The sequence below is a fragment of the Myripristis murdjan genome, chromosome 17, assembly GCF_902150065.1.
Source record: "Myripristis murdjan chromosome 17, fMyrMur1.1, whole genome shotgun sequence".
Classification (NCBI taxonomy): Eukaryota; Metazoa; Chordata; class Actinopteri; order Holocentriformes; family Holocentridae; genus Myripristis; species Myripristis murdjan.
In genome coordinates this window covers 14232017-14346463 of record NC_043996.1, presented here as the reverse complement: position 1 = coordinate 14346463, position 114447 = coordinate 14232017, and the positions used below count along the sequence as shown (strand labels likewise).

The 114447-nt window shown below is 41.7% G+C and overlaps 7 protein-coding genes across 11 annotated transcripts; 2 read left to right on the top strand and 5 right to left on the bottom strand.

Moving 5' to 3' along the window:
- Nucleotides 1-4907: 4907 nt before the first annotated feature.
- cdc7 (cell division cycle 7 homolog (S. cerevisiae)) lies at nt 4908-15800 on the bottom strand. Of its 3 annotated transcripts, none has more exons than XM_030075025.1 (12): nt 15579-15800; nt 15070-15173; nt 14884-14970; nt 14613-14748; nt 11843-11936; nt 11475-11617; nt 9522-9855; nt 8734-8841; nt 7944-8119; nt 7569-7651; nt 6871-7020; nt 4908-6537 (listed from the first exon to the last, which is right to left on the bottom strand). In XM_030075025.1, exons 2-12 carry the CDS (start codon nt 15158-15160, stop codon nt 6044-6046), a joined length of 1896 nt encoding a protein of 631 aa, XP_029930885.1. In that variant the 5' UTR covers nt 15161-15173; nt 15579-15800; the 3' UTR covers nt 4908-6043. The 3 variants fall into 3 exon arrangements, with proteins under 3 accessions (XP_029930885.1, XP_029930887.1, XP_029930886.1); XM_030075027.1 differs by having other exon boundaries at nt 9792-9855; XM_030075026.1 differs by having other exon boundaries at nt 15606-15800.
- A 1520-nt stretch (nt 15801-17320) lies between these two features.
- hfm1 (helicase for meiosis 1) lies at nt 17321-33368 on the bottom strand. The gene is made up of 39 exons (XM_030074002.1): nt 33329-33368; nt 32655-32739; nt 32446-32561; nt 31745-32057; nt 30353-30687; nt 29982-30023; nt 29787-29857; nt 29446-29578; nt 28664-28815; nt 28402-28479; nt 27796-27951; nt 27235-27435; nt 26992-27080; nt 26848-26891; nt 26445-26546; nt 25869-26014; nt 25455-25549; nt 25072-25205; nt 24919-24966; nt 24576-24656; nt 24269-24360; nt 23989-24095; nt 23705-23752; nt 23441-23538; nt 23092-23226; nt 22655-22740; nt 21235-21318; nt 20870-21027; nt 20662-20765; nt 20011-20208; nt 19812-19883; nt 19532-19656; nt 19021-19103; nt 18683-18804; nt 18517-18594; nt 18044-18343; nt 17699-17780; nt 17436-17541; nt 17321-17329 (listed from the first exon to the last, which is right to left on the bottom strand). The coding sequence occupies exons 2-39, from the start codon at nt 32723-32725 to the stop codon at nt 17321-17323; spliced, it is 4494 nt and encodes a 1497-aa protein (XP_029929862.1). The 5' UTR covers nt 32726-32739; nt 33329-33368.
- Nucleotides 33369-33974: 606 nt separating this feature from the next.
- On the top strand, nt 33975-53461 carry znf644a (zinc finger protein 644a). Of its 2 annotated transcripts, none has more exons than XM_030074334.1 (6): nt 33975-34206; nt 41018-43580; nt 43795-44385; nt 49236-49361; nt 50527-50629; nt 52380-53461. In XM_030074334.1, the coding sequence occupies exons 2-6, from the start codon at nt 41033-41035 to the stop codon at nt 52573-52575; spliced, it is 3564 nt and encodes a 1187-aa protein (XP_029930194.1). In that variant the 5' UTR covers nt 33975-34206; nt 41018-41032; the 3' UTR covers nt 52576-53461. The 2 variants fall into 2 exon arrangements, with proteins under 2 accessions (XP_029930194.1, XP_029930193.1); XM_030074333.1 differs by having other exon boundaries at nt 33975-34267.
- Nucleotides 53462-53655: 194 nt separating this feature from the next.
- Nucleotides 53656-60986, bottom strand: LOC115375063 (DBIRD complex subunit ZNF326). The gene is made up of 11 exons (XM_030074336.1): nt 60829-60986; nt 60320-60444; nt 59844-59952; nt 59184-59676; nt 58576-58651; nt 57578-57650; nt 56475-56622; nt 55643-55703; nt 55415-55545; nt 54933-55022; nt 53656-53886 (listed from the first exon to the last, which is right to left on the bottom strand). The coding sequence occupies exons 1-11, from the start codon at nt 60903-60905 to the stop codon at nt 53866-53868; spliced, it is 1404 nt and encodes a 467-aa protein (XP_029930196.1). The 5' UTR covers nt 60906-60986; the 3' UTR covers nt 53656-53865.
- A 1675-nt stretch (nt 60987-62661) lies between these two features.
- lrrc8da (leucine rich repeat containing 8 VRAC subunit Da) lies at nt 62662-69488 on the bottom strand. Its single transcript, XM_030075111.1, has 2 exons — nt 69156-69488; nt 62662-66434 (listed from the first exon to the last, which is right to left on the bottom strand). Coding segments are annotated over exons 1-2 (2571 nt in total). The 5' UTR covers nt 69157-69488; the 3' UTR covers nt 62662-63864.
- A 5584-nt stretch (nt 69489-75072) lies between these two features.
- On the top strand, nt 75073-81809 carry gtf2b (general transcription factor IIB). Its single transcript, XM_030075112.1, has 7 exons — nt 75073-75224; nt 76548-76660; nt 78519-78652; nt 79383-79529; nt 79843-79972; nt 80193-80474; nt 81275-81809. The coding sequence occupies exons 1-7, from the start codon at nt 75208-75210 to the stop codon at nt 81406-81408; spliced, it is 957 nt and encodes a 318-aa protein (XP_029930972.1). The 5' UTR covers nt 75073-75207; the 3' UTR covers nt 81409-81809.
- Nucleotides 81810-82348: 539 nt separating this feature from the next.
- pkn2a (protein kinase N2a) lies at nt 82349-113287 on the bottom strand. 2 transcript variants are annotated; one of them, XM_030075110.1, is made up of 23 exons: nt 112873-113287; nt 106261-106425; nt 105988-106123; nt 99553-99707; nt 96398-96527; nt 95744-95889; nt 95065-95278; nt 93157-93342; nt 92776-92885; nt 92504-92647; nt 91852-91927; nt 91275-91431; nt 89631-89757; nt 88958-89094; nt 88334-88409; nt 88144-88235; nt 87203-87379; nt 86333-86395; nt 86162-86238; nt 85505-85647; nt 85213-85320; nt 84791-84871; nt 82349-84628 (listed from the first exon to the last, which is right to left on the bottom strand). In XM_030075110.1, the coding sequence occupies exons 1-23, from the start codon at nt 112891-112893 to the stop codon at nt 84425-84427; spliced, it is 2925 nt and encodes a 974-aa protein (XP_029930970.1). In that variant the 5' UTR covers nt 112894-113287; the 3' UTR covers nt 82349-84424. The 2 variants fall into 2 exon arrangements, with proteins under 2 accessions (XP_029930970.1, XP_029930969.1); XM_030075109.1 differs by lacking the exon at nt 112873-113287 and adding an exon at nt 108492-108752.
- Nucleotides 113288-114447: the final 1160 nt, after the last annotated feature.

The following is a 114447-nucleotide window of genomic DNA, read 5'->3' as shown; positions in this document are numbered from 1 at the left end:
TCTCCCCAGGCCTGCCGTCCTCGGCAGGGTAAATGAGGACCAGAAGGCCTCACGTCGGGACAGGGCATCGGCATTTCCATGGCTCCGTCCGGGTCTGTGAATGACAGAGAAGTTATAAGGCTGGAGGCTTAGAAACCACCTAGTCACTCGGCTATTTGTCTCCTTGTTTTTAGCCATCCACTGTAAAGGGGAATGATCCGTCACCAGCGTGAACCTTCGTCCCAGCAGGTAGTATTTCAGAGTTTCTAGGGCCCATTTTATGGCCAAACACTCTTTTTCAACAGTGGCGTAGTTTCTCTCCCTAGGCAGCAGTTTTCGACTCAAGTATAAGACTGGGTGTTCCTCACCTTCCTTGAGCTGGGACAGCACAGCGCCCAGACCCACCTCAGAGGCGTCCGCTTGGACCACAAACTCCCTGCTGAAATCAGGAGCGGTAAGGACTGGTTTGGAACACAAGACTCTCTTCAGGTTGCCAAAGGCTTCTTCTGCTGCTGAGGTCCACTTCACCATCCGAGAGTGTTTTTTGGTAGTTAGCTCTGTGAGGGGGGCAGCTATCATAGAAAAATCAGGGATGAACCGTCTGTAATAATTAGCCAGGCCCAAAAAGGATCTCACCTGCTTCTTAGTTGATGGTTTTGGCCAGTCTTGGATGGCATATAGTTTTGCCTCCTGGGGTTTGACCAGGCCTCGTCCAATGGTGTACCCCAAGTAGTTTGTTTCACTGAAGGCCACCTTGCACTTCTTGGGGTTCGCCGTCAAGCCCGCTTGTCGGATTGACTCCAGGACCTTTTGTACTCGAGGCAAGTGGCTCTCCCAGTCTGGGCTCTGAATGACAACATCATCTAAATAGGCGGAAGCATAGTCTTTATGTGGTTTCAGTACCTGATCCATCAAGCGCTGGAAGGTGGCCGGAGCTCCCGACAGACCAAAGGGCATCACTCGGTACTGCCACAGGCCCCCAGTTGTGGCAAAGGCAGTCTTCTCCTTCGATTCTGCAGACAAGGGAACCTGCCAGTACCCCTTTGTGAGGTCGAGGGTGGTTATAAACCGTGCATTGCCAAGGCTCTCAATTAGCTCATCCACCCTAGGCATGGGATAAGCATCAAATTCAGATACTTCATTTACTTTTCTGAAGTCATTACAGAAACGTACCGTGTTGTCCGGTTTGTCTGTCAGGACGATGGGGCTTGCCCAGGCACTTTTGGACTCCTCGATTACCTTCAATTCCAACATCTTCCTTACCTCCTCCGCAATCAGCTTCTTGCGGGCCTCAGGGACCCGATATGGTTTCTGGTTCACTTTTTTGCCTGGCTGGGTGCGAATCTCATGTTCCACCAGGTGTGTGCAGCCTGGGAGGGATGAAAAGACGTCTTGGTTACCATCCACTAGCTCCTTTGCTTGCTGCAGTTGATGAGGGGAGAGGTCTGGGCCAAACTGCACTTTGTCCCGCACCGGTTCTTCGGGCTCTCTAGGGGAAAGACAACTGAACAAGGCCTCTCTGTCATGCCATTTCTTTAGGAGGTTTACATGGTAAATTTGCTCACCTTTCCTCTTCCCCGGTTGCCGTATTTTGTAGTTGACTTCTCCCACCTTCTCAATTACTTCAAAGGGTCCCTGCCAGGTAGCTAAGAACTTGCATTCCACCGTGGGGACCAACACTAGGACTCTATCTCCTGGTTGGAACTCTCGGGGCTGGGCTCCTCTGTTGTAAGCTGCACTCTGATCCCGTTGCGCCTTCTCCATGTGCTCCTTCACGATGGGGATCACTGCAGCCATCCTATCCCGCATCGCACTTACATGTTCAATCATGGTACGATGGGGACAAGGTTGCTCCTCCCAAGCCTCCTTGGCTATGTCCAGAAGACCCCGGGGTCTGTGGGAATATAGCAAGTCAAAGGGTGAGAACCCGGTGGATGACTGAGGAACTTCTCTTACCGCAAACAGGAGATAGGGGAGGAGCTGGTCCCAATTCCGTCCATCTTTGTCAATAGCCTTCCTCAGCATGGCTTTGAGAGTTTTGTTAAATCTCTCCACTAGCCCATCCGTCTGAGGGTGGTACACCGAGGTCCTCACCTGCTTCACTTGCAAAAAAACACATAAGTCCCTGATGACTTTGGACATAAAAGGGGTCCCTTGGTCAGTGAGAATCTCTTTTGGTATCCCTACCCGGCTGCTGAAGAGGAACAGTTCTTTGGCAATTTGTTTAGCATTGGCTTTTCGTAAAGGTATGGCTTCTGGATACCGGGTAGCATAGTCTACTATGACTAAGATGTACTGATGGCCTCGGGCACTCTTGGGGAGGGGACCCACAATATCCATTCCCACCCTCTCAAAGGGAGTTTCTATTATTGGCAAAGGAACGAGGGGACTCCTGTAAGTCTGTTTGGGGGCTTTAATCTGGCACTCTGGGCAACTGCGGCAATAATTCTCTACTTCCTTGTGAACTCCTGGCCAAAAGAACCTCTGCAGTACTCTCTCCTTTGTTTTCTCGACCCCCAAGTGGGCCCCCAGTAAGTGGGTGTGGGCTAAACGTAGAACTGTGGAGCGATGTGGCCTGGGGACCAGGAGTTGCTCAGTGACTGTATCATTACTTTTTACTATTTGATACAAGAGGCCATTCTTTACTGCCAAGTGGGGGTATGACGGAGCTAACCTGGTTCCTACCAACTTCCCCTCTAGGACCTGGACATTTCTTAATGCATTACTAAGAGTGGGGTCCTGTAACTGAGCTGTTCCGTACTGACCTTTGAGCAGGGGCAGCTCTCCCGGTCGCCCTAGGTCCTCGTCACTGGCGCCTGGAAGGTGTTCGGAGTCCCCCGATTCTCCGGGTGCTGCCTCCGTCCCACTAGAGTCCACTGCCAATCCCTCGGCTAACACCTGTGTGCCAGGGCCAGACTTGGCAACATTAACCAAGGCATTACCTGTTTTTCGGCTGTGGAGCCTTCGCCTCCGGGGTTCCCTCTGGCGTCTCTTCTGGGCTTCCCTCCACAGCTTATCGAAGGCAGGACAGTCACGACCAATCAAGACTGGAACTGGAAGGGTCTTGATTACTCCCACCTTGACATTAAAGGAGCCCTTAGTTGTGGTTAGCTTCACCATGGCAGTGGGATACTCCCGGGTGTCTCCATGGACGCAAACCACTGGAACTGTATGACCCTGGGCGGGGAAGGAGTCCTCCAACATGGACTCCTGAACCAAGGTCTTGGCGCTTCCAGAATCCAGCAGTGCCTCCACATCCCGCTGATTAATGGTTACTGGGCACGTCGGCCGACGGTCTTCACTTTCTCCCAGGAAGGCAGCGAAGTGAACCTGTGGGCCACTGGTGGACTCCGCTGTGGGCATCGGCTCATCAGGCTTCTCACACTGCCATGAGATATGGCCCAACTCTCCACACCGGTAACACTGTCGGGACGCTGAGTTCGGGGACCCTCTTGGCTGGCCTGTCTGGCTACCCCCCCTTTTTGGCGGGCTCGACTGAGGGGGGTCTGGTTTAGTACATTTTTGGCGAAGCCCACTGGGTCGAGCTTGGGCCGGGACAACAGGCTCTTTACGGGAAGGGCGAAGCATATCTGATGCAGCTTGATACTGCTCTACGGCTTCTACTAATTCCATGGCTGTCGTTAATTTCTGGTGACTTATTATCTTTTTGGCCTCGTAAGGCAGAGCTCTTAGATAACGGTCCATGACCAGGGTTTCTACAATGGCAGCGGGGCTTTTCTTGTCTGGTTCTAGCCATTTTTTGGTTACTCGAATCAATTCATGCATTTGGGAACGGGGCGTTTGCCCATTTTGGAAGGACCAATTATGATAGCGTTGAGCCATACTAAATTTGGTAAGGCCATGTCGGCTCAGAATCTCATCTTTGAGTATATCATAATCTTGAGCAATGTCGGCCTCTAAATCTTGAAATGCGTTGAGGGCCTCACCAGAGAGGAAAGGAGCCAAGAGTCCAACCCATTGTGCCTTCGGCCACCCCTCGCGAGCGGCTGTAGCTTCAAAGGCATGGAGGTAAGCCTCCACGTCATCGGTCCCTCCAAGTTTAGGGATGAAATCCCCTGCTTTGGGCTTCACCCTGGCTGACTGTCGAAGCTCCTGTTCCTTCAGTTGGTTAGCCTTTATTTGTTGCTGTAATAGGGCCGCATTGGTTTCTTGCTGCGCCCTCTGAGTCTCCAACAGCACCTGCATCATTTGCTCCATCCCGGTTTGATGGTCGTTTGTGTGAAGGGCCGAAAACAGTTGAGTCAGGCTTTCAATATCTTCACCCCCGGTCATACGCACTTACGCCTCAGTACCCGCATTCTCCACCATCTGTAAGGTCATGAGAGGTTACCAGGGCAGGCTTAGGATGAGGCAGTGCAACAAAACTGGCTACACAAGGCAAAGTCCGTTACAAACCCACAGTGGTTATTTATTTCTCATATTCCAGGTAATACAGGTGACTCAGGTAAAGCTGGTAGCTCCAAACAATATCCAAACTCCAACATAAAGTGCCCCTATGGGGTAAAACAGTAATCAAATCTTTCTTCTAATTGTCACAACAATCCAACTTAAAGTGTCCACTTTCCTGTATTGGTGGGCTTTGCAACAGTTTCCTTTGTTCTGGGGTTTCCTCCAGGCCTGGCTGCCAAACTCCTTCCAGCCGGCTGCTCTCTGTCCTCCTGCTCTCTCTCCCCCCTGTTCTGCTCCACCTCAGGGTTCTTTGTCCTCTCTCAATCAGGTGGCTTAAACACCTGCACCTGTCGGAGTGGTGAGGCATTGTGGGGAATGTAGTTTGTGGTCTGGCGGCCATTTTGGGATGTTGCTGCTGATCCTGGATGGGAATGTAGTGTCCCTCCACTACATGTCCCCTGGCGATGCCACAACAGTATCTCCTCTCTATTTGTATGGTAGAAGTAGCCCATAGGAGCTGGAGCTACTAAAATATAAAATTTATTTAAAAAGTCTTAGTTATTGACATTTACAAAAGTTTCACAAACATCTTTCGGTGTCATAACTTAACACTGTGGCAGTAACAGTGACAAACAGCAACATATTCATATACAATAGCACACAACTACATTCATAAAATATATATACAAAACTAAAAGGCTAGTCCATTCTTTAGTCTCTTCTATGCAGTCGGAAACATGTAGATTGCTATGGCAGTGTTGAAGTTGAACAATTATCTTTGCAGGACTCGCTTCATTTGACTAAAAAGCTTACTAAGCTGTGCTGACGGCTTTAGACAGAAACAAAAGCAATTCCCAATTTGAACTGAATCACAGCTGCCCTCAGCAGGTCTGAGGGCCATAGAGTTTTGTTAGTAAAAGAGTTATAAGGCTTTTCTGGTGATACAGTCAAGGATTTTCATCTTCTTGCCTACCTGTTTAACACACCAGGAGGGTATTCCACAAACCAGGATTAGTTTAAATGATCATCTGATTTTCAGTTATTGGAGTGATGTAAAACTAATCTTATCATTTAGATAATTGATTGCCATTTATCAAGCAAAAATACTTAATGTTCACAAATAATGAGACTGGCTTGTTTTTCTCCATTTCATATATTTGTCATTTTTATATCTCACAGACTAAACGACCTATTAATCAAAAAGGTAGTCGATAGAGTAAGTGATAATGAAAGTACTTGCTAGCTGCCTCTCTATTATATCAAAGCTGCCATGAAAATAATCTTATGAAGTCTTAACTGTGGGCCCTGTATTGTAAACTACTGAGATGTGTTTTTGTGGGATAATAATATTAAAATAAATGTGAAACATTTAACAAGGGGGGATGATGGGAAGGCAAACTGCTGTTTTCCAGACACAAAAAAGAAATCTGTCCCTTCCCTTTTCAAATCATTTCTCCAAACACAGATGATCCTGCTTCGCTCCGCTTGGTGCAGCAGAGGAATTCATTCTCATTTTCATGGATGAGATGGATTTATTCTGCTCTGACCTGGACTTTGACCAATTAGACATTTTAAGGGGAAGTTAAGGTAAAACACCATTTTTTTCTCCCAACAGCTCTGTGACAGTGAGTGAAGGCCTCTGGTTCAGTCCCATTCAGCGCTTCAAGTCTTTGAACAGTGGGTGCTGCAGAGCCTGAGAAGCTGTAATCCTAGTGGCGGGGTTCAGGTCCAGCACTCTGTCCAGCAAGTCGTACGCCTCATCAGGCACTCGATCCCAGCCCCTCTCATCTTCACACACCTCACGCTCCGTCTTTGCCCCCACACTGATGAGATTCTCTGGCTTTGAGGCCTTCACAGTTGGGTGGGTGGAGGTTTCTCCGTTCCTGGGGTGGCCCGGACTGTTTTTGGAGGGTCCTGCAGGATCACGGGCTTCATCCTTGGGTTGGTGCTGTTCCAAACTTCCTTCAGGGGGAAGTTGTCTAGGCGTGTTGTCTTGGATTCTGTGGCACTGAGAGGCAGCAGAGTCTTGGTTGGCTTGGGGCAGAGGTGTGACCTCATCATCCGGTGATGGCCTCCGCCCTCTCAGCGTCTCACACAGCGTCCTGAGGTCCTGGCGAGGCAGCTCCCGACTGCACACCACTGCCTTACCTGAGTGTGAGATTCAACCAAAAAATAGATTCAGTGACTATCACAGTAGTTTGAGGTCACTGCACAAAGCAACTGATATAAAATCCGTCTTTTCCCCACAATTTACATGCCTGTGTGTGCTGAAAATCAAAAGAATTTGCTTTTACTTCCAACATGTTACACAGGTCTTTTGGTCTTAGTTGTTAGTCTTGGGTAAAATCTCCACAATAAGCATGATATCAATATTCCTATTAAAGTGACTTGACTACAGTTGTCACAGCTCAAGCTTCATTACAATATGGAGTTCCAAATGTTTATAAATTATTAAATATAAATAAAATTATTAATACACACCGAATGCCTTTGCAGCCTGGACGGTCTCTCTGGAGCCTCGTATGGTCATGATCTGTGTGAGAGCGATCAGGTCATCGCTGGCTTTGAAGAACGGGTAACGACCACTGAGCAGCGAGAGCAGGATCACTCCGGCCGACCACACATCAATTGCTGTGGTGATGGAAGAGAGCAGAGAGTTTCATGTGAGTGAACAGGACACAGGGTAAAGGAGGGACTTTTGCTGTTGAACAAAAGCCTTCTTCACAGTCCAATTTTGCCATTTCTCATTTTTCATCTCGAGCTGAAAGTTTACATACTACCTCATTTGGCTACAATACTATAGCCAAAAAATGTTTTACTTTTGAATGCCACAAAGGGCTTAGTCATTACTAGGAAAAAGATACTGAAACAGATGGACTTTTGGATGTCAAGTAGAAATACAGGACTGTGAGTGTGAGCAAAAATGGTTTTCTCAGTTGACCCTGTTTGTTGATGCTGCTGTTGTCCGTCACTTGGGGCTGGCCAGGAAATCACCAACCAGAGGACTTGCTGCCTGAGGTTATATCCACGCAATGATATCACTACTGGTCATAATTCATATAACCTTATGTCAAACTTCTGAACTACACCTTTATCTCTGTCTGAGAATGTATGTGCTTGTCTGCACATTTATCCATGTATTTCTTGGATATCAATCACAGATTCACACACACACCCACCTGTCCCCTGGTTGGGGCACTTGGTGAGGACTTCTGGTGCTCTGAAGCCTGGAGTTCCTGCCCTGGGAGCGACCTGCTGCTTCCTTACGTCAAAGAACAAGAGCACAAAGCAGGGATTTGATCACACCAACACAAAAAAAGAGAGAATGACAAGAAACCACAAAATGAAATTGAGTGGAATTATCTCCCAAAACCCTCAAGTGTCACATCTGATGAAGACAGAGATGTAATATTACTCTTTTTATGCCCTTGTCTGTGTTTTCTAAGCACAATCTATGCTTAGTTTTCACGTAACAAACCACATTTATTTACAATACACTGGACAGCCTTCTATGATTTCAGTCGTACCAAAAGCCAGTGCTCTGAGTTTTCTACCTGGACATGCAGATGTTGCAGACGCGGTCGGTCAGGTAGCAGTTACAGGTGAGGCTCAAGTTGACAGCCCGCTGTTGTTTCTGGCTGCTGCCCTGGGTCTTGGCAGGCAGGGGGCGTCGGCTGGCTGAGATGTACCTTCGGTTGGTTGGGTCCTCCACTTTACTGGGCTTTACCAGCTGAGTGAACAAAAATGCACAGAAGGGATTTTATAAAAAATAAATACATATACTATACTGAAAAAATATTCACATTACTGAGTCTTTTAGTCTAGTCTTCAGTGTTAAAATCCTATTTTACTTATGTTAAAAAAAAAAAAAAAAAAAATCTACCAATGCACACAATATTTTCTTGTTTGCAATGCGTCTTCACCTGTTTTCTAAAAACTCAACCAGCTATCTTTAAATTGAAGCATCAAGGCCTTGTAGTAGGGCTGATTAGTAATTGATTATTAAAGACAATTCCTGAAACAAGTTACCTATGTCTGAAAACTGCTTCTCACCCCACTGGGAAACAATTTTTAAAACCCAATTCTAGACAAAATGACTTGTTACAATAGATATTTTTGATTGAAGAGTAATTTAAAAAAAAAAAAAAAAAAAAGGTGGGGTCATACCACTTTCAAATATCACTGGAGAAGAGCTGCTTTTACAGTTGGGCACTAAATTTGCTGTTAGTGCCTTTAGTTTGATTATTCAGTATTCATAATAATAAAAGGACAATAGTGAAAGATCTTTGAAAGGATAATTATGTTCTGCTGAAACTGAAGGGAGCTGCCTGCCAAGCTGCTTACATCGATCTTGGTGGCAGCTGGTTCTGTGGCTGAGGGTGCTGGAGAACAGCTATTGAGGTTCCTCTCTCCAAACACCGGCCGTGGCGCTTTGCGTAGCCCTGCCAACTCCTAGGCAAATAAAACGTGGATGAATAGACAACAGAAAACAGACAACAGAAAACAGAATATAGACCAGTGCACAGACATGTCTTTCCTCATCCCCTGGGTGAGTTAAATACTTTGAAGTAAATTAATTAAATTCGTACATCCACTCCAGGCAGGCAGTACTGTATATTTTATACCTTAATTACATTAATGTGAGAGCTAAGGATGGACCAGTATATCGGTAGCCTACTGTACTGGCCAATATTAGCTTTAGAAAAGTGATATCGATGTCAGTCTAACATTATTTTTACTGTCAATATTTGGCTGATTGTGAAACCTAAGTGTGTGTCATTTAATATAACTGAAATTATTAACAGAGTAAAAGTAACATTGTCTTCTGTTTTAAGAGTATTTGGTTATCTTGCCAGAGGCCTGATAAACCTGATTAAAAGTTTAACGTGTTTTGTACCTGCATTTGCATAACAATTCTTACATCAAAAGGCACACCATATCAGTATCGGCTGTTAGAAGTGGGCGGGAAGATATCGGGTATCAGTAGCGGCCTCAAAAAAACATATCAGCACATAGTCAAATTCTGCTCACACTCGTCAAGGAAGGCATCCAGCTATGCTTTATGCGATCACACCTCATGACACCCTGTTGCTAAAGGAAGTTTGGTTAAAATATGGAACCAGTGCAAACACCTTTGTGTACTTAGTGCGAGAGGTGGAGGTGTTGACTGTGGCAGAGACAGACGAGGCTCTCTTAACCAGTGGTTTCCCAGAGGCTGAGGAGGATGTGGTGGTGGAGGAAGAGGAGGAGGGAGGTGGGGCTGTGTTGTGCCGTGAAGGCGCAGGTTTTGAAGTGGGGGCTGTGGTGGAGGTTAGGAGTTTTTGTGGTGCTTTGTTTCCCAGTGTTGGGTCTTGCTTCCCTGTGGACCCTCCACCTTTGTGAGAGGCCTTCTGCTTCACCACCTTCAGCAGCTCGATCTGGGTGTCGGCCGTCCCCTGTGCCAGACCAAAATCCACCAAGGCATACCTTGCAACAAAAACATTTTAAGAATGGAAATTAAATTTGTAATTATTAATCAATAGTATTTATTCCATTGTTGAGAGAAAGTGGAAAATCTAAAGGCTATCATGTTCAAGGCACCTAGTGTGGTTTGTGACCACTGGTGGTGCTATAATACACCCTACTGGGCTCCCATTTTGTTTTTGTAACATTATCTTCCAGTACGGCATGAGCATGGCTGACATGGGCAACATGTTATACACGACAATGTAAACACTGCCACTTTCAAAATATTCCAAATAAAGCTTTGCAGTGTTTCCTGTGTTATATTAGCAGTGCTGCACCTCCACACCAAGGAAACTCCAACATCGCAAGGGCAAATACAAAATCAGAGTAAATACTGTACATGCATCTTGATATTTGACTAGCCTATCTAACACTAAAAAAAAAAAAAAGTACAGTCCAGTGTTTTAGAAGTAATGATTATATTATGATTAAAAAACATCTTTAGCACTAGAACCCTAACTTTAATGATAACTTGGGCCAAAACAGCGAGAAATATGTGACAAATGTAGAGTCACCTCAAAAGCACCACAGCTGCACAATACAGAGGAACCACTGAGCTTTGCAAATTTCTTCTGAGTTGGGAAATACATTCAGCATTTTTATTAGGCCTCAAGGTCACACACAATGTGTTCTGATGAGAAATATTTCAAAGTAATTGACATCAAGTGAGCTTACAAGAAATACTACATTGGGTACCTTGAACTGACTAAATAGTAGAAGCAAAAAAGTTGTTGCAGCCTTAAATGTAAAAGCATTTGCTCAGTGTTAACTTGGAAGTATGCCCGCTGTCTCAGTATCCACATGTTTTAATCTTAGAGCAGGGTCCAAAAGTTTTTGGATTACCTGCCAAGGTGCCTGTTAAAAAAAAATGGGCCAGACAGAAGTTTTACCAGCCAAAAATAATAAATAATAAGTTCAGAGTCATATGTTTTTTATTCTACAGAAATGTGTTCTACTCCTCCTGGGGGCTCCACTCCTGCAATAAATCTCCATTTAGGGGCTTGTCCCAACAGCCCGGATGACAACAAGGACTTCACCTATTGCAACAGAAAATCCTGCAGTTTGCTGACTGACACAATTACATACTATTCACGACACGCAGCATGGCAGAGCTACCAGAGTAAAATGACAGAAAACCAGCAGCTTTCTCCAGCGCATGTGGAAAATGTATCTTTTTCTACCGGCCAGAGTGGCACGTAATCTACATAATTCACTTGCCAAAGACTAAATTTATCTGCATTTGGTGACTGGAAAGTGTTAATTTCTCTACTGGCTAGTGTTCCCCTACCAGAGGACCACAGTTTGATCCTCTGTGCTGTTATACTCCTTGAACAAGACACCTAACCACCATCTGCTCCAGAGGCACTGACACCTGACTGCTACTGTACACTACTCATCCATTAAGGATGAGTAGTGTATCAAACCAATGTTGATGAGATGCCAAATAAAATGCCTAAAGAGTAGTATGGCAGTTTTGTTCCACAAATGATCAAAACTAAAACTCCACCAAGCCAAACAGGGATCATTTAGGGATACAGCAATAGTTCATACAAAAGTGACAGAGTTGTACCAGCACTCACGTTTTGTTGTGCCGGTCGTAGAGGAAGTTGTTGGGTTTGATGTCCCGGTGAATAATTCCAAACTGGTGGATGTGACTCAAGGCCTTCAGCAGGTGGAAGATGTACTGACGCACCTCCTCAAAGCTCAGTGACCCAATGATGTCCTAATAAATACATTTTGACAGTATTTAAGTGAAAATATAAATAAATATACTGTATAAAGAAAACTACTACGGCATAAAGATATAATGATTTGAAGGCTTTATATGACAGATTATGTGTGTCAACACAAAAATCAATCAGTATGTCACTGAAAGAGTAGCCACATGCTATATAATAAAATTTAACAAACGCATAAGTTATCTGTCAATAAAAGAAAAAAAACATACCACAATGGCCTGATGCTCCATATAGGGCATAACAATCACTACATGATCTTCCTTTCTGAAGCAGTAAGTCACACCCATCACATTCTCTCTGCCGCTACAAAACAAACAAACAAACAAAAAAAAAAAAACACTGAGTCAGAAGTACACTCTTTTCAATTTGTTTTGTGCAACAAACATCTAACAGTTCTCTCCAAGTGGAGAAGTTGTTAGTGTTGATCAAACACTGAAGACATACAGTACAGGCCAAAAGTTTGGACACACCTTCTCATTCAATGCATTTTCTTTCTTTTCATGACTATTTACATTGTAGATCCTAACTGAAGGAATCAAAACTATGAATGAACACATGTGGAGTTATGTACTTAACAAAAAAAGGTGAAATAACTGAAAACATGTTTTATATTTTAGATTCTTCAAAATAGCCACCCTTTGCTCTGATTACTGCTTTGCACACTCTTGGCATTCTCTCCATGAGCTTCAAGAGGTAGTCACCTGAAATGGTTTTCCAACAGTCTTGAAGGAGTTCCCAGAGGTGTTTAGCACTTGTTGGCCCCTTTGCCTTCACTCTGTGGTCCAGCTCACCCCAAACCATCTCGATTGGGTTCAGGTCCGGTGACTGTGGAGGCCAGGTCATCTGCCGCAGCACTCCATCACTCTCCTTCTTGGTCAAATAGTCCTTACACAGCCTGGAGGTGTGTTTGGGCTCATTGTCCTGTTGAAAAATAAATGATCGTCCAACTAAACGCAAACCGGATGGGATGGCATGTCGCTGCAGGATGCTGTGGTAGCCATGCTGGTTCAGTGTGCCTTCAATTTTGAATAAATCCCCAACAGTGTCACCAGCAAAACACCCCCACACCATCACACTTCCTCCTCCATGCTTCACAGTGGGAACCAGGCATATGGAATCCATCCGTTCACCTTTTCTGCGTCTCACAAAGACACGGCGGTTGGAACCAAAGATCTCAAATTTGGACTCATCAGACCAAAGCACAGATTTCCACTGGTCTAATGTCCATTCCTTGTGTTTCTTGGCCCAAACAAATCTCTTCTGCTTGTTGCCTCTCCTTAGCAGTGGTTTCCTAGCAGCTATTTGACCATGAAGGCCTGATTGGCGCAGTCTCCTCTTAACAGTTGTTCTAGAGATGGGTCTGCTGCTAGAACTCTGTGTGGCATTTATCTGGTCTCTGATCTGAGCTGCTGTTAACTTGCGATTTCTGAGGCTGGTGACTCGGATGAACTTGTCCTCAGAAGCAGAGGTGACTCTTGGTCTTCCTTTCCTGGGTCGGTCCTCATGTGTGCCAGTTTCGTTGTAGCGCTTGATGGTTTTTGCGACTCCACTTGGGGACACATTTAAAGTTTTTGCAATTTTCCGGACTGACTGACCTTCATTTCTTAAAGTAATGATGGCCACTCGTTTTTCTTTAGTTAGCTGATTGGTTCTTGCCATAATATGAATTTTAACAGTTGTCCAATAGGGCTGTCGGCTGTGTAGTAACCTGACTTCTGCACAACACAACTGATGGTCCCAACCCCATTGATAAAGCAAGAAATTCCACTAATTAACCCTGATAAGGCACACCTGTGAAGTGAAAACCATTTCAGGTGACTACCTCTTGAAGCTCATCGAGAGAATGCCAAGAGTGTGCAAAGCAGTAATCAGAGCAAAGGATGGCTATTTTGAAGAAACTAGAATATAAAACATGTTTTCAGTTATTTCACCTTTTTTTGTTAAGTGCATAACTCCACATGTGTTCATTCATAGTTTTGATGCCTTCAGTGAGAATCTACAATGTAAATAGTCATGAAAATAAAGAAAACGCATTGAATGAGAAGGTGTGTCCAAACTTTTGGCCTGTACTGTATACAAAAATTTTGATCAAACATACACATGCACTCATATACTGTAGATGAATGTGAATGCTTGATACTGTGTGCATCTTGCCAAAACAGCTGGTCAGATCAATCATACAACATTAGACAATGGGAGAACCTGTAGACTGTTTTTTTTACAGAGGAAAAAAACAACACTAAAGAAAATCAGAGGGCTAAGATATTGTTAAGACTTATTTCGTAACAGCCATGGGGCAAGATGTTGCTAAAAAGGTTGTTTGCACTTTTGGTCACACAGTTTTTCCACAACATGTCAGTGAACAGGAGAAAGAACTACCAATCCAGCTGCAGTACATGGGTCTCTAAGATTTCTTGAAACAGGAAAATATCAGATAACATAAAGCAGATCTGGGAAGCAGCACATCTAACCCCAGGCATAATCTCAGTGAAATTGAATCAAAAATTCTCAAAGCAAAACTGCAATAACAATCAAATGGCAATGCTTGCAACAGAAACAACACATACCCCACTAATCTAAAAGCAGATATATATGTAAGTGTTTATTAAGAAGGTGCATAAACAAGAACAGTAAAACATATAAGGAGATGAAAAAGGTAAAGCACCTTCAAAAGAAAGCATAAAATCAACAGAGAAAACTTAAACTACCATACAAGGTTAAAAAGTGGGGAAAATCAGAGACACCACATGAGAACAAGTCAATAAAAACATTTTAAGGTATTATACTTAATTTCCTGTTCCTCAACCGCTTTCTCCTACAGTCTAAGGGTCCTGGCAAAAGGCACAGTCAAATACCTTTTAAATTACATTATGAAGAACTAACTTCCCTTCGCCACATTACCGGCACCTCGACTGCCTGCTGTGCACAGGCATCTTCTTAATCTTTTACATTATGAAGACATGACAGTGTGGGACTCACCCAGCCACAGTGAGACATTGGAGCTCAGCAGCAATGCGTATGGGATGGCTGGTTGGGATTAGGTGCTTCAGAGCAAACCTCTCTCTCCTCCCGTCCTGCATATGAGCCTCACCCAGGTACACTGAGCTGAATGTACCTGATACAGAGATGAGGCAACAATGCAAATACATCCCCCAAATTCAGATTCGATGAGAAGGAAATGGAATCAACAGAAAAATCAACTCCACAATTATGAAGGAAGCGTTTTTTTCAGATTATGCAGGGCACTTACCCTCTCCAATTTTGTCTATGATGTGGAAAAACTCGGTGAGCTGAGGAACAGCTTTATAGAGGTACTCAATGTCCATCTCCACATCCTCTGAAGGGAGACAGGACAAAGTAAAATCATGTTCAATACATCTGACATTTTCTCACAAACACTGCATACAATTGTTAGGTGACTATGTGTCCAACTCACTGGGTATTTTGCTTCTCCTGTGACTTCTGTCAGATTTAATGATGCATCCCTCTGTGCTGATGCTGTCACTGCAGTCAGGAGACAGCTCCATCTTGAGAGTGGAGCTAAGGAGAAAGTAAAAATGGCAGCCTGTATCAAATCCTGACAACAAAGGCAAACTCTGAAGACATAATGACCCAGGCAGGTGATCTTAATAACATAACCTTAATGGACTTATGCATTTCGATGATTCGTTACAATGTTAGGTTAAGATTAGCCAATATATTAAATCCAAGAAATTAGCAGTACCTAAACTCAACAGCTTAGCGGAGGTTTCCCTTAACGGTATCTAAGTATTAGTTAAAATACAGCATGTGTAACGTTTGCAATCGGGTTAATTTAGCAAACAAACGCTAGTAAACATGGTGTGAAAATGTCCTTTAAATGTCTTTTTTGTAAAATAAGTAGCTAACAGTTACAGTGCTAATGCTTGCTAATCTAACTTAGCTAGCTAACTAACGTTAACGTACCAGGTTGTTGAACGTAAAGAAATTCACCGCTTTCTTCAGTCGTAGAGTTTCTCTTTTATGTGTTCATTTCGTTAAGAGCCCCAGGACCAGAAGGCGACCCTATGTCGACGACACAACTCACAAATGAGTTAACGATAAAGCTCAACGAAAACGAACTAACTTCACTACTGAAGTTGAGTAGCCCTCTCCTTCCTTGTGTGAGGCTTTTCCGCCAACAACAAACTCCGCGCTAAAATTGACGTAAACGGAAGCTCGGACGTCACCGCCACTCTGTCGTGCCTGGACGGTAACCCTAGATCCGCGGACCTCTTGCCCATGCGCACTTGATCCTCTGCCCTGCTCCATTCGAGCCAAAAGCTTCGTAAATTTAGGGTTACCATCCAGACAGGACCCAGTCACATGCGAGAAAGAAGAACTCCAGCAAAGCTTCTCTGAAGAGATGTGTAGTTTAAAAAGTAATCTTTTTGGAAGTAATCTCTTTGACGGCTTCCTGCCACAAAGGTTAGTTTAGTCTTAAACCCAAACCAAACAACTCTTTACAGTTTGGCAGCTGCATGAAGTTAACTTTGTCTCAAAATGGAAAAAAACACATCTACTACTATATCTAAAAAAAAAAAAAAAAAAATCAAATTTGGCTGGGTGAATTCCCAAGAGGCTGTTGCATTAGTTTAATCACATGTTGTGAAATTACAATCTAACATGTCACATGGGATTGTTCAATGAACATTCATTTTATGTAATAAATACATTAGTAATATACCTTAACAGAACAAATAAATTAGTGCAAAAAAGTAATTCATTTCAGCTCTAAAACATTTATGGTAAGAATAACATACACATTAACATGACTTAACAATATATAGCTATTTTATATAAGGTTTACAGGTGGAATGAACAAATATAGAGAAAACATTTAATAGCCATGCCACAGCAATTTGAGATTAAGATCCATTTCTAAAATATTCCGTCAAATATTCCAAGGAAAGCTTCTTCTTCTTTGCTGTTGCTGTTGAAAATTATGTAAAAAGGAAAATGAGAAGTCCATTAATTAAATGTTACAAATGAAATGTCAAAACAGAAGCGTTGGTTTTGAATTTCCTCGTACCTGCTGTTGCTAAACAAGCTTGCAGTGTTTGGGAGCGTCTTCTTTGAGAAGAAATCAAATCCTGGGGTCAGTGGAGGCAGGCTGGTCTCAGGCTGCTTTGAGACAGTTTCTGGAGCCTTCACTGTGAACTCCTCACTGAACATGTTCGGCCTCTGCACCGGGGGAGAACGGCAACAGTGACTGGCTACAACTATGTGCAGAGTAACCCAGCTATTACCCATATTATAGTTAAGATGAAAAGAAGATGACCTTTGATAACCTGTGATTATCACTGTACCACAAATAAACCAACAGAGTACTCTTGTCCACTCCTGTCTCATCAATTAAAATATAACTTGTGCACCCAAGATGGGAAATTAGTCTTCAGTCTCACTATTTATCAATACACAGGACATGATATTAGTATTCCTTGTACCATAACCCAGGATGATCCTTCCAAAAAAGGCCCAATTCAGAGTTTCATGGAATTACATATTACTAATGATAAGCTGACATCAAAATGTACCCATGTATCCACAGTAACTCTGTTAATATGAGAGCAAGACAGGAAACTCATCCAGGTTTCTCATAATCAGAGTGTGAGGTTAACTGGGCGATTATAAAACCAGTTATGACATTTCCATGCTTCATCCCAACCCTAGCTGTTCTGAACAATCAGATACAGAACTCAGCTCACTGTGTATGTAAACAGAGTCACTAACTTTGTAAGAGTAACACAAATAACATATATACACACAAGAATAAACACATACACATGCCTTTTTATTAGAGGCAACTGTCAGTCTGTTGTGTGGTTGGACTGTGTGTGGTGAGGGTCCCACTTTTCTGATTCCAAGGCTGACAGTGGGTGAAATACCCCTAAGAAAAAAAAAATATGATAAAATATTATAATCATCATGAGTATCAAAACTCAGAGGATGGCTTTGCTTTCTGGAAGATGATTTCACATGCTATTTGACGCTGCAGGTTTGAAACACACTATTGGAGCACAATGTACATAATTCTCTGTCCTCACCTCAGTGGAGGTCTGGGAGTGGTGAAGCAGGATTTGGGTTGTGTGTAAGTGAGGCATGGCGGTGCTGATGAAGTGGTGTAGCCTGCACATAAAAAGCATGTCTGGTTATCAAGTCATTATAATAATGTAAGAGGCATAATCACACATATTCGTGCATGTAGCTGACATACCAAGTTAATGACAACATGTTTGTAGCAATGCCTTCTTGAATGCCTGATCCAAAAGCATTGTGCTTACAGCTGGAGGATTTAATGCAAGCAAATCTAGCAATATACCCGCTTATTTTACAGTATCTGCACGTGTTTGTGCTCACATTTCTGTTGTGCCACTTAAAATGCAATCTACCTTTTGGCATGTTGTAATCAGCAGCCTGCTTGACCTGAGTTTTAGCTTTAGATGTACAAATCGACAACGGTGTGTCACTGGCATGCACCAAGTTCTCGTCATCAAAGTCGTCCCAATCATCCCACTCATTTCCGAGGTCAAAGGTAACACTTGGTGCTTGTGAGGAGGGCACATAATCGCAGTGGGTGGCCTGGTCTGACACTGAGTAAGCAGAGTAAGTCCTCTTGATCTGGTTTACATGAGGTCTAGGGTTCAGCCTCCCCCCAATACTGGTTCCAGGTTTCTTCCACATTGAGGGATCTGAAAACAAATACATACAGCATTTAATCTTTTGCAGAAGGTGCCACAACCTGCACTGCTCTAGATTAAATTAAATATGGACCTGCACAACAGCTAGTAAGAACTTTTTAATTATTGATTTGGGCCTGTTTGAGTGAGCTGAGTGGTTAAATAATAATAAACAGTTGTCATACCCTGTAGGTGAGCATGAGAAGGACTAGAGGCAGATTGTCCCACCAGTTCACACTTATCTGCCAGGTAACCATCATAATCTCAGAAAGAGAGACAGAGAGAGAGATTGAGTGTACAAGAGACAGACAGACAGGAAATGTATAGGATTAAAAATAGTCTTATTTCTACCATTGCCAAACTCTTCCAGGTGTACAGTGCCTGACAGTCTTGCACTGTCTTCTCCAGTCAGATCCACAATCTCTGTGTGAGGTCTCATTAAAGCCTCAGTGATTGATTTATTGCCCCCATACCTTCAGATCAAATAAAAAGAAATGAATATCATCAAACATCAGACCATAAATTTCTAAAATTAAGTCTGATACATTCCTTGTCAGTTTTACTCTCATGTCTTTTTCAGAATCTTATTTGCAAATGCATCTCAGCAACTTATTCTAATGTTTGCACTTACTGTCATTTAAAATATGAGCGTCAACTCATGTAGAAAATATAATGGTAAATGTGTTTACCTGGAAAGAGTAGGTAGTGTCTCTTTAGGTTTGTAAGCAAACTGCTGCATGTTTACAGGCACATACTCATCAGTCATCTTCATCTAAAGAGACGAAACAGGATGTCAAACAAACAGTGCGTCCCAGCAACAAAGACAGTGTGTTCATAAGGTGCGACTTGGCTATGGTTCATGCAACATCAGAGACATGACATACTGTAAATAATTAGTACTACAAACTACTATCACTGCTCAATGTTTCTGTTTAAAGATGATGAAAAAGAACAAAGAAATTGATGAGTAATTTATGAGGAAAGTCTAGAATGGCCCTGGACGATTTACCAACAATTTACCACTCCCATACTGGTAGTTTGCTTTCTCCCCAGTTCCCATGTTATTTATTGTATTATTTTCTGTATTATGTTAACATTTTGCTGCTCCAACAACCCGATTTCTCCACAGGGGACAATGATGCCTCTTCCTACCCCCCCCGCCCCCAACCCTTTTATGCATTATTATTTTTTTACTTTCACCTTGAGTCGCTTGACAGGAGTCTGCATGAGTGTGTCACTTCTGCTCCTAAGGTCTTCGAGATAGGAGGAGAAACTGGGGTCTTGGTTTGCTGACCTCTTCAGCACCACCGCCACACCTATTTTGCCTTAGGGAGAGATTTTATTAGACTGGAGGAGAAAGACCTCTGTAATACTGACACCAGTAACCTGCTGTTACACGAATACATGCATGTGTGTAAAGAGATAGAGACAGACATGTACACATATACACACTTTCTGAATGATGTCTGATTATGCTTACAGCAGTCGTGGCCACACGTGTCCTTATTCTTGCAGAAATGGTGGCACTGTCTTTTACCTAAATCTGACTGACCTAAAAAAAACCCATAAAATATCAGTCTGCCTGTACAAAATGTAACAGATGAACTATTTCATATTTTTGACCAAGATAAATAGAATCATATAGTACAAATAACACAAATCATTAACAAAACTAGTACCTTGTTCTGTAACAGATGCAGCATTGCCAGTTTGTGGGTGAGCCTGTGCTGTAGGCTGTGATTTCACTGCAGAGGGCTGGGATGGCTGTCCATTAGGATTATATGGATTCTTATATGGATTGCATGGTATATTATTAATCCCAAATCTCTTAGTTCTGGAGTAGTACACACTGAACTTCTGCTGGACATCCAGGCCCACTATGGGAGAGGAAAATGAGAATATATTAATGATCTGGAGCGTAATAGCATTAACCACGTCAGGCTATTCTTTAATTAGATTTTGTCCTTTGCCTTTAGCTTTCTTTTAAAATAATGTGCCAGCTCAATGTTTATGAGAACCCAAGGTGCCCCAGGCCAACAGTGCAACTAAGATGAGGTGAACCTTTAATGATTCCTTCAGCATCACTGTACATCATTGTACTGCTGCACCATCAGGAGCAAAGTCCAAACTCAAGAAATAATAAGACAAAGACAACAAAAAGCAGACAAGGCTGTAGATAGCAATAAAACAAGTAAAGGTAAACAGGACAGTCAACATGTTCTGCTTGCTACCAAGAATTTTAGAAGTAAAAAAAGTGCTTGTGCTGATTTGTGAGATTATGGATACAATTCTACCAAAGGGAAAGGTTTTTCCATGGTTTATTGCCAAACCGTATTCAGAGCTGATGAGATTGACACAGATGTCCTCTCCCTTTGATGGCTTTGACACCTCAATCTTCTTTGACCAGCTACCAGACTTCAACAGCACCAAGTCCCTAGAAAATGAACAGAGGATGCCTGCCATGCTTAGTCGTCTTATGTTTTTCCTAAATAATGGAGGCAAGGCTGTGTGTGTTGTGCAAGTGTGAGTCATCCTAACGTGAGTTTTTGCAGGAAGACCACAGTATTGTCAGAGTCTCCAATGATGAGAGTGCTGTAGTGATGGTCTGGAGCTGTTCTTTTAGACAGCAGCTGCTCCTGGTTCCTTAGATTCACCTTCACCACAATCTCTGCTGTAGTATAGCTGTACCTTGGAAGCTGAGAAATATGACAACACAGACTTCAGAAAAAGTTCTTTAAGAATAACAAGTGGTGCTTTGCTGTGGCACTGAATTTTCCCCACACATGGATAGCTTCACCATCAAGGAGAACAGCTATATTATATTGAATAATATTCTGTAATATGATCTACAGGAAGCTGTTTAACTTGTTCCTTTAATAATCACAGTATGAAACTCCTTTTACCTGTTCCAGACTAACTTCATACTTGGGGAGATGTATGACAGATTCTCTGATTTGATTTCCAAAAGGCGGATGTCTGTTGGCAATCTGTGAAAAGGAAATAAAGTTTGCAAGAGTTACAGGGATATGTTAAATATTTATTTGAAAATCTTGACACCTCTTTTCAACAAAAATGGAGACACAGGTATAGTATAGATGAGGCCTGGCAACTATGTGCCGAGGAAAGCAAAGGCCGTCCAGGTTTTTACTCACATCAAAAACTAGATAAGTTAATTTTCACTGATCAGCACACCTTCAGACAGACAGGAGGAGCTAATCAGTCATCAGCAGATCACCATGATAACCTATGTTGCAGATCTACCCTCCCCCCCAGCAGGTTTCATTCAGGCTATCAGATCAAACTGTACAGTATAAAAAGCCTGCCTCCTCATCAATCAGCGTTCTGGAATCAATTCTATGGGATCCCATTATGGACAAAAATACTGCATAAAAATGAGGTGAGCACTCAAGGGCATAGAAACTGAATGGAAATGAAGCTGAACATTGAGTTTCTATCCTTATGGGAACAGCATAGGAGATGGGATGTAGGATGTGATACAACTGAATTAACAGATAGCAATTACAGGGTTAGTTGTGGACAGGTGGAATAATCACTTTGCTTTTTACGGTGAGTAACTAGTTACAGTTTTTTACGTTGAGGCTGATAGAATTCCATAATATTCCACCACTTGTGCCTTGAATTTACAAAATTTGCTGCTTTTCTGTCCATTTCAAAATTCCATGACTTTTCAGAAATTCCATGACCCACAGGCACCCTGAGTTGCATATTAACTTTGCTGAATTTCTTTCACAGGATTCCCAAAATTGATCGATTCAGTGGATCCTGCTCAGCTCATATTCCATCACTGCAGCCCTGGGGATCATTTGGTTAATTTTGTGAACAGAAAATCTTTTCACAGATTCAATCCAATGTCACAGTATTGTATCAGTGGAAAGTCCCAACTGTGTCCAAATGACAGGGCAGCAGTAAGTCTGTGTATTCACACATGTAACTATCTGCAATTTTCCTCCAGTAAACCTCTCTAGGCTTGGGGACAGATAGTGTTACTTTTCACTGTTTTGACTGTTTTCTATTGCCTATATTTATCCTTCATGATAATCTGTTCTTCTTGAAAAAATATAAATTTAAGTAATACAGTCAAGGCTAATTAATAAGCTGAAAATGTGGACAGCATATATAAATTATTGGTAGTCTAGGCCTTTTGCATGTGATCAGCTATTTGCTATAAAACCCACCTCTTTCATGTGAACCTATCATCCATGCTCAATCTCAGCACCCTTAACAGCACAGGGACTAGGTACATCAAATGATTTGCATTTGTGTAAAGAGTGGTTGTATTGAATTCCTTTCGAACCAACTTACCAGCTCAAGCTCTCTGGGGTTGGTTTCCTCTATTTTGCTGAAAGTGGTGAGTCCAGCGTTCACCATGGCAGTTGACAGGGTGTGGCCTGAAATGCAGTGTGTATTAGTTCAAATGTTTCCATTTCGTTCCTTCTTTCATTTCATGTCATGATTGATTAATATGACTTACTGTACAACTAATATAACGTAATATAAGCCATGTTTGGCCAACTGATTAATTCATTTTGATGAATGTGGCCTAGACATTTTTTAAATGGAATTTGATTCAAAACACCACAAAAATGTATTCTTGTTCTCTGTCTAATGTCCATAATACTGTATGATAGAGAAAAAAAATACTATACTAAAAAAAACAACACAACTACTGCAGTACTGTACTTACCAAAGATATATAATAATATAATATTGAATACACTGTGACACTGTGCTCGACCTACCTATCTTCTCCAGTTGTTTAGAAACATAGGGTGAGTTCTCCCACAGCTTGGCTCTGAAGCATTTAGCTAAGATCAGGGAGCTGAGTACAGCAGAGAACCCCATCTTGGATCGCTGAATGAGGAACTCCGACAAGCCTGATTAGTTTCAAAATACAATTTCAGTTAAATAATATGGCTTCAAAACATCTGGAATATCGGTATTGTCACTGTGAATTCAAAAGTCTACCTCATGGACCAAGTGAATCAGTGACATTAGAGTTAAAAATACTACACCTCAAACTTTAAAATCATGACACTCAAGACAAATCAAGAGCAAACAGATTTTTTATCCCTGTTCTACACTACATACATTTGCTGATGCGCATTCCATTCCTGAAGATTTTCACAGTCTCCTGTGAAAGTCCAAACTCTTGGACTGAGATGCAACCCAGCTGAGCCTGAATCAAGCTAAAGACAAGACAAGAAACACACAAGAGGTGTAGTACACGCAAGAGTCCACAAGATGATGACTTCTACAAGCAATTTCTATATAGGCACACTCCTATTGTCACATCCTTTCCTCACTGTTTAAACTAATAAAAGTATACTGAGAAAATGCTCCTTTTGTACCCACCAGTTCACTTTCATCTGACTGGTTCTGATCTTTCCCTCCATTGGATACCTTGAAAAAATACATAAAACTTCACAAAACCTCACTTGCACCATTTTGCTTCCCCAGTCCACAAATGAATTTAAATGGTACAAAATCCCCTCAGCAGAAGAATACAGAGGATCACTGTGACAAAGAGAGGTAGACTGCTGCTGTTTATACAATTTCATATGGAGGCGGCCTTGGTGCATGCTTTTATAAATCCTCTAGAAATCTGTTATCTGATTTAATATGTTCTGGTATCTGACCTGATGGTGATCCTGTTCTTATCCCTGTTCAAGGTGTTCAAGGTTCTCTTTTCATTTGTTCTCAGCTGAATATCATTGAACTCTCCGCCCTTGGACGCCAGCTCAATCTGTACATAAAGCCACTTTTCATCTGAGTAATCTCCTCAATGCCATGCACTGCATTCAAGTCACATAAATCATTTCCTTTTGCAGGAATGATTAAAACAAATCAAAGTGTAGCAGCAGCATCAGGATCTCACTCAGAAAATACAGACTGTGCAGGGTTTCACAGGAAACCTACCAGTTCGGCCAGACTCTCAGTGCCAGATACATTGGTGAAGTGTTTCATCGTGTCAAAGGCGACACAGTACCTGGCCATCAACCTGCCTGCCTCTGGGAGAAATGAAAACAAGCCACTGAACAGTTTCAGTTGACAGGTGAAGTTTCTGTTTGAGTTATTAAGTATTTATTTAAGTATAAATAATGAAGCTAGAAATTTCATCTACACACCACTGAACAAAAAATATATAAAATAAAACCACAGATGCATGCATTAAGCAATGATGCCAGCCAAAAATGGCATTTAAACAAGGGGCCCCTTTCTCCACCTGTATGTTTGATGTTGACGTCCTCATCCATGGTGATCAGACCAATGGAGGACAGAGAGTTGAGGTTCTTCAGACATAGTTCTGTAGTAGCACAAGAAGGTAGCAGTTTTCACAATTTACAATCAGTGTACTCAAGTTTACACTCAACACAGACAATTAGCCTGATGCATTAGAGCCCAAGGGAAAGCATGACTTGTGTAGGCCTCCACAGCTCTGATGCATCAGGCCAAGAGACAGTGACCAGTGGATTCAGAACAGTGGTTCAAATGCACTGGTAGGGTATCCAAACAGCAAGGTGTTTATTACTTAAATAAGACCACTTAGAGAAGAAATCAACTATCACCTTGCAGCTTTGCTTCAATTCCACATCTGTCTAGGTCCACAGAGAAACCTGCAACAAGAATAAAAAAAAAAAACCCAAAAACCTTACTTTCAGTGGTTTTAAATATCTCAAAATGAGGATACACTGTGGGTAACATGGCTATTGAGCTCTGACCATAGTGTCTGGGGTTTTTCAGAGCTCTGATGTAGAGGAAAGTTGAGCGTATCCAATCCAGAGCCATGTTGACATTGCTGATGGTTTGGAGGACAATCTCAGCATTCAGGTGCTCTACCAGGTGGCCATGTAAGCTGGGGAAATTAGCGATACAGTCACAATTCATACATGGACCTTTGTCTTCTATGTGTGTGTGTGCGATAGAGAGAAAGAGAGACTGAGGGGGAAAAAAAGAAGAAGAAAAAACACTCTTGTAGAACAACCTGCAAAGTTGTACTTCATGCCATTTGAAGTGCAGCCCCAGAGTCAAAAGGTAATTCTCTTCCTTGTTTTCTTATAGTGCAAAATGGGAGAGAAAGTGGCTAAACATTAATGAGTCATACCTGCTCTCAATGATTTCCATCCCATTCATAAGCTTCATGTACTTGTCTCTCGTCTGAGACTTGGTCATAATCACTGCAGTCGCTGATGTATCAAACTAGAGGAAGAAACAATCAATGACTGTGATCTACTGATTGAAAAGTTTTTGTGTACTACTTTATTTCTTCTGTATCAGTATTTCTTTAAGCACCTAGGAGGACAGTCTAGTATGTTGAAATAAGACCATTTAACCACATGATGCCAATTCAAACCCTAATGTCATCAAGCATCCACTCTGCTTAAGTGTCCTTGAACAAGATACTGATTCCGTTTCAGCTTCAGGGGGTTCTGTTGTTGACCCTGACCTCTGACCTTCCTGTGGCAACTTTTTTCCCAACAGGGTTCAATGAAGTACCACATTATTATTCCATTATTACCTGTGGTCTTCCAGCTCGGCCAATCATCTGCAGGATGTCAGCCTCGCTGTACTCTTCGCAAGATCCTGAGACATAATGCGTGGTGGACTTGACCACCACCAGATGAGCTGGCAGGTTCACCCCCATGGCCAGGGTGCTCGTGGTAACTGAGACATTGGAACCAGGATCAACAGGCAAAAATTAACCACCCTGTTGCGATCACAACTGACATGGTCAAAATAAAAGACATGCCTGAATGTGAATAACACCAGCAAGCAGTGAAGTGTCTTAGGGTGCATTTTTTGCTATAATTTAGATTTTTTGTCACAAAATGTATTTTCTGCATAAGTATTTTCATAAGTCTGACACAGCTCTATGGATACAAAAGTAGAGCTTTAACAGTTTTATGTTTGAATATTGCACTGTAGTACTTGCTGTAACCTGTTACTCTAGTCCTTCCTGTTTACCTCTGCACAATTATGTAATGACAAACAATTCAAACCAGACTACAGCAAGAAAAGATCTTGCTCCACGTTTTAACTGTGTCACTACAGTCACACAGTGTATAATATAACTGCATTAGTTAAGAATTCTCACACAGGACAGATAGGTCTCCCATAGTGAAGGCCTCCTCTACAAGCTTCCTATCTGATATGTCAACTCCAGCATGGTGGTAACCAACTCCTTGCATCACCAGATCTGAAACAGAAACACAACACAAAATACTGATATACATTTGATAATTACAGTACATCACATTTATTCACCACTGCTTTTTTAATCTGTGGATCTGGAGTGAAACGAGTCCCTTGTCTTGTGTCTGGACTATGGTCCCATGATTAGCCTGCAATAATTTATTCAGTTTAGATCATGAAATGTGAAAGGAAGATTTGTTGTATTATATTGTCCATGGAATTTGATAAGTATGCTAAGTATTCTATATGCTTTATGTGTGATAATGTGCCCTCAAGGAGTTTGGCAGCTATTAGAGGGGCCTTACCTCTCAGTTTTGAATCCAGGATAGAGTTTGCATATTTCATTAACCTGCAGAAAATTATACAGTAACCAAACACAGTCAAGCAGCTTAAACTGTGAAATAAACTGTTTCTGAGAAGTATGTGAACAGAGAATTGTGTACATATACCTTTGTTTGTGCTCAAAGCTCATGATGAACCTAGTGTCCTTGGCCAGAACTGTGGCTGACTGCTGGACTCCTTTCCTTGTGGAGCAAAACTACAGGAAAACATAATTATCAAACCAAATCACACCCAGTTCAGTCACTCTTACTAACACAACCTTAGTTTCCGCCTGTTACTTGACATCAGAAAATTCTGATGGCAAGCACCACAGACATAAAGATCACCACACATTTTGGCTCCCCACCTACCACAAGTGTAGGCTTCTGGTCTGAGTAAGTCTGTATGACATTGGCCATCTTGTAGTTGAGTGACAAGTCAAACTTGAACTCTGTTTGGTTTGGGTTGCAGGGAAATCCCAACACCACCTTCCTCAGCTTCACTGGACGGTGACTCTCATCCATTTCCAGATATGTGGCTGGACCGCTCTCACTACACAGCCAGTCTGCTATCTGACAACAGGCACACATCATCAAGCAAGTTATTATTTTGCAATATCAAGATACTACATATCTGCTATCAGTACAAACAAACAATAGTAAGAAGTTGTGCATTGTGATGTTCACTGCACAACGACAGCAAAATGTTTCTCCAGACTGAACTTTATTCTTTATTCCCTTGGTCCATCTGAAAAAGTTCCAATTAAGCAGCACCATATAGAAAGGCAATAAGCCTTTCCCCATAATTAAAAGACTTAGAACATTCACTAAGCTAAGAAAGCTTTGCCCTCACAGGCTTTTGAACCTTTCTATTGCACCCAACTGTGACCAATTTTTGTCAGGCTCTTTCATTAACAGTTTTCAGCCACTTACATCAGAGATGTTGGGTATAGTGGCTGACAATGCCAAAAACCTCATAGAAAGGTCAGGCTGTGGGTTTTCTGCTGTCCTGTAGGCATGCACAGCCTTCATCCGACTCACCACCACTTCCAGAGTGGCTCCACGTATCGCATCTTTGACAACATGCACCTGAAAACACAAGTGGAGACCAGTCATCTGGCAGTGGGCTTAAGTACATTCTAACATTCAAAAAGGATCATGGTATGCAGGTAAAATAAGGTTATGATGTACCTTCCCTTTTCCTTGTAATACATTATTAACAAGGGGGGAGGTGCATTTCATAATCTGGGCTAACAAGAGAGGGCAGGGCGTCTCCTTGTATCACCTGTGTCAGTGCGCTGAGAACATAATGTGCCATAGCCTTGCATGACCTTAACTTGAAACCTCAAGTGAATAAACTGCTGAGGGAAGAAGCTTAATGTGCACACATAAAGTGGCACAATAAAACACACTGTAGAAAGTACATCCTCTATTGACAAACAGGCACTCTGCACAGAGTGCACTTTGAGTATCCTACACACTACAAAACGCATCTGAGGAAATATCAACTGATAAACAAATTGTCTCTCAAACACTAACCTCATCGATGAGGAAGAGTCTGACCAGCTGCAGCAGACAGTTTTCCTTCCATTTCCTTGTCATGCTGTCCCATTTTTCCTGAGAGCAAAAGATGTACAATATTATATACTTAAATAAAACAGTTCCACTTCCTATTTTCTAGTTAAAATATTTGTGTCAAGAAATATGCTATCAGTGGTCTTTGCCAATCTCCAACCTTTGCCCTAATTTCCTGCAGCATTTTGTTTGAGTAATGACAGAGATACAATCCAGTGTTACGCACAGGCGTGGTCATGATGATGTGGGCATCTTGAATCTCAAAGAAGTCATCAATCTCTGTGTCGCCTGTCAGTTCTTTACAGTTCAGCCCCAGGGGACCGAACTTCTGCTTCCAGCTCTCAAAGCGCTGACTGCAAAGAGCTTTGATGGGAGCCACTACCAACAACAAAGGGTGAACCTCTTGATTATACAGTATCTTACAAATTCCCTAGAGAAATGAATGAATCAAGAATTAAAGCACCCTGGTAATGTTGTGCACGACATACAAGTCAGAAGAAAAATGTTTCAACCCTCTGTGAATGATTGTAGTCAAGTGTACCTTGCTGTAACACTGTTTCCCCACTACTGGCTTTGAGTTTTCATTTGTTAGATAAGGGGCTTTTTCATCTTGCCTGATCTTTAATACATGGGCTGACAGTATGTTGACAACTCAAGCTTTATTTACACTGGCAAGAGCTGTAAATGGTTACATAAAACAGTATACCGAGTCAGTAAAATCATCCTTACTACCTCTTAACTGGAGGTTTTGGCGATGGATTGCGTGACACTAGAAAATGAATAAATGCAGAAAACATTCATGTTTATTCTTCAGTAGCTGTTTAGTTAAAAAAATACAAACAGAAGTCCAGGACATGTCATTTTACTGTCAGCCCATTTAAAGCCTGAAAACAAAACAAGTTACACTCTTCTGACCTCATTGTGAATATACAGACTTTTAAGGCCAAATCTACTCAGATTGAGGGTATAGTGGTATTTTTAAGGGGGCAACCCAAACAATAAGCTCACTATAGACAGCCTTGACATCTCTCCAGGGCTCTGAGGTCTCCATTAGCAGGCGGATGATGGCCAGTTCAAACAGCACTGTTTTACCAGATCCAGTTGGAGCGCAGGCCACAAAGTTCTTACCTGTATAAAGAACCTGTGAAGCCAAAAATAAACAAGCTCCAAGAGAAAAGCCAAGTAACAATTTACTTTTAGCAGTTTATTAAATGTTTGTCATAACTATCCCATTATTCATGATCCTTAATGTTGCAATCTGGTATAGTATCAGATATATGTTGACAAGGTAAGTGAAAGGAACAGAGGGAAAATGAGATTTTAAAAAATGTGGGATTTTGTTTGCTTACGTCATCCAGGGCTTTGGACTGAACATAGTTGAAAAAGGGGAACTCTTTGAAGACAGATCTGAACTTAGCTGCTGTGGTAGTATGATTCAGGAAATCCAACCACAACCCGAGAACAACTGCATTCCATGCATTCCAGCAAAATTCAAACTCTGTTGAAATCTTAAATTCTGATGACTCACATAACAAAAAGGATACGGATTTCAGAGACTGGTCGCAAAATGCCAGACCCAAAAGACCCTAAAAAGCACACAATCCACACACAGATGCTTTTCAATCACTCACTTAACACAAGATCAAATGAGAAACCAAATCCAGTTTGAGTGAAAAAGAGGCTGTTATTGTCCACCACCTAGTGACTGCCATGCATTATTGCAACAAGGTGGTCAATGAGGAGAGCTCACCTCATTTCACCTCATCACACCCTAACACACTGTGACAGCTGCTGCCACGGCTAGACATGGGTACATTCATTATCTACAACAGCTCACGAGCTACATGTGTATTATTTGGGAAACCAGTGAAAAACCGGGGACAAGCCGCGTGTCTGTGACTGTGCAGTGCAGCACCTTGTATGTGGAGTGGCTGAGGCGTCATGGGCGGAACGAGGGCTCTCTTTGTGCCCTTGTCCTGCATCTCTACATGTGCTGCCTGCTGCGGGGGTCGGCCACTTGCTGCAGATGAGCCCAGAGGAAGGAGGGGGAAGGGGGGCTTGGGGGAGAAAGGAGGAGCTGCCTGGCTAGCCGTCGCCGGTGGTGGCTGAAGAGGAGGAGGCTCTGTCACCATGGTAACCTGACTGAGGAAAGTTTGAGGTCTGGATGCTGTCTGGCTGCTGCTGAGGTCATTTGTGTTTGACAAGTCGCCTCCACTGTTCAACACCTGACCCCTCAAGGGCTTGAACAAACTGGTGTGGGAGAGAGGAGTAAAGGAGGGAGTGAAGGATTGAGGGAGAAAGAGAGAGAAAACAAATAACTGAGGCTACTAGCTTGGAGGTTTCTTTGAGGGTGGCTAAGCATTATGGTCTCTGGCATGAAGAAAATAAAAGGCTTTTCATTTGAGGATACATGGAAAAGGAGAACATAATGATGAAATACGGCTTAGTATACTTTCATTTCCTTCTCATTACTTATCGCTTTATGGAAAAAAAAATCAAGCCTCTTGTTGTTGTGGCTGCAAGTTAACTAAGTGTATCATGAATTCAGAGAATATGAGGGCTAGAGGGCCAAATTACTAAATCACATTTTTACCAGTAAAAACACCGCCAAAGACCTAAGGCACATTTTTTACAAGTTAAAAAGGGATTTTTTACCCACTGAGCCTCAGTGGTTACCCACTCAGCGGGTTGCACTGTCACCTCACAACAAGAACATGCTGGGTTCAAATCCCAGCTGAACCTGGGCCTTCTGTGTTTAGCTTGTCTGTTCTCCCCATGTTTGCATGCGTTTCCTCTGGATGCTCTGGGTTCCCCCATCCATCAAAAACATGTATATTAGGTCAATGATCCCATTAGTCCCCTTGACCAAGGCACTGAGTTAGAGCTGTACTGTCGCTGCCCACTACTTCTAATATCTAGGATGGAATAAATGCAGAAGACAAATTTCCCCACAGGGTAATGGATAGCTTAACTTAAATATGGTCATATGCCTTCAATATAGTGAATGGCATCAAGATTTCTTAAATTACGTCCCACAGCCATTTCTTCACTTCTTGTTGCCGCTCCACATAATTTGGCTTTGCCAGTGTAAATGCTTTGTGATCAGAAAACTGTTATCAGCCCCAAGCAGATAACATGGTTGATCCATTTTTATAAACGCAGACCACTACTCGCTTTTTCTCCCCACCCCAGTCTATTTTCATCTTTAAAAACTGAACACTAGGCACAGACTGAAAACTATTTATGCACTCTTTATGTCATCAACGTTTTATTTTATTCTATTTTTCACAGGTGTTTTGAGTCTTGCCTTCTGCGTAGAGGTGGGCTTTGGCTGAAGTCCACCGACAAACATCTCCTGCTGATGACCGCATGACCAGAAACCAGCGGGGTTTCATCTCCACCTCTGCCACTCTGACAGGCATCCTGGGAATAATCCATGAACCTTTCACCTCCCCAAAGGCCATCACACCTACTGCTGCTGCCACTGTTGCCCTGGCTCTCCTCTACCTCTTTGTCATCATTGCTGAAGCTCTGAGAATTTGTAATGTCTGATGTGAGGACCTTAAAGTCAGCTGACCGTTTAAGGGTAGGCAGGGATTTCTTGGGGTTCTGTGAGAAATCTGTGAGAAACGTAGAAACAGGAAACAGATTTTGACAAAACTGAGCTTTCAGTGGCCGTGATTCATTGCTGCTTATCTCAGTGTTGCAGGAATTCCAGGGTTGCCCTCTTTGATTCACATGAGATCAAGGAATTCAGAATTACATCAAAGAATTTATCATTCCGATAATAATAATTATTCAGGGAACATTTCATAAGACTTTGGTATGCCTGCAACATTTTTTTTTTATTTCAAGTCAAGTAAAATTGGGAAGACATTCAAGCCTATTCAAGCAACCATGCCAGTGAGTCACACAGTTAAATTTAGTAAGGCTTCAACAGGCCAGATACTGAGCAGTTTACTCAAGTCAAGTGAAAAGGAATTCACCCTAATCCAGAGCACAACATACTGTACAATGATGAGAGAGACTCTGCCTCCTTCTGGATATCCTGAGTGCCTGGGATCTGAGAGAAAGATGGAGGCACTTCCAGCTGCCATGCACCAGCCTCTTGGTGCAGCGGCTTTCTGCGGGAGAGGATGGTAAGAGGAGGGTAACACATTAATATAATTGATTCTGAGATGAAAAAGAAAAGAGAGTTGATGTGGGGGCACGCTCACACTTTGTGGACGATAGGTCTCTCAAAAAACAGATTGTCCAGGGACAAGGTGCAGTCATCTGAGTCCAGCATCTCATCACCGGCATCTGAAAAATAAAGAGGGGCAGCATCACTTAGTCACTACAATATAATAACACAATAACATCTCATATACAGGGGGGAAAAATCATCCCACACATACCATGTTGAACCTTATGTTTAAAATATACAAAAAATGGGCCAATACAAATATTTGAATGTATAGATGAATCTCATTCAAAATGTTAAGTAAAAAAAAGTAAAAATGTTAAGTAGTTAAAAATGTATTTTGGTTGTACGTGAAGATAGGTAATGTTATATCAAAATGGCTATCATCTACATGCGCACTGTACTACTATGACGGGTCAAACTGTGCATCTTTTGACATATTAATGCACTAAAAGCCAATATTTTGAACACAGCAGAGGAGTTAAACCAACTAGCCGACGTTTGCAACGTTAATTCAAGATGCTAGCTTTAGCTTTAGCTAAGGCTAATCAAATCTCACTAAAAGGCCGCTTTGCGGGCTAGCATTCATCGGTTAGCTAGTCGAGTTTAGTTTTTTTATGTTACTGTCATTGCCTAAATAACTTCACCCAGAGGTTTGTTGATCTAAAACTTATATCTATGGGCTATTTTTTTCCTTTATGTACCCACCTGTGATTTTGTAATATTAGGGATGAGGTGGTGACCCCACTGCTGCCTGTCAAAATAGTCACCGAGCACCTCTGGCTAAGTTTGCAGAACTGGACTTCGTATCATACTTTATTTTTTGACAAAGACATTTTCTATGCAGGTTACTGTATTTTTTTTTTTTTTTTTTTTTTTTTTTAACCTGTCTTGAAATTCAAGTAGGCCAAACGCCCATGTGACACTGTCGACACTGTCACCATGGGGATTTATTTTACACTTTATTGAATATTTTGAGTTGTATATGCAAAACACAACGACTAAAAAGGGCAATAACTGAATTAATCGCCGGCCACGAAGGGCAACAAAGACCTATGAGAAAATGACAACCATTTGGGGGGACTGTGGTAACATCTTTGTTAGGTTGGCATTCAACTGTAGTCAGTGCTTCAAGAACAAGTTTGACCACCAACAATAAATATATTATTTTAAAACAATCTAAACAGGTGATTCCTCAAGTATCCGTTTATTTTATCAATTAAAATGTTGATTAACCGCTATCAACCTAAAAAAAAAAAAAAAAAAATCTGCTACCTCTAAAGAGATGGTCATTAACTCAGGTTTTTTATGCCTCCTATCTGGACTGAACCATCTCGTCATTCGGGGGAACATGGCGCCGCAGCGGAACTTTTCGTGGCGAAAATATACGAAAATAACCGACTAACCTTTTGTTTGTACAGATGATACGATTTATATACACAATGTACAGTGATCGTTGCTATTTTTGTGTGTTCCGTTTGACTACACAGGCGATTTTATGTCTGTTTACCCTTTCAAAAGAAATGACCTGGCCCACACCAGACCACCACGGAAAATGGCGACTGTGAAATGGATGGAAGACGAAAGTAAGAAATAATTCAATGCAGCGTATAAAGTGCGCCCTGTTTACATCTACACCGCTCAGAGGTAACATTTGCTTGTTTTTCAGCCGTTTACAGATAGCCGAATAGCGAGTGGCAGGGCATATTTGTCATTAGCTGTAGTTTAGCCTGAGGATTTGGTTTTGGTGTGGAACAGAGCCTAAATGGAATGGGCTGCAGCTCCTGCAAGCAGCATCCAACAACACAGCGTGATATAAATGCGAAGAAAATTGCAATATGATACCTTTATGGGACACTGTGGAAAACACGATTTGATCGCCGTGGAGGTGCTAGTGAAAAAAGATGCCGACTTGATTTTCGGGTGGCATGTAACGTTAAGTGAACTACTGTGCTGAAAGTTTTAGCTCTAGAATACAATCCATAACCGCTCATCAAAAGCCATTACGAGGTTTTGCAGTTTCTGTTCTGGTGTGCAGACAGTCGAAACACCTTTCTTTGCCACAGGAGCAGATCGCTGGTTTGACACTTTTATTGCCCTTCAAATCTAAGAACTCTCACTCTTGCGACCTTGCACTGATCGCGACAATTGACTAACGTTATATGTAGTAAAAAAAAAAAAAAAAAAAATGCGATATGTGTTTTGATTGTGCTGTTTATTTTGTAGTCAGTAAACGGTAAGGGTAATAAAAAGCCAGGAGACGTTGTAGTAACTAGATGGACTGTTTACCTTCCCAGCCGAAAACACTGAAGCTGTAAGTAGTAAAACATGAGTATTGATCAATATTGGACTTGCAATGACCCGAACGGCCTCAAGATGTCACTGTTAAGCGTTCGTGATCAAATAAAAGCGGCCGATAAAAGCAACGGACCCTCATGCTAATAGTTTTAGTTAATATGAAAAATTCGTATATCAAGAGAATTTGTTCAAAAGCTCAGCTTTTACGCAACAATCAATTTTATATTAGTCAGCCACAAGGTTGCATATTTTTAAACACAGCATTGGCCCCTGCACCACGTAGCCCTGAAAAAGGACCCTGCATATATGTTGTTGAATAGAGTGTCCTGCTGTGCGCAGTGCTGCCAGTGGGAAAATGTAATGCTACTTAAAATCATTTATAATGGTCAAATATATATAAAAAATACTATCATTCGCATGTAGCGTCAGTTGTCTTTGATAATATATCCCATGGGTGCTGAAATGCACTGAGTATAAAATATCAAAAACATGACTTAAATCCAAGGTGAGCAAGTTTAATTCATTAAAATCAAACATGGTGAATGCCAATAATGTTACATGTTTTTGGAGCGCTGCAGGAGCACTGTGCTAAGTGCCGCTGCCACTGGTCGGTGGTGGTGTTGCAGTTAATGTTACAGCAGGGGTGAAAGGCTTCCATCTTTCACTTTTCAGAATGACCTCACATGGACCATTGGCGTCCTCCATGATGCAGCTGTTAAGCATAAAATTTGTCAAAAAATTCTGCAATACTTGCAACGGCACAAAAAAAAAAAGGTGTATTAAGTACCCCCTCTAGCAGCATTGAACAAGACAGGACCTTGCATATAACAACATATATATGCAGCATCCCTTTTTAGTTTGAAATGTGGTATGTACTTGATACAACCATGGCTCACGCAAGACTTATGCACATCTCCGCTTGTACAGGGATCAGTCCAAGGCTATAGGTCAATCTATCCCTCCGTGGCAAAATGCCGCTGTAGCCACACCATAGGTTTCTGTGGCTCTTGTGTAGTCTGCAGAGGCTGCCGCCGTAGCTTATATTCACCTCTCCAGAAATGTAACTGTACAGAGCGACGCAAGACCACAAATTCAAATGTATACGGTCCAACTTTCTCTTTAGCTTCCTTTTAGTTAGTTGAGATTTTTTAAAACTTGGTACATTGTCCATTTTGAACAGTGGTTGGACAATGTTTTGTATCTTTGATAACAACACCATGGCGTCAAAATTGCATTAACAATATTTCTTGGTACGGTTTCAGACTTGAGATCCAAGGTAAGTGTTATGCCCGGGTCAGACTACACAAATTCAGCGTTATTGTAACAGTTTTATTGTGGCCAAAAAAAATTCCAGTGTCATGCTTTATATGAAGTTTGCAGATAGCAGTTGGACAGCTTTAAACCACGTAGTATTACATGTTCCAAAAAATGAGGTTTGTTACCTGTTGACATAATAAACACTGGCTGCAAATAGCCGCCTGGTTCTTTTAAAGGCCTGGGGTCTGCACCCATTTTGCATATTAAACGCCCACCCGAATAACCGCCAGGGCGATTATTTGCATTATATTGAGGTAAACCCAAAATAAGGCTATTCACCTTATTTTTGCAGAAGTAAACAGTTAGCCACACAACAACTGTGCGGCACTTCCGTTTTCTGTCAAAATAAGAGCTTACATTAGAAAAAAGGGTGTACCGTAATCTTAAATCGACCAACAATAAATATGTTGGACAGTAACTGTCATCACAATAATGGCCTGGTGCAATTTTGTGTAAAAATAAATAAAGGCCTGCAGTGAATAGCCGCCTGGTTCTTTTAAACGCCTGGGGTCCAAGTTGATTTTGCGTATTAAACGCCCGGGAAATCCGGTAGGTAATAGGGCTGGGCGATATACCAAAAATTTACCGATACCGAAATTTATGACGATAACCGACATCACTTTGCTCATGTCGGTATGTTCGATATTTAAAAAAACAAAAACAAAATAAAAGTCGTTTTTGTCTTTTTTGGCTGTGCGTAGGTAGGCCTGTCCATGTCCCTTTAAGATGCTGTACTACGTGTACAGCGTGTGTAGTCACGTGACTCCACCCATCCAGTCTGCAACAAGAAGGAAAGAGATGCTGAGGAAACGGAGCACGGTTCAAATGTAGAAGCGGCTGCTGCTGCAGCTAAGGTAGCTGAGGTAGATTTAGTCAAGGACAACTTGCTTGTCATATTTTAAACTTGTTTTGATTGTCAGTTGTTCAATAAATTTAACTTAAAGTATTTAATTTGTATTTTCTTCAATTATTCTCAGATAGCACAGAGTTCGAGTTGCACTTCTCAGGCATGCAAACTTGTTGCCTTTTGGCTACAATCGCCATTTTTTTGGTCAATCAGGTCATTCACGTGAATCGCGCAGTTTGGAAGAGATGCCTGGCTTCCGAGTCCGATGGAAAGTTTTAACGTTAGTTTGAAGGAACCACCTTACGTTAAATTAGACCTTGCATAACGTTATGCTTCGAGCAAAATGATTAACGTTAGTTAGCAAGACAAGCGGGCCATATGATTAGCCAGCTAACGTTAGCTAGTTCTAATGTTAATTCCAGCATGGTCTGCTTGTCTTGCTAACTAACGTTAGCCATTTAGCTCTAAACATATGCTTGCTATGTAAGGGCCAAGTCTTTCAGCTAACTAGCAACTCCCGTTATAGGAGGGGGGGTAAATATAGCAGTTATAGCAAGTAGGAGGCATACTGTCAATAAAACTAGCTGTGGAGCAAGAAATGATGCTGCCATTGCCCCATCTAGTGGCGAACGGAAAAAAAAAACTTTCCTTCCATTGCAATAAATAGGTCCAGGGAGGCATGCTGTCAATAGGCCTGTTTCCACCAGAATGTTCCTGGTAGTATTTGGGGGGCAGGGGCTACTCCAGGAATGTCCTCTCGCTCGGCCCTCTCAACTGCCGTGTCTCCACTGAGAGGGCCGAGTAGGAGGAAGGTTCCTGTAAAGTTACCGGGCGGTTGCGCGACCATGACCGGGGCATCAAAATGCGTGTTGTTAAAAAAGTCTGTTGTTAGCGTTAGCTATCATCCGCTAAAGCTAACGTTAGCGCCCCTAAAAATGCCGGCTAAAAAGTGTGTTTTTAGCGTTAGCTAAAGTCCGCTAAAGCTAACGTTAGCGCCCCTAAAATGCCGGCTAAAAAGTGTGTTTTTAACGTTAGCTAACACGTTAGCGTTAGCTTGGTAGTGTTGGCTGTGTTGCTAGGGACGCCTGCTTTCTGTTGACATCACATCGCGCTGTGAGTAAACCCAGAAGTTTTTTCGGGGCCGTCCAGAGTCCCTATCCCGAGGCAGGGCCATTTTTTAGCCCCTGTAAAGGTTCCTGAACTCTCTCTTTCGGGGTAGTTCCGGCGGTGGAGACACGCGACAACGGCCACGGCCCCGTAAAATTACCCCGAAGTTCCGGCGGTGGAAACGGGCCTAATATCACTGTTTTTGAAGCAGTTAGCCTATACTGGGGCGAACTCCCACCCCCACCCCGCGGAATTATTGTCCACTTATCGTTATCGAGGTGTGGTGCTCAGTACATCGTGATATTGATTTGAGGCCATATCGCCCAGCCCTAATAAGTAGGGTGAAGGGTACATCTGATGTCAGTGCAGCAGCTTGCTTTTGTCGCAGAAAAATAACGGAGGAATGAAGAACAAGCGGAAATCCTGGTCAAACAAGGACATTATTGCTCTGCACACTATCTGGGCAGGGGATAATGCCCAATGTTAAATCAGTGGTGTTTGCCAAAATGAGAAATTTATGCAATATAAAGTTAGAGGGCTGGCACCAGTGGGGATCCAACACAGAAAGGGACAGGTCCTCCAAAAACTGAAAAAAACTGAGGTCCCAGTATAAGGCAGTTGAAGCACACAATGCACAAAGCGGCATCCAAAGGTAAAAAAATCCTGTGGTATACTTTTGCTGTAGTTAGTTGGTGCTGGGTGTGCAAACTTTAACCACTCACTTCCTACTTCCCACATGCATGCATGGATGGGACAAGACTGCAGGGCTATCAGCACAACAGTGGAAATCCAAATGATTTTCGCTCTCATGACTGGAGGCAGTGGGATGTTAACACCATCTTGCTCAAAGATAGTCCTAGCTCAAAGTGGCATGACAGTGGAAAGACAGCTAGTGTATACTGTATGTGTCTTGCAAATAGGAACCGAAGAAGCACAATCAGACAGAACTTTGGAGTGGTTGGCCACATGGCATTGCATTACTTTACAACTTATACAAGTTACTTAATGTTTTGCACCATTTGATAATGGTGTGGAGCTCGTTGACAACAATCTAACAATCTAACTCAACTAACCCTCTCCGGTATAGTGGTATATGTTGGTGGTTACCAACCCAGCCCTCAAGGCCCCCCTGTCCTGAAGGTTTTTGTTCCAGCTCTACTTTTGTACACCTGGCCCAATTAAGGCCTATGCACCTTCATGCACGCTCTGTTCAGGTAGATCCGTTTCAACCAATCAGCATGTAGCCCTTAAATGAATCAGGTGTGAAAGAGTAGAGCTGAAACAAAAACCTGCAGGGTAGGGGGTCCTTGAGGACTGGGTTGGAAACCACTGGGATATGTAGTAGTACAACTGTCCAACCTGAGCTCAGCACAAACAGCTCTGGAAACCCAGAGACTATGCTAAAATCTCCACTGCCAATCTGTGGATCACATCGTTGCAGTCTGCAGGCAGCTGAAACTTCTTTGGATCTGAAATATTTTACTTACTGCTTCTTGATGGAAAAACAGGGCTAACAAATAGAGTCCTCCATCTTTCTCCATCTAATATGAGCTAACGTTGAGCTCAGTGTCACCCAAGACTGATATATTAAACTCTTTAAATTCTGTGGGCAAATAAGCCAAAATGTCGTGTCTAGATATGTTACTAAATTTCTTCCCTCTTTACATTTCCTGTACAGATCCACTAGCTATTGCCCCCAGGAGCTTGTTTTGCATCTATCGAATTGCGCAAAAGATTCTGGATTTCCAAGATAGGCTAACCTTATGACACCTCAACATCTGACACCCCAAGTCTAGTGTGACAACTGCTGTGATGTGTGTACTTGACCGTCTTAATGTTAATTTCCTGACCCCATGTTCATTGACAGACGGTGTGCTAGATCGTGGTGTTGATTGAGGTCAAACATATAGTGTGGCCTCTCTCTTGGCCAAGAGTCAAGAATTTATGTAACTAACACCTGATCTGACATTGTGACCATTGTGATAAACACAGTTAGTGTTAAGTCCGATCCTGGCTTATCCTGGACTGTAAAAACTGATCTCAAGTCAGCAGGGCTAATGGTTATTTGGATGCAATGGAAATGTAGTATGACAGATATGTAAACAGCAGGATATACTAAGCTTAACACTTTGAGGGAACTAAAATGTCCTCTGCAAAAAGCCATATTCTGCTGACTCCCAGTCCTTTCTTGATCTTGGCAACCTCCTGCAAGACTGCCAGGTGGACAAACCACCAGGGTCTCTCGCTCTCTTGGTGTCTTGAATCTGAAGCTGGAAATCTATAGTAGGAAATTGGAAAAATCCTAATTCATGAGCATGTTTGAATGAGGCACTGCAGCCCCAAACAGCACAAGTTTGGGGCATTTTTACAGCATAGTTTTGCTAGGTTGATGCTAAACTGCTGTTTTTTAACACCACAGTTTCATTTTACCCCCAACAGTTAAGGCAAGCCTTTAATATTTAGCCTATGTTTCAAGTCACAATGAAAGTAATTGTATGTTGCTGCCCAACTTGCTGTCACCATCTATCTTCATCCAGTATTTAGTGGATGAAGATGGAGTATTAACTGAAAAACTAGTTTTAATGGTGGAAATTACCACTAATCAGTGCCCTTGATGTAACTAGGTTTGATCAACAAATATTGGCAAAATTTGTTCAATTCACAAAGGAATTTCTTTTATCACTCAAAAACTACAAATTTAGGCCTAAACATACCTAAATTAGATTATGGATAAAGTTTTAAATCTAATATTGCTACGTTTCCTGTGGGTGTGTAGCTCAACCGTTTTGTTTGAGAAGGGTCTAAGAACATTTACTTTTCTTTTCCAGGTCACGGCAGCAGAAATGTCATGTCTGACAGGTGTTGATGAAGATGAAAAAGATGCAGATCCTGAGATGAATGCACTCACACTCCTTCAAGAGCCAGTGAGAATGGCACAGGAGTCAATCTCTTATATCGATTCTTTTAGCAAGGCTTCTCCTCTGAAACAAAACAACATTGTCCTTGATGTTCTGTCAAACACGGATATGTTGTCCCCAGTTGGCTTAGGAAATGGACCTTCTTCACATCGGGCTACACAGGCCCATGATCTCAATAGCTTCTCCACAGACAAAGAGGAGGAAAAGAGCATCACCCCACTGAAAACAGTGCAGGAAATTGACACAGCAGGAATATGGGATTTTGATGTGGAGTCACCAGAGAACTCTTTGGATAATTTCAACAATAGCAGTGACCTTCACTGGGACCCTCACAAAGAGTTTATGCAGTTTCTGTGGGAGAACCATGATGATTCCCCTGGTGAGGAGCCACGAGAGGAGGTCCCTCCTCCCAACAGCCAAAGGAGGAGGAAGCGGAAAATGGACATGGTGGTTATGGTGGACCCCTCGGAAGACCTTTACCCTGATCTGAGCCACAAGTCATCTGAGGACTCATCTGATACTGAAGACCAAGTAGACTCCATTCCTGTCAGCAAGGTACGAAAGCTGAGGAAGCATTCCAAGTCACAGTCATCACCAACAGGGAGGGTATCAAAGTATCCCAATGGAACTGTCAAGGCTATCAAGCAAATTTTATACAATGCACCGGCAAGAAACTCGCACGAGAACAGTATAGGTCACAGGCTTTCACCATTGAAGGGGAGACTCTCAATTAATTCCTGTTCAGAGGAGAAGCCATTATGTTATCCTTGTTCAAAATGCAACCTCATTTTCAAAAAAGAGCAACATTTGCAATGCCATATGAAGTCTCATGTGGATCCTCCCAATATGTCGCCAAAGCCTTTTATATGCCGGGAATGCGGAGAGTCCTTCAATCAGAGTGGCTCGCTTATTCAGCACATGTCCGTTCACCAGGAGAAGAAAGCGCGACCAATGGAAGAAATCAAAGGCAGGAAGGATATGATGGATGAGGCTGAAAATGCTAAACTTTTTTGCCCTCAGTGCCCATTTCGAACAAACTGCCCAAACACATTTGTTCAACATGCCAAGACGCATCAGAAGGACAAGAAATCCTTTAACTGTGATAAATGTAGCTTCAAGACTGCGGTTGCAAATCAGCTTAGAAGACATAACATTAGGCAGCACACTGTTATTCCAGTTACAAAGCAGTTCCACAATGATGATGCTGTTGAGACTGATGAGACTGATGTTTTCTCCTGTAACATTTGTTCCTATAGAGCCTTTAGTAAAAACGTTTTTAAGAACCACCTTCAGCGTCGTCATCAACAGACATTTGAAGAATATCAAGCTGCACAGGAAAATGAGAGAAACGCACAACCAGCTGGAGAACAGCAAGTACCTACCTGTAAAACTCTTGTAGAAGATTCAGAATTGACATCTAAAATCTCAATAAAAAACCAGATTTCTTCTAAAAGAGCTTATTCACCAAGTGATTCTAATGACATTTCAGATTTATTCAAAAATAACAAGATGAACAGAGGTCTCAAGACTCACCTAACAGAATCAAAGCTCGATAAATCCATTAATGTACTCCTGTATCGACAAAGACATGGCAAGAAAACTGGAGAACAGAAGAAGGAAAGCAATAATTGCAGCACATCTGTTCAGAATTCTAATGATGACAAAAATGACAATGATCAGTTGCCAGAAATATTGACTGTCAAGTTTGAAGATACGAGTTCATCCCCTAATGGCCATAGAGCATCTTCAGTATCCAGTCTTCATTCATATTCAAGATGCGATGTCAGTGCAGCTGAAAAAGACCTCAACAGCATTGATGTACCCAAGTCAATCTTGGATCAGCCAATGGTGAAAAAGATGCCATCTAAAAGAAAAATGTCAACTCCATATCGCAACACCACTGAACAAGATTCTTGTTTAATCTTACCAAAACATTTGCCAAGTCCAAAGAGACTAAACTTGGAAGAAATGGGAGACTGTGATGAAAAAGACATTTTCCAGTTCAAGGACACAGATGCCAACACTAACCTTTTTGACCATGGTATCAAGCAAGAAAAACCACACATCATTTACACCTATAGCAGAAGAATGTCAATGAGGGGGGCTCTGCAGGCATCTAGGAGGCTGTTTGACAAAATTAAGACAGAAGATGATTCTTCTGACAGTCCGGTTATCAAGGAAGAGTGCATAGAAACCGAGGTTTTTACAGAAAGCTTTGACGCACATTCAGCCCCATTGGGAGAACCTTTCACAGAAGATATGTCAGTATTAGAATCAGACCACAAGAGCTGTCCATATTGTCCTGCAGTCTTCGAGTCTGGTGTTGGGTTGTCCAATCACGTGCGGGGGCATCTTCATAGGGTTGGATTGAGCTACAACGCACGCCATATAGTGCCTCCTGAACAGGTGGCCTCTCAAGACAAGAGGCCGCGAATTCGTCGGAAGATGTCAGCAATCCGGCGATTGAAAAAAGGTACTTGGCTTGGCTTTCAGTCGCCCTATGGTTGTGTTGCTTGTTCCATGTTTGTTACTCTGCTCACAGTGCCATGCTTCATTTAGTTTGATCATATGAATTAATTGATTATATAAAAACTTAAAAGTTAGTCCAGTGCTGTATATCATTTGACCTAGTTGTGACCATGATATAGGCCTAGAAATTACTCATTTTCATTTTTGTGTTTCTGCAGCATTACAGTTGGAGTCGGACCCTGAGGTTCTGAAGAGTACCCACGCCTGTCCGTTATGTGGGGACTCCTTTGATAACAAAACTGGGCAGTCCAACCACATACGAGGCCACCTGAAACGGCTTGGTAAAAGCATTTCAACAAAGAACAAGTCCCCATTATGCTTACTCCGGGAGTTGATGCGTGACAAGAAGGAGTTCCACAGGGCCCTTCAAATTCTGGGAAAGAAACGAAACCATTTCCAATTTGGTGCTTCCACAAAGCTGTCCAACGTTGATCGTTTAACAACACCATCCACTGGAATCTTCAAAAATCATTCTATTTCAAGCATCTACGGTGATGCCAAACCACAGGTGCCCAAGTTTTCTTTAGCAGGAATGGCATCAGAGAAAAAGCAACTAGAGACTAAGTTGGAGGTCAAAGGTTCACTCTCAGGCACGAGTGCCTTGATAGGAATCCTAAAAAAGAGGAAGTGTCAGGAGGATTCAAAATTGAAGAGTTCTCATATATCAAGAAGTGTGTTACCAGTTTCCTCAAACAGTGAGCACAGTGCTGGATCAAAAGTTGCTTCTTCACTGCCAAACTCAATATCAGGTGAGTAAAATTTGCTTATTCATCTTGGATACGAATAAGATCATATTGGATCGGTTGGATAGGAAGTGGAATAGTTTTGAAGAAAGAAAACAAAAAATAAATTATTTATTGAAAAGTACAGTTTATAATATTTTGCTTGTTCAGTGCAGATGACCTTTAGACAGCACCAGGACTGCACGAATGTTGTTGACCAATAACTTTCCATCCACTGTTACAGTGATGGCTGCTGAGATTTCCAACTCTGAAAACAGCCTCCCAGCCAGAGGCAGGATCCCACTTAATCCTGTAAAACTGTAAAATTAAAAGCCAAGTCAGTCAAATCAGGCTATTTAACAAGCCTATTTTAACTCCAACTTGTTGACAGATTATATCTGCCTGTGAAACACCCGTATGTCACACACAGCATTTCATGAGGATAACTTTTAAACACAAAATACCATTTAAAAATATACATTTATGATTTTAAAAAAATGTATCCGTTCAAATATCATGCCAATAAGAGTAGAATTGCACGTAGTATACAATGTTTCTGTGAAGAGTTTTATTTGGAATTAATAAGATCAGTTGTCAAGTTACCAATATTCTGCCATCAGAGATTTTTTTTTTTTTTATTATTATGGCCATTTTATTAAAGCATCAAAAACTGCATTCTGTTGCAAAATATAAATTACAAGAAAGTTTTTTATTATTAGTGTTATTATTACAACAATAATACTAATTCCCGCAATAACAAGTTTCTCTGCATTGTGATAATTAAGTTGTGGTGGAAGAGTTAATCATACAGCTCTGAAAATATTCTGATAAGATCACAGCAGGATAAGAAGAGGAAATGTTAAAATTAATACCACGGTAATAAGAAACAATAACTTTAGATATTTAAAGTTAGTCTAAAAATCAGAACAAGATCAATGTAAATCCAAGTTTGAGATGGCCCTGTTACAAATTAGTTATGATTAAAATTCACTTAAAAACTCTTGAGTCAAAGTATTGTTTTGGCCAACGGGATAATTAAGTCAAGTTCAACATACTGGTACCAATATTATTATACTTACAAGTAAAACGTAATGGTAATGTTACAGAACTTGGATAGAACTGAATAACAGTCTAATTTTTGAGTAATCTGAAATTAATACCTGCAATAATTGTTTTAAGGCTGGCTTAGGTGCGCTGGCTGTTAGATTTTATAGCCAAGAGAAGTGTGGCGTCATCAGCATATGTATAGAATGAAAGTTTCAAATTATGCATCCAAAGGAGGGGGATAGCCCTTAGGGCACATTGCTGGTAATTAGTGTTACACATGATAATGAGCAGCATAACATTACAGGTAAAGTCTTTCAACAGAGGTAGAGGATGACCATTTTCAAGTTTTCTATCAGCAACATCTAAGAGTTCTTGAGGTGGTCACACCACACTCAGGTCTAAGAGGATTAAAATTGAACATTGCCAGCACCTGTTGCTTAAAGGTCAGTCTTTACTTTAGGAAGGGCACACAGTGTACAGTGTATTCCCAAATATTGCTGCACAATTAATCGAAATTGCATCAAAATTACAGTATGGGTAAGTCCAATATCCTAATTGCAACACCTGATTTTTTTTTTTTTTTTTTTTTGGATGGAGGTAAAATTTGACAATGTACCATTATAAATTAAGCATTCTTTAACTTTTTTTCCAGTCACATTGTGCAGCCTTCCTATAAACATGATTGGAATTCCATAAACATTTTATAAGCTTCAGGTCAAATAATCTCAACAGGAGATCACAGTTAGAAACACACCTCTTCAAAGTGTCTGATTAAAGGCTTGAAATGTGACACTTTCAAGTTCTATAAGCTAACGAGCCCCACCTGAGCACCTACAGTGTGTTGGTACACTTGACATTTTATTCAAAGAGACTTGGCAGGCAACCGCGGCATTATACTGTGTATACATTATATTATGCAAAGTAGGCACAGAGCAAGATGAAACGTTTATCTTCTCAACATCCAACATCAAGTCCTTTGCAGTGTTTCAAACTTTGTCTGCCTTTTCCGTTTGTCAGCATTGTCACAGCAAGACTTGAAGAAGCACAATTTTCTATCACTATCAGTGCCTATGAAAGGTCTAAACCCACAAATATATTACTCTTATTTGCACTGGAGATTTACTTCACCTAAAAGCTTCTGACTGTGGTAAATACATTGGTGGGTTTAGACTCCTCATAGACATTAATGGTAACTGGATAAAATAAAACTACAGCAGCCAGGATTGCCAGAACCTGTCCCTAGTGATGTTGTCACCACATGGAAACTGCAGCCTAATGCAGCCTTCAATAATGAAAGATTAAATGCCATTAAACAGCAGAACTGTGTTGGTCAGCTACAGCAACCAGAATCCATTGCGCCCATGTGTGTTATGACCATGAGGTAATGTAACACAGCCCTTGGTCGCGGTGCAACTGATGCATCTGCTCAGTTTTGTATTTAGATGATGCCTGTTTATCAGCCAATCCTAATATCTTGCTGGCTCACTGCAGATACCTATATTTACATGCACAAACCAGCCCAGGTGTGATTGGCTATTCTCTGGGCGAGGTCTTGTTTACATGCACCTTTGTTACCCTACAGAAAAGTTCCTTGTTACTGTGAATAAATAAATTAACAGAATATTTATGTTGTCCTGTCCAGAGATGGATCATTCCCATCAGCAAAAACAGTATCAATATCAAGGAGGTGGTGATGATCTCTCCCCTTTTTGGGTTTAAATTTTTATAATTTGTGTGAATAGATTTTTAAGAAATAACCTCGGTAGAGAAAGTAAGTTCTGCTTGCTGTTAAATTTCTTATGACATCAGAATGTAGCCACACTGTGCTAGTTTAAATTGCACAAACAGTGAAAATAAAATTGTGAGCCAGACATCCCAAACCGTCTTCTCACAGTCAACTTACCCAGGTTATTCTGTCCCAGTTAGGACATTTGGCATCAGCCCAAAACCCGGTAACCTGAGTAGCCGGTTTAAGAATTCTCTGAGCATGCATAAACATAGCCACTGTCTGCTGACAACATCACTGAATTGCACAGTGGCTGAGGATATGTGGCTAGTAGTTTGTCCTGTTTAGCAGTTGCTTGTTAACAGAATTCATTGTCCACTAAGTCACCTCGGGAACTAGCTAGTGTAAGGAGCCAAAAAGCCACCTGTTTCCTGCAGTTAAGCGAGCTGACCTCAGCTGAGCTCAGGCTGCATCTGACAACTTCTGTGTAGGCAAGGACAAAAGACAGCAGTCAGAAGCAGAGTAACCAAAATTTAAACCAACTCGCCTCATCAAACTATTTACTTTTGCTTAAAATGACAGGCCATGCACACACCATGGTCAGCTTTTTAGAGATCTGTCTTTGTCTAGCCTATTATTATACATTTACCTATTATTTGCACAGTAACTATGGAGCCATCATGGAGCCATCATGATTTCCAGGAGATGTCTGATGCAACTGCAAAGCCTCTGTTGGTCAAATAGTTGCTGCTCCTTCGAGTCTTGCAATGTCGGTGCAGACACAAATTTAACCTTTAGGTAGAGTTTGTTGCATAGCCTCCAAATAATGAGAATCCTCAACCAGTGAAGTCCAATTACAGTTACGGTCAAGGTTTTAATGCAGAAACATTTATTAATAAAGACAGTTCATCATCATGAGCACAGTATGCAGGAGTCACTATTATGGGCTCCAAAAAAAATCTTAATTAAAAAAATGTCCTTTTGTGGAGGTTAATTTACTTGGGTAGGACACTTAAAAATAATCCCCTCTGAGAACAGTATATGTGTTGCAATGGGAATGTCTTTGTTTGTTTATTTTAATCCAGTTCAGGTAATCATTAGTTTATGCTTAACCCAGTCATCACATGTAAGTTTCTTTTCAGTCATGCATCTTAGAACATTTTCATGCATTTTACTTACTTTTTTTTGGTCTTTTTTTCTCATATCTGCGTATATCAAATGGTACATAGGAGCTGACCCAAACACAGCAGTGGTGTGTTTGTTTAAATCAAGATAATTTGACAAAATGTTGGGACATGAGTCCTCTCCAGATGATCACGGTTTGGATCTTGTTGCATCACATCCGGCTCAGTAAACAAACCTGACTATCAAGAAGATCCATGCAAATCCAGGTTGCAGGAGAGTTGGTTACTTCAAGTCCTGTAAAACTTTTAACCCAAGAGACACCTTAATTAGAATACTCAAGATAACCAAATATCATATGATGCAGTGATGCTGACTCAACCTCAGCTTGCATACAGACAGAAACCTTCATCCATTTGTCAGTTTTTCCTTTTAGCCTGTTATGAGACATTTCTGTCATCTTAAAGAAAACATGTTTTTAAATAGCCTTGTGGAAAGTCAAAAACATTAATGACAGCTCATTTTATTTCACTTTGGCTCCAGTGTATTTGCTGTAAGACTAAATACACCGGTTAAGGGTAAGGCCATAATTTTTCATGATTTGTCCAATAAAGTACAGCCTGTTATTGCGTAGAACTTTGAATTTTCAAAGGGCACGTAGCAACAACTGCAGTCGTCTATTTTTGTATCATTATTATTGCTATAGTGGTCTTAATTTTTTAGTTACCTGGCTTATTTTTTGCCTATTAGTAATGCAGTAATTAATACGAGCCTGGTAGTTGTAGCTGATTTGCATCACTCCTGTTCAGTTAAAAAAAAAAAAAAAAAAAAAAAAAAGATTTCCTGAGGGCATGCCACATTTGGCTGGTAGTTGGGCTTAACTACAAGAGTACCTGATGATATCATAAGTCCAAGCCTACATTATCTTAGAACCATTAACATACATGGATCACTGTTTTGACTGTCTTCTGTCTTTTAACAGAGAGAGGTGAATTCAACAGGAAGGTCTGTATTCATTGCAATGCGACTTTCCACAGCGGGGTTAGCTTGTCCAACCACCTCCGGGCGTATGCAAAACGAAAAAGGACTGCCTTACTTGAAGGAACCAGTAAGTGCCAACAGCAACAGTATAAATTAGACTAGACGAAAACCTCTGCAAGAGCCCTGCAGCTTAAGAGTCAGGGGTGTGTGTCCTCCCACAAGCAGCTTTAGTGTTGGTTGAAGACTTTTGATTGGTTAAATTATATCTGTCTGAACCGCTCTGGGCCAGCCTGGAAATGTGACCATCATGCAGCAAATTCTAGTAATGGATTGTGCATGTGAGGTGTCATCCACTGCAGCGGTCTCAGGACTCCACTGCACCCAGCTGATCTGGAGTTATTTGGTGGAGTAAATTATTTGCCATCCTGCACTTCTTTTTGTGCCTAAAAACAGACTAACTTGTACTAGATGCTGCTCGTTGTTTATAGAGAGTGATTTTCTCAAGTGCTGTGAAAAGTGCTGAAATTTGACAGCACAGGAGTTTTAGAGGAGTGAGGTGTCTGATGCCAGTCCAACTGACTCACCTGGATTGGGCTCTTGATGCTCACGGCATGGTGGGAGAACACTTATTCACTTCTGACCAAAGGGACAAATAGTGGGTGCACAGATGTCACAGGCCTGCATAGTAGAATCTTATTTATCCAAGTCTGACTCAGTGGATGTGTCATGGGAGCACTGGCAGTTTCTACTCTGGCACTAGAGCCAGTGGATCACTACACACACACACACACACACACACACACACACACACAACTCGGGTCTTTGTGTCGAAGCCGCACTGGATCGTGACTGGTTGAAGGAATACGTAGGCCTTGTGCCTTTATTCCCGTTTAACAAAGGCTTAAGCCAGACCTTTCACTGCTGCTGGCACAGGGCGAAAGTGATGTGAAACGAAGTGAGAGGATGGCTCAGGTGTGAAATTACATCCACATTAATCTCAGACATCCACACTGACCAATTTACAGGCCGGACGTAATGAACAAAATATGCAGTTGTGTGAGAATGCACTATTGTTGGAACCTCAACACAGATACATGCAGTTAAATGGATTGTAAGAGCAAGTCGGTTTCATATTGCAAACGTTATTTGCTCTGTTATTTCCATGCAACTCACCCATCCAACTTCTCAGTGGGTTAAAATGACATTTTATTCATTAAAATTTGGAATTAGTATTGCCCTGCTGCAATGCCACAGGTGATGCTGTAAATAATCAAAGTAATTCTGTCTTCTAGCATATGACTGTAAAGCAAGGAGGCAGCGCTCAAGGCCTGGCTCAAAGAAGAAGACACTGCCCATACCACAAACTCCTGAGGAAATGTACAGACTCACCTGCAGGTAATATGGCTATTTTCAGTTTATTTTGTTTATTTTTTTTAAATAATGCATTAAAGGTTCAACTAGAGCCAAAGATCAACACCATCCATTCAGCTGAATTATTTGCTTGCATGTTTGACTTTATGCGAAAATTTCCCCTAAATTGCCAAAGGCATTGATCCAAAAAAAAAAAAAAAAGTTCACATATGATGGACTGTTATGTGTTTTGGGGCATTATTTAATAAACACCATCTTTTATGGATGGATCTGAACATTGTGTGGAGACTACTTTTAAATTCTTCTCCTCATATTATGTACACAAGGGCAGTATATACCCAACTGACATCCAAAAATTACAGAATGACTTTTACTTAAGTTTTAATATTAAGATTGGGTCGAGCTGAAGAAAAGTGGTCATTGTTCTTTGGCTCGTCTTAAGCTTGTTACTTTAGAAGAAGACCTTTGAAAAATGGTATCTTAAAAAAAAAAAAAAAAAGTGTGTTGAATTTTCGTGAAGTTACTTTTTAATCTTTATAACTTCTCATGGTATTCCAATGTTAACCAGATTCTACTGGAGTGCTTTTAGTGAACAAACATCTCTGTGAGTTAATTTTCATATTCTGCCCACAAACATCCGCATTTACATGACTGAAAAATATTCTTATTCAAGCGGAAACAGACCATTTAAAAAAAGAAAAAGTTATGGGATGGGATGTGTACAGTGATGATGAATTTTATTCACACATCGACCTTGTGGTGCAAAATAATTTTAAACTCTATTTGGTGTCTGAAATATATACAAAGTATTTTATAGCATCAACATAGAAAGGAAATGAAGGAAGTTTACATGAATGTAGAAAACTGCAGTAACAGCAAAAATATCGTTTTGTAGGAATTCAGCTCCTTGCCTCAGCTGTCTCAATAGCAGAACTCTGGTCAACACTGCATATTCTATTAATGCTTCTCTAATTTTACACTTTTTGATTGCAAACCTTATGTTGGCTCCCTGTGTTGCTTCACATTGCAGGTTGGCATTGTAGCATACACGTGTCACAAATCGATGTCATTTGAATCCACTTCCTGTGGTTTCAAAGAAAATCTGATTATCATCCTCCTGTTAATGCATGATATGGCAGCGGGTGCAACAACTTTTGTTATGAAAGTTGCAGAACAGACTGTGCTTGGCGGTGGTGGGGGGGGGGTGCCATTGAGTGCCCCTCTGATACTTGTCTAGAAGTGGTTGGTGATTATCTTACTATTCTCAGAAACTGAACTTGAATGCCAGCAGTTCATAAACTATGTCTTGCACACTTTGCGGGTATCGTGATGCAAAGTCTGTGTTTCACTTCCAAAGGGCTGTTAGTGGATAACAGTGAGGACAAAATACTGAGGGGAAGGAAATCCCTTTTCAGAAGCTTAAAAACTACCACCTAAACAGGATGTCTTGAATATGTAAAACAAACCATTTTTGACTCGGTGTGGCAATTTAGCCCGAGGAGGATGGTGGTTTTGATTTTAATCTAATACATTGAAATGTTTTTCTGCACTCTAATTGAATAAGATTCGCAGCAAATGCCTGTTTCACACAATAATGTGCCATAAAGTCAATGACGTGTGTACTTTTTATTGCCACTGTACATGCTGTAGTGTCCCAGGTACCATTTTCACACTGCTCTCTTATCAGGGCTTTTCTGTAACCACAGTACAAGCTGATGCACCAAGTTGTGAACAAAGTAATTCTGCATATGAACCGTCCGTCTTTTCTTTCCAGGTTCTGTGACCTAGTCTTCCAAGGTCCCTTGTCGGTCCAGGAGGACTGGATTAAACATTTACAGAGACACATTATGAACACTAGTGTCCCCCACACTGGGCTAGGCATGGTAGAGGTCACCTCGCTGCCCAAAGACCCCCCCACCCACAAGACTGACCAAGACAGCTTTCTGACAGCAACACACGCTGCCTCATGAAGCCAACGGGGACCTTTTTAGAATTCACTAGACTGTGTATGTGTATGTACATTGGATGTTCTTTCACCTTTTTTTTTTTTTTTTTTTTTTTTTAAACAGTCAATCAAATATCGGCCAAAAGTACAATATCGCTCAACATTGGGACAGATATTTTACATGTTTGGACGCTTGGACAGACAACAAACTAATTATTTTGGATATTGTTACTTATTTCTGTTTTTACATGGTCCATTTTCTGGAATTTCATTCCGAATGGACAGACTGTTTTCTTGTTTTATGCAGTAACGTAGTGTGGAACCCATTTCTAATGAAGACAACTTTTACCTCAGATTTCTCATGGTTTAAGTCCATTTTTGTCCAATTTGGGAGCACCTCTCTTCTGTATCAATATTCACATTTATAATATACATAGGATCATGATGAGTTTCTTTTTGTATTGCAACATGTTCAAATCAAGACCACAGTCTCTGTTTTCAGGGCATAGTTACTGATAGATATATAAACTGAAAGTGATGGCACCTGAAAGCTATTAAGTATAAGATTGACAAGTGTGGAGAAGATTAATTATAAACAAACAGAAGGAGTAATGATGTATGCAAAGCTGTTATGCATAGGAACTGTTTTATAGTATTGCAGTAACTGCATTGTTTTCTAATACAAACTTCTGAACTGAAGGTGGGTTAAAAAAGAAAAAAAAAACCTTGAGCAGCCACTGTGCTGAATATGCCCTTCATAAATGTCACCTATATTTAATGTTTCCAACAACTGTTGCAAAAAATATGCTGTTTTGAAATAATTTAATTTTAAATGTACTATATCACACAGATACGATGCTTAAAACATTTTTGTGATGTTCTAAATAAAAAACAAAAGCTACGCAACAAGACCTAAGGTGTTTTCGTCAATGTCGACAATAGTGATAAGTTGTGTGCAATGAATTTTGCATGCATAATTTAGAGACATTTGCATTTCTTTTATCAACTTTTAACTTCTCAAGGTGGCGACCAGGAAGGAAAAAGGCAAATTTGAAATGACTGTGCTTGAACAAGATGAAAAAAGTCCACACCACGTGCACAGAAATACTCAAGATGAACAAATTTATTGTGAAGCCCTGAATGGCACAGTAACCGCATCCTCTTCTAACCCAAACTCGTCTCTTAAACTATCAGTACACATGACTGAGTCACTGTCAGAGCTGTTATTCCTTTCCTGTGCGGTCGTTTGCAGTCCACTGTTCTTGATCTGTAGTGTGCAGTATCTCGGTGTTAACAATACTCAGGATGACTTCAGTCATTCGAATGGGTCGCGACCCTGAAAAGGAACACAAGTCAGGTTAGTAACAGCAGCACATTTGTTCTCACTGATCCTCTGATCTGTTTGTATCCTCAGGTGCAGCTGCATTCCTCGTAATTAAATCTAGTTGACCAGAGCTGAAAACAAATATACTATTTAAAGGCAGTCCAAATACAATTTTTACTTTACATCAAGACTACAATTTGCTCAGTAGGTCAGAAGATATGGTGGGGGATGAACTTCTGACAAAGGGTCACACTTGTTGAGCCAAAAACATTTTATGTATGTAAACGTATGCAAGTAATAATAATAAAAATAAATAAATAAATAAAAAGTAGGAAAAACTCAAGTGTGACCCTTTATTTCTAAGATGTTTGATAATTCAAAGGTTAATGCACCAAATATGCTTGGCACAGTGGTATAACAAAACAAGGATTCACTTCTGATTCATTCATTCTCTATTTGGCTTGTTTTTTAACCCTTATATGGCATTCGTTTTTTTGTTACACAGGGAGTCCTGCAGGATCTGGTGGACCCATTGCAAATTGGGGCTTTTAATTCAACATAATTTTTACTTCATCCCAATTGCAAGTAATATAAACAATACATATGTTTGTTGTTTGTGAAAACTGTCCCACAGACCCGAATACCTTATAAGGGTTAAACACTTCATAAAAGAGCTCCTCCCATCCCTGATGACCATCTAGGCTGAGCCGGCACCACAAACCCCAAGGACAAGCGCAGACAGTAAAATATATTGGTTGAAATTAAATTTCAACCAATAAAACCTTCACAAATCTTTAAACATCCTCTCTCATCCACCGATCCTTTCAAATAAAATTTGAAAGGATGGGGGGAAGTTATTCTCCCCCAAACTGATATCCAATTGGTTTTGCGCTTGTCCTGCCCCAAAATCCTGTTTCAACAGGAACTACATAAAATAAAGAAAGTCCTTTTCATGGGGTCTTTAATATTGCCACAATATCAAAGTCAAGGTATTCAGACAAAATACAGACATTTGATTTTTTCCATATCACGCAGCCCTATTCACTTCTGTAAAGTACCTCAAGAAAATGTTCAAACTGAGGCTTCAGCTCCTTCATCATAGTTTCTGCCTTGGCAAGGCTCGCCCGTCTCTGCCACAGTTCAAACTCCTTCAAGAAAAGAAAAGAAACAAAAATCGTCACTTTAACTTATGGTGATTGGTGCTGATGTTGTGAAGAAAATCTCTGCACACCCGAGTGTGTGGCAGGTGCAACTTGAAAACAGTGAGAGGAACTCCTGCACGCTGTCTTGCTCACTGCTGCATCATTTATTATAGATTAACGTTTCGGTCTGTCCAACCTTCATCAGATGCTGATGTTGAAATTGCAAATAATGAAACCTTTAACTTGCAGCAAACAAGAACAAAAACTTAATGTTACAGAGCAGCGGGCAAATATGATGATTTTGACACCATCAAGTCTTTTATCCAGTTCATCTTCCACCCAAACTTCTTTTAACCAAAATCCTCCTGTCAAATGTCTCAAACAGCTGCCGGTGCTACCTTTTTGTTGCAGAGATGTTCCTGAGAGCTGAGGTGTTTCTGCACCGAGGACACTGATGTGGAGACATAGACTTTGCAAGCTGCACAGTGGAACATTTCCACCTTCGTCATGTGATCGTTTTCCCGAAGCGCTGACAAAATAAGAATCACACTGTATTTAGGCAGAAAGAGGAGATCTTCATAACAATGCATTTCTTTCACACTTTGCAGCGACTCCAGGTTATTTACCTTCAATTGCACTTTCCTCTATGGCCTGACTACACTGTCGAACTTTGAACAGCATGACTTCCTGCAGACATAAAGGAGGAGGGGGGCAAAACAAGAAGCTGAAAACAAGAAGAAGAAGCTGAGGTCTAACAATAGTACAGTGTAGAGCAGGCCAAGGATCAATCATCTGTGACTGCAGGAAGTGCTGCTGCAGGACAGGTATGTCACACTCTGTACCAGTGAGGCATGCTGTTGAATTAAATATGATCTACATGAACCTGATGTTGCTTTTCTCAAAGTCAACCAACCTTGAAAAAGTGGCTGATTATTCCTGAGCGTAGATCCTCATTTTCAGCCACTTTTTGCCACATACACTTATTTTTTTGCTGTTTCTGAACAGTTTGCCTTGCTGTGTTGTGTTACAAATACAATGAGACACTTTTCAAAAGTCCATTTAGTTCTTTTTTATTGCAATTGCAAATATGCCCTTTTCCCTTCTTTCTTATGTTAATCATCACAATTTCTCACTTCTGTGGGTTGTAGCTGAAAATCATTAAACCTTTGCACTGCCAAGTACAACTACACATTCTCATTAATTTCTTTCTCAGTATTAAACCTTGTAATTGTTTTTGTTAATTAAAATTGTTTATTCTGTACAGTACTGTGCAACTTTGGTTTTAAAATTGTTGTATAAGTAAATTATTACTGTTGCTGCTATCTACATTTTCCCAGCCAGGAGTATTCAAAATAGTTACCATCCACACTGCCACACTGCGATGACAACTTGAGGCTCTTGATCAATTAAAGAACTTCTGCAGAGTGCATTTATCCATACAGTGTTGTATCATCTTACCTGTAGGAAGGCTATAGTCAGGTCATCACAGTTATTCTGCTGCTGGACGTGCTCCAAGATGTCCCAGTGGCTCTTGCTCTCCAGGTGATCCTCCAGCTCTTGCATCTTAGCCACCTCAACATCACACAGATCGCAAGTGAATGGGCTCCTACGAGAAAAATGTTAAGACAAGACATTCAATTTTCCACACCACTGACCGTTTAAAAACAAGCAGCCAAAAGTCTTCAGGCAAGCTTGAGACGCCTTGCAAAGTCAAGGTTTAAGAACAAAAAGTTTGTAAAATGAGGCCCCCAAGAACATGAACAAATCCCTCTTAAAGAGATAGTTCAGGTTCTTACCCATGGTTTGTCAGCTCTTTCCCGAGCGCCTCACTGGTTGTTCTTCTCCACCATGAATGAAAAACATCTGGCCCAGCAAACAACACAATTTTAAGCGGAAACCCAAAGCTGAAAAAATGTGTTGCTGTCCTTCAAAAAACATTTTACAGCTCTCGATCACTACTCAAAATTGTGACCGCTCTATCACATTCATTTTGGAGAACAGTCCCGGTGGAGGGCCCATTCTCACGACAGGGAAGAAGTCGATGGGTTGCATTTGTATGGAGAACCAAATGCCACTATATAGGTAAGAACCTAAACAATATTATGAACTTCAACAATATTAAGCTACAACGTTGCGTTTAAAGTAATCTGTATTTCAAATCTGAAAAATGACAGGGGACAGCTAACAAGTTTCACTCAAGGACCATTACAACATTACTGTATAGTTTATTAGTGCACTGGTGTTTCTTTTATTTTTCAGTATTTCCTTTCCATAACGGCCTTCCTTGCAAGCCTTAACTTTTAAACCATCCAATATGACATTGTGTCTAATGGTAAATGTCATTTTCACTACAAGAGCTGAAAGCCCTGTCTAAAGCAGTATGTATTTATGTAATATTTCTGTCAACATGCACATGTGGGTGCGGTCAGTCAGCATATCGTGGTCAGTAGCTAAATGCCACAGTTTCTTTCAGTATAAAATACATGCTCGAGCATTCATTTCCTCTGAAACCACAAATTCGGAACATGAAATAATGAAGTATTGGCATTCTTGATGCTTACTTTTCAATTTCCCTCATCAGGCTTGTGCTTTTGTTCCTTGTCACTTCTGTGGAAGGTGAGATTTGGTTCACTCCTATAAAGTAAAATTATACACAGAATCACTACAAATATATAGTTTTACTATAGAGAAAAATACACAGCAGAAAAGGTAATAAAATAACTGAAATGGTACATATAATATAATGGGCTAGTAATTCAAAATGAATGTATATCATCTTTTAACAGAATCACATTGTGATGAAATTATGATACTGCGTTACAGTGATACACAATGCTGTTGTCTACATTAATGATGCAAAGTAAATGAAATTAAAATCTCACAGTAATGGAACTGAAAAAAATATGCAACATTATGTGGTAAAATACAGTTTGATCATACTTACCATTTTAATATGCAGTTCAGTGTGTTCAATTTATGTAACATTTTTTGCATGTTAGCAAAATATTAATATATATTGATTTGCATTGATACAATTTGTTTGGAGTATGGTGATGTTAGTTTTGGTCAAGTTGCCCAGCCATAGGTACATATACTGTATCCATCACTTTACTCACAGTTTTAAAACCCCATTCTCAGGAAGCTGATTTAAAACTTATAAACAAAGTGTAGCAGACACACACATCCCATAAAATGTCAAGTCAAGCGCTGGACCAATGAAAAACTGCATTAAACATAAACAAAGGTCCGCTCACTGTAACTCCTATGTATGTGCAGTTTATTCAGACATCCAAAAAAAGAGTATTTTTAAGTACAAAAGTGAGTATTTTAAGCACAAAACCATTCACAAGAACCTCAACAGTTTAAGTTGAAGAGCCAAAGACTACAACTAGCCAAAACCACCCAAAAAGTAAAATGGCTCAGTGATAGCATATGGAATCTCACCTTTAGTTGCATAAGTTGACAATAAGATAATTTAATATGATTTAGTGTGTGTGTGTGTGTGTGTGTGTGTGTGTGTGTGTGTGTGTGTGTGTGTGTGTATTTGACAGCTTCTTACCTTTCCCAGCATATCCCAACAGGTGCTGATAGTCGACTTGTACCCTTGGTGGAGACAATCTAACAGTTGTGGCCCTCTGCAGAGAACAGAAAGGACAAGGCTGACTGGTATGAAAAATTAGTCATAACTGCTCAAGGAAAAGACAAAAAATGATTGTTCCTCTTTTAACCTATTACACCATATAGGCCCTGTATACTGTTGAGCAATGCCAAACTCTACTTCACATTTAATCACAGGGCCCATACTTCAAGAAATAGTTCATCCCAAACTGTAATTGTTTTTTAAATTTTTTTTAATTTTTTTTTTTTTTTTTTGGATAGAGGTTACAGTACCTTAATTTGACTGTCCTATTTGTTGAGTCATTTGAACAATATTTCTGACAGTGTTTGAAAGCAGCACCCACTCGCTGAATAGAGACTGTGCAGCAGTGTGAGATAAGTGCAGAAAATTGAGGAGACAATACAGTAAATATTAGACACGGGTGCAATCACTCAGCATCACATGGCTCGAATTATGCTGCATGAAATTGTTTTAAGTCATTTTCCCCACTTTTTAGAAAAAAAAAGTTGTGCTTTTTATACATAGTCTTACTGATCATATGAACATACCTCTCCCCTGTACTCAGGCACTGTCATCCTGTCTTCCCCACTGGTCCTCTGTCCACCATACGATGCAGGGAAAAGTGTGGACCTTCCTGACGCAGGCATCAGCCGGGTGGAGCCAAGGCTGAGTCTGTCAGGGCTGAATCCTCTGTGGTCAAGAGGCCTGTTAACTGAGCCATAACCCGGTCGATCAAGTGCCTCTGTCTTAGGGCTATACGACCTTCGTTCAGGCAGTCTGTTATTTGGACTAAGACTTCGGCAGTCGTTGGCTCTGCTTTCAGGGCTAAAATCTCTCCCATCACAGAGTCTGTTCCCTGGCTCAGAGTAGGACAAATCCCAATGGTTGTCACGACAACCTCTGCTTGGAGACGAGCGTTTATATCCACGATGTCCCCGGTCGTTACCCTGCTCAGATCGGGAGTGTTTGTCCTCTTGGCTCGGTGGCATCTCGGGCTCAGACTCGGATGACACAGGATCATAGGGGTCATAGAGCTCGCTCCTGAAGGACAGAGAGGGGCAGTGTTATGTGTGCCTGTGTGTCTGTAACCCACTTTCCCGCATCACAGCATAAGCATTTCATGTACTGCCTGAAACTATATGGACCAACTGTGCTAACACATCACCATTAATCATTATCTGTACTTTAGACATAACTGACAGCCTTACTTCTCTGAACTGCTGGCACTTTTGTCTTGAGAGTTGGCTCTTTTTTCTTCAGGACTAGGTTCTCCTGCTGGTTTGAATGTAGACTTCCATTTACTAGTGGCAGGCTGCGCTGAGTATTACAAGAGAGAAAGCAGAAATTAAAACAAGATATTTTGCAAGACAGGATATTTTCATAGATAGGAAATGACCCAGCCGCCTCTTGAATATAGTGCTGACTGGTAACCAAAAGGAAGTGCTGTGCTTTGGTTATGTCTGTGGACTATACTGAAATATGTCCAGTGTTTAAGACAGAATCTGACATTATAATTCCCACCTCTGCATAATTTATTTTCTTTCACAATTCCTACATGGTTTATATCATTTGTAGGCATAAAAACTTGGGTGCTTGGTGAACTAGAACTTTAATGACTGCCTGTTTCTTGTGGGTCTCCCCAAATAACACCAGTGACAACAACACTGTATCCGGATGAACTAACCTGCAGTTTCGTGGCTGGCTGGTTGTTTGATAGGTGCTTTGTTGCCCGTGCTAGATGACTGACTGCTGATTATCGCTGCCCTCATTGGCGTGTACACCATGCCCTCTCTGTACTCTTGGGGTGCTCTGTCAACACAACAGTGAAGTAAGTGAGAACAACAGCACAAAATCTTTCACAATGGTGGGAGCATCAGAGCTAGCAGCCCAGCTAGCGAGCGAGCTAGCTTGTGTTTGCGGCTTAGCTTAACGTTACACCGGTGCACATCCACCAAACACCTCAGTGACGAAGAAACTCAGTGTTTATTCGCCTTGTATTCTGTTTTTTTTTTTTTTTTTTTTTTTTTATCAAAAGAAACACTTCCTAGCAAGACTTCCAATAAATACCAGATAGTGCCAGATACCACGGACGTAACGAGCCTCTGGTGCGATTTGGAAACCTCAAACTTTGTGACACGTTCAAAGCTGAGCTGCGTCGCCTGGGGCCGCAGAGAAACGCCAGCATTAAATTACCTTCCAGTTTGCTTTTGTTGGTACACTAGGTTAGCTATCCCTGGACTGCTGAACGGAACAATATTGGGCCGGTTCATTTTGTACCAACATTTAAAGACGTCTGGAGATGAAAACAGTGCTGCCTAATCTCGCGAGAGAAACAAGCAACCGGGAGAGAGACCCCCTCCCCCCCGCACCCTCCTCCCCCCCGCACCCTCCTCCCAAAAGCGACTAGGCTGATTATTTCAAAAATATAAATAAATAAATAGCCTACTCTAACCTGTAATCGTACATTTTATTGTTTTTAATCTGTAAATAAGTTAAACAAATCCAACCGACCAGATACAAATGAAGACTGATAATAAATGAATGAATAAAAATGAATGTTAAGATTTTTAGATAACAATCTAGCCAAGTAATTTCATCAGCGAATGCAAAACTCAGAATAAGCACCCCAAAAAGTACCCTCAGGCTAGAAATATTGGTAAGCGACTTTACGGGGAAAAAAGCTATAAGTCGCTTAGAATAAGCGGACCTGGCAACAGTGGAGATAAACCCTGCACCTCAGACCAGAGTGCTGTGACCTCTGTTTCTCACAGGTATTACAACACCTCCAGAAACTCCCACCACACCAAGAAACCTCCTTGCTGCATCAATCTGCCAGATATTATTTCGACTCCAGCGGTAGTTAGTTACCTTTGCCAATTAAAGGCAATAGCTAGCACATACTCACTCCTGCCGACAGATGGCAGCATTTTCCAACTGTATTAGACCACGTAGTGCGCCCTCTGCAGGTTGTGTCAACGAGGCTCTGTCAGAGACTCCTAACCAAGGTATGCAGCAAACACCCACTTCATAACATCTCCAGCATTTCATATGGAGGTCCTAAAGAATTTTATTTAACTGAATGAACCTTTTAATCACCTGTACACAAACAGCAACATAAAAAAACATTAATGAACGGAGTGACATGTAGCAAAATTAAAACATTAAACACTGGGCCACTGAAAGTTTATTATCATGTCATAGAATAATTAAACAAAGCAAGAAAGACCCCCTTCTGATTTTTTTTTTTTTTATAAGTTCTATTTTAATGTACAATTGTAAAACTGTTTCAAGTATAGGTGGCATCATAAGAATGAAGAGACAAAAGAGTTGTCCTTAAGCAAACATCCTTAATGGACTAACTCTGTTTTCAATAGTATCCTTAAGTATTGCTCATTTTGATAGGTATTCCCTGGCATCAGCTTAAGCACCCCTAGGGGTCCCCTGACCCAGCTTGAGAAACCACTAGAAATACATCTGGGGATGAATGAAAGTCAAATACATGCACATATTTGCTGACATCCACTTTAAAGAAGAAAACATGCTCTAGTAATATTGAAGTCTATGTTAATAAGCCCTCTTCAGGCAGTGCTATCAGATGAAGACAAAGCCTAAAGCTCCGCTGACAGAGAACAAAGTGCTGATTGTGGGGACTCATTTGCATTCAGTGGAATATTGCATTTTTGAGATAAGGTATGGATCATGACCACTCCTGGTAAATCGGGTCACCATGGCCTTGTTCACTGATTTAATCCACCCATAAAATGTAAATTGAGGAAAGCCAGGACATGGCCAGAACAGCCATCCAGGTGCATTGGGAACAAATCCTGTCCTTGGTTACAAGTGAAGCCCCAGCTGTTTAAGATCAAATGAAGAACACAAATATCCATTTCAAGTATGTTTTGGGGTTTCCTTTCAATTGTCTTTTTTTCCCAACAATAACTGGATTCCAACTTTAGCAGCGTTATAGTGTTTGGTGCAATAGGCTTGGTGTAGACGAGGTGGAGGAGATGAATAACAATAATTAGAGACATTCATCTAAAATGTTTTATTGTGCCATAAAGTTGTGAACTTTGAGCATGTGATCACCAACGTGGTACAGTAGTCGTATCTTTGAAGAACACTTATGTATACAGAAATACAATGGGAAGAATGAAGGCAGACATATTTATCCTCATTACATGATTCTGTAGTGTACATTTTTAGGATAATCAGTCCTATGCATGGCCAATTTCAACCCACAAATTTGCCTTTAAAACATAATTAGGAATGCTAGAAAATGGATCTCCCTTTTGTCAACTTGCACAGATAATTTTGAAAAGAGCAAAGTTTGAGTGCGGATTTTTCTTAGGACTTGTTATCTCAAATAACATTCAGTCTATACATTGTGTTTTCAATGTGAATTCCTACAGGCCTTAGTCACTATACAATCATTTCCATATTAAGGTTAAAGTTCAGCTCTGGCTCTCCGTCTCCACGTCAGTTTCACAACTCAGACTGTGTCTAGACAGTCTACACAAGTTCCTGCTGTGGTATTTGCTGCACATTCTGTTAGCTACAAGACATTGAGGAAAATTAATAAAATTTCAACAAAAGTGTAGTACTGCCAAGAAACAGAGCATTACATTTAGCCCCTTATATCATGTATAGAAACCGTGGATAGTGTCTGTATGAAAACTGGAAAAAGAAAAAAAAAAAAAAACATGAAATATATTTGTTTTTGGCCTCTTGTTTTGAAAGCCCTCGCTGTAAAAAATAGCAGCAGTTAAGGCAAAAGACTGTTCCCCATTGTTACAATTATACCTGAGTACCTAGGACAATACAATACTGTAAAGTATACATACTGTATCGTTACAGCAAACAATTTTGGTCTATGGAATATTACACAAAAAGACTAAAAGCTTTTTTATATATAGTGTCACGTTTTAACATACAAAGCTATGAATTTCTAAATGCCAATAATTAAATCGCTGCATGGAAGCAGACACTCAGCAATAAGGAAAAACACTCTGCATCTCTTTGTAGTAAGTAAGAAATCTATAGACACTATCCATATATAGTGCAACTAAGACAATTCATCAAAATAATCAAGAAAATGCATTCATTTTTTTTCAGTGAACAAAATAGCAATAAAACAATAACAGTAAAAAGTCTGTTATGTCACCCCAATATACTGGCTTTTGATAAGTCGTCAGAGCTGCCAGCCTAAGTGTCGTTAACATGATTTTTGTGCTATAAGCCGCTAGTAAAGGACACATTGGTCTCTCGGCTGATGCTCTCTTTCACCTCTACGGGCAGCGTGTCAAAGAGATGGTCCTCAACAACGAGGCAGTTTTTGCGCAGCAGGCGGCAGTTGCCTAGCTGGCCGGGCAGCCGATCAAGACAGTTTCCTCTGAGTTCCAGCTGAGTGAGCTGAACCAGTTGACCCACAGCCTCTGGCAGCACGGTGAGCCCGTTGTTCCCCAGGCAAAGCACCTTGAGCTTGGTGCATCTGAACAGAGGCTTGGGCAACATTTCCAGCTTGTTGGAATTGATGGCAAAGTACTGGAGGTTGTGGAGGAGACCCACATCTGGTGGGAGCACTGTGATGGAATTGTGGCCAACGTCCAAGTGTCGGAGTTTAGGTAATGTGAACAAGGCTGGAGGAAGATTCTCCAGTTTGTTGTGTGAGAGGTGGAGAGACTCCAGAGACTTGACCTGGCCAATGGAGGCTGGAATGGTTATAATTTTGTTGTGCCACAGTTTAAGGCATGTCAGCCTCTTGAGGTGTTGGAAGCTGATGACCTCCTCAATGGTTCGGATGTGATTGGATTTAAGGTCAAGTTCCTGCAGGTTGGTCAAGCTGAAAATTGCATGGGGAATCCTTTCCAGTTCACAATTGTACAGCTCCAGTTCTCCAAGGTTTGTCATTTTTTTCAGGCTATTAAGTACCATCAGTTTTGTACCATCATTGTGTACCACTAGTTTAATGAGATGTGGGGACAACTCTGTGATGTTTGTGGGCATTTTTGTGAGGTTGCTCTTCAAGCATAACGTCTTTAGGTGCCTCAAATCTCTCATGGATTCTAGACCTATCATTTTGTTATTATCCGAGCTCAAGTTCCCAACTAGATTAAGCTCCCTCAAACTCCTCAGCAAGTAAACCCAAGTTGGGATCTCTGCAACATCAGTGAATTTGACATGAAGGCAGCGAAGATGGTCACGGAGGAAAGCAAAAGCTGTCTGCTCTACTTTAGCCGGGCAGTGGCAGAGATGCAGTTCCTGCAAGCTGGTCATCTGGGAAACCTTTGCTGAGAACCTCACCTCAGGAATCAGCTCCAGTTTAAGCACTTCCAAGTCAGTGAGGTCAAACACTGCATTAGGAAGACCAGAGAGCATGAAGAGGTGCAGTTCCTGCTGGTCCTGTGTGTTTCGGGTCACCAGTTGCCTTAATTTTTCGAAGGTCCACTCATGATTGAGGCTGATTTCCCTCAGCTTGTTTTCACTGACCTCAGACAAGAACACACCGAATCGTTTGGAATAGAGCTGGTCATACTGGTCAACCATGTGTAAGAGGAATGCAAAGTCATTCTTGACATCAGGAATGTCACTAAAGCTGCTCTCTTCCCTGACTTTCTCAAATGAATACTCTTTAAGGGGTCTTCGAAACAGCCAGAACAGGGAGTACAAGCACACCATCCCATAGATCATTATCAAAGCCATGTAGCTAATAAGAAGCTTTCGCAGCATGAAAGCCATGTTGTGGGTGCAGAAGAACATTTTGTACCCTGTCAGGTGTTTTATATCAGGCTCACATTTGTGCTGAAATTCAATGGCAGCCATAAAGGTCGAAGTGTACGACAATATCAAAATGAACTTGACAGTTTTGACGACAGTCTGAGCTACATAAAGCTTATAGATGAAATCACTGTCCTCCACATGAGCTCTGAACTTTCTCACCTTCTCAAACAGGGCTTTGGCCTGCTCCCCATCTTTTTTGTCCAAGATTGTCATACTACTTGGAACCTCTGCAATGGGTTTATCTGCCGAGAACTTCACTCCGCTATTTCCGAGCATGGGCGTGGACGAGTTTGCAGTTGTGCCGTCCTCTTTCCCCTCAAGAGATACCTGTTTCGGAGCTGAGGATGTGCCTGTCAACCTCTGTTTGTTCTCTTCCGAGTCCTCGCAGGCTGTCTCAGACAAAGCCTTCGTAGTCCAAGGAGACTCAAAACATCTGCCCAGAATAGAAACAAAGTGCTCAATCTTTGAGCTTGTTTTGGGGTATTTAAACCAGAAGTTACTACTGACCATGAGCACAAGGGTGTGGATGAGGGTTAGGTATGGAAAGTACTTGGAATACCAGGGCAAGGCAACATGGTAACACATTTGGTTGACAAATATATACTGTTGATAGTCCAAGTTGGTGCTGATCCCTGTTGGCTGAGGTTGTCTAGCGTATCTCTCCGCTTTCACAGCGGTGTGCTGTGTGATGTGGATTTCATGGACAGCTCTGTCTGGTAAGTCCTTAGTGACCAGTGGGCCAGCAGCCACCACCTGTGCCCTGGTGAATGCTGGTGAGGAGGAGTCTGGTGGGCTCTGTGTTGTGAAAGAGTTAGGTCCCGCGCCCAGGGACTCCTCCACTTCCTCTAGATAGGGGAGACATGCCACCTGGTCCTTGGTGATCTGCATGGTCATGGCAAATATGGCCAGCATGAGCATGACCAGCCCCAGGTAGTCCATGAAGACGTCCCACCATGGCTTCAGGATACGGTACGTCGGCTGGATGTCGTTCAGGGAAGCAACCTCAGTGAGTGTGAACATCACTGCAATGAAAGAGAGACAGTTAATGGACTGAGAGTAGCTTCATCACACAATGGATTATTGATCCCAATCTAATGGACCAAGGCTACAATGTTCAGTGGGGGGGGGGGGGGGGGGGGGGGGGGGGGGGGGGGGGGGGCGGTGTTAAGTATAAACATACAGTAACAGCTATAATGTTATCTGATGCCACTTAAGTAAAGTAACATGGCACAAGCTTAGAGAGGAGGAAGTAAAGAAGATCAACAGATACCTGCAGAGGAGCACCATGAACTCAGCTGTATTTGGTCATTTGGATGAAAACATGATTGTGGAATCTAACAATAATACAGTCAGCTTTTCAGTCAAATGATCATGGAATAATTGTGACAGGCCCAATGAGCCATGGTTGACATCTGCAGGAGATCAGTAGACTAACAACAGCTTGTTAGCCTAACCCAACCCTAACCTACTCCCCGTCGCCCTTCTACTACGAACACTTCCTGGTCTTCCCAGTTACTGATGTTAATGTTAGGTCAACTTAGGACATGCATACAGACATGTCTGATTCCCAAATCTGTTTTTAATAGTTTCCCAATGCAGAACAGATGTTTCTCTGCCTCATGTTGCGTGTCTCGGCAAAACCCAAACACTTCCAGCCACGCCCAAACAGGCAACCAATCACAAAAGAGAAGGAGCAGGACAAATATTGATAAAAAAGCCAATAAATGTAGGACAGTATGATCACATTGGTGTCCGATGAGCAGCAACTCAATGATTTGACATAAAAAAAATAATAATATTTGTTTTGTAAAACTGCTGCAAAAAGACCATGGAAGCTGATTAATTTCTAGCAACAAATTAGAATTTGCTTTTCTCCCATTAGCCTTTAGTAATAAGCTGCCATAGGTCAAGCCCAGGCCGTAGATTCATCGCCCTGTATCCCCTCTAAACAAACAAAATTCACTTTAATAAAATCTCATTAAATAAAAAGTAAAAGCACACATAAAATCTGCACAACTCACGCAATTGACCTATTTTGTATTCACAAAAGCAAAATTGGCTTTTGTGAGGTGATGAGTTTGCATCCCTTTTGATTGCCAAAGTGTAAACAGACAGGTTGTATTTATTTTTCTTTTTTCCTGCTTTAAACCTCATCTTTTCAACATTGCCCAAAAGCTAGAGTCAAAAAATGCAGGAAGGGTGAAGACAGAGTGCCACTCCAGTGACCTGCGGCTCCTCACTCCTCACTGTGGCCTTGAGTGACTCATGTTGCCCCCAGCAGCTCCATGTGAGAGTCTCAGCCCCCCACCTGGTTGTGCAGCAGCAGGTGTTACCGTGTTAGTGTGCAGCAGCCTGCATGTGAACCTTCCCCTCAATGAACTACACTCCCAACGTCCATTTTTCCTCAGCCACATTTAATGATATTCAACGTGTGTGCCAAGCCCGTGCTAAATCCAGACTTGTTTCAACATGTGGTTACTGAAATAGCCCCGTCCCTTTGATGTGAGCCTCGTCTACCAACTGTTGTGACTCATTGAGAAGTTTGCCATGCATGTGCTCCATTTAGTGCAGCGATGCAAAGTGTGCGCCTTTTTTGTTATTTTGAGGCATGTGCCACTTCCCGTATCGTGACTGCTGCTGATTGAATCTGCTCGCACATGTTTCTGTTCCTTTCTTTAATGTTTTTGTCCCAGCATAAATACAGAAAGGAAAAGAAAGGCAATATTCTAAAAAAAAAAAAAAAAAAAAAAAAATCATCCCTCAAATAGATAATTTGCTGTTTCTTTGAAACTCCAGGATCCTGTATGCCATGACTGAAGCAACAATATACATACTCTTAGCCTGGTATTCCTTGCAAGGAAATAAGGCTGAAACTGAGAAGGAAAAAATGTATCAGAAATAACAGACAGCTACCTTTGAAAGTATGAACAGCCTGATTTATGAAAAGTTGAACCTCCGTGCCAGCCTGGCCAGAGTAGGTTAAAGAGCTAAACCACAAACCACAACTGTCTTTTATTTGATTTTTTCTCTCACCAAAATTTCTTAAGATTTCTAGGCACTTTCTTAAAATCAAGCAATTTAAAGTTAGAGTTTAAAAATGATAAAATTGAGTAGATTAGTAGTAGATCAAAAATAACAACTGAATGAAACTTATTTTGATGATTTTCCGAAATAAAATGTGCAAAAAGTCAAGCAGTTAACAGCCATTGTGTGTAATGTACAGTGTGAATAATTAATATGTAATAGGCTGGAAACTCTATCCTATCCCACTGCAGAGGGCAGTCACACGTTTTGCACCAAGTATGCACTACAAGGCAGATCTGAGAGTGAGACGGTGTGTAATGAGCCCCAGACAGCAACAAAGAAATGGGTCGCCATGTGGAAATGAGTCTATAGGCCCTTTAGTTGATGTGTGTTTACGTCCGCCGCGGCAGGAAACTCAAATGTCCAGAATTGCGACATGAAATATGTGACTTTTGCCAAATGAGGAGTTCTTGCGCAGGAACTTATCTGTTGCCGGACTAGGTCAGGTGACTTGTTGTAACATGGATAACTGAGCTTCAGCATGTGCCCGGCGTTAAACATTCACACCGGGTTACCAATTTCTTATCTGACCACGATAATCTCCACGGCCATGAGGGAAGACAGATAAAAAAAAAAACTTAATAATAGGCTTGTTATTTAGAATAAAGGGGCTAAAAAGTGTACTAAGGGGAAAAAACACAGCAAAGGAACATACTTACTGCTTATGTGGCGTTATCTCAATCCAATTATTCCCTTCTCAGCCCACATTCCACTTTTCGCTGCGTTTCTCAGACGCGCCTCCAACCTAAATTCACGGCCCCATCACACAAATGACGGAATGACGCGTGTGTGAGAGAGAGGGCCTAGACATTTGTTCGTGACAGCAGCGACATCCCTCATACCTGAGTGCCGGGAGCCCGCAGCTCGGCTGTAGGCTGAAGAATATGCGCAGATCGCCTCCTAATGTGCTGCTCAGAAAAAGGGAGGTCCAACATGGAAGCCGCACAGAGCGCCGTTACCGCCCGCTCTTATTGGAGGATGACAGCAGGGCGAAGACACAGCTCGCCGGCTTATCTGATGCCGCGTTCACGTCTTATGGGAATTACCCCTACCGCCTCTCGACTGCTCCCAGCAGCGACTCGGAGGTGTCATCGGGTTCAGCCTAAAAAAAAAAAAAAAGGGACAACAGTTGATGTCCCTGTTTCCGAAGCTCCGAGTCTCTAAAGGCGGCTTGTGAAAACAGCCAATGAACCTTTACCTGTTCCTCTCAACTGGCTCACGCAAAAACTGAAAGTAGCACCCATACCGGTATCAAGCAACCAAAGCGGCGACCACGTTGCTTGGCACCGCTTCAAGAACTATATTGGCCGGCGGAAGAATATAATTCAAATTAGTTTTATTATTGTTATTATTATTATTATTGTTATCATCATTAAATGTGCATCGATTAAAATAAAATGATGTCACCGTGAAGCATGCCCCCCCTCTTGGTTATTTTGGTCAGGATTTTTTTTCCCACCACTCAACCCACATGCATTTCATGACTGACTTGCTTTAGTGTGAGATTTACAGCGAACAAATAGTATTTCAGAGTGTGTCACACTCGGAATCAAGTCGGGCTAAGGAGGAATAAATCCGCGTCGTTCGCTAAACCCCAAAGTTCCCAGGTTGTATTAAGGACCTGAAGGTTGAGGTGAACTGTGTTGTTCAGTCGTAATTAACAGCTGATAACTGACCGGAATGATGTTTTCCTATCGACCGTCTGTCCCATATGACATGAATGCAGCATCAGCTTTCCCAAGGTCCCAGACGGCACAGTGTGCGACACTTTTGTTGCGCATGGTGGACTAGTTAGACTTTTGTGTAGCCTTTGTGTGTACACACACACACACACACACACACACACACACACACACACACACACACACGTTTAAGACATGAAGCATTAAGTTGTTGCAATGAAAGTAAACGGTTAACTGTTAACACTAGCACTAATAAAGAGAGCATTGTCTACACTTCATCAATCATATTCAGCAAATTATAATGTACTAAAGTCTATCTATCTATCTATCTATCTATCTATCTATCTATCTATCTATGTGTTTGTCAGTGCTGTGTTATGCTGTGATATGCAATATCACCAGCAGTCAATAGGAATCTAGGACCCTGGGTGCTGAACTCATGCATCATTTCCAGCTCTGTCTGGTTTTGGTTGCTGATGCACACAGTGGAGGAAGTGTCTCTTGAGTTTCAACCCATACAGGTTTCAACCGGTCCAGGGCTGCTGGCTGCTGGCACACTCCGTCCACACTCACTCTACCCCTGTACTGTCGGAGGAAGTGAAAAAAAAGGAGAAAAGAAAAGCAGCCATAGGAGGGTGTTGTGTGATGGTTTGCCAGGTTATAGGGGCAGACTCGAAGGGTGTGCACAACCACCTGACTTTTACAGCACACACACGCACACACAGATGCACACGCATGCACGCAATCATTGATTATATTTGTGTTGTTAGCAGGCTTTTGAGTCATTTCATTAAACAGATTTAATATGCTGTGGTTTCCATTTCATGTGCAAATGGCTGGCTATAAAGAAGTGGAACTTGTGACTTTCAGGTCTTCAGTTTGAAATCCCCTAGAATCACAAATAAAAGCTGAGTAGGAGAAATGAATGAGAAATGCTCTCTCCTATCCCAACATGTAACAATCTGTAGCTAAGCGCTTCAATGGGTTTTGTCAAAAAATAGTAGGAGGAGCTGACAGAAAAATTGCAAGGTAACTCTTCTTCCAAAAATAGTTACAAAGCCTTTAGCCTGAACTGGCTAAATCAAACTTAAAAGATTTAAATGTTTGGGCAATGGGCAACATGTTTTTAATATTTTATGTATAATTGAGCCAGTTTGATAAACCATTTTTGAAGAGTCACCTTGGAAGTTGTCTTTGTTAGTCCCATGTAATATTTTCAGAGCATTTGTAGTGACCATGGCCACATTAACAACCTTCCGTGATCCACAGAGTTGATTTGTGTTGCCACAAGGTGACTTATAATCATGTAGCTCATTACTAGTTGCTTTGTCAGGCTGCTCTTTCAATCAAGCAAACTAGCAGTACCTTGGATTCTGATTCTGATGAAACTCTGGTAGAGGCTTTTTGCAGTGGTCATAGCCCAGGTTAATTTCTCTTGGCCCTGCTGTGCAAAGTGGCTGTTGGTGGTGTGCTGATGATGCTGATTGTGTAACACACTGTCCTGATTCCAAACTTGCAGATGGTGACAAGCCTGAATAGCTCTCTAGCTGTGGTTTGACATATGGTGTGTGTGTGTGTATGTGTGTGTGTGTGTGTGTGTGTGTGTGTGTGTGTGTGTGTGTGTGTGTGTGTGTGCGGTGTGTGGGGAGGGTAAAGGTAGGAACATGTTGTGGCGGATGGGAGCGTTGATGATAGGATTATAACATTGAGGGTGTCAGTGGTAACAGTGGTTGGATTAGACTGCATCGGGTTTCCTGTCTGCATGGGTGGAACAAATGGATAATTAGGGCCAACAGCAAGGGAACCCAGATGCCCCTGGCAACCAGGTCAACATGTTGAGAGTTGGCTCAATGTGCAATAAATTATTGAACACGGGCCTCCCTCCCCAATCTGTAGAGGGAACATTGTGTACCATCACACCACAAACACAGCTATTAGTTTAACTGCACTGCAAATGAAGATGTATTATTAACATCCTCATTATTATCCTTCCAAAATGATTTCTAATGTGTGCTCCCAGTCTGGAAGTTACACAAGGTAAACTGCAAATCAAATTTGCATGAGCCCTCTCTCACGGACCCAAACACACCCAAACATATATTTCCATGGCAACTAATCACCTGTAAGCACGTCACTTACAGGCATTTCTTTCTCTTTCTCTCTCAGTGAGCGTGTGTGTATGTGTGTGTGTGTGTGTGTGTGTGTGTGTGTGGACCATATGGACTATAATGCTCTCATCAGGACAGGGAATTTAAGATTAGGTTTAGTTTATGGTAACGGTTCAGGTCAGACATGTAGTAGAGAGGGTTTGGGGTTTGGAAATCAATATAGTCAATGAAGGTCCTCTCAAGTATAGTGACATAAGTACATGTGTTTGTGTGAGTGATTGGCCACGTGTGTTTGTGTGTGTGTGTGTGTGTGTGTGTGTGTGTGTGTGTGTGTGTGTGTGAGTGTGTGTGCATGTGTCAAATTACAGCCAGCACTCTGGGCGGCTGCACCCTCAGCACTAGGCGGCTCTCACAACATGTTTGTCTATGTCTGCATCCCCATGTTATGACTCAACATAGAGCCAAAACAATGAATGATGATGGTGTAATTCAATGCAAATAACATAAAGATGCTAAGTCACAGCTGGGAAATGAGAGCAATAAAAAATATCAACAGATCGTGGGAAGCTCAGATTATGGTGGTTTGTGGCTGTGTGTGTGTGTGTATGTGTAGGTGTGTGTGAGAGATAAAGGCAGGGACTGAGCATGTGCCATTTTTTCCCCCCCTATGTACTGACTAAAGAGTTATATGAGCCTCCGCTGTGCACAGCCTGTGTGCTGTACCCGTGACGTCTGTCATGCTGTGACTTGTGACCATTTACTCAATTGAATTTTCCGTCGGTACAATACACCACACACATTGTGCACTCAATGGTTCACATATGTATTGCAAATTCTTAAGGACATAAATCCACTGCAAGGCACTTTTCACAGTCTAGTAAAAAAAGAAGAAACATGAATCAAAGGAAGCACATATTGTCTGAGCACTGCTACCTCTTCTCAAGCAGCATACGCCTACGGGCGGGGGGGTTGTTTATCTTTTGCAGTGGTGGTGGGACAGCCCCATCAGAGCCGCTGTGCCACAGGATTGAACCAAGACCCCCGAGATGGGACTCAGGGATTCACATCATTAAGAGCAACCAACATTTGCAAACTGTTGGATGAGATTGCTCACCCGAGATGACGCATTCTCAGCAATATGTGGCTGTACCCTGTGGCAGGCCGAGGCTCAGTTTCATACTAACAACTACTACCTCAAAGCTAGGAATTCCCACTGGATGAGTCTATGTGAATGAGACATCAGTGAGGAATCTCCTTGCATTTACTCCTGCAAATGAATAGATGCTTCATGCACGTGCTCTGAATTTTAAAATGAGTCATTTTACTTTTATTTAAGTGTGTTTGTCCTGCGTTTTGCTATTTCAAACTAAATCCATTACAGAGTTCAAATTTTGTTGACTTACCATAAACATCAGAGAGTAGCTTGTCAAAAATTGGCTATGTCCATTCAAGTCATGCAAGAAAAAAAAAAAAAAGAGTTATCCAGCTTTATGTTGTAGCCTATGTGTATTTTATTTTACTTTTACTTTTGTTGTCCACCAGCATAGCCTATATTTTCACAACAGTAATTGCACATCTGTTTAAGTAACATTTAAGCAAAATAACAGCATTTCTACACAAATAAGTAATTTTAATGGTTGTTATGAATATGTTTCTATGTTTCAGCTAAGTGTTGTCATTTATTGTCCAAGACCAGTAAATATCACTGTGTGGCCATGGCAACGTTTCCCAAATCTGACACACTTTCTTCTTTTTTTGGCTCCACCTGCTGTTGTCTTCATAACAATTTGCAGCTCAGCATTCTTTTGTGTCTGCGTTGTGGACGTAATGGCAACACAGTGCAGCATATATATATATATATATATATATATATATATATATATTTGGAAATTTCCCCACTGTGGGGACTAATAAAGGAATATCTTATCTTATCTCTTATATATAATATTACCTAATAGATTACCTCTTTATGGAGTTTTCTTCTCAGGCCAGGGAAGTGTATAGTGAAGAGGGGCAATATAGTCACAGACTGGTACAGAGAATTTTGAGTCTGTAAGGGTTGGAGACAGACTGTTGCAGTCCAGCAGAAGCTTTTTCAACCCCACATATTTAATTTGTCACCTTGTTATTGGTAGGATTATAGATCGATAGATAGATAGATAGATAGATAGATAGATAGATAGATAGATAGAAGGATAGATAGATAGATAGATAGATAGATAGATAGATAGATAGATAGATAGATAGATAGATCTAAATACACACAATGAGGTAAATAGACTCCAAACTCATATTAGGAATTAGAGATGCACAGCATATTTGTAGCCTATAGTAAAATAGCCTAAGCCTGAAACAACAGCCTGTTGGACTAAAAATTAGCCTAAAGCTATTATATAACCTGTAATCCTGACAAATTAGCCTGTGCAGTGGAAAAAAAAACACAACAATATAATAGAAATAAAACAAAACTACATAAAATAAAATAAAATAAAAAAATAAATAGCCTTGGGAGTTGGAGTGGTTACTGAGTCTATAAAGGACAGTGTTCTCATATCAGGAGAAGTGACAGTGTTTGCATTCATTAGACAGGGCCCCTGTACACCGCTGGGACTCACACAGAAAAAAATCTGACCTTCAAAGCCTGACACTCTCAGGCATGTTGCACCTCTGGCTGCATATTTTAATCAGGTGTCAACGGGAACGTCCTCAGCGTGGCAACATTACTTATAACCAGAGGTGCAACATGTTTTGCGTTTCCAGCCTTTGGAGGGCAGTACTGCCGACGTTTTGCGCGATCTCTAGTAGTTTGAGCCTCCTGACTCTCCGTCCTGCTGTGGACACGTGGTACGAATAATCTATAAATAAAGGTAGAGCTCTCCATTGTTACAAACTATTCACTAGCTGGCAGGGAGAGGGGAGAGATGGCATCGACAAGCCGGTACGTACACCCTGTCACCAAATATAACGGGTCTGTTTGATGTTTGACACCCAGACTTTATTTCGTGAAGCTGTTGTTTGGCCTCAGCCATGGGCGGAGGCCAGAGGCAGCTAAAATGTCCTCACAGTGACCCCTCCGTGCGGCGCTAGCTGTGCGGGATGTCGGGGCTAGGCACTTCACTAGCAAGATGTTGCCAGAAGTCACCATCCACTGTCGGGGCTGACATGTTGTAGCGTTAGCATTGTCACTTCGCAGTTCGCGTCGACCGTGGCGTTACAGTCACATCTCACCGCTGGTACACCCACACGACACTAATTTAACACGGCAGCTCTGCTTTCACGCCCCGCTGTCGTATCTACGAGACACACTGCGTGATTTAGCGGAACGGCTAGCACGGTAACATTAGCTTGTTGTGGTTAGCTGCTGTGCTAGCTTGTCGTTTGATTATCATCAGGCGCACAGCGGTAGGAAACACTGCTGTTGTTTATCACCACACAGCCAGAGAAACGGTGTCTACTGTGCTGTAGGCTGCTAATTGTCACTTTTTTTGTACGGCACTGGGACGTGAAGCATCTTCCAAGTTCACGAAAAAAGCAAACACGAATAGCTTGGGTGTCATTAATGTGTGTTTCTCTGGTTTTGTGTCATTACTGTAAAAGTTTCCATGTTATGTGCACTTTCAGAGCCGCACGCAACCCAGAAGTTCGAGAGGATGCTTGTGTGGTTATATTTTAGTGTTTGTATTTATCATTATTATTAGTAGTAGTAGTTGTGGTGGTGTTAAAAACTCCATGATGTGGCAGAGGAGGTGGTGAAGAGTGTGTGATGTGACGTGAGGTAGCGTTAGCCCTAGTTTGGTTTGATGTGCAACAAGATATCTGATGAGCTCCGTTGCGCTTTCGCCACATCATCACGGCTGCGGCTGCGGCTGCTGCTGCTCGCGCGACGTCACGAGCCGCTCTGATAACGCGCTGCTGAACTTCCCCGCGTCACATGTTCACTCTGGGCTTGTGCTCTCAGCCCGCTTGACCCCACACGTGAACCCGGTCACAGCAGTCAGTGTTAGACCAAGGATGTTGACCCAGATGCTGCATAAATGGGATTAAAGTGGACACACGCAAATCCAAACAACAACACACCTCTTTGTTTTGCTTCTGATCACTTCCCCCTCCCTGTGGTTTCTGCTCTGCCCTCATGTATCTGACCCTGTGGGGATATAGGTAGCACTCTGTTGTATTTATTAAGGTCTTTTTCCCCTTCTTTTTCCTCTTTGAACTTCTTGTTCACCTGAATGATGTCTGTCTTGTTTGTGCGGCCCCACAGCGGAGAGGCTCTGGCACTTCCAAGAGTTCAGTGTCCCAACCACCCTGATGCCTTGCTGGTGGAGGACTACAGAGCGGGGGACATGATTTGCCCTGAATGTGGGCTTGTAGTGGGTGAGTGAGCTCATACACAAACACACGCACACACAGCTTTTGGGAAACAGAGCTGTAGCTGCACATACTTGCACCACTTCCCCTTTCATTTTCCTCTTCCCCATCCTTTCCCTTTCCTCTCCCCCCCATCCTTTCCCTTTTCCTTTCTCTAAAATTTTAAGTAGCAGTTTCCTTAACCTATTCATGATTGACTATTACGTACTAAGATCCCTGCAGGCCTTGAGAATCCTTGCAAGTTTTTGTAAAAAAATAAAGCTTTTGTCAATAAGTGGATGGAAGCATTTGATGCTTTTAAAAAAAAAAAAAAAAAAAGTCCAAGAAATGTCCAGCACCGCTGTAGTTTGTCACTCTGTCTCAGTTTGTGTTAACAGCTTTAATTGACCTCCACCATGGAATAAGGATGTCGAGAAGAAGGTGAAAGCCTGAGGCAATGATATTACGTGTGAGACCCGCCTACGTAAAATATATGAGGTCCTTGATATAGTGGAGGCAGACAGGGAACTGGAGTAGTTGTTATGGACGGTTAAGGAAAAGAGCAGAATCAACATTAGTTAAGCTTTAGAGACAAATTATGCAAATGCACATTTTTAAGGTGAGGGAAATATTTGAGCACATTATATTTTGCATTTTTTTCTCCATGCAGTTATGTTACTGCGCCAGTGTTTACCTTGTCTAGCATCCTGAACGTGCACATCCATGCAGCACTTTCTATGCCTGACACTCAGATGCAGTAGTAAGCCTCTCTAACTAGCAGCAGAGTGTAGCAGGGAGCCGCAGTGGGACACAGACTTCCCCTCTAATGAGCCCTCAGAGCTCCAACCTGGTCAGATGGGATATAAGATATAAGAGACTGGAGCCATTCTCTGATGCAACCGAAATGTCATCTGCTCTCGCTCCCATAGCTCTAAGGGGATGAATGTCACAATTACTACTAGATTTTAGGAGGACTGATGGATGGTATTAAAGCCTAATAGGATTAAAATATCAGAAATCTAATCTTTGACCCTGCTACACGATTCTAGGAACAGGCCATAAGTGGCCCTGCTCAAACGATAAGTCCTGCCTTCTCCACTTTGTTTCCTTTTGTACATTGCTGATTTATGGATAAATGTTTCTCAAGATGATGTTCGAAGCTCTTTTTTTACAATTTAATTTGCTTCATTTGATCTTACAAGAGAACATAACGAAGGAGAGAGGAAAGCAGCAGCGTAGATGACATTTGTCGTGAGCCAGATTCAGACAAGGCAGCGTTTGTGCCCCAGCCGGCTGATCCCCAAGGACTCGCCAAGAGGTTGTTTTTGGTCGTTTAATGCAACTAGAAGAGTCTCAAGACAAAGCTGAGGAAAGGGGGGAGGATAGGAGGGTGGACAGATTTTACAGTATTTGAATGGGACACACAAAGATGGCAGCATGAGTGAATTGTGCTGAATAGGGCACCCTCTTCTGGTTGACTCTCCCACAGGGACATAATGCAGCTGGAGAGAATAAGGACTGAATGCATCTGTTGTGTGCACACTCGTTTTGTGTGAGATTCACTGAGCTTCTAGCCTTGCTTGGTGATATTGTTAACAAACACAAAACAAAATTTATCACCAACAACTGATGCATTTCTAAACTCTTTTCTTCCTACCCGTGGTGTCACATTTGACTTTTTAATGCTCCAAAATCAAGGGAAATATCTCAAGTTATTGATTATAAAAAAAGGTAAACAAGGTTCTTTTAAAAGGAGACAAATATCGAGGTCGAATTTGTGTTCAGCTGTATTTGGGTTGCACCGGGCTTGAAGCACAGCTCAAAATGGAGAGAAGAGAAAATCAGTGGAACATTTCTCTGTAATTGTTGAATCATTCTCCCTCAGGCGACCGTGTAATCGATGTGGGCTCAGAGTGGAGGACATTTACCAACGAGAAAGCAGTCAAAGATCCATCCAGAGTGGGAGACGCCCAGAACCCGCTGCTCAACGGGGGAGACCTCACCACCATGATCAGCAAGGTGAGACACACCTGTCGCTCAGCAGGGGGAAAGACTCAGGGGTGCAAGCTGAATTTTCAACTGACAGTAATGAATAATGTGAAATATACTGCTTTCCGACCAATGGTGTAGGCAAAATATCATGCAGAGATGAGATGTGATTTGCTTTTCAAAATGAGATCTCAAAACAATTTTTGCAAAAGATGTCGAAAGACCCATGCTTTTTATTATTAAAAAAGGAAGAGATTATTATTTTATTATTTTTATGGACTGTTTTTGTGTAGTGTGTGATGCTGAAATGCCCATGTTACGGAAAAATCTGCTGATGCTGTCAGTGTTTACAGCAGTAATACCTTAGCTGTTGCTTTACTGTAATTGAGTAGGACAGTGAAGTGGTTATGAGACACTAATACAAGCAGCAGCACAAGTATGCATTATCACACTAAAGAACACCCTCACTTTTATTTTGGCGTCAAAACAGTGGTCACCAATGTGTGTGTATGGTGTGAAAACTTAAATTCAGTGGAGTATATTGATACAAAAGACTTAACACACCAGAAATTGCCAACTAGTTCCCAGGGTACTACAAGAATTGGCATCTCAACCAATACACCACAGGTAGCTGTGCTTTTTGGCAATTATTGGTCACGTCTTTTACCTCTGTTTCGATGAAACTGTGTTATATAACGTGTCTGAGTTCTCCGGAAGTGAGACAGTTTTACCAGTAAACATCCGCCGTTTCCATCCACAGGGAACAGGCGCGGCCAGCTTTGACGAGTTCGGCAACTCCAAGTACCAGAACCGTCGCACCATGAGCAGCTCGGACCGGGCCATGCTTAATGCCTTCAAAGAGATCACCACCATGGCAGACCGCATCAACCTACCAAGGAATATCATAGTACGTTACCTCTGCAGCAAAACACTGCAGCAGTCAAACATGTATGTGAATGTCCTGACATGTGCTTGTAGCGAGAGCGTGCAGTATGACTTAAAATCCTGATTTGATTTGTAAGCTGCCCCACGGCGTCTCGGTCAGCCGAAACAAACGGCAAAGACCAGAATGGAAAAGAAGTTGAGCGCTTTTTGTCCTGGACTCGTTTCAATATTGAATCTCGGCTATAATCAAGTTTAAGCAGGTGATTGAATTTGGAAAAACTGTTGCTGAGACCAGAGGGAAGCAAATAATTTTTTTTTTTTTTTTTGCCTCACAGGACAGAACAAACAACTTATTCAAGCAAGTTTATGAACAGAAGAGCCTGAAGGGCCGAGCTAACGATGCCATAGCTTCAGCCTGCCTCTACATTGCCTGCAGACAAGAAGGGGTTCCCAGGACATTTAAAGGTGAGAACGAGCAGTTTCATTTTCCTGCAAACTACATGAACACCTTCTTATTGAGCATTTTAACCAAGTGTCTGTCACTCTTATGCTAGATCTGCATTGCTTTTCTGTGACATTTTAGTCTAGTTCCTGGGGTCTCCAAGAAAAAAAGTTAACCATCCTGTATATCAGCTGTCAGGGCATGAGGTGTATTGTCAGTGAAATTTTGTCCTGTCTTCCTCAGAGATCTGCGCTGTGTCCCGTATCTCCAAGAAGGAGATTGGAAGGTGTTTCAAGCTGATCCTCAAAGCCCTGGAGACCAGCGTGGACCTCATCACCACAGGAGACTTCATGTCCCGCTTCTGCTCCAACCTGGGCTTGCCCAAGCAGGTCCAGATGGCCGCCACCTTCATCGCCAGGAAGGCCGTGGAGCTGGACCTTGTGCCCGGCAGGAGCCCCATCTCTGTGGCGGCGGCAGCAATCTACATGGCCTCGCAGGCCTCGGCTGAGAAGAAGACTCAGAAAGGTGAGGAGGTCATGTGACAGCAGCGTGTGGCTTATTGCACTTGAATGTTGAAATGGGTTAAGCTGGGGGGAGATTTTCAAACTTTTCATCCTGTGGACCCCCAAGTTGACTCTCATTAACCCCTGGACCCGCACTTGAAGTGATTTCTTTTCCCCCCTCATGATGATGATGAAAAGATTTTTGGTTTGCATCAGTTAAGAACTGGTCGAAGTGTCACACTTATCAAACAAGACCCAGTGGTGAGATGAAAACAATTTTAAAGCAGTTATTCGGGGTTACTTTTGTCAGAGTTTTGTGCTGAAAACTGCACTGCCAAAGACACTTTGCTTTCAAAGTCACGCTCTAGAAGTCACAATGTATGGTTGTTTTTTTTCCCATAATGTCCCTCTACTCACCTTTGGAAACTCCTAGGTGTTAAACATTTTGATGAAAACTTTGGAAAGTGTTTTGGCTGTTTTCAGATTTGCAGACTCAACCTTTTAAAAAAACCAAAACATTTACCGAGGTTCTACTACTTGTTCTTGAGACGCTCATATACAATATTTCAGATACTGACAGACTCACAACGTACAGGTTAAAAAATTTCTATGGAGAAATCATTGAAAAATCATTGAAAAACTCAGTGTATGAACCCTCACTGTGTCCCTTGACTATTTTTGAGCTATAGTTTTTTTTTTTGTTTTTTTTAGTTTATGCTGAACAAAATCAACCACAAATGTACAGAAATAACTGCTAAATCTTATATTGCAGGTAAAGCGATTGCCTCTTCATGAGTTCTTTGTGTTTCTGTTCCTGCACAGAGATCGGAGACATCGCGGGCGTGGCAGACGTCACAATCCGACAGTCGTACCGGCTGATCTACCCGCGTGCCGCAGACCTCTTCCCTCCAGACTTCAAATTCGACACGCCTGTTGACAAACTGCCCCAACTGTGAAGATGCTTGACATACAGACGTGACACTTTCTGCTGTACTTACAGGATTATATTCTTTTTTTATCATGTGTTTTTGTTGGAAATTGGAAGGTTTGTCTTTTTCCCTCCTAACTTAAGACTTCAAGCCTTTGTGAAGGCACTCTTGCAGGAATTGAGAGGACACACATTCCAAAGCTTAAAACATAAAAGATTGCAGACTGTACTTACAGTATTTCATTTGAGTGTATATATTATGTATATATGTCCAAGTGAGAAAATGTAATTGGTGCTTGCAATTTTAGGCTGGTTTCATACTGTATACATACACTTTCTTTTTGTAGAAAAATGATCAGGTTCTATTTTGTTAGCTTGTTTGCATTGTTCTCAGTAAATTAAGAAATAAAAAAAAGGCTTTTCAGTAAAGCATGGACATCACCTCATGGTTTGAATACCACACTTTTAGTTGATGGAAATATTTTTGTCTGAGTAATTTGATCTTTGATAAGACTTCAAGGGCTTATTAAGAGAAGAGCTCAGTCTTCACAAACAAGGGCCTTACAGTTGTGCCAGATATTTTGATCTATAAATTAATTTCCTTTTGTTTGTTACAGAAAAAGCAGATACCTCAGGTAATGACGGCTAGTTGAGGCAGCACCCTAAAATTAGATGAGAACAGAATATGTATCACTCCAATATTTCTGTATCATCAAGAGAAACATGATTTTCCTTTTAACAGTTTGAGCATCCCCTGTGTTTTCTCCTGATGAACATTTTAATAACTCCAGCTTTTCATTTTCCTGAAAGTACATATTTGCATCATCACTAAAACACAAGGACCACTCATCAGCTAGGGAAACATTTCACCCCCATGCCTCAAAAATGTGACCAACAACAAAGTAAAATTCACACCATCAGTGTCCCATAGAGTCATGTGTTCAATGGTGCAAATAATAAAAGCAATACCACTATTAAAAATGTTTAATTTGTGCATTCATGATAGGCAACAAACAATGACTGCAAAAATGCCTCTTTTTACACCAGGGTGAACAGCAACAGTTTTGTGTAACCTCAATATTGGTGTACCATCAATAAAGGTCTTGCCTATCTTCTTGACAACATGCGCAAGCAGCCATTTAAGTAATGGGGAGAAATAAGAAAAACTTTGTACAATCTATTTCATCATTAAGCTAAACATAGATAATTAAAAACTATTGATAAAATTAGTGCTTTCAGCTTAAGTATCGGATCATATCAGGTCTGCACGCCAGGGTCAAATTAAAATTAAAATACATTCGGTTACGTGGGAATATATTTCTGCAAAAAGCACTAGGTTGGCACAATTTGTCAGTTAATTGTGGACACATTGATTGGTTCGGTTGTGCCAGTCAGGAGAATTCAAGAATGTATTTTAATTGTCACTCTGACCCAGACCTTGTACGCACTAACTGGCACTGAGCCGGGCCTGGTTTCCCAAAACCAGCTCAGGCTCACGATGGAGCAAGGGAGATCTCAGCATTAAAACACTTTTGGTTAATCCGGCATTGAGTTCATGGTCAGTCCATCAATCTGATTTCTTTTTTTATTTCATTTGCAGTTTACCTGGTCCTCCAAGAGAGACTGGATAAATGGGTTTTGGTAGTATAGCTGTATCTGTGCAAGCCACTTAGAATTAGTGTTTTCACTTTCATTAACTTCTAACTGAGGTATCGAGATTAAAGGCCGTCAGTTCCACCAGAACTGGCTGTCCACTCAGGAATTGCAAAAAAACAACAACAACAAAGTGAACTGAAATGGAACTGAAATTAATTCATGCCAGAGGAGCACAACACCCTGCTTGGTTTTATTGTTCAATAAAGTTCAATAAACTGCAATACCACGTGCAATCAGTGTGCAGCGCCTTACACCAAGGACTGAGCTCAGCTGAATATCAACCTCAAGCTCAGGAGCCACTTGAGAGCCCAGGAGAGCAGAAACTGTGTGGAAGCTTAGTGTATATTCTCTCCTCAAGGTGTTTCTAATTGCCAACAACTCTTCAGGTTACCAATTCAGTAAAGGGTCTGTTTTTTTTTTTTCCAGTACATAACTTCCAAATATGGAATACAACCTTCAAAAGTGACTTCATGACGAGATGCGGGGTAGTGTTAAAATATACCTCAAGCAGCTTGTAACACTGGATGGACCAATGCTTTACAGCAAAGAGCATCACATGGGTTAAGGAAAGAAAAAAAATAATAATGGAAAACTGCATCCAACATGATGGACAGGCATTTTATAAAAACGAGTGTGAACAAAGACTGGGATCGCAGACAACAAGACTGGTAGTGTGAAAACTCTTGGATTTCAAGTCAAGAAGCAGTAGTAGTCAAGATGTTTGTTGTAGTTTAGCGTAGTGCCGGTTCAGTGATGGTAATGCTTTGAGCACTTCAGATTCATGGACAGACGATTTCATACGCGGTCATGGCAGTCATGTCAACCTTACAGTGAGATAAAAGTCCTTTAGCTATGATGAGGGCTTTGAAAAAAAAAAAAAAAAAAAAAAAAAAAAAAAGACAAAACAATAAAATATACGAATGAATATAATCTGTACAGATCAAAAAATGATGAGACAGTGACACTGAATAACATGATTGATGTTGCCGTCTCCTTGGGGTTCATATGAAAAACATTCTCAGTGGTCAGACAGCGGACACGACGACGACAACGTGTGCAGGGGGACTCGGCATCCCTCCTCTTTCACTCAGTTTCTCCAAGAACAAAGTTTCAATTTTTTTTTCTCTTTTTGTTAAAAAAAAAAGTTCTTCATGTTGATTAAAAAAGTGGGGACCTTGGAAGGGCTGTGGACTGTCTTTTCAATGGCACAGAGCTCGCCTGAAGGCCTGAGGAACAAAGTCTGCTGCTCCCTCTCATCGTTTCTGGGCAGGGAACAGGGGAGTTTAGAAAAATGCGAGTTACAGTCATCCCTGTGTTGGTTGGTTCACAGTGTGTGGGTGTGTGTGTGTGTGTGTGTGTGTGTAAGTGTATATATGGGATCAGGTGAGCTAACACCAGTCAGCGATGTAATCAAAGTCAGAGAACATGTTCTGCTCCTCAGAGCTCAGCACTCGGGGTTCCCTGGGCGGGGTCAAGATCGGCGCCTCTGAGGTAAATTCATCGTCGAAGTTGCTGACGTCGTTGGCGCCCTGGATGGTCGGCACAAACGGCGGCTTGACCTTCTTGGCCAACAGTCCATTCCAATCCATGTTCTACAAAATGCAAGAAAGACGTATTGTAAAACTGGGTGAATGTTGTGATAAGCTCATAGTAAGTTCAACTACCTGGCAACCAGAACAAACTAACCCTCAGGGGCAAACTGTTTTACCTTGCTTACAAAAATGGAAAAGATTCGTTAGTGTTTGGTTTCTTACCCTGAAGAATAGATGCTTTTTGACTTCCTCTGCGTCCCTCTCTCCTGCCCCCAGGCGTCGCTCCGGACTCCTCCTTAAAAGCTACGGACAGGGAAGGACAATCAAGCACAGTAAATATTAAACTGATGACACTGACAGCTCCAAACATCGGTCAGTTACTAGGTGAAATCCTTTTCACATCAAGTGAGCACTGGCTCAAGCTTGCCTGGAGCAATATTATGGGCAGAATTTGCACTTTTGGGACAATTCAACTGATTTCTCTGCTGTCAGACAAAACCCATCGCTCTCAGACGACTGAGACTGAATGACAATAAACATTTGGATCGAGTGGGCATACCACCTTATAATTCCCTGATGATCGACACTAAAAATATTGTCATTATAGATGCACAGATCCATCCGTTTTCAGTTCATGTACCCACCCTCCTCATGATGGAGATGGCCTCAGTCGAGAGGAATCGTGGGTAGCGGACCTCATCGTTGACGATGCTGTCAAACACCTCCTCCTCATCATCACCAGGGAATGGAGACTGAAAGAGACACGGATCGAGATGAAGACACAACAGTCAGCATAAATATGAATCACTGTCATACCACATTAATATGAATCAAACCGCATGACAATATCCGACATTTTAAGTCTGTACAGTGACTGAATGTTTGTGAAGGTTTTGTAACATCAAATAAAGGACTCCTGTCACAGACTCCACTCACCTCCCCGACCAGCATCTCGAAGATGAGGACTCCCAGCCCCCACCAGTCCACAGCACGGGTGTACGACGTTTCAGTCAAAACCTCAGGGGCCAAAAACTCTGGCGTCCCACAGAATGTGCTGGTGCGGTCCCTGAAACCCATTCCTGAAAGAGGCAGACAGCATGGTTATCAAAAGGGCCAATTCTTATCCCAAAAGCAGTCTGACTCTCCAACCATCTGTGTACATTGGCACATCCATAATTGATATCTTGGAAATGTTCAGAACTGAGAAAAAAATACAAGAATATTAACTCATAGCTGCATGATATCAACTCAAACTACTGTGCTAAACATTTGAAAAGAAACTGCGGTGCCTACAGCCACATTTTGTGGAGGCACTTTCTTTTAAGGGTTGAAAATTGTGTTAAATCAGGGCTGGCCAGCGCTTTGGATTTGCTGAGTTCAAATAAAATTAAGGTTCTTCTTTAACTTGTGATTTGATTTATGAGCCTGGGAGTTTGCACAGCACTAAACTTGTTTAGGAAGCTGTCTGAAACACCTTTCCCAGAAAAAAGACTTTAACGTCTTCCAATTTGTAAAACCTACTTTATGGTCTGGGATCGATTGCTATTGACAAAAGATCTGAGGCCTTCAGATTGATGTGGTTTTCTTTCCTACCTTCTTTGCAAAGCCCAAAATCAGCAATCTTCACGTAACCCTCTGTGTCCAAGAGCAGGTTATCCAGCTTCAAATCTCTGCAAGTTACAAGAAAAGTCAACACCTAAAGTAAACATAACTTTATCAGCTTTATGGTCCTAACAGATATGAGAATTAATTCAGTGTTCTTACCTGTACACAATCTTGTGGTCATGTAAAAACTGTAATCCCAATACCACACAGGCTGCATAAAATCTGTGAAAGTATAACAAATCAAAACAAAGGACTGGGTTGAGTGGCCTTTATCGAGGAAATAACAGTAGCAATAACAATAATAATAAGACAGGCAATCTATCAGCTCACATGCTGTTCAGGAAGAAAAAAGGAACTAAATACTGAAAACAAGCTCTTTTAGAATATTTAAAAGCCAGTTCTGCCTGACTACCTGTCAATAAACCCCTGAAGATAATCTGCGAGCTGTAAAATGTGTTACCTGTCATTCAACTTTTTTTTTTTTTTTGGTGCTAAAAACACACTTTGGATCACCACCCACTGCAGCAGCACATGGATAAACTCAGGTTGGCAAAAAACTGCACACTGTAATGAGATGTCTTAAGGGTATTGAATTTGTACCACTAACTATATTAAAACAAACAAACAAAAAAAAAAATCCAAAATAAGAAAAATAAAATACATGTGCTGTCTCCCACACATAATGCAGGCATTCCTTTGGGCAGTCAGTAACAACTTGCATCATCTCTCCAAGTTTCATCAAAATTGTTAGCGATGGTGTAGGAGTTACAGAATATTAAGTTTGAAGTTTTGACATTCAATTACCCACACATGACATCCTGTGAGGCATAATTAAGTGAGGTACGAAATGGGCTGTGTTGGCGCATGTACACCAAATGTGTTTAAAAAAAAACTGCTGCTGTTCTATTATATATTACGGGATTTCATTGTATAAACTCAAACGGTGTGTATTTTTTACAGTTAGTACAAGATGTAATGTAGTAAGAATACACATTTAAATTCAGACAATGAGTTAAACTGGTCACTCACATGGCCCTGGGTTCAGAGAAAACATCGGCATGGATGTGCATCATCAGGTCGCCTCCCGCTGCGTACTCCATGACGAAACACACATGCTCCTGGGTCTGAAAACATGCAAACAGGTTGACCAGGAAGGGGTGGCGGACGCTGTTCACTGTCTCGAAGATCCGCTTCTCACACATCAGGCTGGGGAAGAGAAGAAGCTGTGGTATTAGTCATAGGAACAACGGGGAAGTGAAATTCACCAAAGGGAAAAAAAAAAAAAATCACATGAAAGAGACTAAACTGACATACTGGACGTGCATGCCTCAGGAAGACCCACCCATACTCTGCCTCTGATTGGCTAACTCTAACTCTAACCCTTACCAAACCTAAGCAATGAGGGTTGGGTTATTTTTTACCAATTACTGTGCTAGCCAATTTCAAGCCAATCAGAGGCGGGTAGGGGAAGTAAGCTCGTCAATTTAGTCTCTCCCAGATTCACACACAACTCTGCAGTAACTGTGTCCTTAACATTCACACATCACATTCTTTTGAGAGGAGTCCACACGTGCAATTCATTAAAGCAAAATCAAGTTATTATGCTTGGCTTTTGAGTAATTTTCTTAAGACTCAAGAAAGATCAGTGAAGGAGCTGCAACTATCACTAAAATGTCCAGAAATTGTGGATTTACCCAAGAGGTAGGATCAAATAAAGTAAATGTAGCTTTTCTTTATCTCTTTACTTATAGGTAGGAGAAGAAATGTAAGAAACTGAAGTGCAGGGTGCAGTGAGGGTGCAGCCTTTTCAGCCCATGTGGACAATCCTCAGTGTAAAAGATCATCACATCAGACAAATATACTTTTTGACATCAGCATGGCTTTGTTGGGCTAAGAAACCCCCCACACACAGGTTTGTTGACACACCACTGAGAGTAATTAATTAAAGAGCAGCAGGGTCGAGCCTTTACCTGTCTACCTCGTCACGAGCCACAATGTCTCCTTTCTTCAGAGCTTTGATGGCAAACATCTCTCCTGTGCTTTTATACTCTGCTAACAACACCTGAGGGACACAGACAAAGACAGCTTAGAGAAACCTGTTTTCAACCTCAACAACCTCCTGACCAATTAGTTATGGTGAATAAACAAAATGACATGGACCTTTCCAAAGTGCCCACGTCCGAGGACAGCCACACATTTGAAGTCTTGCAGACTGAAGTGGAACTGCTCTTCTTCCCTGGAAGAGGATCAGTGTTGACATTAGTACAACACATGTAAACGCATATGCAGGAATGCAAGGCAGACCTACCTGCATGAAGCCAGTGTTTGAAATGAAGGAACTGGCTGCAGCAATAATATGCCATGGACATTTTTTGAAATGTGACTGTAAATGACAAACACCAACATTCATTGCCAGGGGGCAGCATTTCCACCCCATGACCATTTCACTTACTCTGAAACAGTCTCAAACTCCTTTGCAGTGCAATATATCACAGGGACATTTACTGTTTTATGTGAAAGACAACAACAACAAATAAACAGCAAAATGTGGTAACAGGATGCCAAGGTTTCTCTCTATGCCCCCTTGTCCCATGAATCCCACAGTTTGAGGAATACACAGCCTGGTTGGGAATTTATTTTTCTATTCCAGTCACTTTAATTTTAATCACTATTGGGAGCAGCACAACAACTATTACCATCTCCATTTCTACTTTTGATTTTAAGCTATACTAGCAGCACAAACCTGACAAGAACGATTTCAAGCAGCAGATTAATGCCCCCCACCTTATCTCTGTGTCTTTCTGTATGGCGGTGAGCTCCAGGTCTGGGGGCTGGATGTCCTGCTCCACCACTCCGTCCAGCTCCGACTTCACCGCTATGCTGTTCCTCTTGTTCAGGAAGTCAAACGAGGCCAGGGCGTCCTGGGAGAGACAAGGAAGGAAGTAGGAGCGAAGACACCGTCATGCACGATATGCTGCACATACACTTGACAACAGTGTCAAGGTTTTTAAAGCCAATTATGCTCTCCTCGACTGCACGTACCATATGGAAAGGCGAGGGAGGAGATAATGAGGTGATGAAGTTAAGGAGGCAAATGTTACCGGATGCCTGTGCAAAGCATGCTGCTGGGATGCACCGGGTATGATTTGATGCTTATTGAAAGCAGCTTGGCTATGTCTGGTTTATCTCAGTGGGCAAAAATGATAATGAAACATGAAATTATCTCCCATAAACTAACATTTATGCAGTCAGTTGTGCAAATCTGCCAATTTAGAGCAAAAGACGATAATGATGTTCTGTTTACTGCACTTTCACTCAGTGCCCATTTGATGTTTTCTGTACATTTTGCTGCTTGAATGTATCAGTCATCGTCTTGTAACCATACTGTCTATAAAAGCCAGTCTTTTCTGTCTGGTTTCTGTCTGACTTCATGCTTCCTGTAAATCTGCAGCAATACCTGTACTTCTTCCTTGTCTGGCATCTTATCCTGTGCCAGTGGTTCTCTGATGTCGTCGGGTGCTGGGTAGTGCTTTGGTCCCGTGCTGGGCTCTTTGTCAAAGTCCAGCTTAGTCACCAACGGGTCGCTGGGTAGATATACACCAACATGAAATAAATCATCCACAGGAACCCCACTCCATGTCAGATGTAAATACCTTCACTTTTCCATATACAAATTGGATCATGATTTTTTTCGTTGACCAAAGATTTTTTAAAATTATTCTGTTTCATTCTTTAGCAGACATAAATACAAAGTGAGCAACGCTGAAAATAAATGTTTGGTCAACAAGCAACCAATGTTTTAAATAGAAGATGATAATTCCCCAACTTGTCCCCAGAGTTTGTTAAATTCCCTGACTTGATGTCGAATTTAAGTGGAACACATCAGTAAATACCGATTTAAAGACATCGGATTCCATACAGACAGAAAACTTTCTCAGGCCGCTGTTAGTCCAGTTTTTGATTATGCAGCGGGGTTTGGGGTCAAGAGCGTTTCTGTGAATAAGTGGGCCATTTGACATTTTCTTGGTCTGTCTAAATATTTACCAATTCCCTCAATTACAGGAGATATGGGATGAGAATTGTGAGGTTTGATGAAAAGCTGGTACTAGAAGATTACAGAATAGATAACTTAATATGGATGATAATAGATTAGGTAAGAGAATATTTAAATGGGACAAAATAGAGAAAGGACCCTGGATGAAGGATATGTTCAATATGTTTAGTGAATATATATATATATATATATATATATATATATATAATAGAAGACTGGTATATCAGAATTAAAGGACATAGTAATTTGCAGTGTTAAATATAACCAAGTGACTGCGATTTGGAATAAGCCTAAATTACACACTCATACATGAAAATTATGCTCTGCATAACCTGTCAAAGAGAAAAAAAGATCACTGTGTGCTCAGATTAGATCAGTTGTAGTGGTACTTTGTACTGAGACAGGCAGGTTTGCTCCTGGAAGAGCGAATCTGCCCAATGTGTGATCTAGGGAGACAGAAAATGAACAGGATTTTTGTTTTGTATTGTTTGTTCTGTACTCTATTTTATTCTCTGATATAAACTATGAGGTTGACCTGGTAGATAAGGTTGACTCATAACGATTACGATGGCTGTTTGAAAAAGAGCCATTTAGCCAATTACTTAGAGCGGGCTTGGGACACAAGGAAGAGTGCACTGTATCAGTAAAGATAAGGCACCAAGTTCAGCTGTTGTTTGATCAGCACAACAGGAAGCTGTTTTTATTATTGCTGTTGTACTCTGTAAAGGTGCCTTATGATCCTTTACGGGTTGGGCTGGCTTAAAAAAAAGTCATCATCAATCATCACTTACTAAATGGGCCAAACATTCAAAATCACTGGTATGGTCCTTTAACTGGAAGATGACAATTACAGATTGTATTATTTTTCTTAATCCAGGAAGAGGAAAGAAAGTGAACGTGCTCGTTCAGCTGATTCAGCTTCATCCTGTATCACATTCACACCTGGAGCCGCGAACTGCGGCGCCCAGATGAATGAATAAGCACATTAAGCCCTAGTTTGTGTGCTTATTTTTTGTTCAGTATGTTTGCACGCCTGTGTGTGTCTACCTGCTGGGTGTGGGTGAGCCAGGCAGGCTGCTGGGTCCGGTCTCAGCCGCCTGTGGGCTGAAGGAGTTGGTGCTGACTGTCGGGATGGCTCTTCTCACCAGGCGGCCCCAGGTGGCGATGTTGATGTTCATCTGTGGGGCCCGCAGGAAGGTCTTACCTGAAGAGGAGAAAGAAGGAGAGGAGGGTGGGAAAAAGAGAGAGAGAGGAGCATGATTCGAAGGCAGAGAAGGGAGATAGATGATGTGAAGGAGAATGAGAAACAGGAATAAGGGACGTGGCGAAGGAGGAGGAGAAGGTTGGAGAGAGTGATGGAAATGTGGGAGAGAAGCAAAGGAAAAAGAGGAGTAGAGAGACAGGAGCGGAACAGGAGGAAGTGCATAAGCCAGACCAAACACCAACACGACAACGTTTTTAATCATCTGAACTGTTCCATCACAACAAGACGATACCCAATGTTGCCATTACAACTCTGAGGTCACCACCTCTGAGGCTGGTTGTCATGGAGACAAAGGTAACAAACTACAAGTTCCATTTGAATAATCAAAGATGTGGGAACAACAGTGCAACACTGAATCACCTTGCTGCTTTGAGAAAATCTTCTTTTGTCTTTGTAGCTTCGGCCGTCGCTCAATGACAGGATTGAAAAACGTCACCTGGATGAGAGAAACATAATAAAGATTTAAAGAGTGAGGCAAAGACATTACAGATTACTGTCTCCAAGTGTTTATGTATATAATATGTATACACCGACAGCATTACCTAAACATGCATAATGTACTGCCAAAAGGATTAATCTTATGTTGCATACTCAGACGTTCTACCAAATGTTCTCACAACCACAAAAAGTCAAAAAAAGAAATCTAAAGAAATTAAAACATTTTGCCAGAACTCAATTCTGGATTTGGCTATTTTTAGGGTAATGGCATAAGTTTAGGGTCAGAATTAGAGCTATGTTTAGAGCTGAGGGTTAATGGTGCATTAAGCACAATTTTTACTGTCCCATGGCAAAAAAAAACGACCAATATCTGCAAGGGGTTGATCCTTGGGGCTTTTATATTTCTGTCCATTACAGGATATGGAAAGCTGTTACAGAGACTTGTAGCTGCAATTTTGGTCACCGACAGAGGTTGTTCGGGTCATAAATTACTTATTGCCCCTTTAACTGGTGTGGAATGAATGTAATCTGTGTGCGTGCGTGTGTGTGTGTGTGTGTGTGCACGTGCGCACACCTCAGCAAACAGCATCCCTTGTGGCTCTAGGTACAGACACATCCCATGACGCTGGTTGTCCAGGAAGTCCTCTAGGCGCAGGAACTTGACGGCACAGAGTGAACGCCAGTCACGCCAGTACACCGAGATTTCCAGCTCACGAGACTAGACGCCAAACACAAACACACACACACATAAAATAGATATGAAACAAACAATCTACACTAACACTGGGTGAGTGAGTCAACAACACAAATCTAGGTCAAGGGCAGAAGTGTGTGTGTGTGTGTTACCCGGTCCAGCTCCAATGTAAACTTCTGGTCCCAGGCCTGGTTGCTGACCGGCCTCCAGCTTGTCTGGCCGACTACTGTGTTGTCCAGCTTCAACACCGCGCTGATCTCATCTAAGGAAACATAAACACACCCAAACACACACACACACACACACACACACAACACTCGCTGAGTACTGACCTATTAACTATCTCCCATTTGGTACTATGATTCAGTTGACATTATAAAATGGGTCATTCAAGACAAGCCATCTTACGGGTCAGACACAATCAAAGTGGGATAACAACTGAAACCACAGGCAGCTATGATGGCTCTTGTGATAACCAGGGAGCCATTGTATTATGTATTTATGTGTGCATGTGCAATAACAGATCTACTTACTGGAGAGGTCCTCGCTCTTCGTCAGGTTCCGTGCGCTCGCCCCGCGGTTTCGGTTTGCTCGGCTAATGAAGGATGACCGCGTCTCGCTGGGGCTCCAGCCAGGCAGCGGAACAGAGCCGGCTTTGGAGCGTCCTGGGACATTTTCCAGAAGGTCCTGACAGCCCATGAGCCTGACGTCTAATGTGCCTGTGGACAAGGATGGCATACACACGTATTGATTAACATTGTCTGTGCCATGAAACCCCATCAGCTTCCAGGTTGGGCAGGAAGCCTGTTTTGCATTGCGTTAAGTAAGATGTCACAAGGGCTGATATTTAGGTACAAAGTCAAAAAGAAAAATTATGACAACAATATCAATACCAGCGTTTTCAGTTTTGGTAGTATCAATGCAGCATGACACTCTGAAACTTAGTGTTGTTACTCTAATGTAGCCTTAGCCTGTATATTTAAATACCTGAAACACTTAACGTTGCAGTCATACTTCCAAGACTGCAAATCGGGGTCGCTGCTTTTGCTGTAGTATCGAGCATCGGGCACTGAGACTTGTGAAATTTCACAGGTATTGGTATCAACTTACAAAATTCTGATATGTATGCAAGTATGGTAGGTATGTAATTAAATATACTTTCAAAATCCACCAGCTGTTGGTTTTTACCAGATTAGACTGGGGTCCAGGGTGAGAAGAGATTTGCTTTTCTTTATTTACAGTTCCATCAGCTTGGCTGCATGAGTGTTACTATTCAACTACGGGAAACTTAAGAGAAGCCGGCCAAGTCTGGCTTCACTGCTATGTGACAGTCAGTGTCCTGTGTTTTGTTCTACTCTAGAAAGTGTGTACTTGAAAAATGCAAGTGTGAAAAAAATTGCCTCACTAGTACTGCGCCAAGTATAGGACTGGGCAATGGAAAATTTTTCAATAACAGTTCCAATATTGAATACTGATTCTAAAATGGCAGTTTTTCAAAACCCCTCTTTGCTCAATAAAGCACAGATTATTACGCAGTTTGGTTAATTTATTTTCTGTATTTTTTCTAATTGGAAACAGACCGTGCTCATTTAATGTCCTCGGTACAAAAGCCAAAACAACAAGTCAAATTCTCACTGGAAGAATCCAATATTTTCAAGCTCTGATACATGCAGATACCAGTTGATGCCTTTGAATCGATATAAAGACCAAGAATCAGTGCGACAGCAACAAGTGCCATTTATCGTTTGTTCTTTGATGGTTAATAACAAAAGGATGGGGGCAGTATGCCATAGTGGAAACAATAAAGAACTCAAAACAACCAACCAAGTTACCCTATACCACTTTTACACCTTTTTTTTTTTTTTTTTTTTTTTTTTACACCTTGGACTATTCTCTAAAAAAAAGGAGTGACACCGTTTACATTAGAAGTCCTGGACAGCATATTTCATCTCAAAGTTAACTGGTGTCACAATATTCAAATCTGACCAAAAAGGAGCATGTTCTCTGCTTCTAAAGTTTGGTGATTTATTAGCAGTTTATCATTACAATTCAACTGCAATTCTCATTTGGCAGATGCTTTTATCCATAGTGACATACATAAGAGATTTACACACCGCGTGCAAAGATCTATTCAGGAGAGAACAACAACATCAAGAGCCATAAAGCTCTATCATATAACTCAAGGCAAAATTACAGAGGTTCAGACTGCTCTCCTAAAATGTAGAGCTGTTGCATCATGTTTCATCACACCTATGTGGGTTGAAAAGTTGCCAATAACCCGTTTGCACCTTTGTTTGTCAGAGCTGCAACCGAGAACGACCCGATACTGTTAGAGTTCAGGGTGTGGGACGAAAATGCTGATTAATCTGTGCACATGCAGCTCGAGGCCCAGATGGTAGGGGGACGGTGTAAACGGGGTGATAGCGAGTTGGTCTGGTTACCTGTGAGCGCGGCAGGCTTGGTCACGGTGCTGTACTGGTTCTGTGTGGAGATGATGCTGGACCGGGGACTGAGGGCTGGCGAGGACAGGAGGGAAAGCTCCTCCACGATGCTACTGCTGCGAGGGTGATTTTTGGGCAACTCGCTGAGGCGCTGCTCCAAGGAATACCGCAGCAGGTCGAGCTTTTGACTGGACTCGTTAAAACGGGCCTGAGCCTGGCAGAGCGGTAGGGGGAGGACGGAGTCACGGGAAGAGAAAGGAGGAAAGAGAGGATGAGAGCAGGATGAAACAAGGGAGGGTGGGAAGAAAGGGGAGCGGGAAAGAATGAGCAAAGGAGTGTTAGAGAGACGAGAACAATCAATTACATGGTCCATTTACTTGAGTGGATCACAGCAGCAGTATAGTGGTCAGTTCCATTTAAATTCCATTAAACTCCATTTCAGTCATCAGTCAGTGTGTCCACCTCACTGCTGTAGGGTCTTAAGGGAGGAGAAACACTTTCCTGTTTGTTCCCAATCACCGTCTTAATTGTTTTCTTGTCAAAAGAATCTATGCCTACACTTGTTGTTTAGGATGGAGGTAGAGGGTGTGAATTTTGCACTCTCTCTCTCGCGCTCTCTCCCTCCCCCACACACACACATACACACACACACACACACACACACACACACAATGCCTACCTCTGAATGTGCCCTCTTTTCTGTGACTTTCCCAGAACCCAGGAGTCTCATGACGTTCTTGGCTCCCTCGGCCACGGCGGACTCTATCCTGGCGTGGTGACACAGCTCCTCCACCCGCAGGTCCAACGGGCTGATGATGGGCTTGGCTGAAGGAGACAGGAGCAACATTATTGTTTCTGCAGAAACTGTGTGTTCAGGTTGGACTGGGTGATATTTTAAAAATTAAATAAAAAAAAAAAAAAAAAAAAAAAATCAAATATCACAATATCCTTGACAAAATACCTTGACACTGATATTGTGGCAATATTCTATGAATATTGATGCTTTTGCGAGATATTTACACATTTAAACAATCATTAGTAATGTGGATATGATTAGCCAAGCAGGCAGGTAGAGGCAAATGGTGGAACAACTCAGAAAATTGTGTCCCTTCACTGTAAATGCAGCTTTTAAAAGCAGGAAAAGACCACAGTTATGCCATATGACCTTATTACAATATCCAACTTCCTACACAATACCTAGTCTTTTACACATTACCAATACAGTATCAATATTTTCCCAGCCCTGTATGCAGGTGCATGTGTGTTAGTCTATGAGGGTCATTTCTACTCAAAGCCAAAGGCTCAGGCTGCTAATTATGAAACGAGGGCTCACCCATCACATCACTGTTATCGAAGCTCAGCTCGCTGGCCTGGCTGGCCTTCAGGATCTGCATCCTGATGAACTCGATCTTTGTCTTGCTGTCCTGGAGCATCTGCTGGGCCGTTGCTAGCAGCTTACGATCCTGTGAGCAAAATTGGAGAACAAAAGCAAAATTATCCTGAGTCAAAGGAAACATAATCACTCTCATGGAGGTATGCATTGGTAGAAAAAAAAATACCCCCGAGCCATGCTGTCTGTACTAAACCTAACAGCATATTAAATATATTTGGGACAAAAATAGGGTGACCAAGCCCAACTGCTTTGTGAATGGGCCAGGGGTTGGGAATAGGATGGGTGGGGAATATTGGGACAATAGTGACAGCATGAAATATAGACTTGAAGAGGAAGAAAAGACGAGAGGGAGTTTGGAGTAAGGTACAGAAGAATCAAAGTAAGAAATGAAAGGCAAGAATTAGTTCTGATGGATCTGAGGACAAGTCACCGAGACGCATCATAACACCAAGAGTGACGTTCTCAGACGTTCCCTTATGGTCAGATCGCCCAAGATGGTTGTTAAAGCCAAGTGTGAACTGGCCATACTGTTGTCAAATCAAGTTTTAAATGTGAAAGCAAGCAAACAAGTGTGATAACATGAATGAATCAACCACTTGTGTTTTCCTCATCCAGACATATTTTCACATCACACTCAGTCTTAATGCATCACATAATTTTGCATGACAGACTTTTGTAAATGACCCCAGACGGACATAATTCCTCGTCAGACATCGTGCCTTGTTGTGAGCACGCAGGCCACCGGTTCATGCCCTTAATCGCACCAAAATCTGAGTGACCACATGGAAAAAGTTATTCACCAAAAATGAAAGTGGAATGTCATTGTGTGCTGCTTGTGTGACGTTATTACTTCCTCTCTTGTACATGCATGCGTACGCACAGACAGACAGACAGACAGACACACACACACACCACACACACACACACACACACACACACACACACACACACACACACACACAAAATGGAGTAAGCAAACTCCACCCAGAGTTCCTCTGAAGTTTGACTCCTGGTTGTTGACGGTGGCGCGCGCAGGAAAGACCTCTGTCTAACAGGCATTTCCTCTCTGACATCAGGACCGGACTATTTCCAGCTGGAAGGTGTCTGTCTCCGTCTGTCTCTCTGACCAGGGGAACACGGATGACCAGCGGGGTCACTCTTTCATAACACGGCTACCTCTCCGGGAGGTATGCAGCAGTTTTCAGTCTACCCTGTGTGCTCTGCTGAAGTATAAACAGCCAGGTCTGTGAGATTCCTGTGAAGCCACTGATATCCCAAGTTGATTTTCCACTTTAATGCTCGATCACGTTTCACCTGAATGTAGGCTGGTTCTACAAGTATCACTGGATCATCTCTCAAACACTCCCTAAAATCTCAAATTCAGGAACTTCTGTGAAACTTTCACACTGTTGTTGGGTGAAATGCAAGGACTATAAATCGGTTGTGGAGTAAGACATGCGTGACATTTGTCAAAAGTAGGGCAGTTTTATCTCCATTAGAAAGCATTAGATTGAAAAGAAGAGAAACAGGGCAGAGAGAGAGAGAGAGAGAGAGAGAGAGAGAGAGAGAGAGAGAGAGAGAGAGAGAGAGAGAGAGAGAGAGAGAGAGAGAGAGAGATGACAACATGACAAAGGTCCAAGGTCAGATTCAAACTCTGCACTACAAGCATCATAAACCCTTGAGCCATCAGAGTGCCATGAGCCCTCTTTTTTTCGTCTATCCTGTCATGTCAAAGTAATCCTGGTGAAATAATTTATTTGACAAACTGCCTCTGGATTTTCATTTGCAAAAAAATTCAAGGCCTTATTTTATTTTTTGATAATCCTAAAACTTTCTAGGCCATGTAAGAGCCCTGATTTTGACTGATCCATACAACACGAGACTTCACCTGACCTTATAAAATCAATTTATCTCTAGAAACATGATGTAGACCAGCAGAGACACTCAGCACTACATTTCACTGTACACCAAACGGCGGCTACTGACTGACACCAAGAGTCAGGCTCAGAGCTGTTATTATTAGCGCTGGTGACTAACACACACCTCTGGACTAAATGATAGTTTTTTTCGCTGTGCAGATTAGAGTAGCCGTGCAGACCAGAGAAGCTTTGTGAACAAACAAAGGTGGGTATGACACAGTGTGTGTGTCAGCGCAGACCCCGCCTCCTCCTGTTTCCTCCTCCCCCACAGGGAAGTTGTGAAAGCAAAGCCCACTATGTATGGTCATTCTCCCACCTGCAGTCTTAAAGCTGTGCAGACAGCAATTTTCAAGCCTTCCTGCTGCATTTCTCAGCACTAGATCCTGCTCATGGTATTGCTCCAAAAACACTTGACTATTACTTCATGTATTATGTAGTAAACAGGTAATTACAAGTCTGCCAATCCCTTGCAGCCTGTGATGCAAGATACAGCACTGCCCTGTTGGCTTTTGATGCGCTTGTGTCCCACAGCTGTGAACTCTGGATTGAGAGGCATAGGGACAAGAATGAAAGCTGACTATTTTGACTTTTTTATTTTTTCCATTTTTTTTTTTTTTTAAGGCTAACATAGTTAACTATATACTACGAAAAAAGCAGCAAAGAAACAGGGTGCAAGAGGAAAGATTTAGATTATTTTTTAAGATTATTATTTTTAAATCATCCCCATGACTAAACTAGCCAAGTGAGGAAAACAGAGATTTCAAAGAACCGGTGTGGCCAATAAAGCAGCTGCAGCCACAGAGAGCGCCGTGGGGAAGCGCGTTAAAGGTCATGTTAGGTAAGTGCACCGCGGTCTCGAGCAGTTTAAATTATATCTGGATCCTGTTCTCTACTGTGTCATTTACTGCTGTCAGACTGTCAGAAGTGAATATTACGATTAGATAATCGTAACTTGACATAAATAAAACTGTTAGTGGCGACCTTTTTGGCTTTTCTGGTGAATGTTTTTGACTCTTCCTAGACAGCTAAAAAGTTTTCAGCACAATTTATTACACACTTAAGCAAGCTGACGTGAACCAGGGATTATGAGATTAAAATCTATCAAATTCTTTGTTGCTGATATAACTGAGACGCTGGGTGAAAAAAAAAAAGCCCTGACCCATTTCTGAATCCTACCTTGGAGGACCCATTGGAGTACATCTGGATCATGTTCTCCGCGCCCTGTTTGACCTTGAGCTCGATGTCGTTCTGTTTCTTCAGGGCGGCCAGGCGGCTGTTGCTGGTGCACATTCTGGCCTCGCTGTTGGGGGTGTCTGGGGTCAGAGGGCATTCTGGGTAAAGACAAGAAGGAGAGCAGGTTAGCATCGACTGGACCAAATCATTCATTCATTTTGGCTATGATATTACTGATGTTAATAGGATGTTTTTTTTTTTTTCAGTTTTTATTCTTTATTACTTATAGAATGACTTTTATGCCTTCTGTAAAGCACTTTCAACTTCTTTTGTATAAGATATGTGCTATACAAATAAACTTGCCTTATATTGCCTTGTATTTTTCTAAATAAGGGAAAGCGTTTCTCTCACAATGACGTCGGATATATGGTTCTGTATGAGGAGCTGTAGCTTGTGTTGAGCATCCGTTGTAAATAACTCAACATGTATGTGCTATTTTTGGCTAGCAGCCATTTTTAAGTTGGCTAAACAGTCCTGCAGCTTGGTGAGATGAACTATAGCCGTGCTTATGAAAACACGTCAGGTAGCAACTTCAGTGGTTAGATAATGTATCCAGAAATGTCTGTTGTTTATATCGTGATGAGATTTGTTAGCACCAGACTGCATTTCAACACACACTCTCTCTCAGTCTCTCTCTCTCTCTCTGCACCGACACACTGAGGAATCATACAACTGAATGACAAGACAGCGAGTTTAAAAGTTGGATTTCGGTCTACGAATCAATGGACAGCAGCAAGAGTAGACATTCCCTGGATTCAAACTGGGTCATTTTCATTGTGCAGTGGTAAAAGTAACAGTAATTGAATAATTCTTCTGCATTATCTCGTTTCATCCATCGTGCAGATACAAATCAGTACACAAATCAACACATCAAATCTGCAGCCAGAGCACAGTAATATTTAGTCTTTCATGATGGGTAGAGAATTGGGCAGGAAAAGGAAAAAACAGCATCTAGTGCCTGCCACATAACACTTTAAAATAAGAACTTATTAGAAAACAAATCGCTGATTGAAGTTAATTTTAAAATTTTTTCCCCCTTTGAGCGTTTCTGTACTTGACAAATCTCCCTGTAGCAGTGGGAACTCTGTTCTGACTGTTGCAGAGCAGAGGGAAGCCCTGGGGCCGTTTCTATTCTGAGTATATGAAGGAAAAAAGGACAAGTACTAACTTGCATACAACTTCAAGTGACACTATTGTGCATCCAAATTTGGTGTACATGTTGACAGCAGCAAAGATGATGATGATATGTCGCTGACAACCTCTAATTACATTTCAACCGTTTTGGACTTTCTGTGACTTTTCCCCATTGGTTACTTTTTCTTGTCCATTTAGATGCAGTAGCACTGTGTTCTTTGGATTGGGCTTTAGATTCAGCCATACATTCAGACACACACACACACACACACACACACACACACACACACACACACACACACACACACACACACAAATTCATAATGAAAAAACAAGTGTCTTCCATCGCCTCAGCTGGACCACAGTTCTGAGAGATGAGCTCATGACTTTTGTTTTCATGCCTGGACTCGAACAGAAAACAACAAAAAACAAAAAAACCCTCCCCAGGCCTGTCAGAGGTGCACCGTGCAAAGCTTTTTCTCACACAGACACACACACACAGGTGAGGTGAGGTGTCTTTTTCTCACACAGACACACACACACAGGTGAGGTGAGGTGGGCAAAAAAACCTGCCTGACTTCTCTTGACTTGTAATGCAAGTTTTTTGGCGTCTATGCAGTCATTTATGAGCTTCTCTCTCGGGACCTGAGATAAGCAAACACACACTTCAAAGGCCCAGTTCACACTTGGCTTTAACGTCCATTTCAGTGGACAGTCGGGTGGGGCTGGACAACATAGCCATATTACATTAATGTCGGTGATATAAGACTAGACAATGTGTGAGATTTTGGATATGGTAAAATTGTGATATGGTCTAAGAGTTGTTTTTTCCTGGTTTTCAAGGCTGCATTACAGTAAAGGGATGCAATTTCTACCTGCTCTGCCATTATATCCAGATTTCTAAGGACTGTTTATCAAAAATTTCATTGTGTAAGCATTTGGTGGAGGCTCTAATAGTCACCCTTAAACTATTATCGTAATATCAACATTATGGTATTCGGTCAAAATTACTGTGATATTTGATTTTGTCCATATTGCCCAGGCGTATGGTCACCACAGATTCAGGTCACCTGGCGCTATTGTGTGGGTCAAATGAGTCCACTGACTGTTTGACCTCAGACCCATCAGGATTATAATAATATAATAAGCTCTTTTCTGTCTTTGATTCTGTTGTATCTCGCTCCCCTAACTCCATCCTGTCCTTCCTTCCTCCTCACCTCTGTATCCCATGCTTTCACTTTCTTCCCACTATTCCCTACCCATCCTATGTCCTGCAGCTCTGATTCATACACAAAGCAGCTGTGCTCAACCAATCTATTATTACCTGTTGAAGACGCTGTCATCTTACCACAAAAACAATATGAACTTCAAGCCAACAATCCTCTCTATCAAACGTAGTGACTGAGTGAGGTGTGGTCTCTTGATGCTTTCCAAGACGCATCAGGACAAATTACTGTTCACGCTGCTAATGCTTCGGCCTGACGTGTCTCTGAGCAGCTCCAAAGGTGGTTTGAGTGCTCGGGCATCTCTAAAATGCTCTGAACCCAGTTCACATCTTATATACACAGCGCTACCCACTTGTCATTAGATTGTCTGAGACAGATGTTAAAACAAAGTGTGAACGGGGTCAAAAAGTGTTAAGTTGAGCATTATGTTCTGATGAGTAAACAAAAACAACACCTATTTCTCAGTAGGATCTAGAAAATATTAGATCATATACTGTGCATATGAATGGTTTAAAACAGTGGACAATTCCAGATACAGGCTCTTTATTGGACTTTCCATTTTTTGGCTCACATTTTCGTATGATGTAGTAGGAATCTATGAGTCAATGTAGGTGAACCTCAGTAGAACAGAATTAACTAAAATAGAAAATACAAAATATAAAAAAAACAAAAACAGTAATTTTAGCAGGATAGGAGTCACTGCCAGAGACAGATAACAATAACCAGCAGGCGGGCCTGTGATTCATTCAGTCTGAATGATTCATCAAAACAGTGTCTAATGGTTCCTTGGAACACCTGTGGGACACGTTGAAAAAGGGAAGCATGTGATTCTTTGAACTTAAATTAAGCCTAAATGATTCATCTAATTACTATAACAAGCTGACAGAGCATCTCTGCTGAGGTTTCTGTTAATGGGCAGGAGGGGAGGATGTCGGCCTCCCTGGGGCAACCCGCCCCCGTACAGACGAGCAAAAAGTGGGACTAGACAGGAAAAACACGCCAACAGGGTGCACACTTCTACCCGACTTCTATGTTCCTGTCCAAACCACAAATAGGTCGATAGCCTGAAATTTAGTATCAGACATGAATGGGGATTTGGAGCAAAAATGCTTAGTAACACTTTATAATAATAATAACCATCAGTAATAAATGATTAATTGATGGTTCCTTAAATTTTAGTAACAGTCATTTAACTGTTAAACAATGGAATGATAATTAAAGCTGTTCACTAATTATTAGTAATGCAAAACACATACATACAAATTAACTAAGCAATGTTAAAGGAATACTCCAACGTTTTAGTCGACATACCCTTTTTCCAGGCATTTTGAACACTGAAGCTGAGGCAGAAGCAGAAAATAACTAAGTACATTTACTTAAGCGCTGTTTTTCAGTCCAGTTTTGAGGTACTTGACTTGATTATGTCCATTTTGTGCCACTTGAAACTTTTCATGCGCCGCCTGTTCTGGTAACGCTCTCCACTTTTCATGCACTTCTATTCATCTTATTGCTTTTTATAAAAGAGAATTTTTCTTTATATCTTTTCTTTTTGAACACACATTCTTGCAGTAATGTTATGGTAGTTTCATTCCAAATATACTGTAGAGTCCCTGTAAGTTTTTTTTTTCTTTTTTTGCTACTTTTCCAGTAATTTTTTTAAATTATTATTTTATTTGGCTTATTTTATTTTATTTTTTTTAACAAAATTTCTACATAATTGTCTCCAAAAGAAACCAAGTGAATTTGCTCCAGCTTCAAAGGGTTAAATGTTTATGGAAAGCATCTACTAAAAATAAATAAATAAAATAAAATAAAGTGACAGTGGGTGAACTATTCAGTTAATGGATGAATGGATGGATGAACTCTAACTCTAACATCCACTACGCCCCTGCACCTCAGTGATGATCAGTGTCAGCAAACACCAGCATCAACAGTGGCACATGCAGTCTTAATATCACCAAAGAGTTCACATTACATTGTTGCCCGGTCATTAGTGGATGCCAAGTAAGCACAGGAGGTTTTTGATGGGGTGCGTGTGTGTGTGTGTGTGTGTGTGCTTGCATACCTCCACGTTCCTCTTTCTATTGTTAAACAACTCAGTGAGATGTTACACGTATGTGAAAATGACACAAGTGCGTGCTCAGCTTAACCCGTGTTGAGGTGCTTCACGTGTACTGCAGCCAGTAAGGCCCGGGGTTTCTCTCGCTACATGAGGGGGCGTCGGTGGAGGTCACAAAAAAAAACAGCAATTCAAGCAATTCATTTTTCCCTCATCTTGGTTTGGAAAAGTTATTGAGCTACTGAATAGCTGCTGGGCTGATGTCAGTGCTGGACGGCTGACAGGGCAACCCTCCCTCCGACCATCCCAATCTGATCCGATCAGAGGTCAATGACAAACACGCTAACAATACTCTCTAAACAATGACATCATGATTGGAGAAACGGGTCTCATGCTGGCCGAGCTGATCGAGGTAGCTGTTACTGGAAATGTGATATCATGACTGGGAGGAAATGGGATTGGGCTTGTATTCCGGGAGAAAAGTGCTGACCTTGGTTCAGTTTTGTGCTCTTTATGAAGGAGAATGGGGACGGCGCGATACGTCGTGCGGCCAACACTGATATCATACATGCACGAGTCATAATGCAAGTGCGGGTACAAAACAGGTTCAGCTTTTCATACAGGCCTATCTGAAGATAATTTAAAAAAATAAAATAAATAAAAAAGTACTCCGGGTAAATTTACAGTTGTTTTCAGAAAAAAGGTTCGTCAAATATTGGCAATAAAAATAATGACGAACCGAAAACAGATATTGCTTTTTAAAGCGGATAAGAGCCCATATCAAAAGTCTGCTGATACCTTCGTCCATCCCCAGATTATACGGAACAGGAGGAACCTGAGTGGAAACACTACATTAGCATACCCGTTCCCAGACACCGTCACCAAGCGTGTCAGTCCATTTGTGGCCTCAGCTGAGAGGCAGAGAATATCCAGACCCCCTCCCTTCCCGAAACAAGTCCTCCTGAGACAAGAGCACATTCTGGCATCTCGCAGAGGTAGAGGAACTCCTTCCTGCTAATTTAGGAAACAAGAGGTCCCACTTGCAGATTTGAACACTGAACGCATTTCATCAACTTGTCTCATGACTTTGGAGCTGAACTGAACTGCAGTCAGTCCTTCTCCATCATCCTGGGACGGCCAGCGACATTCCGCTGGGGTTGCGTCACTGAAAAGGGAAAAAAAAAAAAAAAAAAAAAAAAAAAAAAAAGAAAAGCCTCGCTCATCAGATAAGGGGTCACTAAGTCAGGCTAAATTTGTTCCCACTTAAGACAACCATTCACCAAGACAACCCTCCCCAACTCCCCCGCCACACACACACACACACACACGCACACACGTCCCTCCTCGTCTGCTTCCTAATGTCAACTCAATAGGGGGATGTGATGGTAGCAAGCAGAAAAATATCATTCCTTCTCTTCCTGACTTCGGCCGGTCACTCGCCAGCAGCTATTCCACAAGGGGCAGCTACTGCAACAAAACCACACTGAATGCGCCCCCTGTTGTGGTAACGCTCTCCAAATTCCATTGTTGTCGACAATCGCACAGGAGCCGGCTTTCAACAGCCTCGGAGGGGAACAATCGTCGGGCCCGTTGTAGCTGTTGGTGGAATGTGGAATGTAACTGTGTCGGCCTCTGGAGAGTGACTCACCTCCAAAGACTGAATATGCTGTGTGTGTGTGTGTGTGTGTGTGTGTGCTCGTATTAGGTATTGTTATTGCTCTGACAAAACATCACCAATATAAACCTCCAAGTGATGCAATGTGTTTATGCTTCCATGTCCAGTCACCAGGAGATACCAGAAGTGCAGAATTGATATAAAGGCACACCGCCTGTGTGAATCTCACACCTACGAAGTCGTACAGTATAGTGCAGTGTGAGCGTGCTTCACTTGATAATGCCCGTCTGGACTGCTTTTTGAGTAGTTCCTATCTGTAGTTGGTGTTTTTTCTGTGGGGTTACCTAGCAGTTCCTCGGGGTCTTTGACCACGATGTGGGCGTTGAGCTCCTGCAGCTCCTGGTGCAGCTCCTCAACCTTCTTGTTGGATTTTTTCAACATGTTGTCGACATAAGCCAGGCTCTTCTTGTCTGTGGTCACCTGAGAAGAGAAGAGAAGAGAAGAGAAGAGAAGAGAAGAGAAGGGAAGGAAGAGAAGAGAAGTTTGTGCACTGTTTCATACTACCTCCTCATGTTCTTGTAGGATGCTTGTAAGAAAAACAAAATCAATTTCATTACCTTCCGCAGGTTCTCTGCCCCCTCTTTGATCTTCAGCTCCTTGCGAATCTCACGGCGGATCTGCTCCTTGATCTCGTCCAGCTTCTGTTGGACCATGGTGTCTGACAGGTCCAGGTTGTGTCCCAGACCCAGCCGCTCTGACACCAGCTGACCCCTGGCATCCCCCTGAAGACGACCAGGAGAAAAGAGGAGGTAAGAGGAAGGTGAGGAATGTGAGGAGAAGGTCAGCGTGGGAGGCGGAGAAGGAGGAAGAATATGCGATGGGATATAATAAAGGAAGAGGAGGAAATGATGTACAGAGGTCAGTGATTTAAACAACAAATGAACTGCGTAGGCAATCTTTCTAAGACCATTCAAGATTCATCAGATCATTGCAAACTGCCCAAACCACAACAAAACACAACTTAATACATGTAAAATGAGCTAAAGCTCTTAGCAGACAAAACAGAGCCAGATCATGACAGAGGTGATACAACAATAAATCAGACATATACAAGAGTTAGAACTGCTTGAGCTACTCTCACTTGACTGCAGAGGCTCATTTTAAACCAAGAGGCCAAGAGGTTTTATATCAGATCCCAATATTGTGATCAGACTCTCATCATCATCTAGTAATCAACAATGCGTGCCAAGAGTTGAGCTTTCTTTGTCGTAAAAATTTGGCATCCACCCTATTCAAAGTTTGATTAATTGGTTTTTAGGCCATGTATCGCTTTGTCCCAGTCTGGCTTGAAAAAACTGGACTGACACAGGATTCAAGTTCTTACTTTGTATTTTAACATAATACCCACAATTCAACCCAAAAAGTTATATGGGGCTTTTGCAAAAATGCTCTGTAAAGTTTGTGCAACATAGCAACAGAAAGCCTTTGTATGCAGCTTCAGTAAAAGTTAGTTATTCAGCATAATACTAATAATAAAATAAAATAAAGTAAAATAAAATACACACAATTCACAGGTCTTATACAGTTCAGTTAAGAGAAGATGCAAAATCTGTTGTGGTTTTTTGTTTTCTTTTTTTTTTTTTTTCTAAATACAAAATCATTGGGCTAAATGGCACACTATTGTGAATTTGGTTAGTGGCCATGGTTTAGATGAGTGAGATGTTCTGTTGACTGAAATAAACTGAAATATGAAATCCCACCTGAAATTCAGAAATGTCATGTCCATATGTTCACTTAAAATCCGCACCGTGTTTGCCAGCGTACAATATGGTCATTCTGAGGTCAACGCAGGTATAGAGGTTTGTTTTGAACTTGAGCTGAGTGTTTTCACTGCTGTTGTCAGCCACCCATGACCTGCATCCTGACGGCAGTCACTTTAACTAAGGAGGGATTAGTGACTTCCTGAATGGTTTTGGCTTTAAAGGTCATCTTGAAACAGCAGTGATGTCCCGCCAGTCAGAACAGAGAGTGACTCTGATCTGAACTGGCAGCTGGCTGTCACAAAGTTATTTCATTTTCAAATGAATAAAGAATTCAATAAGCCAGTGCACTTCGCTTCAAAGATATCTTCAAGTTCAGGAAATTGTTAACCTTGTTAACAACCTTTCAGTTGTGTAACGTAGTCTCTAACGATGACTATTAAACTTACTTGCTAGTCATTATCATTTCCATTTTTAGGGAGATATGACAACATAATGACTAAATTACTTTCCTAAGCCTCTGTGAGTGATCATTGTTTATATAGGCTGAATTATTACATAATATCAAGCCTGCTCTCAATTTGGTAATAACAGCTAATTTCTTTTTTCATACTCCCACAAAGCTGTGACCTCTGATGTTTTGGAGAAACTGCCACTGTACAAGCTCAAGGCAAACTATGCCACTGTAGATAAGAGTATCAGCTGAATACCTGAAATGTAAATCGAGAAGCGTTTGCCCTCTGAAAGCCTCTGAAACTGTGGGAAGCTTAATGGGGCTGGAGAGAGCTAAGTCCATTCACTGAACAAGGACACAAGGTATAAAAATACAGCACTTTCACCACAGTATAACTACTGCTACCTGCAGTGTTGTCATGTCCAGCCATCATGACTTTAAAAAACAAGAGCCAACTAAGGTACACACACACTGTCAGATATCCACATTTAGACTTAATGCAAACTGGCTACTGTTCAAATTACCTCTGCCTGATTAGAAGTCAATAAAAGGATGAACAATCCAACAAGACACATTTTTCTGGTTTTACTCATGAATACAGTGTTGTTGAGTGACACTCCAACAAGGTCCTTACCATAACATCATCATGACTTTCAGCCAACTCCATCTCTAAATCGGTTGAACAAGCCAGTCCACGCATGTTCCACTGACCAGCTAAATTGTCATAAGGCGAACACCAGTTGAGTTCTTTTATTCATTAGCAGCAAACATATCCTTCTCCATGACGGTTTGATTACACCATAACTGGCAGAAACTCAGTCAAGTTAGAGTCATTCACTCAAAGCCTGCCTGTGTGTCTGTGTGTCTCTCCCTCTCACAGACCACTGACATCAGCAGGGAAGATAAACCGTCTGAGGAGCAACAGCCAAATCCCTCTTAGCTTCTCACTCTGTGAGGTCACAGCAGCCCAGAATGGGACCTAATCTCACTCCAGAGAGAGGATGGTGTCTAAAATTAACCCGAGTTAAAAACATAACGCCAGACGTCCAGCGGCCTCCCCCCCAAGAGAGCAACTTGTGTGGAGGAGGAGGAGAGGAGGAGGAGGAGCTTTGTGAAACTATAACCCAACAACTGCAATCAAGCACAGTAAAGAGTGGAGATAAAGTCTTGTTCAAGTGTCAGTGCAGCTGATGGTGAAGTGAGAGAGGGCTTTTGGCTTTTTTTTTTTGGAGAAAACAACACTTTTCTGAGCTTGTTAGGAGTCAGCTCTGCCAGGAAGCAAACCAGTAAAGGACAATGCATCAACCTAGTATCTAATCCACAGAAGACAGGTTACATATCTACTGCACAGCTTTATACTGCACAGAGTGAAATGTCCATCTCCTGCTTAACAATGTGGTGCTTCCAAACCCAGAAGATTTATGTGGAAAAAGCCCACTAACAACAAAAGGTGTGTAGTAGGATAAGGGATTTCCGTAGGCCTCCACCGCACTGTCGTACTCTTGCCTGGCCAACCAGCCCTTGTGAAACCCCACCCTCTCCTCTATAGGTGCTCTGCTCAGAGGAAACTATAGTTTGCACATATCCACAAGGTCCACAGGCTCTCCTTGATGACTCATAGGTAAAATGGAGGTCACAACTCCTGGAAGTGGAAGAAGGGGGGAAAAAAGAAAGAACCACAGCTCTCTTCCCCTGCTCGCTGCCCTACAGAACTTGTTTGCACTGTGACTGTGTTTGCCCAGCGTGGTATGAGGATAGCACGAGGACACAACAAAAAGAACCAGTTTTACTGCACAACAATGCAAGGAAATCCATGAAAGGCCGATCAGATAAGGTGGAAATAAATCAGCATATCGGCCTACAAAGGCCCGTGTTAATTTGAGATCAAACAAAGAAACTGTATCACAAGGACAAGAACGGGCACTCAAACGAGTGTTTGATTTACTTTTTGCATCTCTGACTGAAACACTTGGTTGAGTTGCTCTTTTACCCGCGTGCTGCGGCCGTACAGCAAATTGTGGGCCTTACTGTTTCTTGCTACTTAAATGTACTGCCTCCTCGGGGGAACGGCATCACACCAGAAACCCGGGGTGTAACTGGTTCGAAGACAAGTAAAGCAAGAACTATGAGAAAACCTATGCATTCACACTACGAACTATGCATACATTTTACAACAGATGGAAGGAAGCTTGCTAAAATCAGTGTTTGTCCACTAGTTACTTTGTAGCCAGAGGTCAAATGTCCAAGACTCAAATGAAAGGATGACAACTGAAACCTCCTTGTTGCAAGTGTCATTATCAGGCAAGGCAATGAAGATAATATAGAGCTAACTGAATTATTAGATATATTGAATGGGGACTGCTCATAGGTATTAAATAGCATGATCGATAGCCAGATTCTTGTTTATAATATAATGTTATGATAAAGGTAAGACAACTGTAACGTTCACATGTCAAAATTGTTTGACAAGCCTCAGGGAGCCCTTTTGTGGCCTAATACATGAAAGAAACTGGGAAATAAAACCAACCACTGGGTCTGAACCTCAAGAGTAAGCAGGTTAACTTGCTCTTTAAGCCTGAAAGCTCCAAGTCCAACAACAAGAGCTCCATTCAGACAATAGGACAATGGAAAAGTTGAGGCCACTATCCAGGCTCATGCTTCGAAGCCAAGTCCCTGCCATTTCTGCACGAGGCCTACCTCAGCCTACAACCTGACACCCGCTTTCTCACCCAACAGCTGGCTCTATACTGTTGGTCGATGCTTGGGGTTTGACCAGAAATAGCTACACGGGCCAATAAACTTGTAGACTACACATGCAGGCTTGGCACGAGCTGTAGTAAACCGCGGAGTCAAGTGAAGATCATTCAGTTCATGTCACTATTAAGATTTTGTTTTGAGCCAAATAGGCAGCCAGCTCACCCTGTGTCCTGAAAACTAACACTGCAATGTGACAGTGGAAAGTGAGTGATAAAGCGAGCACTGCAGCACCTGTTGCTCTGCTCAATGCGACTGGATGCACTTTACATAAACCACTCTGGTGGCAGAGTTTAAGGTTTAGCCAGACAGAATTATGACTTTTAGTGCACCACTGCCAGATGTGCCACACTGTTAATGATGCTTTGCTAAATCACAGTTTTTCCCTCAAAGTGACATAACCCAATCATTTCACTAAAAGCAGAAGCCTGGTTTGCCAAACATTATGGAAATGTATTCTTATTGGGCACTTTATATATGAAAATATACATTCACACAGAATTGTGACATGAAATACGGGGCTGCACAATTCTAACCAACAGGACTGATTTCCGGTTACAGCAATTTCTAGGTAATCTGTGAGGTATGTGGACAAAGTTAATCATTTCTTTTTCAATGCGTAAAAATATTCCAAAAGCCTTGCAGGCAAAGAAAATGACATGCATGTAGAAAAATCTCAGTTGGGGTAAGATATCAGGATATACAACACCACTGTACCTTGTTTATGAGGCCACCTTTTTAACTGAGAAAAACCTGCAACCTCTTATCATTTAGTTACTTTCTATAGCCCATATTGCCATCTCAGCAGCTAGTCAACCATGTGATCCTGATGTAAAAAAAATAAAAACAAAACAATATGTATTGTGATAACCTTGTAGGCATTAGATATGACTGAACATGACTGAATTATAAATCAATGTTATACTTTGATGCCAACAAGATCTTTATCTTTATTCCAGACAAAGAAAGAATATGTAGGCCGGTCTCAACTTGTGTCACAGGCAACTTTGTTTTTTAATTATTTTTTTTATTTTTACTTAATAGCATATGTGACATAGTGGTAATATAATCAGTATTTTGTAAAACCAATGCACAGCATCATATAAGCAGTGTGCTCTGCTGTGGCAATCCTTAATAACACCAGTTTATGATTTAAGTAAATGTTTCCCAAGAGGATAAAGAAAATTAAAACCTAACCGTGACATGTAGCATAAAAAGAAATGTTTGTGGCTGAAGCTGAGCAGCAGCATCACTGACTTCAACCACAGAGCCGGACTGATCAGTTTCAGTGTGCAGCCATGGGAAACAAACCAGCAAGTAATTCCTTAGTAGTGATTTCCCTGTTACTATGCCATGTTGCCATTTATTTTCTCAATGCTTCCTTCAAATGTAAATAAACAGGTAGTGACAGGAAAACAACTCTCTGGGAGGGACAACTGGGAAGTTACTGCTAAAGACGAGCTTGACTACATTTATCATTCATCAGCTCCACTTTGGCCGAGCTTGTAACACTTGAACAATATTTTTTGTTACTTCGTGTCAGAAGGATTTATTTAGAACTGACGTCACTCAAGTGAAACCACATTACTACGTGAGTCACGACTGTCCATAGAGAATAATGGAGATGAGATTACTTTTCCTTCGTCTTTTACACTTACTTTACTTTTTAGCAATTGGAAGTTTATTTTCTTGTATCTTTTATTCTTCCAATTCATTCGACCTACATCGTGTTTAGAAAAAAAAAAAATACACCATGCAAGCCAAAGAGCACTTGTTTCTAGTTATGTTGTTTTAAAAAAGCATGGAAAAGAGCCATTTTGTTGACAAAACGGAACACCACATTGAAACAGAAAAATATTCACACGCCAAGCAGATTGTTGTTTCTTTTCCTACAGTAACGTGAGGACTTGTAACGCTGAATAGTCAGTATTTTGGTTCAAACTGTGTACCAAAGCTAAGAAAAAAAAAACATGTCGTTGGCTTATTTCTCCCAACTGCTTCCGCACAAGCTCGCCAAGCTGAAACTGTGATAGTTTGGGATATTTTTTGATAATTGTTTCTCAGGCCTCAATCCATGGATAATTCCCAGGCAGCGGTTTTTTTTTTTTTTTAGGGGGGATCCGGTACAGCTCCTTCACGAAACACAACTCTATCAACTCACAGCGACTCAACTTCTAAGCGATAAAGTTGTTTGCTAGCTTATAATTGAGCCTGTGGGAGAAGTTTGCGCACTTTTCGCAACAGTTGTCAACTTTTCCTACCTGCACGGAATCGGCGGCCATCTTGGTTTTCGACTTTGAATCAAATCCTACGGAGAGAGAGAGGAGGGAGGTGGAACTCCAAAAACAAGCCTTGTTTTAAGTTTCCCTCTCTGGCGACAAAAAAGAGCTTATTATCTGACCAAAGCATCGGTCATCTCGGGACCACGGGGCTTCCCATGTCTTCTCGAGGCGTCTCGTGCGCTCTTACACCGTCCTGAGGGGTCCCGAGAGCTGACTGGCACTCATAAATAAAAAAAGCCGAGGCATAAATCTGTCCCAGAGAGAGAGACACACACACAGAGAGAGGGAGAGAGAGAGGGGAGAGAGAGGCGGTGGTTTAGTGTGGAAGCGTCCGCCCAGAGGAGCTATGCTGCTCTGCTGCTCTGCACTCACTCAACCCAGCCGGACTCTGGATCCACACACGTGATCCAAAACTTTACAGGCCGGCCCGACTTCACGGTAATTACCTAATATCACCGTGGGGTAAACAAAACATGGAGAAAAAACAAAGTTAATCCTGGAGGGGGTGAGGAGTTGCCCCAGCTCGGTGCAAAAAATGGGAAATGATCACAAAGTTGCACGCCAAACTAAACCCTTTTGCATAACTGAGATTTTAACTTCACACAAACAATAACCAGTCATAATAACTAGTTTAAATTGGCAGCAGATGATATTTAGTCCAATCATTAAACACTATGGAAAACTCTGTAGAGTATAGTTTTTCATGGAGTCAAAAATGATGACAGTGCGACCCGCAGTGGGCAGCCATGCTGCGCATTTACTGTCCCATGACAACTCGGAGATTAAATCAGTAACTATCAGCGTTTGGTTCTGCTCCTCACTCCTTAAGTCAAGGGTTTTATTTAAGCTTTTTCATGTTCTGGACCCCCCCACATTGTAATTTTCACCATCACGTAATATCTTGTGTATAATGTCTAATAAACTCTAGGGACACTGATGTCAACATGTAATTTGGTCTGTCAGACTATTTACATGTTATACTTGAACACTGGCAAATAGATTAAAAATGATTAGATACATATTTTAACATATTGTTAAAATAATCACTCATTCTTTTTGTATCTTTAAAAAAAAAGGGGGGGGGGGGCTTTTCTGCTTTATTTGATAGTGATGGGAGAGAGAGACAGGAGAGGCAGGGGGACGAGAGAAGGGGTGACATGCAGCAAATGACCTGGGCTTGGATTTTTTAAATTAAATTTTTTTTGCATATTAATTTCAAGTGAAGAAAATTCCTTGTGAAGTCAAACTAGTATTCCTCATTTGCTGAACCCCCTGTTTAAACTCCTCAAGGACATCTCTGGGTCCCCGGACCCCACACTGACGACTTCACCTTAAGCATAGCAGAGTCTGGCATGACAAGCGTAACTCTAACACTGAGGATCCCACAAATCAAAAAAGACCATGCAGATGTTGCATGACTTGCTGAAGTTTGCTTTTCAGGGAGATGAGAAGGAGCTGCAGTGGACGTGTGTGTATGTTGGACACACACTTCCCACTTTTCCATTGGGGCCTATGCATGACATGTCACACCTGGGTGAGAAGACTTATTGCTGG

Excerpts from the sequence above, each read along its gene's own strand:
- cdc7 (XM_030075025.1), bottom strand. The coding sequence starts at position 15,160 with ATGGAGCTGTCTCCTGACTGCAGTGACAGCATCAGCACAGAGGGATGC. Across the intron at positions 11,618-11,842 it reads TGGAGCATCAGGCCATTGTG|GACATCATTGGGTCACTGAG; the intron begins GTATGTTTTTTT and ends TGTATTTATTAG. Across the intron at positions 8,120-8,733 it reads CAGCTGCCACCAAGATCGAT|CTGGTAAAGCCCAGTAAAGT; the intron begins GTAAGCAGCTTG and ends TTGTTCACTCAG.
- hfm1 (XM_030074002.1), bottom strand. The coding sequence starts at position 32,725 with ATGCTGGACTCAGATGACTGCACCTTGTCCCTGGACAATCTGTTTTTT. Across the intron at positions 26,015-26,444 it reads GGGAGACCTATCTGTCCTGT|TTACCACGAGCACCCTGGCC; the intron begins GTGAGAATTCTT and ends CCAATGTCTCAG. Across the intron at positions 18,805-19,020 it reads ACACTACCTACTCTTTCCAG|GTATGGGGGCAATAAATCAA; the intron begins GTAAACACATTT and ends TTTGATCTGAAG.
- znf644a (XM_030074334.1), top strand. The coding sequence starts at position 41,033 with ATGTCATGTCTGACAGGTGTTGATGAAGATGAAAAAGATGCAGATCCT. Across the intron at positions 43,581-43,794 it reads AATCCGGCGATTGAAAAAAG|CATTACAGTTGGAGTCGGAC; the intron begins GTACTTGGCTTG and ends GTGTTTCTGCAG. Across the intron at positions 44,386-49,235 it reads ACTGCCAAACTCAATATCAG|AGAGAGGTGAATTCAACAGG; the intron begins GTGAGTAAAATT and ends GTCTTTTAACAG.
- LOC115375063 (XM_030074336.1), bottom strand. The coding sequence starts at position 60,905 with ATGAACCGGCCCAATATTGTTCCGTTCAGCAGTCCAGGGATAGCTAAC. Across the intron at positions 55,023-55,414 it reads AACATCTCTGCAACAAAAAG|GAGTTTGAACTGTGGCAGAG; the intron begins GTAGCACCGGCA and ends CTTTTCTTGAAG. Across the intron at positions 53,887-54,932 it reads AGTTTGAACATTTTCTTGAG|GGTCGCGACCCATTCGAATG; the intron begins GTACTTTACAGA and ends GTTCCTTTTCAG.
- gtf2b (XM_030075112.1), top strand. Across the intron at positions 79,530-79,842 it reads ACCTACCAAGGAATATCATA|GACAGAACAAACAACTTATT; the intron begins GTACGTTACCTC and ends TTTGCCTCACAG. Across the intron at positions 80,475-81,274 it reads TGAGAAGAAGACTCAGAAAG|AGATCGGAGACATCGCGGGC; the intron begins GTGAGGAGGTCA and ends GTTCCTGCACAG.
- pkn2a (XM_030075109.1), bottom strand. The coding sequence starts at position 108,557 with ATGCGTGGACTGGCTTGTTCAACCGATTTAGAGATGGAGTTGGCTGAA. Across the intron at positions 96,528-99,552 it reads ACTCCAATGGGTCCTCCAAG|GATCGTAAGCTGCTAGCAAC; the intron begins GTAGGATTCAGA and ends TTTTGCTCACAG. Across the intron at positions 89,758-91,274 it reads GGCTCACCCACACCCAGCAG|CGACCCGTTGGTGACTAAGC; the intron begins GTAGACACACAC and ends ATATCTACCCAG.